Source organism: Salvelinus namaycush, chromosome 1 (genome assembly GCF_016432855.1).
Source record: "Salvelinus namaycush isolate Seneca chromosome 1, SaNama_1.0, whole genome shotgun sequence".
NCBI lineage: Eukaryota > Metazoa > Chordata > Actinopteri > Salmoniformes > Salmonidae > Salvelinus > Salvelinus namaycush.
Genome location: NC_052307.1, coordinates 36,418,197 through 36,545,767, shown reverse-complemented (window position 1 = coordinate 36,545,767; position 127,571 = coordinate 36,418,197). Strand labels below are relative to the sequence as shown.

Genomic DNA, 127,571 nt, shown 5'->3' with positions numbered 1-127,571 from the left:
ACGGGCCTTCTTTAGACTAGTTGAGCATCTGGAGCATTAGCATTTGTGGGTTTGATTACAGGCTCAAAATGTCCAGAAACAAAGCACTTTCTTCTGAAACTCGTCAGTCTATTCTTGTTCTGAGAAATGAAGGCGAGAAATTGCCAAGAAACTGAAGATCTCATACAATGCTGTGTACTACTCCCTTCACAGAACAGTGCAAACTGGCTCTAACCAGAATAGAAAGAGGAGTGGGAGAACCCGGTACACAACTGAGCAAGAAGACAAGTACATTAGAGTGTCCAGTTTGATAAACAGACGCCACACAAGTCCCCAACTGGCAGCTTCATTAAATAGAACCAGCAAAACACCTGTCACAACGTCAACAGTGAAGAGGCGACTCCGGGATGCTGGCCTTCTACGCTTTCATCACATTCCCAGTGGGACAGAAGTTTACATACACTCAATTTGTATTTGGTAGCATTACCTTTAAATTGTTAAACTTGGGTCAAACATTTCGGGTAGCCTTCCACAAGCGTCCCACAATAAGTTGGGTGAATTTTTGGCCCATTCCTCCTGACAGAGCTGGTGTAACGGAGTCAGGTTTGGAGGCATCCTTGCTCGCACACGCTTTTCAGTTCTGCCCACAAATTTTCTATAGGATTGAGGTCAGGGCTTTGTGATGGCCACTCCAATACATTGACTTTGTTGTCCTTAATAAGCCATTTTGCCACAACTTTGGAAGTATGCTTGGGGTCATTGACCATTTGGAAGACCCATTTGCGATCAAGCTTTAACTTCCTGACTGATGTCTTGAGATGTTGCTTCAATATAACCACATCATTTTCCATCCTCATGATGCCATCTATTTTGTGAAGTGCACCAGTCCCCCCTGCATCAAAGCACCCCACAACATGATGCTGCCACCCCGGTGCTTCACGGTTGGGATGGTGTTCTTCGGCTTGCAAGCCTCCCCCTTTTCCCTCCAAACATAACGATGGTCATTATGGCCAAACAGTTCTATTTTTGTTTCATCAGACCAGAGGACATTTCTCCAAAAAGTGCGATCTTTGTCCCCATGTGCAGTTGAAAACCGTAGTCTGGTTTTTATATGTCGGTTTTGGAGCAGTGGCTTCTTCCGGTTATGTCGATATAGGACTCGTTTTTACTGTGGATATAGATACTTTTGTTGATTTGCACTTTTCGCACCAAAGTACGTTCATCTCTAGGGGACGGAATGCGTCTCCTTCCTGAGCGGTATGACAGCTGCGTGGTCCCATGGTGTTTATACTTGTGTACTATTGTCTGTACAGATGAACGTAGTACCTTCAGGCGTTTGGAAATTGCTCCCAAGGATGAAACAGACTTGTGGAGGTCTACAATTTTTTTTCTGAGGTCTTGGCTGATTTCTTTTGATTTTCCCATGATGTCAAGCAAAGAGGCACTGAGTTTGAAGGTAGGCCTTGAAATACATCCACAGGTACCCCTCCAATTGACTCAAATGATGTCAATTAGCCTATCAGAAGCTTCTAAAGCCATGACATAATTTTCTGGAATTTTCCAAGCTGTTTAAAGGCACAGTCAACTTAGTGTATGTAAACTTCTGACCCACTGGAATTGGGATACAGTGAATAATAAGTGAAATAATCTGTCTGTAAACACTTGTTGGATAAATTACTTGTTTCATGCACAAAGTAGATGTCCTAACCGACTTGCCAAAACTATAGTTTGTTAAAAATAATTTTGTGGAGTAGTTGAAAAACACGTTTTAATGACTCCAACCAAAGTGTATGTAAACATCCGACTTCAACTGTATGTAGATATTTAATGGACAAAAAATTTGCTTTTCTTTCAAAAACAAGGACATTTCTAAGTGACTTCAAACTTTTGAACGATAGTGTATCTATACTGAAAAAAAATATAAACGCAACATGTAAAGTGTTGGCCCCATGTTTCATGAGCTGAAATAGAAGATCCCAGAAATGTTCCACATCCACGAAAAGCTTATTTCTCAAAAAAAATTGTGCACAAATTTGTTTACATCCCTGTTAGTGAGCATTTCTCTTTTTCCAAGATAATGCATCCACCTGACAGGTGTGGCATATCAAGAAGCTGATTAAACAGCATGATAATTACACAGGTGCACCTTGTGCTGGGGACAATAAAAGGCCACTCTAAAATGTTCAGTTTTGTCACACAACACAATACCACAGATGTCTCAAGTTTTGAGGGAGCGTGCAATTGGCATGCTGACTGCAGGAAAGTCCACCAGAGCTGTTGCCAGAGAAATAAATGTACATTTCTCTCCCATAAGCCGCCTCCAACGTCATTTTAGAGAATTTGGCAGTACGTCCAACCGGCCTCACAAATCGCATACCACGTGTAACCACGCCAGCCCAGGACAGCCACATCCGGCTTATTCACCTGTGGGATCGTCTGAGGAGGACGGGGGTGCTGAGGAGTATTTCTGTCTGTAATAAAGATCTTTTCTGGGGGAAAACGTATTCTGATTGGGTGGACCTGGCTCCCAAGTGGATGGCTGTGCCCCTGCCCAGTCATGTGAAATCCATAGATTAGGGCCTAATGAATGTATTTCAACTGACTGATTTCCTTCTATGAACTGTACCCCTGTAAAATCTTTGATATTGTTGCATGTTGCATTTATATTTTTTGTTCAGTATATACACTACCAGTCAAAAGTTTTAGAACACCTACTCATTCAAGGGTTTTTCTTTATTTTTACTATTTTCTACATTGTAGAATAATAGTGAAGACATCAAAACTATGAAATAACACATATGGAATCATGTGTTAAACAAATCAAAATATATTTTATATTTGAGATTCTTAGAATACCCACCCTTTGCCTTGATGACATCTTTGCACACTCTTGGCATTCTCTTAACCAGCTTCACCTGGAATGGTGGGCTTTTGCACAGATGGTGCTCCATCTATGGCGGGACAGAGGGCAGGCCTCTGGACTCTAGTTATGAATGTGTCTCCCTGCCAGATGGATGCATTGTATGATCCCCCAAGAGCAACTGGTGGCAAAAGAGCTGAGCACAGAATGTGAAAATATACTGCAGCAGGTAACTTCGATTGTAAACTACATCAAACCACATCCACTGCACGCACGCCTGTTAGCAAAACTATGTGGAGATATGGGATCAGAGCATGACAATGTTCTATTTCATACCGAGTCTTGTTGGTTATCGAGGGGCAGTGTTGTAAAAAAAATTGCATTGAGAGAGGAACTGTTGTCGTTCACAATAATGTAAAAACTGACTTGGTTGACTTTTCTGTGTAATGAAAATAAAATGTGTCTCATTGCCTATGTAAAACTAAACGAACTGAACGCAAGCATGCAGGGGAAATACAAAAGCATTCTACAGATGAGTAGAATGCTTTCCCTCAGCTGTGCATGTTTCTAATAGCAAACAGCATCAGTAAGTTTCCCACATGAGTGATGGCTGCTCACCTCCAACGCTTGGAAGAGCACTTTGGGGCCTACTTCCCAATCCGTTTGAATGTGGTCCTGGCTCAGTTGACATGCCGGTAAGTGAAATCGAGCAGCTGATCGAGCTGTCATCTGACCGAATGCATTCACAGGTCACTACGGATTAATTTTGGTTCCTGACTCAATGGGAATAACCTACCCTGCCTCTGAGCATTAATGTCGAGTTCAAAACAACTGTGGACTCGGAAATCTCCGGCGTTCGACTTCAGTGTGTTCAAGACAACTGGCAAAACGAGCTCCGACTGGGAAAAATATTTTTGAACTGTAATCCAACTTGGGAACTCTGGGCCTTTTTCTAAGTAAGTAATCTAAGATCACTGACCTTGTGATTTGACCTCACATTTTTCAGAGTTTCTAGTTGTTTTCAAAGCACCATAAAGCTGGATTCAGCGCTTTTATCTGCATTAAAACCAAATATCAATCCAGTTTGGATGTTACAGCAGAGATGAGGTGCGCACTGTTGACAACGCCCCTGAGTAATGGTGGTGGGATAAGATACATTATGTCAGACTAATTTGCAATTGATTGTCATAGCCCCACATTCAAAGTATGTGATGGTAAGTTGAGAAGAAAATCAGTAATACTGTTTTTCAGTTGACTGCCATAGCCCCAAATTAAAAAGTAAACACTGGCTGTTAATTACATAATCTTTTTCACATGGTTGGGATCGTGAGAATTTTCTGATATCAAAATGGGGTTGTGGGCCAACAAAGTTTGGGAACACCTTCCATAAAGGCACCAACTCCACCAAGTTTAAGGAGTTTTGGAGATCAATTCACATGAGAGGTGCAAAAAAACAAAGTAGATTTACCTAACTTGGTGGAGATTGAAGGGATCTCCAGGGTTAGCCATCCCTTAGTCCAGGTCTGGTCATTTATTCGTCTGAAGGTTAACAATGAAGTAAGGTATGGTGGAAGTTTATGCAAGAGGGCTTTATCAACAAAAATAGTGCAATGCATCGATATACGAGACTTCAAAGAGGGCCAGCCTACTTTCTGATACAAAATGCAATGATGTCTACTGAACCTTTCGCTTGTAATAAAGTGCGATGCGCTATGATAAACTGCACACAATGGCTTCCAACAGTGACAGCTGCTTTCATATAGATGATATTGCCATAGTAAATAACCAGAATGAATGTTGACTGAATTACTTGTTTTCTGCTATTTAACTAAAGACATAACCTGTTCCTATAGAAGAAGGCTATTTTAATTCTTAATTTCTTAATTTACTCATCAACATGCTTTTTGAAAGATAGCTTTTGTCAATCCAGAGGACCAGATATTTATAAGCAGGGACATGGTCAATGAGGGCATCATCCAAAGCACATACTGTATATGCATAAATCATCAACTTTTGGGGGGGTGATTTGGAAAATAACATATACTTGGTTTTACCTGCATTAAGTACGAATGTCAGTTCAACAAAGGCTTTCTGCAGGGCAATAAATGCAGATTGAAGCTGTGACAGAGCCTGGTCGCCTGTGGGGGCAATAGCATACACCACATTGTCATCTGCATACAGATGAAAGTAATATTTTACCGATAAACCAAAATTGTTCATGTAAATAGTGAAAAGAACCGGACCAAGAATCAATCCCTGTGGGACGCCTTTTGTTATGTCCAGAAAACCCAATTTAACACCATCAGTAAACACACACTGTGTGTTGTCCTTTAAATACTTTTCAGACCGACTACATGCAGCCTGGACTATACCAATTGATGAAAGCCTCTGAATAAGTAATGAGTGGTCCAGAGTGTTGAATGTTTTAGACGGGTCAATAAAAAGGGCTGCACATTGTTTCTTCTTATCCAAACAATTAAGAACATCATTTTAAACCAAAGAAGTAGCAGAGATGGTGCTATGACCTGGTCTGAAATCTGACTGGTGTACATTTAGTATACCTTTTCTAGTTAAAATGGATCTAAGTTGAGTATTTACAAAGGATTTCCGAATTGTTGCTAGGGAAGAGAGTTTGCAAATGGGGCGATAATTATTTAGGTCACATGGGTCACCACCTTTTTGAAGGGGGAGAATATGGGCCGCCTTCCAGACCCTGGGGATGGTACGACAAATAATTATACGGTTAAAAATATGTGTTAAAGATTCTGCAATCAGAGGAGCAGAAACGGCAGCAAGAAAGGATCAAGCAAATCAGTCCAAGTGAATTTGTTTTTACATCAATCTTGCGCAAGGCGTTTAGCACATCACAAGTAGAAAGTTGTTGACATGAAAATAAAGATATTCACTAGAAGTCGACGGAACTTCCATCGAGACAACTAGAGGCTGGGAGAGGGGCAGGCAGTCGACTGGCTGACCAGGATCAATTAAACCACAATTTATTAAAAAGCCTGCAGAGATAAAATGCGGATTAAAAGCATCCCTTACAGGTATCTATTTGTTCTCAGTAATAATGCAATGGAGACATGAATCGGGCGTAATTGTGCCATTGGAACTGCAATGAAAGGTGTATATTTAGTGCCCTCTCCTGGCTATAGTGGCCATAGCAGTCTGTCATGAAACTCATAGAAGAGACAGAACCCCGTGCTGGGTCGTATTCACTCGGGAATGAAACAGTAGCAAATGGGGAGGGACTACCTGAACTTTTCCAGTAAGAAATACTTGTTTTTCTTTTCCATTGTGAAAAGTTTTGCTACAGTGTGCTCTGATGAATAGGACCCTGTTTCATGACGAATGATAGGTCAGTTACAAATCTGTGCTTCATCAGTTGATTCTATTCAGTCATTGCATTGTAACCATGGTTCTGGGATAAGTCAAATTTATTTTTAATGCTCAAGACAATTAAATCCCAAACATACTTACTTATCAACAGGTTAGGGCTAGGACGAAGATTGAACCTTGGTGTGGACATAAAGCTACCCAGCTAACAAATTTCTAGGGTGAGAAAACATTTTTGTAATGTTAACTGTAACGTTCCTCTAATGCTTGAGTGTCCAGTTTTCTGAGCGTTAGGAGAATATTCTATCAACGTCCCACCAAACATACACAGAACATGGTTGCCATGTTCTCAGAATGTAAGATATTAAAGTTTAAAGTTATAGACACGTTTCATGGGAACGTTGCAGGAACATTTCTGTGAATCAGTTGTCAAGATGTCACCTGAAGCCCCAAAGAAACGTTCAATTTAAAAATAAAATAAAAATTACACATCACACCTTGTTAAATTATACAATTGATCTCTCTCGCTCTATACTGCAGCAGTCGCGTTGGGATCTGTACGGGCACTTCCAGACAAGTCAGTTACAATCACACATACCCGAGATAATCATATCAGAACCGGCCCAGACAATGGGACACAGGTGGATCCGTGAAGACCTATAGAGTAGGGTGACTCCCCTAGCAGGTCTACCAGGTCTAGGCCACCAGCACCAAGGACAAACACCTTAACCACTGCCCCAATAAGGAATATCTCTAGGGCATTTTCTTATTGAGCTAGTATAGTTAGGCCCTGTCCAGAAGAAACCCTAATCCCTTTTCCTTAGGCACTTGTGTAGATTTGAAATACACTTGGTAGGTGTAAGCAATAAGGTGAATGCACTTTAAAGTAAATCTCAGCATTGTTAAAAGTACACTCAATAAAATATTTTATTGATCATAGTGATTCAGGAGTATCATTGAAACAGGTTAATATGCCCACCAACGTTAGACAACTATACGGAAAGCCCTTAAATTGCTGAAATATGCAAATAAAATCAATGATGAGAGAATAGTCCGATTAAATAACTGACACAGGACATTGACACGATGGCATAGCAGGAAGATCAGAGTGCTGTAGAACCAGGAGATGTGAATTCTAATAAAATAAAATAAAATTAGATTTGTCACATGCTCCAAATACAACAGGTGTAGACCTTCCTGTGAAATGCTTACTTACAAGCCTTTAACCAACAATGCAGTTCAAGAAATAGAGATAAGAAAATATTTACTAAATAAACTAAAGTAAGAATAGTCAAATAAAAAGTAACACAATAAAAATAACGAGGCTATATACAGGGGGTACCGGTACCGAGTCAATGTGCGGGGGTACAGGTTAGTCAAGTTATTTTGTACATGTAGGTAGGGGTAAAGTGACTATGCATAGATAATAAACAGTGAGTAGCAGCAGTGTAAAAACAAATGGGGGGGAGTTGTCAATGTAAATAGTCTGGGGGGGTCATTTGATAAATTGTTCAGCAGTCTTATGGCTTGGGGGTAAAAGCTGTTAAGGAGCCTTTTGATCCTAGACTTGGTGCTACGGTACCGCTTGCCAAGTGAAAACATGTTGAATAATAATTTCTTTATAAATGAACCTGCTCAATGTAATCATGTGTGTCAAATATGTAAGTTGAAAACACTGTATGTGAGTATCCCTTGCAGACAAAACTGGCTTGGCTTGGCAAGAGTAATGTGATGTCTAATGTTTTTGGGGACACAAATGTTCTCGCAACGTCCCATAAAACGTATCTAGAACATTAATATCTTATGTTCTGAGAACATGGCAACAATGTGCTGTGTATGTTTGGTGGGACGTTAATGGAATATTGTCCTAACCCACAGAAAACCGGACACATGAATATTCTTGCAACATCCCGTAAAACGTGTCTATATGTGAAATTATGAGAAGTTCTAGAACATGAATATGTTAAATTATGAGACATATTTGAAATGAAGGGAATGTTCTCTTGGAAGAATTCCAAGCACATTCCTATAAAAACGTTAGTTGACTTATGAGACTCTTAAGAGAACGTTCTCTAAAGTTATGGGAATGTTTGTTGTTAACTGGGAAGGGTTAGGGCTAGCTGAATTATGGCTGTAAATACAATGTATTACCATTTTACGGTTAGGGTTAAGTCTTTTATCCTACTTTCTATCCTACTCTTCTTTGGGACCTGTAAGGTGCAGGAGCCAGGTTCTGGGGAGCTCTGGCTCAATTTAACTACTGCTAATAATAACAAATAACAGACTCCTAACTTCCTTTTTCTGCTTGTGATGACCATAAACTGCCACTAGATGGTGACATAGACTGAAAATATATTACATGTTGGCATGTTACATTCTTTGTTACACGTTACATTCTCTGGATAAATGTCAGCCAACCTAATATGCTCCCATGACACTGGTTTATCAGTGAGACGCACAAGACATGCTGGACAATGTTGGGATCCATGAGTGTGTGTGTGTACGTGTATCCTTGTCTGCCTTCTTTTGCCTGTGTGTGTGCGTTGTGTTATTCTGTCTGCCAGTCTGTCTCCCCTATATCTTGCTGTGTGTTAATAATGAGAGTGACAGACAGTTTTTTTTTACCCTCCTTTCTTCTTCCCTCGCTCAATCTCTCTCTTTCTCTGTCTTGGAGGGACTCCAACGGTAATATGCAGAACAAAGAAAGACTTTGGTATAGGTAAATCTGACCCCCTTTTTAACATCTATCTGTCTCTCCCTCTCCATCCCTCATTTCCACCTCTTTTCTTCTAACTACTGTATAATTGACTCTCTCCGTATCTATTCCCCCTTTTCTCCCTTACCATAGGAAGATAATGCATCATGACAGTCCATCACTCCAGTCACCCATTGGTTAGCCAGTCAACCTGCTCTGACAAGCTGGCACAACATCAGCGATGGTAAGTGGGATGAAAAGTTATGAATGCTTCTTATAATTTATTATATGTTGCCCTGTTGGTTTGCTGATGTCCCCATCAGCCCATAATTGAGGCTTACTGTATACAGTTGAAGTCGGAAGTTTACATACACTTAGGTTGGAATCATTAAAACTCGTTTCTCAACCACTCCACAAATTTATTTTTAAGAAACTATAGTTTTGGCAAGTCGGATAGGACATCTACTTTGTGCATTATACAGGTAATTCTTCCAACAATTGTTTACAGACAGATTATTTCACTTACAATTCACTGTATCACAATTCGTGTGTCAGTAGTTTACATACACTAAGTTGACTGTTCCTTTAAACAGCTTGGAAAATTCCAGAAAATGATGTCATGGCTTTAGAAGCTTCTGATAGGCTAATTGACATCATTTGAGTCAATTGGCGGTGTAACTGTGGATGTATTTCAAGGCCGTCCTTCAAACGCAGTGCCTCTTTGCTTGACATCATGGGAAAATCAAAAGAAATCAGCCAAGACCTCAGAAAAAAAATTGTAAACCTCCAACAAGTTTGGTTCATCCTTGAGAGCAATTTCCAAACGCCTGAATGTACTACGTTCATCTGTACAGACAATAGTACGCAAGTATAAACACCATGGGACCACACAGACGTCCTACCACTCAGGAAGGAGACACGTTCTGTCTCCTAGAGATGAACGTACTTTGGTGCGAAAAGTGCAAATCAATCCCAGAATAACAGCAAAGGACCTTGTGAAGATGCTGGAGGAAACAGGTACAAATGTATCTATAGCCACAGTAAAACAAGTCCTATATCGACATAACCTAAAAGGCCGCTCAGCAAGGAAGAAGCCACTGCTCCAAAACCGCCATAAAAAAAGCCAGACTACGGTTTTCAACTGCACATGGGGACAAAGATCGCACTTTTTGGAGAAATGTCCTCTGATCTGATGAAACAAAAATAGAACTGTTTGGCCATAATGACCATCATTATGTTTGGAGGAAAAAGGGGGAGGCTTGCAAGCCGAAGAACACCATCCCAACCGTGAAGCTTGCTTTGCTGCAGGAGGGACTGGTGCACTTCACAAAATAGATGGCATCATGAGGGAGGAAAATGATGTGGATATATTGAAGCAACATCTCAAGACATCAGTCAGGAAGTTAAAGCTTGGTCACAAACGGGTCTTCCAAAAGGACAATGACCCCAAGCATACTTCCAAAGTTGTGGCAAATTTGCTTAAGGACAACAAAGTCAAGGTATTGGAGTGGCCATCACAAAGCCATGACCTCAAAGCCCTGACTCAGTTACACCAGCTCTGTCAGGAGGAATGGGCCAAAATTCACCCAACTTATTGTGGCAAGCTTGTGGAAGGCTACCCAAAACATTAGACCCAAGTTAAACAATTTTAAAGGCAGTGCTACCAAATACTAATTGAGTGTATGTAAACTTCTGACCCGGGAATGTGATGAAAGAAATAAAAGCTGAAATAAATCATTCTCTCTACTATTATTCTGACATTTCACATTCTTAAAATAAAGTGGTGATCCTAACTGACCTAAGACAGGGTATTTTTAATAGGATTAAATGTCAGGAATTGTGATAAACTGAGTTTAAATGTATTTGCCTAAGGTGTATGTAAACTTCCGACTTCAACTGTATGTGAGGGTTAAAAGCATCAGTTTCAGTGATTTACTGTAGAGTGTAGACAGACAGACAGACACAACGGCCTGGCTGTCTGGCCATCTACTCCCCACCACGCTGAACTGCGCTCCCTGTCTGTCTCGCACCCTGGAGGAGACTACACTGATGAGAGTTACGCTGTGCGTGTTTGATGAGGGTTACAGACACACGCTGTACGTTTTTGTGTGTGTCCGTATAGATATCCTCACACTCTTCTTCAATGGGTGTTCTGTAGGCCTCCACACACCATGAAGGACAAGTTCCTATTTTCTCTCTACACACACACACGTCTCCCAATTGGAAAATGATCCCCTACAAATACGTATTTGAAATGCTATATTCAAATACCTGGGTGAATGCTGCGTTCACATGCTAGTCGGAAATAGGAAACTCTGAAATGTTTGACTTGCTAACTGGTTGAACACGGCACGTGTATAACTACAGCCAGTTAGCAAGTTGAACATTTCTGAGTTTCTTAGTTCTGACTAGAGTGAGTGAGTGTATGTTCGTGTTTTCAAATACATGCCAATACTTTCCAAGTTTATTTCAGAATACAGTAGAGACAGAATCTAAAAGCCCATGGTTGTTTGGCAGGTATTGAATGTCTTATTGCCATTTTACTGAAATATTCTCAGAATAGTATACATTTCCTGCACTGTAAAACCGGATAAGTTCTGGCTACTTAAACATTTTTAGGAAACTGATTACCTCAAAACAATTTAGTTAAGAAACTTAAACAGCTGAAGTGTGGAGTACAACATCATATGAGTAATACAAATACAGTTTTTTGAGTAAGGTATACTTACATTTTTCATGTAAGTCAACTTACAATAGTCATTTTGATTTCTCTATACATAAAAACACTAGTTAAATGTAGTCAATATGGGGAAGTGAGCACTACATAATCTTTTAAAGTCAAAGTCACTTTTATTTTCTCCCCAATTGGTAGTTACAGTCTTGTCCCATCGCTGCAACTCCTGTACGAACTCGGTAGACGAAGGTCGAGAGCCATGTGTCCCCCGAAACACGAACCTGCCAAGCCGCACTGCTTCTTGACACACTGCTCACTTAACCCAGCCGCACCAATGTGTCAGAGAAAACACAGTACAACTTGCGACAGCATGCATCCGCCCGGCCCGCCACAGGTCGTCGCTAGAGCACAATGTGACAAGGACATCCCAGCCGGCCAAACTCTCCCCTAACCCGGACGACGCTGGGCCAATTGTGCGCCACCTCATGGGTCTCCCGGTCGTGGCCGGCTGCATCACAGCCTGGGATCAAACCCCGTTCTGTAGTGACGCCTGTAGCACAGCGATGCAGTGCCTTAGACCACTGCACCGCTCAGGAGGCCTAAAGTCAAAGTCACCTAATAAGTATAAGTTGCAATACTTGAAATGTTTAAGTGTAGCAAAGCCCACCTTACTTTGAAACTATAATTTACCATTACTCAAATGTAACTGTAAATTGACAGATTTTTTTGTGGGAGAAACTGATTACCTCAATTTGATCAATTAGCCTTAACTCAAATATAATCAGTAAAAACAAAACAGTCCACTCAAAAAGCAACATTTCAGAAGCGTTCTGTCTTCCTCTGTGTTGGCTTTAGCCTAGAGCTCAGAGAGAGGTTGAAACACGAGACAGACGTTTACATAGTTGATTGGCCCAGTAAGACAACAGTGCCACCGGCCCTCTCTTCCCTCACTGTAAAACTTTTGAGGAAACCTGTTGCACTAAATATATCTGAGTACAGTTACATAAAGTGAATTTGTTGTAATTACTCAAACCGATAGAGTCACTGTGACCCTGTAGGGGGTCCATATTTTAGTTATATCAGCTTGAAAATGTTAAATATAATTTCCTTTTCAAATGAATTGTAGAGTTACCACCCATGACTGTATTTGTTAGTGACAGAGACATAGTTGTTTTATTCATTAACTTTCAGTCCTGTGGCCTTCAATAACTGAGTTCCTATGATAATTAAACTCTTTATGACAATACATTACATATCTTATAAGGTCTTATTTTATATACCTTTATACAATGGCCTGAAACTCATGGTTTACAGGTCACATCAGTCCTTCAAGTAGGGTTGCAGAATTCTGGTAACTTTCCCAAAATTCCCAGATTTGTAAATCGAGGAATTCTTTCGAGGAATCTTCCAAAGGGGGAAATTTACTTGTGTTTTAACTTCTACCTGCAAGTCACATTATGCTGTAATTTCTATTGGAATCCAGCCAGTTAGGCTATCCAACAGTTGAAATTTGTATTCACCCGCAACCTGATAATGACTGCCAGGGTTAGGAACAATGGGAGGAGACCGCCTAAGCCATTTAACCTGGAACAACCATTTCAGTAACAAGTTAAAAATTCAAACAAAATTATTGGATTAGTTTATAAAAAGGTATGTTATTTATCTTTGTGTAGTATAAGATTAATCAATCAATCACTCAATGTATATTAAAAAACACAGATTCCAAAAAATCGACCTGCAGCAGAGCATGCTGGGAAAAGTTGGTGTGACTTCTCATTTTGAGTCAGTATCACATAAACATTGATTTTGAGTTCAACTTACTAGAAGTATGAGTTAAAAATGTCTTTTACAGTCCTCTTGTTTTAGAAAAACATACATATGAAAAAGTTATTTAAAAGGCATCATATTATTTACAGACAAGCATACAGTACATGATGCTAAAATAGTGCATGTGTTGCAGGTGATCTCCTATGACCTATGTCCCCACTCTTTTCTTCACATACTCCAGTAGACTGTCCTGCATGGTCTCACTGTGGAGGATCTGCTGAGGAACAGCCTGTACCATCCAACCCTGTAGAGACAACACACAGCACGCACGCACACACGCACGCACGCACGCACGCACGCACGCACGCACGCACGCACACACACACACACACACAGACACACACACACCTGTTTCATTGACTAAAAACAAGGTAAATACTCCTACTTTCCATATGTGTAGATGTTCTGATGTGATTTACCAGTACTGTGTGACAGATGCTGCCGTAGGTCTTGTCCCCGGCTTGGAGGTACTCCAGGGATGTCCTGACAAAGTCCTCCGCTGTCAGCGTCACCATGTTGGACTTCTGGTAGCCCGTCATGGAGGTGGACACCCCAAATGGAGCCACTGCCTGGACACAGAGACACAGGAAAGAAACATAGAGTAAAGCAGACATATAGAGTCGACAGTGTTGAGGCCAGTTCCATTTAAATTCAGTCAAGTGGGGAAGTGAATTTACCTTAAAATTCAAGAATAGAAAAATGCCATTTATTTCCCTAAATCAATTCTTGATTTAGCTCACCTCCTGAATTCACATTCACGTTGCTGTACAAACCAATGAATACAATTTGTATTTATTTATTTTACCCTTATTTTACCAGGTAAGTTGACTGAGAAAACATTCTGATTTACAGCAATGACCTGGGGAATAGTTACAGGTGAGAAGGAGGGGGGATGAATAAGCCAATATACACAGTCAGTACATGTACAAACGATTTGAGTGCCCTCCCCCTTTAATATGAATGTTAAATAGATCCATGTACACTGATGCTTGGATGCATCACTGCACCTGTATCATGATTCCTTTTGCTTTATATTCAGCCTGCAGACCTTGAGAGAACCTCTCCACAAACACCTGTACAAAGACAGCAAGACAGAAACATTGAAATCACTGATTATTTGTTACACAAACGACTAATTCCAGAAGCATCGCGTACAACTGACGGATCATCCTGTGCTTAGAAAGAGATAGCGGGTCTGTACTAGCCTTTGATGCGCAGTACATGGTGTACATGGGGGAGGGAACACTGGCAACACCAGAGGAGATGTTCACGATCACTCCCTTCCCTCTGCAGAGGAATTAGACAGTCAGGATTATTCAGGTTCTCCTCTCCTGACATTCATCAACATATGTTCATCCAGTAATTAACAGGATTTTAGAATTGGACTAATTCTAGTTTCAGTACAAATGAACTGGACTTTCGATTAATTGACAATGTGAAGTCTCAAATATTGGCTTGAGGAAAACCTCTCCCAAAACACCTCTTCTCCATCCCTGGCAGGACTATTTGGCACATCTGTGGAACAAAGACAGGTCAGTTAAAAACAAAGACACTTAATTAAAGGGATACTTCGGGATTTTGGCAATGAGTCAGATGCAGGGCCGGCGCCAGAAAAAAATCCATTGGACGGGCATGTGATTTCCATAGAGGGGAAAGTATTTTTTTCATGGGACCTCCTATTTGGATGTAGACTGTCATTTTTTTATTTGTTACTTATAATATTAAGTGTTCAATAAATTGTATTCGTGGAGTGCCTTTGTTTCAACTATTAACCGTAAGCGTTGGTGTTGGAACCCGGTATAAGCTTCTTTTTATAACGACAAAATAAAAATAAATACCCCCAACCACCAAGAGCAAGGTCAGCAAGATGCACGGTCAAATGACGAAAACATCAGTAGCCTAAACATCATTACAAGCGCCAAGTGTGCTTGATAATAGTGAAAATCATCACATAAGCAATAATGACAATATGAATATGGGTTGATATGCAAGCAGTCAAAAAGTCAATTGGCAGTTGGCAGTTGGCAATCAGTCGGCACATGTCCATGTCACATAGCCTAAACAACGAAAGCTGTCGAGTGCGTTGATGATTTTATTATTTTGCTTGAGATGTAGGGCCTGCTCCCTCAGTGATTTTGTGCTGATAAAAGCCCGTAAAATTGTCACCTGCTTGTTCTATTTGGAGAAACTCTACAAATACAGGTGTGCCAAGCTTGTAATCGCTGCAAAAGGTGCTTCAACAAAGTACTGAGTAAAGTCCCTGAAAACTGAAATATGACATTTGCATAAGTTTTTTTTTTTTATATACATTTGTAAAAATGTCTGAACTAGTTTTTGCTTTGTCATTTTGGGGTATTGTGTGTAGATTGATAAGGGGGAAAAAAACGATTTAATCCATTTTTGAATACAGCTGTAACAAAATGTGGAAAAAGTCAAGGGGTCTGAATACTTTCCGAATGTACTGTATCTGATGCGGACTGGCAAAAAAGAGAATGTCATGCCATACTCTTTTAGTTCTGACAGCATCCGATTTCCTGGGCTACACATACTGAGACAGAGACGCTTGCTTGGATGGGTCTTTCTGTTGGCGGGTGTCTCGGTCAAATAAGTTATAAATATTTAAATATTTTATTTGGACGGGGCATGAGGTATGTTAGGGCGGGCCAGGCCCCCTAAGGTCCGCCCATAACGCCGGTCCTGGTCAGATGAACTCGTGGATACCATTTTTATGTCTCTGTGTTTAGGATGAAGGAAGTAGTTTCGCGAGCCAATGCTAACTAGCGTTAGCACAATGACTGGAAGTCTATGGTATCTACTAGCAGTTACCATAGACTTCCAGCAGCATACCACCCTGCTGCTGGCTTGCTTCTGAAGCTAAGCAGTCCCTGGATGGGAGACCAGGTGGTGTTGGAGGCCCAGTAGGAGGCAACCTTTCCTCTGGTTTCAAAACAATTCCCTGTGTAGGGTGCTATCTTTCAGATGTTAAATGGGTGTCCTGACTCTCTGTGGTCACAAAAAGATCCCATGGCACTTATTGTAAGAGTAGTGGTGTTAATCCTGGTGTCCTGGCTAAATTTCCAATCTGGCCCTCATACTGTCATGGTCACGTAATCATCCCCAGTTTACAAATGGCTCATTCATCCTCTCCCCTGTAATTATTCCCCAGGTTGTTGCTGTAAATGAGAATGTGTTAGTTAGTAATTGTGCTAGCACTAGTCAGCAACTTCCTTCAAACTGCATACAGAGACATTAAATGATATCCATGAGTTCATCTGGGGAAGTAGATAAAGGGCTTAATTGCCAAAATCACAAAGTATCCTTTTAAGCATAAACTCCACTGATGGGCTTCAATATCTACCCACCTTGACCAAGGCTTTCACATTGCAGTTGATCACTTTTGTAATTCTCTGTAAGGGGGAAAAAAACAAAAAAAACAATAGTGAAGTGTGTTCCTCCTTCCTTGTCTTCCACAGGTAACATTTTTATTTGTATTTTATTTACCTAGGCAAGTCAGTTAAGAACAAATTCTTATTTACAATGACGGCCTACCAAAAAGCAAAAGGCATCCCGCGGGGACGGAGGCTGGGATTCAAAGTAAAATGAATAAAATAAAAAATATAGGACAAAACACACATCACAACGAGAGATAACACAACACTACATAAAGAGATAACTAAGACAACAGCATAGCAAGGCAGCAACACATGGCAACACAGCATGGTAGGAACACAACGTGACAACAACATGGTAGCAGCACAACATGTTAGCAGCACAAAACATGGTACAAACATTGGGCACAGACAACAGCACAAAGGGCAAGAAGGTAGAGACAACAATACATTACGCAAAGCAGCCACAACTGTCAGTACGAGTGTCCATGATTGAGTCTTTGAATGCAGAGATGGAGATTAAACTGTCCAGTTGGAGTGTTTGTTGCAGCTCATTCCAGTCGCTAGCTGCAGTGAACTGAAAAGACGAGCGACCCAGGGATGTGTGTGCATTGGGGACCTTTAACAGAATGTGACTGGTAGAACGGGTGTTGTATGTGGAGGATGAGGGCTGCAGTAGGCATCTCAGATAGGGGGGAGTGAGGCCTAAGAGGGTTTTAGAAATAAGCATCAGCCAGTGGGTCTTGCGACGGGTATACAGAGATGACCAGTTTACAGAGGAGTATAGAGTGCAGTGATGTGTCCTATAAGGAGCATTGGTGGCAAATCTGATGGCTGAATGATAAAGAACATCTAGCCGCTCAAGAGCACCCTTACCTGCCGATCTATACATTACGTCTCCGTAATCTAGCATGGTCATCTGATTCAGGGTTAGTTGGCAGCTGGTGTGAAAGAGGAGCGATTACAATAGAGGAAACCAAGTCTAGATTTAACTTCAGCCTGCAGCTTTGATATGTGCTGATAGTGTACCGTCTAGCCATACTCCCCAAGTACTTGTATGATCTAACTACCTCAAGCTCTAAGCCCTCAGAGGTAGTAATCACACCTGTAATCATGACCTTTGTTTTGGAGGTGTTCAGAACAAGGTTAAGGGCAGAGAAAGCTTGTTGGACACGAAGAAAGCTTTGTTGTAGAGCGTTTAACACAAAATCCAGGGAGGTGCCAGCTGAGTAGAAGACTGTAGCTAAATGGATGAGAGAGCTTCCTACTGCCTGAGCTATGTTGTTGATGTAAATTGAGAAGAGCATGGGGCCTAGGATCGAGCCTTGGTGTGCTCACTTGGTGACAGGCAGTGGCTGAGACAGAAGATGTTCTGACTTTATACACTGCACTCTTTGAGAGAGGTAGTTAGCAAACCAGGCCAAAGACCCCTCAGAGACACCAATACTCCTTAGCCAGCCCAGAAGAATGGAATGATCTACCATATCAAAAGCTTTGGCCGCACAACATTGCTTAGAATCAAGGGCAATGGTGACATCCTTGAGGACCTTGAAGGTTGCAGTGACACATCCATAACCTGAGTGGAAACCAGATTTCATACCAAAGAGAATACTATAGATATCAAGAAAACCAGTCAGTTGATTATTGACAAGTTTTTCCAACACTTTTGATAAACAGGGCAAAATAGAAATAGGCCTATAACAGTTAGGATCAGCTTGATCACCCCCTTAAATAAAGGACGAACCGTGGCTGCCTTCCAAGCAATAGGAACCTCCCTAGAGAGGAGAGACAGGTTAAAAAGATCAGAGATAGGCTTGGCGGTGATAGAAAGCGTCTTAACCATCTGACCCAGATGGGTTTTTTTTGTCACGTTTAGGAGCTCCTTTAGCACCTCGGACTCAGTGACCGGCTGCAGGGAGAAACTTTGTAGCAGGGCAGGGGAAAAAGAGGGAGGAGCGTTGGGGCTAGTCGCATTAGAAGGGGTGGGAGATGAGGAAATGTTGGACGGGCAAGGAGGCATGGCTGAGTCAATTAGGAATCCTGACTTAATGAAGTGGTGATTAAAGAGCTCAGCCAAGTGCTCCTTGTCAGTAACAACCACATCATCAACATTAAGGGACATGGGCAGCTGTGAGGAGGAGGGTTTATTCTCCAGGTCTTTAACCGTTTCCAGAACTTCTTGGGGTTAGACCCACAGAGAGAGAACTGCTCCTTAAAGTAACTAACTTTGGCCTTCCTGATAGCCTGAGTGCACTTATTTCTCATTTGCCTGAACGAGAGCCAGTCAGCCTGAGTATGTGTGTCACGAGAATTTCGCCAAATGCAAGTGCATTTCTTGAGGTGAATCAACATCAACGTAATAACTGGCATATTATGACATCACACCAGTGGAGCCTGGTGAGAGGAGCTATAGGAGGACGGGCTCATTGTAGAGGCTGGACTGAAATCAATGTAATGGAGTCAAACGTGGTTTCCATGTTTGATCTGTTGAATACCGTTCCATTTATTCCATTCCAGCAGTGGAAGCTGCTGGAAGGAGGACAGCTCATAATAATGTCTGGAATGGAGTCAATGGAATGGTATCAAACATGTGAACTCCATGTCATTGATACCATTCCACTGACTCCATTCCAGACATTATTATGAGCCATCCTCCCCTCAGCAGCCTCCACTGTGTCACGCAGCGTGTTGGATAAAGGTGAGGTGAGGCGAGAGAGGAAAGGGGAATGTGAGGAACAGGTAAGAGGACAGGTGAGGTATGAGGACGGGATCTTAATTTGATCACTCTTTTGTTGAAAAGAAAACTTGTGCATTGCAGGAATTGCAAACTTGTAGTGTATTCAAGGTTTAAAAGGCTTCTAAAGTTTGTCATTTCCAATTGAACATTTCAGACTTGATTTGCCCTAACGTCAAATGCATCAGCCATTCCAAAAATGTATATTAATTCTAATACACAAAATAATTCACATTTCCTGTTGCTGCAGGATTCTTTTCCTGCTGTAGCAAACTGGCTCAAATTAAGATCCTACATCTGTAGGTGAACCAATATTGTATGTTTCCTCTCACCTGTTCCAGGTCCTTAGTCTGCAGGAACTTGCAGGGAATATGACTAGGCAGAATCCCCACGTTGTTCACTGCATGAATTGGATAAGACCAGGTTAATGCCACTCGGCAGCTGTCATTGGGATAGGTAGACTATTTTTAGAGATCAGTAAATATAACAAGGAGTAATAATGAAGGACAGCGTGCACCTAATACACTGATATTTAAGCCTTTCAGGTTCTCCTCAATGTGTTCGTACATGTCATCCTCAGTGAAATCGGCTACGATCACTTTCACTTTCTGACCCGTGGTTTCTCCTGTGAAAGAGAAACGTCACAAAATGAAGTTCAAGAGATACATTTGACCTAACATCTAAACCAGGGGTGTCAAACTCATTATGCACCGGGGGTCTTCATTGAGGTCCGGAGGGCTGCACCGAATATCTGTTATATTTCCTCGCTGTCAAATTCGACCCTGACGGTGTAGCTTTAATTTCCGTGATTATTAGAGTTGGAAACAGTCAAGAAACTCTATCGATGTAGGTCCATTATAATTTAAAAAACAATATATTTTATTTTTACACAAACCACCCTCGGGATGGATTGAACCTCTGCGAGCAGTATGTTTGACACTCCTGATCTTAACCCTCAAAGACAATGTTGCTCATTCCAGGAGAAGAAGGACGTAAATTCCTCCCACCTATCTCCAGTGCCACCCGGTCCAGTTTGTCCTTGGTTCTGCTCAGGATCACCACGTTCAGCCCACGTCCTGCCAGCTGCACAGGTAGGACAGACCCACATGGAGTTAGTGAGATGCACAGGGGGGATAGAACCACATGGAGTTAGTGATGCACAGGTAGGACAGACCCACATGGAGTTAGTGATGCACAGGGGGGATAGAACCACATGGAGTTAGTGTTGCACAGGGGGGATAGAACCACATGGAGTTAGTGATGCACAGGGGGGATAGAACCACATGGAGTTAGTGTTGCACAGGGGGGATAGAACCACATGGAGTTAGTGATGCACAGGGGGGATAGAACCACATGGAGTTAGTGATGCACAGGGGGGATAGAACCACATGGAGTTAGTGTTGCACAGGGGGGATAGAACCACATGGAGTTAGTGATGCACAGGGGGGATAGAACCACATGGAGTTAGTGATGCACAGGGGGATAGAACCACACGGACTTAGTGATGCACAGGGGGGATAGAACCACTGGAGTTAGTGTTGCACAGGGGGGATAGAACCACATGGAGTTAGTGTTGCACAGGGGGGATAGAACCACATGGAGTTAGTGTTGCACAGGGGGGATAGAACCACTGGAGTTAGTGATGGACAGGGGGGATAGAACCACATGGAGTTAGTGTTGCACAGGGGGGATAGAACCACATGGAGTTAGTGTTGCACAGGGGGGATAGAACCACTGGAGTTAGTGATGGACAGGGGGGATAGAACCACTGGAGTTAGTGTTGCACAGGGGGGATAGAACCACATGGAGTTAGTGTTGCACAGGGGGGATAGAACCACATGGAGTTAGTGTTGCACAGGGGGGATAGAACCACATGGAGTTAGTGATGGACAGGGGGGATAGAACCACATGGAGTTAGTGATGCACAGGGGGGATAGAACCACATGGAGTTAGTGTTGCACAGGGGGGATAGAACCACATGGAGTTAGTGTTGCACAGGGGGGATAGAACCACATGGAGTTAGTGTTGCACAGGGGGGATAGAACCACATGGAGTTAGTGATGGACAGGGGGGATAGAACCACATGGAGTTAGTGTTGCACAGGGGGGATAGAACCACATGGAGTTAGTGTTGGACAGGGGGGATAGAACCACATGGAGTTAGTGTTGCACAGGGGGGATAGAACCACATGGAGTTAGTGTTGCACAGGGGGGATAGAACCACATGGAGTTAGTGTTGCACAGGGGGGATAGAACCACATGGAGTTAGTGTTGCACAGGGGGGATAGAACCACATGGAGTTAGTGATGGACAGGGGGGATAGAACCACATGGAGTTAGTGTTGCACAGGGGGGATAGAACCACTGGAGTTAGTGATGGACAGGGGGGATAGAACCACATGGAGTTAGTGTTGCACAGGGGGGATAGAACCACATGGAGTTAGTGTTGCACAGGGGGGATAGAACCACATGGAGTTAGTGTTGCACAGGGGGGATAGAACCACATGGAGTTAGTGTTGCACAGGGGGGATAGAACCACATGGAGTTAGTGTTGCACAGGGGGGATAGAACCACATGGAGTTAGTGATGGACAGGGGGATAGAACCACATGGAGTTAGTGTTGCACAGGGGGGATAGAACCACATGGAGTTAGTGTTGCACAGGGGGGATAGAACCACATGGAGTTAGTGTTGCACAGGGGGGATAGAACCACATGGAGTTAGTGATGGACAGGGGGATAGAACCACATGGAGTTAGTGTTGCACAGGGGGGATAGAACCACATGGAGTTAGTGTTGCACAGGGGGGATAGAACCACATGGAGTTAGTGATGCACAGGGGGGATAGAACCACTGGAGTTAGTGTTGCACAGGGGGGATAGAACCACATGGAGTTAGTGTTGCACAGGGGGGATAGAACCACATGGAGTTAGTGATGGACAGGGGGGATAGAACCACTGGAGTTAGTGTTGCACAGGGGGGATAGAACCACTGGAGTTAGTGATGGACAGGGGGGATAGAACCACTGGAGTTAGTGATGGACAGGGGGGATAGAACCACATGGAGTTAGTGTTGCACAGGGGGGATAGAACCACATGGAGTTAGTGTTGCACAGGGGGGATAGAACCACATGGAGTTAGTGTTGCACAGGGGGGATAGAACCACATGGAGTTAGTGTTGCACAGGGGGGATAGAACCACATGGAGTTAGTGATGCACAGGGGGGATAGAACCACATGGAGTTAGTGTTGCACAGGGGGGATAGAACCACATGGAGTTAGTGTTGGACAGGGGGGATAGAACCACATGGAGTTAGTGATGCACAGGGGGGATAGAACCACATGGAGTTAGTGTTGCACAGGGGGGATAGAACCACATGGAGTTAGTGATGGACAGGGGGGATAGAACCACTGGAGTTAGTGTTGCACAGGGGGGATAGAACCACTGGAGTTAGTGATGGACAGGGGGGATAGAACCACTGGAGTTAGTGATGGACAGGGGGGATAGAACCACATGGAGTTAGTGTTGCACAGGGGGATAGAACCACATGGAGTTAGTGTTGCACAGGGGGGATAGAACCACATGGAGTTAGTGTTGCACAGGGGGGATAGAACCACATGGAGTTAGTGTTGCACAGGGGGGATAGAACCACATGGAGTTAGTGATGCACAGGGGGGATAGAACCACATGGAGTTAGTGTTGCACAGGGGGGATAGAACCACATGGAGTTAGTGTTGGACAGGGGGGATAGAACCACATGGAGTTAGTGATGCACAGGGGGGATAGAACCACATGGAGTTAGTGTTGCACAGGGGGGATAGAACCACATGGAGTTAGTGATGGACAGGGGGGATAGAACCACTGGAGTTAGTGTTGCACAGGGGGGATAGAACCACATGGAGTTAGTGTTGCACGGGGGGGATAGAACCACATGGAGTTAGTGATGCACAGGGGGGATAGAACCACATGGAGTTAGTGTTGCACAGGGGGGATAGAACCACATGGAGTTAGTGTTGGACAGGGGGGATAGAACCACATGGAGTTAGTGATGCACAGGGGGGATAGAACCACTGGAGTTAGTGTTGCACAGGGGGGATAGAACCACATGGAGTTAGTGATGCACAGGGGGGATAGAACCACATGGAGTTAGTGATGCACAGGGGGGATAGAACCACATGGAGTTAGTGTTGCACAGGCGGGATAGAACCACATGGAGTTAGTGTTGCACAGGGGGATAGAACCACTGGAGTTAGTGTTGCACAGGGGGGATAGAACCACATGGAGTTAGTGATGCACAGGGGGGATAGAACCACATGGAGTTAGTGATGCACGGGGGGATAGAACCACATGGAGTTAGTGATGGACAGGTAGTATGCCATGAACAGCCACAGTCACATTCAGATTCACATTCACACATTCAACTTACCTCAAAGGCGTAAGCCTTCCCTATCCCGTCTGACCCACCAGTGACCACTGCAACAGAGCAAGATGGGATAGGATGTCACTGCAAAATATCTTTACACATTGCTCCTGATAGAAGTATCCAGGCAGTACTATTTCCCACCACTAGAGGCTTCATACACCACAGCATGGGTGGACTTGGAAGTATAGTTCTCATCGGGCCTGAAAGTTAGAGCCAAGTCTGATCCAAGCCCGGTAAACTGAAACCCGAGCCCCGGTCCAATACCACAGAAATTAAATTAGCTTTAACCCGAAAAGGAGCCATATTTCTAGAAAACAGTATGTTGATTTAAAATGGTCCCGAGAACAATGCAGAAGAGGCGGGCAGCAGAGTCTGGAAAACTCACCTAAATTGTTATCAACTGAATGATGAAAATATTGGAATAAAGTAGGCTAATGCAATTGAAGGCATGTATCAAATTGCTGTTTTATACTGAAACTCCCAAAGTCATATCCAAGTGTTAACTGTAATTTAAAGCAATAGTCATGTCACCTAGATGATCATTTCAGCACCGTTTTGATTGGAACAGCGCCATCGCGCTGCTTCGCGACAAGCGTGGAGGAGTTGTCTTGATAACTCAATTAATAGGCAGGTTTCCATTGACCCAGTTTTATTCGACAAAAGCAAGGTCGCAAGAAAAATAACTCCAACATGTGTAATGGAAACGACAGATATAGAAGTCGTCTATATAAGAGGTTGTGTGTGTAGTTCTAAAGGACAACACACCACATCATCACTGACTCCAAGTGTACTTCAATATGTTGGTTATTATTGTATTTTATTTTTTTAATTGAACCTTTATTTAACTAGGCAAGTCAGTTAAGAACAAATTCTTATTTACAATGACAGTGGGTTAGTGGGTTAACTGCCTTGTTCAGAGGCAGAACGACATATTTAACCTTGTCAGCTCGGGGATTCGAACTAGCAACCTTTCGGTTACTGGCCCAATGCCCTAACCACTAGGCTACCTGCTGCCCCATCACTAGAGGGTAACTAGTCTCCTAAGGTTAACTAGCCCCCCCCCCCAACACAAGATGTCACCAAACATTTTCCCTGGCTGCCACTGCTCTGTAAGTGACAAAGTTGTAGATATATTCTAATGACGTTAGATGTACAAGTAGGAAAGCCTTAAGATAAACAATCCACTTGTTTAGAGAGAAACATTTAGATCATTTTTCAGTAAAGTAAGTTAGTAATATGTTGGATGAGTGTGTTGGGGGCAACTCGCCTCCACCTCGCCTCCACCTCCACCTCCACCTGGCCCCTTGGGGCTAGTTACCCCTTTATGGTTATGAATGTGTTTCTACCTGTCATTTAGACAATGACTATCCCAGTTAATGGTAGTTTATGCTCATTTTCTAGCTAGCAACCTTACTGGCAGTAAATGCTAGCCAGCTAGCTAGTTAGCATAAGCTGCTAGCAGAGCTAGCTAGCAACCTTACTACCCGATCGTCTGAGGTAAAATACATTAAAAAAGATAATAATTAATTGCAGTTGTAAATGTTTCCACTAGTGACTGATAGCTTTACAGTTAATGTTACTTTAAAGCCGTTTAGTTATTTTACACAGCATTTTATGTCATATAACGTTCCCTAGATAGCTAGCTACGTATAACCTTACTACCAGATCTGAGGTAAAATACATTCAATAAGATATCGTAATTGCAGTTGTAAATGTTTCCACTAGTGACAGAAAGCCTTACAGTTAATGTTACTTTAAAGCCAATTAGTTATTTTACACAGCATTTTATGTCATATTGCTAGATAGCTAGCTACGTTTTTAAGAGAGAGCTTTTAAATTGGCACCACTCCCTCTGTAGGTCAATAATAATACTTTAAGGCATGTGGTTTGAAAGAAACGGGTTAGTCTTAAGGTACACAGTCCTGTGTGGGGTAGTTAGAGTTAAGGGCCATCTGTTAGATTAGGGGTCAGGTCATAGGTTAAGTGTCAGTTCTTTACAGTTACTAATATAATTCAATGTTTTTATTTTCAGATGAGAACATACAAGAAGAAAACAGACTGAAGCAATGGAAGCTATGGCCCTGAGTCAACACAGCATGCACTGAAGGCAATGGAAAATGGGCAGATCTTAAAGGGAGCTGCCAGGGTGTCCAACATTCCATCAAGAACACTACGGCAACACAAAGGAAAGGAGGTAAAAAAAACAGGCTTCAGCCAAATGGGCGGGGTGCCAGTCTTCTCTTCCACATATGAAAGTGACCTCAACCACATTCAACAAATGGAAAGAACCCTATTTGGATTAACATCATGGGACGTGAGAAGACTCGCCTTCGATCTGGCAGAGAGGATGGGAATCAAGCACAGGTTCAAGAAAGGAAAGGGGCACGGAGGGGTGGATTGGTTCAGTGGCTTAAGCGCAACCCTCAACTTTCAGTTCGAGTACCGCAAGCAACCAGTCTTGCGAGGGCCGTGGGCATTAATAAGCCTAAGGTTGACCAGTTTTTTTACGGCCTACAAAAGATGTTTCAAACAGCTTCAGGTAATGTTCCCTCCAATTCTGTGTAACTTCCAGCACGTGTTTACTGTGAACACTGAGGCTGTACCTGTTTTAAGTTACAGTTTCAGACAGTGTTCAAGTAGGCTACTGTGGCTATTTGATCATAATGTAGACTTTCCAGAGTGGCCTACCACCAAAAACAATGGAGAAAATGTATCCCATAACATTTTAACATGGAAATAGCTGTTCTATCATTCAGTCTACAGTAGCAGCCAATGTGTGGCGTTCAATGTAGGCCTACATAATAATACATTATTATTCCCATACCATTATTAGAGAATCAGACAAATTATGCCACCCTCTGCCTATTGGCTACTTACCTTATTCAAGCCTGTCTCAAAATACAACACTACTGCCAACACCACCAATACCTCTAGCACTATCGCCACCACCTCTTCCTGCCACCACTACTAGCACTACCGCCACCACCTCTACCGCCACCACTACTAGCACTACCGCCACCACCACTAGAACTACTGCCAGCACCTCTACCGCCACCACCACTACTAGCAGCACTACCGCCATCACGTCTAGCACTACCGCCAGCACCTCTACCGCCACCGCCATTAGCACTACCTCCACCACCACTAGCACTACCGCCACCAGCTCTACCGCTGCCAACTCTACCACCACCACCACCACTAACACTGCCACCACCTCTACCAGCTCTACTGCTGCCAACTCTACCACCACCACCACTAACACTGCCACCACCCCTACCAGCTCTACCGCTGCCAACTCTACCACCACCACCACTAACACTGCCACCACCTCCACCAGCACTACTGCCACCACCTCTACCACCACTAGCTCTACCACCACCACCTCTACCTCTACCACCACTAGCTCTACCACCACCACCACTAGCTCTACCACCACCACCACTAGCTCTACCACCACCACCACTAGCTCTACCACCACCACCACTAGCACTACCACCACTGGCACTACTGCCACTAGCACTACCGCCACGACCCTGGTTTGTTTTTGCTAAAACCAACAACCAACAGCTGGAGCAGTTCTATTGGAGTTGTCACCGAGGCCGACGCTCCAGGAGGCGAGGCCGAGGAAGAGAAAGGCTGAGTCTGCGGCTGAACTGACAGCCTCACCTTACAGAAGGTTGCTGGAGGAAAAGGCTCGGCATAAACATCAAAAAGAAGAAAAGAGAGGGTAAGAAAATGAAGCAGGTTCTTCCAACAAGCCACATCAGCCACCAAAGAAGGGGATGCGGAGTGTCTTCTCTATGAGGAGCCGTTTTCAATCTCAGGTGGGGACTGGATTAGGTGTGAGCAGTGCAGGAGGTGAACTCATGAGTTGTGCTCCAATTTTACTGGGGATACAGTATCTTCATTTATGACCTACAGTTGAAGTCGGAAGTTTACATACACTTTAGCCAAATGCATTGAAACTCAGTTTTTCACAATTCATGACATTTAATCCTAGTAAAACTTCCCTGTCTTAGGTCAGTTAAGATCACCACTTTATTTTAAGAATGTGAAATGTCAGAATAATGGTAGAGAGAATGATTTATTTCAGCTTTTATTTCTTTCATCACCTTCCCAGTGGGTCAGAAGTTTACATACACTCAATTAGTATTTGGTAGCATTGCCTTTAAATTGTTTAACTTGGGTCAAACGTTTCGGTCAGTCTTCCACAAGCTTCTCACAATATGTTGGGTGAATTTTGGCCCATTCCTCCTGACAGAGCTGGTGTAACTGAGTCAGGTTTGTAGGCCTCCTTAATTGCACACGCTTTTTCAGTTCTGCACAAAAATGTTCTATAGGATTGAGGTCAGGGCTTTGTGATGGCCACTCCAATACCTTGACTTTGTTGTCCTTAAGCCAGATGTTGCTTGAATATATCCACATAATTTTCCTACCTCATGATGCCATCTATTTTGTGAAGTGCACCAGTCCCTCCTGTAGCAAAGCACCCCCACAACATGATGCTGCCACCCCCGTGCTTCACGGTTGGGATGGTGTTTTTCGGCTTGCAAGCCTCCCCCTTTTTCCTCCAAACATAACGATGGTCATTATGGCCAAACAGTTCTATTTTTGTTTCATCAGACCAGAGGACATTTCTCCAAAAAGTCAGATCTCTGTCCACATGTGCAGTTGCAAACCATTCTTATGGCGGTTTTGGAGCAGTGGCTTCTTCCTTGCTGATCGTCCTTTCAGGTTATGTCGATATAGGACTCGTTTTACTGTGGATATAGATACTTTTGTACCCGTTTCCTTCAGCATCTTCACAAGGTCCTTTACTATTATTCTGGGATTGATTTGCACTTTTTGCACCAAAGTACGTTCTTTTCTAGGAGACAGAACGTGTCTCCTTCCTGAGCGGTATGACGTCTGTGTGGTCCCATGGTGTTTATACTTGCTTACTATTGTTTGTACAGATGAACGTGGTACCTTCAGGCGTTTGGAAATTGCTCCCAAGGATGAACCAGACTTGTAGAGGTCTACAGAGGTCTTGGCTGATTTCTTTTGATTTTCCATGATGTCAAGCAAAGAGGCACAGAGTTTAAAGGTAGGCCTTGAAATACATCCACAGGTATACCTCCAATTGACTCAAATGATGTCAATTAGCCTATCAGAAGCTTCTAAAGCCATGACATCATTTTCTGGAATTTTCCAAGCTGTCTAAAGGCACAGTCAACTTAGTGTATGTAAACTTCTGACCTATTTGAATTGTGATACAGCGAATTATAAGTGAAATAATCTGTCTGTAAACAATTGTTGGAAAAATTACTTGTGTCATGCAAACTAGATGTCCTAACCGACTTGCCAAAACTATAGTTTGTTAACAAGAATTTTGTGTAGTGACTAAAATGATTGTGAAAGGAGTGACTAATGATTCCAACCTAAGTGTATGTAAGTGTATGTAAACTTCCGACTTCAACTGTATGTACAAATTAGAACCGTGCAATAGCAGAGCAGAAGAGAGTTGCCACATCAATGTTACACTCAATTAATTAGTTCAGTTATGAGTTAGTTAAATGTTATATTCCCGGTACTTAAAAAAGCACCCCATTTCTAAAAACTGTATCCATTTATGTCCATTTATTGTTTATTCGCCTAAGCATGTGTGTCATCCACATGGGGGGGCTAGTTACACCATAGTACCCTATATAAATATTTGTGCATAAAGGCATTTCCACCGCCATTTCTCGCATAATTATTTTTACCAACACAAAATGATCCCACCATGTCTTACAGCTGTCTTGATTTTTTTTTATATGGCATGACTTTACTCACATATGAACTGTGGATGACATGGTGTGGTCCTTCCACTACGACTTGGGAAACAATGCAGTGTATTAGGCTACAGATGAAATAAGTTAATGAACTTCACAGGGTGGTGAAAAAGTGCACAGTGATGAGCTTGATGCTCCTTTCCAAAAAATATCTAGGGTCTTATCCGGTGACATGATGATCGATGCTTGACTGCCGTTTGACAAATAAAAATAATAATATCATCATGTAGACGACACTCTTAGAAAAAAAGGTGCTTTCTAGAACCTTAAAGGGGTTTTTCAACTCTCCCCATAGGATAACCCTTTGAAGAACCCTTTTGGGATACATGTCGGGAACACCACGCGCATGCGCGCAACGTCTATTTCTATGGGCACAAACACTGTTCATGACACAAACTGTTCACACCCCTCTTGTTGGCAGAGGGAACATTTTGCAGGTTTAAAGCTTATTTCCTGTAATTCTACACTTTATCATTGGGCGCAGAGAACATTTTGCAGTTTCAAAGCAAGTTTTCTTGCAATTATATACATTTTGCCATGTTTAATGTGACTCAAACATTACAACAAAATCTATGAGCAAAAAAAAATTTGTTAAAAGATAGCCGACATGGGCTACAGCTAAAAGATAGCCGACATGGGCTACAGCTAAAAGATAGCCGACATGGGCTACAGCTAATAGATAGCCGACATGGGCTACAGCTAATAGATAGCCGACATGGGCTACAGCTAATAGATAGCCGACATGGGCTACAGCTAATAGATAGCCGACATGGGGTACAGCTAAAAGATAGCCGACATGGGCTACAGCTAAAAGATAGCCGACATGGGCTACAGCTGATAGATAGCCGACATGGGCTACAGCTAAAAGATAGCCGACATGGGCTACAGCTAATAGATAGCCGACATGGGCTACAGCTAATAGATAGCCGACATGGGCTACAGCTAATAGATAGCCGACATGGGCTACAGCTAATAGATAGCCGACATGGGCTACAGCTAATAGATAGCCGACATGGGCTACAGCTAATAGATAGCCGACATGGGCTACAGCTAATAGATAGCCGACATGGGCTACAGCTAAAAGATAGCCGACATGGGCTACAGCTAATAGATAGCCGACATGGGCTACAGCTAATAGATAGCCGACATGGGCTACAGCTAATAGATAGCCGACATGGGCTACAGCTAATAGATAGCCGACATGGGCTACAGCTAATAGATAGCCGACATGGGCTACAGCTAATAGATAGCCGACATGGGCTACAGCTAATAGATAGCCGACATGGGCTACAGCTAATAGATAGCCGACATGGGCTACAGCTAATAGATAGCCGACATGGGCTACAGCTAAAAGATAGCCGACATGGGCTACAGCTAAAAGATAGCCGACATGGGCTACAGCTAAAAGATAGCCGACATGGGCTACAGCTAAAAGATAGCCGACATGGGCTACAGCTAAAAGATAGCCGACATGGGCTACAGCTAAAAGATAGCCGACATGGGCTACAGCTAATAGATAGCCGACATGGGCTACAGCTAAAAGATAGCCGACATGGGCTACAGCTAATAGATAGCCGACATGGGCTACAGCTAAAAGATAGCCGACATGGGCTACAGCTAAAAGATAGCCGACATGGGCTACAGCTAAAAGATAGCCGACATGGGCTACAGCTAAAAGATAGCCGACATGGGCTACAGCTAAAAGATAGCCGACATGGGCTACAGCTAAAAGATAGCCGACATGGGCTACAGCTAAAAGATAGCCGACATGGGCTACAGCTAAAAGATAGCCGACATGGGCTACAGCTAAAAGATAGCCGACATGGGCTACAGCTAATAGATAGCCGACATGGGCTACAGCTAATAGATAGCCGACATGGGCTACAGCTAAAAGATAGCCGACATGGGCTACAGCTAAAAGATAGCCGACATGGGCTACAGCTAAAAGATAGCCGACATGGGCTACAGCTAAACACTATAATTCAAGATGTTTTTATTTTATACAGTGTCATGCTAGCAGTGTCATGCTAGCAAAATACCAATATATTATTTTAATAAACTGCAGAACTAATTTGGAGTGTTTTCGATATTGCTGCGGTATTTGCATTTCGCTACACTCGCAATAACATCTGCTTACCATGTGTATGTGACCAATAAAATAAAATTGGATTTATTTCTCTATGGTCCTAAATAACAAACTCAGCCATACTTTCTGAACACGGGTCAGTGCCTGGCTTAGAGATCGAACTAAAACACAAAATGTGGATGAAAGATGTTCGGCTTCACCTTGCCTCACCAATTCAACAGGTCAGAAAAATGTTGTTCTTTGTGTTTGACTCAAAATTCATATTCTTGGGAAACGTTTCATTAATTTTGATTGATGGGGTGACACACACACACACACACACACACACACACACACACACACACACACACACACACACACACACACACACACACACACACACACACACACACACACACACACACACACACACACACACACACACAGTGCTTTCAAAAGACAACTTGGATGACTGTTCAAAACTATTTTTCCCAGTAAGAGCTAGTTTTTTTCGAAGTTCCCAGTCGTCTTGAACGCACCCAAGTCTATAATAAGCCTTGCCTATTATAAATGACCAGACATGATTTATAGTTTATGAGAAGCACATTTATTTATTGATAATAATGTGGTTTAGCGATGTTCTTTAGTTAGTTGATCACCTGTGGACGAGAAGAAATGTGTTAGTTTGAGTTGGGCGCACCGGCAATTGGTTTGACGCCCAAACAATTTGTTGGGCGTCTCCAGATAGATAAAATATATACACTACCGTTCAAAAGTTTGGGGTCACTTAGAAATGTCCTTGTTTTTGAAAGAAAAGCACATTTTTTGTCCAATAAAATAACATAAAATTGATCAGAAATACAGTGTAGACATTGTTAATGTTGTAAATGACTATTGTAGCTGGAAATGGCAGATTTTTTATGGAATATCTACAGGCGTACAGAGGCCCATTATCAGCAACCATCACTCCTGTGTTCCAATAGCACGTTGTGTTAGCTAATACAAGTTTATCATTTTAAAAGGATAATTGATCATTAGAAAACCCTTTTGCAATTATGTTAGCACAGCTGAAAACGGCTGTGCTGATTAAAGAAGAAATCAATCTGGCCTTCTTTAGACTAGTTGAGTAACTGGAGCATCAGCATTTGTGGGTTCGATTACAGGCTCAAAATAGCCAGAAACAAAGAACTTTCTTCTGAAACTCATCAGTCTATTCTTGTTCTGAGAAATGAAGGCTATTCCATGCGAGAAATTGTCAAGAAACTGAAGATCTCATACAACGCTGTGAACTTCTCCCTTCACAGAACAGCGCAAACTGGCTCTAACCAGAATAGAAAGAGGAGTGGGAGGCCCCGGTGCACAACTGAGCAAGAGGACAAGTACATTAGAGTGTCTAGTTTCAGAAACAGACGCCTCACAAGTTCTCAACTGGCAGCTTCATTAAATAGTACCCACAAAACACCAGTCTCAACGTCAACAGCGAAGAGGCGACTGCAGGATGCTGGCCTTCTATGCAGAGTTCCTCTGTCCAGTGTTTGTGTTCTTTTGCCCATCTTAATCTTTTCTTTTTATTGGCCAGTCTGAGACATGGCTTTTTCTTTGCAACTCTGCCTAGAAGGCCAGCATCACGGAGTCGTTTCACTTCAAGTCAAAAGGTTTGACAGCAATACTGTATGCAATTCAAGTCAGTTGGGAACAGGTTTTTGATGTCTCAATACCTTGGCATCGGGTCTATGAACTGACATATAAAACAATTGACACATCAATCCATTTGTTTCAATTTAAGCTATTATATTAAATACTTGCTACAAAGACATTTATGTTATACGCCCACCAACCACCCTATTTTCACCTTAGGTAACCTTCTGTCTTATGTACATTGCATTCGGAAAGTATTCAGACCCCTTCACCTTTTCCACATTTTGTTAAATTACAGCATTATTCTGAAATGTATTAAATATTTTTTTTCATTCATCTACACACAATACCCCATTATAATTAGCCCTTGATCAAGGCAGTTAACCCACGGTTCGTACACCGTCATTGAAAATAAGAATTTGTTGACTTGTCTAGTTAAATAAAGGTAAAATACATTTAAAAATGACAAAGCAGAAACAGGTTTTTAGAAATGTTTGCAAATGTATTACAAATAAAAAACAAAAATAACGTATTTACATAAGTATTCAGACCCTTTGCTAGGAGACTCGAAATTGAGCTCAGGTGCATCCTGTTTCCATTGAACATCCTTGAGATGTTTCTACAACTTGATTGGAGTCCACCTGTGGTAAACTCAATTGATTGCACATGATTTGGAAAGGCACACACCTGTCTATATAAGGTCCCACAGTTGAAAGTGCATGTCAGAGCAATGAGGTCGAAGGAATTGTCTGTAGAGCTCCGAGACAGGAATGTGTCGAGGCACAGATCTGGGGAAGGGTACCAAAACATTTCTGCAGCATTGAAGATCCAAGAACACAGTGGCCTCCATCATTCTTAAATGGAAGAAGTTTGGAAGCAACAAAACTCTTCCTAGAGCTGGCCGCCTGGCCCAACTGAGCAATCGAGGGAGAAGGGCCTTGGTCAGGGAGGTGACCAAGAACCCGATGGTCACTCTGACAGAGCTCTAGAGTTCTTCTGTGGAGATGGGAGAACCTTCCAGAAGGACAACCGTCTCTGCACACTCCACCAATCAGGTGTTTATGGTAGAGTGGACAGACGGAAGCCACTCCTTAGTAAAAGGCACATGACATCCGCTTGGAGTCAGACTGGGGCGAAAGTTCACCTTCCAAAAGGACAGTGACCCTATGCACACAACCAAGACAGCGCAGGAGTGGCTTCGGGTCAAGACTCTGTGTCATGCCCTGATCTGTTTTCACCTGTCCTTGTGATTGTCTCCACCCCCTCCAGGTGTCGCTGATTTTCCCCAGTGTATTTATCCCTGTGTATCCTGTCTCTCTGTGCCAGTTCGTCTTGTATGTTCCAAGTCAACCAGCGTTTTTCCCGTTCTCCAGCTTTTTGCATTTCTCCTTTTCTAGTCCTCCCGGTTTTGACCCTTGCCTGTTTCTAGACTTTGTACCCGCCTGCCTGACCATTCTGCCTGCCTTGACCACGAGCCTGTCTGCCACTCTGTATCTCCTGGACTCTGATCTGGTTTTGACCTTTTGCCTGTCCACGGCCATTCTCTTGCCTACTCCTTTTGGATTAATAAACATTGTAAGACTCCAACCATCTGCCTCCTGTGTCAGCATCTGGGTCTCAGCCAGATCCCAGACTTGAACCCGATCAAATATCTCTGGGGAGACCTTAAAATAGCTTTGCAGCGACACTCCCCATCCAACCTGACAGAGCTTTAGACGATCTGCAGAGAAGAAATGTGAGAAACTCCCCAAATACAGGCGTGCCAGGCTTGTAGTGTCATACCCAAGAAGACCCGAGGCTATAATCGCTGCCAAAGGTGCTTCAACTAAGTATTGAGCAAAGGGTCTGAATACTTATGTAAATGTGATATTTCATTTTTTTTATTTTTAATAACATTTCTAAAAACCTGTTTTTGCTTTGTCATTATGCGGTAGTGTGTAGATTGATGATTTTTGTATTTTTGTATCCATTTTAGAATAAGGCTGTAACGTAACAAAATGTGGAAACAGTCAAGGGGTCTGAATACTTTCCCGAATGCACTGTAACCTTACCAAACGTAACATATCATACTAATTTGAGTGTACCGGATTTACATTTACTATATATAATTTACTTTATATTGATTCTGCCACGAGGAAACACTGGTACTGTCAATCGGTGGCTCGCTTTTGGAGTCAGGTCCAGGCATGGTTGTTATGTCATAATATCAGGGTTCAGATCAACCTTGTTACAGGATCTGAAAAACCACGATCCGTCAATGGGAAATATCATTATACTCTTGGGTATAGTGTTTATTTTTCCAGCAATATTAGTAGAAATGCTACAAATAGGGAGGTTCAGGACCCTCATAAGACATCATAGTGAAATGGAGAGCTGTATTGCAAATGGAAATAGCAAAATGGCATTATACTGGGAAAGATGGGTGAATCTGTGAACATCGGAGGGTTGGAGTTAAGATCAGAATGGTGGATTGGCCGCTGTGGGTGAAAATCCAGCACTTGAAGAAAGAAGAAATTAGGAATATATGTATAATTATTTAACTACAGGTACCATAGATGTGAGAGAAAATAGCTGTAAGTAGCAGTAGAAGTATTGTTGTCCATTAGTTTATCCCAATCAGGGTAGGTATGGTAGAGTAAAAAAGCAATTCAATTGATAGAATCCCTCCCCCCTTCCTCTAAAGTTGTCAGTGATGATATTCGAACACGCAACATTTTGGTTGCTAGACATTCAAGTTATACACCTGACCCTTCTTTCGTTTTTACCTTAAGTAACCTTCTGTTTTACGTAACCATTACCAACCATACTAATTTGAGTGCACTGAATTTACTTTTACTATGTTACGTCTAGTAAATGAGACCAGGCCGGTTTTGCATGGCCTGGTGCCATTCCATTGGTCATTAAGGGAAATCTCCACCCACCTGGGGCACTGGGCCATGCAAAATTAACTGGCCCAATTGATCATGATGTCACAGTTGGCTTGTTCTCACTGGCTGATGCATGATGGGTCCTATTTCAACCCTGTCATTTCTTTGTTTGAGAGACAGGACCGGGAACGGGTTGGTATGCTGACAGGTTTTTCAGGCATGATTAAGCCTGGGTTTTCTTTTGAACCCATTTTTTTAGTCCAGTTTCTTTTCTTTTGTAAATAATAGTACAATTCGCCGGCTGTTTAGCCTCACTCTGTTAAGAAAAAACTATTCTGCATCGTTGCCTCCTCACTGTTAAAATCCAACCGCCACAGGAGGTTGGTTGCACCTAAATTGGGGCTTGTGGTAATGACTGAATGGTACGAAATGATTTCAAGGTGTTTGATGCCATTCCATATGCTCAGTTCCGGCCATTATTATTAACTGTTCTCCCCTCAGCAGCATCCACTGCCAACTGCACGGTTAACTTCACACACACAGACACACACAGCTGTAGCTGTGGATAGTGAACATAAAAGTTCAGAATAACAACCTTCGAGATGGAACACGAAAGCCCCGGAATGTTCTTCTCTGAGGGGAAGGGAGGGGTGTTGAAGGGAGCGTTGGTTAGTGACCCTATTACAACAAAGGCAGCAGCATCTGAAAGCTGTGGTGTTTGGCTGGAGCTGAGTGGTCTCAGGGCTATCCAAGCTAGCCGGTGTCTCTTTCTCCCTCAATAGCAAGATGTGGTTATCTAGCCTCTGACTGTACAGTGTTAGGAATGTCTGTTCTTCTCCTCTTAACGCTAGTCTTCTCCTGCATCGCTTCAGGGCAGAGTGCTGAAGTAAGAAGTAAGCAGACCAGAAACCTCCCACATTCAAATTAGAAATCACACGATATGGGACACTACACAAACCAAATACACACACACACACACACACTGAAGGCTACACACACCCCAACCTAACACAGAAAAAGGCTTGATAGTGAAAGAAAAGAGAAACACACTCATGTTCATTTGATTTCCAATGAGCTGGAAAGACTCCTCCAAGTTAAGGGGAAAGAAAGGAATAATTCACCCTGGAACATACTGTTCTAGAGGCTTTTCCCCCCCCATGTACTTGATTGGAATGGAATGAAAGTGGAGCTTGGGAAAAAGGAGGCCGTCAGGCTGGGTATTGTTGGTCCTTTATGGTGAAAGAGAACACCACAGCTTTAGCTAGCACTGTGGGAGGCGGAACAGCTCAGCTCAGAGGAGAAGACGGCCCAGTAACACCAGGAGACTGCTGCCTCAGGAACACAGGAAGTTGATGTGTGTTTGTTTAACCTTCAGTCTGTGTTTGTGTGCATGTTTGCGTAGCCTTCAGTGTGTGTTTGTGTCCGTGTTTGCGTTTTGTTTGTGTTGCCCAGAAGATAATCTGTTAGGAAACTGACTCAGAGATTTGTAGCAAAGTCTTGTATAACTAAACCAAGATAGACCACAGCCTGTTGTATCCAATGGAAACAAATGAGTCATAGTGGGCAGAACAAGCAAGAAGGTGGGCAGATCCAAGCACGAGCTAGCGAGATCCTATTGGCGCATTCTAGCATACATCTGCATATTTCCGTTAGGGAACGCCTACTCTGAAGTGCGCCATGTGCAATAACTCAATTCGCCTGTGCATTTCGCCTGTGCAACGCTATTTTGAAAAACTTTTGCAAAGGGTAAAGTCTACAAAACTTAGTCCACTCTGTTCACAACAGATTTTAGTTATGGGACCAGAAAACTTTATTGAGATAAAATGTTTAATTGATGTGAATATGTGCAGAATGTCAGCCAAAATCCATCTCGTTCCATCTTCTCCCAAATGCTGGCCAGTGGGCTTCCTTTCAATACCATATTTGTTAGTGAGTGGAAACGCTAAGCGGATGCTTCACTTTCAGCCTCCCATAGAGGGCTGGCCATCATTGATGACCTCAGTTTAAATGTCATGCTGGTGTGTCAACATCACTGCCTGGTATGGCAACTGTTCTCTCTGCTACTGTACGACAAGCAGTACCGGAGTCTAGGTCCAAGAGGCTTCTAAACAGCTTCTATCCCCAAGCCATAAGACTCCTGCACATCTAGTCAAATGGCTACCCAGACTATTTGCATTGTCACCCCCCCCCCCCCCCCCTTACACCACTGCTACCCTCTGTTATCATCTATGCATAGTCACTTTAATAACTCTACCTACATGTACATACCACCTCAACTCACCGGTGCCCCCACACATTGACTCTGTATCGGTACCCCCCTGTATATAGTCTCGCTATTGTTATTTTACTGCTGCTCTTTAATTACTTGTAACTTTTATCTCTTATCCGTATTTTTTAAAAACTGCATTGTTGGTTAGGGGCTCATAAGTAAGCATTTCACTGTAAGGTCTACCTACACCTGTTGTATCCGGCGCATGTGACTTATAAAATGTGATTGATTTGATTTGATACAGCAGATTTTACACGTAGGCTACACGGCAGGGGTATTAAAACCTTATGAGGTCCGGAGTACTGCTGGTTTTCTGTTCTACCTATAATTAATTGCACACACCTGGTGTTCCAGGTCTAAATTAGGGAGTGAACGTTATTTATAATAAGAGTTACATGGAGAAAATCAGACCTCTCTGAAATTATAATGGATGGCCATCCCTTCAGCAAAATATATTTGATCTAAACGCTCCCTGAATGCTTGGAGAGAACAAATAAGTGACCCTCCCCTATACCCAAAATAATAATTAAAACATAGTGGATAGCAGAGAACATGCCTACCATTTACCCTCACTTCTTGGACAGACCAGAGCCGTAGATATGCAGTTTTAGAAACTGTTCTTCGTCCTGTAAGCCTTACATGGCAACGCAGGAATTTTTATAGTGCACAGGGCTGCGAGTCATTAGGTTGTGGGTTCACAGACCACCATGGACAAGAGTAGGGGTGGAAATATCTCCTTTATAGTTCAAGCATTGCATGAATCTATCATCGTGTTTGCAGGTCCGAGATAAAATAGCCTTTTATAAACATTTCATGCAATTCTCCATCATTTTACATATTAGCAGAATTGTTTTAATTAATACCACACAAATTACAGAAATTACAGGCTAAGAATGGACAGAGAGATAGGCCTGTGTGTTCATCTTATCATATTTCTCTAATGCCAAATCAGTGTGTCTTGTTTGCAATGAAACTGTCCCTGTTGGCAAATAATTCAATCTGAGACATAGTTAGGAATCGGAGCATGGTACTTTAACAATGTAGGGCTACCTTTCCACCCCAGACAGAGTAGACCTACTGACGCAGGGACATGTAAGCTTTAACTGCTGGCTACTCTTCTCCATTGCTTAACCCAACGAGAAAAGTGTTTCCACAAAAGCTGTCTGGGTTTAAACATCTTCTATTGTACAGAAAATGAATAGCTTAATCGACTGATAGGTGACAGAATTATTTTACTTCCAAGCTGAGTACGCTTTTTGTCTCCCGGCTATAGAAGGTTGTAGCTCAGCCTCTGAATGTCAAAGAACAAAACAATGATATCCCCATATGCATCGGTCACGTCTTTCCCAGGTATTTTACAGCTTGTTTCTAGCATAAAGCATTGCGGACCAGAGCAATGTCATAGATCACTTTATATAATCAGATCTGTTTTATTTTCTTCTAAATCTTAAGCTAACAAGGGGTAGGCCTGTGCTTTGTGTCATTTACTTTAATAAAATGGTAGGCCTATGGCATACCCTCTCATGCCCCCTCAAGATTTGGCATGGGTCCCCAGATCCTCAAAAGGTTTTACAGCTGCACCATCAAGAGCATCCTGACCGGTTGCATCACCACCTGGTGTGGCGCTACAGAGGCTAGTGTGTACGGCCCAGTACATTACTTGGGCCAAGCTTCCTGACATCCAGGACCTATGTATATATACTAGGCGGTGTCAGAGGAAGGCCCAAAAAATAGTCAAAGACTCCAGTCACCCAAGTCATAGACTCTCTGCTACCGCACGGCAAGCAGTACCGGAGCGCCAAATCTAGGACCAAAGGGCTCCCAAGCCATAAGACTGCTGAACAATGAATCAAATGGCCACCTGGACTATTTACATTGACTCCCCCCTTGTTTTTACACCGCTGCTACTCACGGTTTATTATCTATGCACAGTCACTTTACAAATTACCTCGACTAACCTATACCCCCGCACATTGACTCTGTACCGGTACCCCGTATATTTAGCCTAGTTATTGTTGTGTAATTTTGTTGTTACTTAAAAAAATATAAAAAACCTTTCATTTATTTAGTAAATATTTTCTTAACTCTATTTCTTGAACTGCATTGTTGGTTAAGGTCTTGTAAGTAAGCATTTCACGGTAAGGTCTACACCTTTTGTATTCCGCGCATGTGATAAATACAATTGTATTTGAATTCGAGTCTTGGTTTTAACTTAACAGCCCTAATTTCATCTGTCAAACAGGTAGGCCTACCTGTTGTTTTTTTAAATAGGAAGAAATAGGCTCCAACACAAAGGCCTGTTGTTGTTAGTAAAGTCTAATTAAAATGAAGATGGTTTAAATGAATTATGCATACTTGAATTTGCCTACTTTCAGGACCATGAGCTGTCCATTTCCGATTGATTGTGCCGCGGCTGCTGCTTCAAGTTTCAGCAGCACAATATAAATTACTTGAATCTGGTTTATTGTGAGGTCAATAACACTGATAAATACATCATGGGCAAGAAACATTGTTTTTAATCAAATTAATTATAGTAGTAGCAAGCTATCAAAGTTGACCTCCGGTCCTCCTTCTCATCTTCGCGGACTAGCCTATATAGGCTATAGGCTAATCCGCGCGCAAGACTATTTGGACTGCAGTAGGCCTAATCCCAAAATATTTCCAGAAGAAACCTTTGACTTTCCTCCAGAACTGCCACCGTAGGCCTACACAGCACAGACATTAGTTAGCCAGCACACAAAACAGTTTGGGATCAGCAAGAGCAGAGCAGGCTGGGGCTCAGGGTTGGAATATCCAGCCTAGTTTTATTTACACCATCCCAGCAGCTATATTAGAAATATAACTTTGCTCTGTGCTTCTCCATGCATGCACTACATAGCCTATAGGGTATGGGTCATTTGATTGAGACCACACTAAATAGCCTATAGGCACAATTGACATTGCCCGCCGAGTGGAGAATCAGAGATGAGGGGCGGCATCGGGCACACTTGATATATAGCCTAATAACCCTCCCCCGTTTTCCTCTAGGTAACCATTCTGTAAATTTCGATCCATCCCTTGGAGGGGAAGAATGACAAAAAGCAGTCGAACTGGTTTCGAGGTTCAGATTTGAATTTGAGGGATATAGGGTATACAGTATACAATTACATGTGATAGGAAAGGACAATACTAATACACCAGGGGTATTCAACCAGGGGTCCCACAGGGGGTCTGTGAAAATATACACTGAGTGTACAAAACATTAGCAACATGCTCTTTCCAAGACATAGACTGACCAGGTGAATCCAGGTGAAAGCTATGATCCCTTATTGATGTCACCTGTTAAATCCACTTCAATCAGTGTAGATGAAGGAGAGAAGACAGGTTAAATAAGGATTTTTAAGCTGAGAGCCAATTAATACATGGATTGTGTATGTGTACCATTCAGAGGGTGAATGGGCAAAACAAAATATTTCACTGCCTTTGACCGGGATATGGTAGTAGGTGCCAGGCGCACTGGTTTGAGTGTGTCAAGAACGGCAACGCTGCTGGGTTTTTCACATTCAACAGTTTCTTGTGCCAACTTGACTCAACTGTGGGAAGCATTGGAGTCAACATGGGCCAGCATCCCTGTGGAATGCTTTCGACACCTTGTAATCCTTGCCCCAAATGAATTGAGGCTGTTTTGAGGGCAATAGGGGGTGCAACTCAATAGTAGGAAGGTGATCCTAATGTTTTAGGACAAAATCAACTGTTCAGAGGAGACTGTGTGAATCAGGCCTTCATGGTCGAATTGCTGCAACCAAACCACTACTAAAAAGGACCCCAATAAAAAGAAGAGACTTGCTTGGGCCAAGAAACACGAGCAATGGACATTAGACCGGTGGAAATCTGTCATTTGTAAAATATAAAATATATTTTGATTTGTCTTACACTTTTTTGGGCTACTACATGATTCCATATGTGTTATTTCATAATTTGTCTTCCCTATTATTCTACAATGTAGAAAACCCCTTGAATGAGTAGGTGTCCAACATTTTGACTGGTACTGTATACATAACAAAAGTATAATATAATGACGAGATGCTTATGTCTCCGCCCTAACAATGAGAGTCGTTGTCCCAAAGGCGGGAAGGCAGACTACAAGATTAGGTCCAAAATAAACCCATAAAAATGCATTGGGTTTATTTTGGACAGATTTTGGCGAGAGTGAAACCTCTCCCTTTGCCTCTTCCTCTCTGCCAACAGTAGAAAAGAGGGGAATATCTTCTTTCGCTTGATGTTAACTTTGTTTCACCTAATATTGAGGAAATTACACTAATTGGAGCTAATTACACTCACTGGAGTATCTGACATAGGCTTTGATAAAGTACCCGCGAGTACCAGTCATGGCAAATTACGCTGTCTGCTGGCACTCTTTCTTGACTTGGAATTACATTTTTGCCAACATATTGCTAACCTTTGTTTAACCAGCTAAACAGCTGCAATTAGCGAACGTGTTTGAGACAGGGGTGTCACCCAAAGCTGTGTTGTATTCATTAGGTATGTCTTTCAAAGATGCATTACAAGCGCTAATTTTTTATTTTTTTGTATTTACATGACAATTAAGTATTACCTAACATTCCATAATCGTCACAGCCCTAGTTTGGAGTTACATTTCTAGCTAATAGGCTATGTTAGAGTTTACACTTCTTTCAATGTTAATGTGGGCAGGTCAAAATAATGAAAAAACGATTGACCAATTTCATTTCAAAATATTGGATTACTTGTCCTTGTCATCATCATTCACCGGATAATATGATGGGGGTCCCTGGGTCGCCGGTTTGCCTGGGTGTGAAAAGGTTGAAGACCCCTGCCGTACACCGTTTACACTTAGTTTAAAGTATCTAAACAGTGTGTAGACATCATGCTCGTTTTTCCTGGGCTCTATATCAGTCAGTTCGATAGTCTCCCCAGGTGACCCTGTCAGATGACACACTTCATCCCCACCAGATAATACAACGTGTCAACATGACATCAACGTGATAATAAAATGGCATTGATAGCTGTGGTGTAAAAAAACAACCTTCATTTACCCACCTATATTCTATAAAGCCTCCTTACTGATCCACCCAGCTGTGAGTGACCTTATAGAGTGTTTCCCAGACATTTAAAGATCTGGAAAATGTTTTAATAATGGGCTTTAATCCCGTTCCAGATAGAACTCTTTGTTCTTCGGTATAATTTGCACAGTGGGGTCACCAGTTGCCACATTTCATTACATCCAGTACAATACCTTAGAAGCAAGTTGAGACCACAAGGTGGAACAGGGACTGAAGTAGGACTTTGTCATGTAGTGCTCATACAAAGACTCAATTTACATCATTCGTTTTTAAAACCTCATGAAATGTGTTTACAGATTTTTCTTCCTAATAAGTTACTTATAATCGGTAATGTAACTTCAGCGCATGTCAGTTATTTATTCTGGGTAAACACACACACAGAGAGAGCTCACCTGCCCACTCTCCCATTGATGTAAAGAAGGAATCTGGCTGCGGAAAGCAAACTCTGGGATAAAGCATCTTAGCGAAGCGGACCATTTTCACTCCATAAAAGACTACGACTGCAGCACCAAGGCAGACAAAGAACAGCTCCATTAAATCCATGGCAAGATCCACTGGCTCTTTAAGATTGTCTGGCTGCAACAACAAACTCGGCCTGTGTGTGAGAATGTGTATGTCTGCTCTGACCACAACACAATTCCTCAGCCCAGACATACACACTGGGGAGTGTCAGGGGGAATAGACAATCCATAGCCACTCCCCCCCCCCCCCCCCCCCCCCCCACACACCTCTCCTGTAGGCTACACAAACCAAACACACACACACACACATCAAGCTACACCTCCCCTTTCAGTTTAGTACCAAGCATGCAATTTGTCAGATGTAGTCCCTGCCTCTCTGTATCAAATTCAGATTACAGAGTTAGTGTAGAAAGGTTCTTGTGCATTTCCTACCAGCTGCCTTCTTGCTGAATCAAGACAACTTTCTGGAAAAAGCCTTAGTGCTATCCATATGGTATGGACTGTATCTAAGCTATTTTGACATGGGTTACACAGGAAAAAAAACAGCCATGATTGCCAGGAATCACAACTGGAAATAAGACTAGACTAATGGATGCAATATTCTGTACTAGGTGTCTTGGATACTCAGTTTCACCAGCGCATTGAAGAAGACACACTGCTGTGCACAGGCACGGCCTTTAAGGGCTTTATTTGTACTGTTTGAAAATGCATGTTGGCCTTCTTAAGAATGCATCAAGGAGACTATAGTAAATGGAAAGAAACAGAGACAAACCCACGCATTTGCCCAATGCAAGTGCTTGTATGCAGCAGACACAAACAAGAAAATAAGTGTAATTTACAGGTGACCTTACATCTGGGAATAATCTATTCTGACTCTCACACCCTCCCCCCAACATTCCCACACAGATCACATCATATGACAGTTGATTCACTGATCTTTTGACATCTTTCCTTGCGGACCCATTTTATCCAGGGATAACAGTGAATATTGTGGCATTTTGTCACCCTGAACCACAGTTCATTAAAAGGCAGAGTATGCTTGAAGTGCTTGATCAAGCCAGATGGCTGGGGTTTGTGTGCTTGTGTTTTTTATCAATTTAAGGGACCATTTTGACAATAGCCCATCTGTAATGTATTTTTGTAGGCAAAAAAAAACAAAACAATTACCCTACTCCATACTGAAGATGGTAAGTACATGCAGTACTAATTACTGTACTTGCAAAATACATAAGAGTATTTCTAAAATGGGAAATAGTTAATTATCTCAATCTTGTGGTTAAATACTATTGTCTTCATTCATACGGTAGCTGCTGGTGGCAACAAAATATTATATTTAATCAAGACGCAACTTCCCTTACAAAAAAGCATTATGGGATTCCTATAGGAAACTATACACTGAGTGTACAAAACATTAAGAACACCTGCTCTTTCCATGACAGACTGACCAGGTGATTGCAGGTGAAAGCTACAGTATGATCCCTTATTGATGTCACTTGTTAAATCCACTTCAATCAGTGTAGATGAAGGGGAGGAGACAGGTTAAAGAAGGATTTATAAGCCTTGAGACATGGATTGAGTATGTGTGCCATTCAGAGGGTGAATGGGCAAGACAAAATATGGGATTCCTATAGGAAACTATACACTGAGTGTACAAAACATTAAGAACACCTGCTCTTTCCATGACAGACTGACCAGGTGATTGCAGGTGAAAGCTACAGTATGATCCCTTATTGATGTCACTTGTTAAATCCACTTCAATCAGTGTAGATGAAGGGGAGGAGACAGGTTAAAGAAGGATTTCTAAGCCTTGAGACATGGATTGAGTATGTGTGCCATTCAGAGGGTGAATGGGCAAGACAAAATATTTAAGTGCCGTTGAACAGGGTATGGTAGTAGGTTGCCAGGCGCACCGGTTTGTGCAACACTGCTGGGTATTTCCACACTCAACAGTTTCCCGTGGGTATAAAAAAAAATTGTCCACCACCCAAAGGACATCCAGTCATCTTGACACAACTGTGGGAAGCAATACAGTCATGGGCTAGCTTCCTTGTGGAACTCTTGACACCTTGTAGACTCCATGGCCCAACGAAATCAGGCTGTTCTGATGGCGGGGGGGGGGGGGGTGTATGTTTTGAACACTCAGTGTAAGTCTTCTATAGTAAGCTTATAGTATTCTATGATCTTGTATCTGTATCTATGACAAGCAGGTGTTGCTGTGGGACGAGAGGAACACGTGCCAGCCTCTCAGTGAGAATGCCCTGGGTGGAGGAGTGTGGTGACTGAAGTGGCATCCTACCCATGAGCACTTGCGACTGCCACATCCTTCACTGCCAGGCAAGCAAGCCCTGGGGAGTCTGAACGGGGCAAGCCTGCACAGGCTTTCACCACACATTCGAGTGAAGCGTGAGAGCTAAGGCTAGACAGTGACATGAAGCTCACATGAAAACGTAACCCTTTACAACTACCATGTCTGATTGATTTTTAAAGGGGCAATCCAACCGAAAAGGTTTATAGTACTAATTGTAATTTAAGAGCTGGTAATGTTTTGTCATTGTGTCAAACCTGTATTTTTCACTTGTTCCTCTAGAGGGCAGCGGAAGAGCATGTTCCGTCCTAGCCTCCTACACAACTACCTGGCCTACAGGGCAGACTGATCCCACTTGTCCCTGGAACAGCCTCCTCCCTGCTCCCATCTGTAGACCACAGAGCAAAGACAGAGAGCCATGAGGATTAGGTATGAATCTCCAGCTACCAGCTTCAACACCTCCTTGGAGGATGACGCAGGATGTTACATACCTGGGCGCTGATCCCCGCCACCTGCTAGCTCTGTGGGAGGCCCACCTCCTTATTCCAACCCTTCAGAAGACAGCACTGCAGTGTCCTGCCTAATAGCCAGCTGCTCATTCTATGACCACATGCTTCATGTATGGCGCTGGGACTGGACCCCAAAGTTACATACCTGGTAGCCTGCACCGTGAAGACCCAGGGGATGAGAGAGGGAGAGGAGCAACGGACGAGCGCGATGGTTGCCAGGCAGGAGCACCACCACCAGGTTTATTTTGAGACTTGTTTTGTTTCATTGGTCAAGCCCACAAAACCAAAGGGGTATAATAACGCAGGATCAATGAGTTAGCCAGCTAACTTTGACAAACAACCAGAAATAACTATTGATTTTCTGGTTCATTAAGTTAAACTTAGTGCCTTCAGAAAGTATTCACACTCCTTGACTTTTTCAACATTTTGTGTTGAAGCCATAATTTTTTGTGTTACAGCCATAATTTAAAATGGATTAAATGTAGATGTTTTTGTCACTGGCCTACACAAACACAATATGGAATTATGTTTTTACAAATTAAACAGTATTCAACCCCTTTGTTATGGCAAGCCCAAATAATGCTTGTAATCGTTAATGATAACAAAAGAAACGGAGTGAAGTTAAGCACAGGCAAAATCCTAGACGAATACCTGGTCTGTTTTACATCAGACACTGGGAGATTAATTCACCTTTCAGCAGGACAATAACCTAAAAACAAGGCCAAATCTACACTGGAGCAGTTTACCAACAAATTAAAATGGTTGTCTAGCAATGATCAACAACCAATTTTACAGCACTTGAAGAAATTTGAAAAGAACAAATGGGCAAATGATGCACAATCCAGGTGTGGAAAGCTCTTGGAGACTTACCCAGAAAGTAGTGGCTCAGGTGTGAATACTTATGTAAATGAGAGTTCTGTATTTATTTTTAGATACATTTGCTAACATTTCTAAAAACCTATTTTCACTTTCTCATTATGGGTTATTGTGTGTAGATGGGTGATACAAAAATATATTTAATGAATCTATAATTTATGCTGTAAGGCAAAAAAATGTGGACTAAGTTAAGGGGTCTGAATACTTTGACGGCATTGTATGTGCTTTTGGATGGGTCAATTAGACCATGGCCATATCAAGTTAGTTATCAAAAAATAAAAAGTGATTTCAGAATATTTATTCAAGTTAGCTGGCTAACTCATTGATCCCACTTTGTAGTATACCCCTCTGGAGGCAGAGGCAGAAGAATGCATATTATATTTCCCACGACCGTACCTGCCTCGCTTATTTCAATGTTCAAAACACAAAACAACCAGCACCAATTATTTATTTTTTGAAAATGTCAAATCTTCAAGATGGAACACTTTTGGTAAAAAGCAAAGAGTGATGAAAATACATATTCACATGTAGATTTGTACTGAAAGTGCTATATCTTGGAGACTTTACTTCCGACATGTCCCCATTGTTGGCAACCATATCAACAGTGGACTAATGAACAAAATACTAAAATATGTTTGAGTGAACTATCCCTTTAACGTATGCTAAAGGGATAGCCCAACAGTTTGAGTCCAAATACCACATACTAGTACTTTCAGCAAGCACATTCACAATACACCACGGTCCAGTAACATATGATCAGCTCAGCGGTCTCAAATGGTTAGCAACTACTTGACCTCCCAACACAAACAAAATTAGTTAACGATTCTTGATACTAAGTCAGAGTTCCAGATAGATCAGATTGGGTGGCCTTTTTATTGTATAAAGTTCTTTGGGTATAGTTTAAATAACTTTCCCTCCTGCGTGGGCTCAAATCCGTATTTCTCCAGCTGTTCCTTATCAAAGGAGCCTTCCTCAAAGTCTTTCTGGATCTGCTGGGCCACAGCCTCGGAGAACAGACCCTCAGGGGTGACAGCGGGCTCCGTTCCAGCCGGGGTGCGGTACGACACGTAGGGCTTGAGTATGAATCCCTCCAAGTCAGGCACCACAAACTGGGGGATCATTGCCTGTACTGGAACAAATTTTCTGCTGGAGGTTAGTACTCCTGTTGGCTGTGCCCCTCTGCCTTTGTAGTGAGTCATTGAGCCACGTTTGCTGGTGAATTCAGCCATACGATCGGCTCCTCTCACAATGCCCCGTCGAAGAGCATTCAATACGCCCATCGCATCGAAGAGTTTTGGACTCAAACTGTTGGGCAAATCTGTATGGAGTCAATGAAATGGGTGAGATTACAATGGGTACTTTGGTAGCTAACAACAGTAAACATAGCTAAATCACTATTTCCTCACTGCTAGGAACCTACCTCTACCAGTTCTTTCACATTCGTTTAAATCAAGTAAAATGAGACTGGGATGAAGAAACAGAATAAAGTAAGCATTTTAACTATTGACCGTTTGAAACCCCTGTGTGAAAATGTGAGTCAAACTGTTGCAAGATATAACACATTTTTATTTACAACGATGGCTACCAAAAGGCAAAAAAGCCTCCTGCGGGGACGGAGATTAAAATATTGTTTTGCTAAAAATATTGGACAACACACACATCACGACAAGAGACACCACAACACTACATAAACTAGTATAGTGTAGATAATCATTGTACCAGTTAAACCGCTGTGAAATATAGTTTCCATAACCAAAAACATTGTTGTTTTAGCTGTTTGAAGCTGGTGTACAAAAGTAAAAGAGCAAAAACAAAACTTAACGGGAGCATAAAATACTGAACATAGAACAGCTTTACCGCTTCTTAGTCTTGCTTTCAAGTAGAATGATTGATCTAAAACTAAAATGTCTATGCAAATTTGACCAGGTCGACCGAAAAGTTACATATTGCCACTAATTGAAATACTGTAGAACTACATTAATTCATATGGAGGGTGCATTGGAGTCAACATGGGCTTCTTCTGGAGAGTGCCAATACGGTAGTTTCAAAGCCCATCACTGGCCAATATATAGCATTAACAAGCCAGGGTTTATATACAACAGTATTGTAAACATGACACATTAACACGTTCCATATTGTAACTGTTGCTACCTGAAGACATATTCATTGCGAAAAACGTCTGGGCATTGTTGTCTACGCATAGCTTTGTTGGTAGCTGTTGTTAGCTAGCGTTATTTAGCTTGGTTTTGTACCCATGTGTTTTGCTAGCACTAGAGTAGTTCGCTAGCTAGCAAAAGACACGGGTCAACGACACTTTGACTCTCTGTTTCTAAATAGCTGTACGGTCATTGTTGAAGTAGAAAGCAAGATAAGCACTACATGGCGATTAATATCACTTTAGCGATAATATGTGTAAAATCTATAGCTACACTCACCTTGAACAGCGCCAATGGCAAGATAGACACATTCGAAGACCCCGACGTCAGAATAAAACGTTTTGTGATTGGTTTGATTCAGTCAGTGGTAGCCAATTGGAATTCCAGATACTGGCAGTGAGTCATCGGGAATTGAAAGACATGCAAGTGTACATAAAACTTTGACAGTAGAGATAGTGGAACGTTAGGTAATACGAACCAGTAAGTATATTATTGTAGCTAATATTTTCATTTAACCATGTAGTGCAGTGTAAATAATTTGTGTTTATTTGACTGCATGGCTACAGACGGAGTGTCAATGGGCATTGGGCAAGTCGGCATAACGGGACTTTGTCTGTTTGCCTGTCAGCCCATTTAGCTCTGTGTGACAGTGATACAACTTTGGCCATATAACCGTCGACTGCCTGAACCTATGAGCACCAATTTATTAACTGGGATTAAAAGTAACTAATTGGAAATGTGTTCGTATTCTTCCATATTTATGTCGTAGATACATTATAGCTATTTAAGGCAAGGGCGACGTTAGTAGAATGTCATACCTGTGCGAATTGACTGTGTGTCTGTCCGTGATGGGTTTGTTTATCAATATAAGGGCACAGTTAGAGGAAAATACCATACATCCAGATCTTGAAATCAAGCCGGCCATGCACCTGCTCAGTATTTAATGATCTAGGCTAGATCAGGCAAATTTGATATACTCAGGATACTAGGCCCTATTTGATTCCTGTCATGAACAATCTGTTTACTGGGGTGTGTATGAACTTGTATCTGTGCGAGAGGTCTCTAACGCACAGATACAGGTTCAGGGTGTGTAGTGTAGTAGCCTAGACTTTCTACTTGCTTGTGGGTGAGTCTATTCAAGTATGTGTGTGCAGTGGCCAGTGGGTGTCTCTGGTTACAGAGTGCAGAGCAGGTGCAGACAGACACACTGGCAGTACACACTGTGACTACAGTCAGTGAGTGATACAGTGTTCTCATTTGTAATATTTTTTTTCTTCTCATTTGTATCTGTTTTGTTTTGGCATAATGGTTTTAGGGTTTCAAGAATTCACATAGTGCTCCTTTTGATTAGGCCGATCAGAGTGTGGAAGGACTAGGACATTTCCCTCTGGTTCCTTTTCTCAAACTATGTGAAGAATACTTTATTTTATCTCTTCCACTGTGACTTGGAAAATGCATGTACACTGTTTGCCTTTTTTTGGCTAGGAATGGATGACAAGGTGGATGACAAAGATGAGGACAGCTGCAGTATATACCCGGTAATAAAACCAGTTCAAGGTCTCCCACCAATTCAATAGGTCTACTACCCTGTCTATTACACAGTGTCCGATTCCATTTCTCTATCTAGGCTTAACCTTCTTGATGCCTGGTCATGAATAGACATCTGTTGAATGTTAGTTTCCTGCTTGTTTTGTAGAGCCTGGTGCCACTTGGCAGTGAAATTAAGGCCAGGATGCAACATTGGATGGAGGACAGAACAGAGACTGCTATGCCATTGCCATTGGTAGGTAGCTACCCAGCACTCTCCTCTCCAGCACTGACTCTGTGAACAGTGCTGTTGTGACTGTTCTTAGATCACCATGCCAGCAGCCTACTGAGGCTGCATCCAAAATGGCACTCTGTTCCCTATAAAGTGTAGGTCTACTAAGGCTCTGGTCCCAAGTAGTGCATTATATAGGGAATAGGGTGCCATTTGGGACGAACTCCTAGCCAATATATTAGATGTCATTGTGGCTGTGGTTTGGTCCACGTCTAATAAATATCTTCTTTTGCCCTCCAAGTGGACTGGTGTGCTGGTCGTAGCTGTACTGGCTGTGTTGGCAGTGTCTCTCATCGGCATGGCTGTGTTTTTATTCTACAGAAGATACAAACAGTACAGTCAGTACTTCCTGCCTCCATTCTCTCATAAATGAAGAACTATTTGATTTATTTGTTTGTATTTATTTAGAACCAGTTGGTGTACCGACCTACCTTTATCTATAAAAGACAGATAATAATATATACAGGCAAATATTTCAAACCAGTAAAATAGTGAACATTGTTCAAGTTCGTCATGTTGTAAAAAAACAAAGAGAGTAATTTAGCTTTAATAGCCATATAGGCCTATGTGTTCATGAAAGTATGTGCTGTATGTTTTTTTTCAGAGGAGCAGCAGCCTCACTATCGCTTCAGGAAAAGAGACAAAGTTATGTTTTATGGCAGAAAGATCATGAGAAAGGTCAGTCCCACTCCATCAGGCAATCCCTCGCACATTTTGTCTAGAGTGTCTCCCTTAATTGTTTTGTGTCATTTTCAATATAAATAGCACATAGAGATACAGTAAATTACCTGTATGTTAGGCTCTACTGTAGCCTGGTCAAGCAGACCGACCATTGGTTAAGCAGACCAACCACTGGTCAAGCAGACTGACCACTCAAGCAGACAGGTTTAATTTCACTTCACTCGTTAGAATGGGAGCTATCACGAGATCAGGCTGGTTTCACAAGGCTAGCTATACTGAATTGATTTAAATTAAAACATCTCTCCCTGTTTTTTACTGTACCAGGTGCAGACCTTGTCCTCTACCTCAACCCCTACCTCTACCTCAGAGTCACAGAAGCATCGAATCAGGAAGAGAACTAAAGTCCTGTCTATAGCGCGAAAGTGAGTCATGACTACACTGTGTATTCCGGTGATACCTGTAGTGATAACCTCTCTTTTTCTGATGGTGAACAGTTTGTACGAGTTTTGTATGTTTTAAGGATAAGTTTAAACACCATGCACGAACCCTAACACTTTGTGTCCCAGAATACTGCGCATTAGGAGGGAGCCCCCCACCCTGGTGGCTAAGGAGCCCCCTCCCTCTTTGCTGGAGGCTGACCTCACAGAGTTTGACGTGCAGAACTCTCACCTGCCCTCTGAGGTGCTCTACATGCTTAAGAACGTCAGGTAAGGGAACCGCAAACACGTAAACACCTAGACTAGGGACACTCAAATATGGACCTCCAGTCTAGTTCCACTGATGATTTTTAATTCTTACCCTTTAGTCAGGGACTGATTTAGACCCAGGGTACCTGGTGAGTGCAATTAACTACCAGGTAAAAACTAAAACCAGAAGTGTAACTGGACCCGAGGTTCAGATTCGAGTGTCCCTCACCTAGACTGAATAAATGATGGGTTGTCATGTTGTAAGGCGCTGCATTACCAACAGTTGTTTTAGCAAGCCCTATAAATGATAACCCCTGTGTAATCCATCCCACTATGGTCTGTGTGCTGTGTCCAGGGTCCTGGGCCACTTTGAGAAGCCTCTGTTCCTGGAGCTGTGCCGTCACATGGTGTTTGTGCAGCTCCACGAGATGGATACACTCTTTCGTCCCGGGGACATCGACGACAGCATCTACGTGGTGCAAGATGGCCGTCTGGAGCTCTGCATACATGAGAGTGTAAGATCCCTACATGCTATATCTGTTGCTGGAGCAACCTCATCCTGAATAGGAAAATGAAGAAGGCCCACACTCAGATAGAAAGGAAAATGTATTCCATATTTGACTACAGTTTTGCCCATCATGAGGGGACGTGATCTCACCCATTACGCTGCATTTACAACTATTACAATTATGTACTTAAAGTTTGATAGTCAAATGCAAGTAACATGTATTTTGTTGTTATAGGATGGGACAGATGTGGTGGTAAAGGAGGTGTTTCCAGGAGACAGTGTCCACAGTCTGCTCAGTATCCTGGATGTCATCACTGTACGTTACGCTTTCCACTCTCATTTACCCTCTGATTCAGCTAGCGCATGTTTATGTATCCACTGCACTCTGATAAGTACCTACGACACAGGAGGCTGGTGAGGGGCGGACGATTTGTAGTAATGGCTGCAATGGAAAACCATGTGTTTGAGACCATTCCATTCCAGCCATTAGAATGAGCCTGTCCTCCGATTTAAAGTGAGACCAGCCACCACTTCTCATCCTCTACCCCCCCTATGCATCCTAGGGTCACTCAGCCCCCTACAAGACTGTATCTGCCAGAGCTGCAACCTCTTCTACCATACTGCGTCTTCCAGCTGCTGCCTTCCACTCTGTGTTTGAGAAATACCCAGAGACCCTGGTCCGTGTTATCCAGGTACTGTTACTATCAGTGACAGACGGACCTAGGATACATCCCAAATGGCGCACTATTCCCTGTACAGTGCCTATAGAAAGTCTAGACCCCCTTGAACTTCTCCTTTTCACATTTTGCTGCCATAAAATTTTATCTAAAAATGTATTAAATTAGATTTTTTTTCATACAGATCTACACAACTTACTCCACATTTTCAAAGTGAAAGAAAGTTATCGAATATTTTTCAAATTAATAAAAAAAAAAAAAACTTAAATAGCCTATTTGGATAAATCTCCGCCCCCCTGAGTTAATACTTGGTGGAAAAACCTTAAGCAGCCATTACAGCTGTGAATCATTTGGAATAAGATTTGACCAACTTTGCACAACTCTTAGGGCAACATATATCCATTGTTTTTGTTGAAATTGCTGAAGCTCATAATATTTGGTTGGGAATCACTGATCGACAGTAATATTCAAACCTTGTCTCTGATTTTTTCTTTAAGCAGATTTAATTCAGGACTGAGACTAAAATCACTCAACACCTCTTGGAAAGCCATTCTGGTGTGTATTTTTTGCATTCAAATTTGTGTAATTGTCTCACTGGAAAAAAAACTCTATCCCAAAGTTAGGTTTTCAAAAGAGAAGTCACAGGCTACTTAAAGAAGTGGCTCGGAGTTCCACGATGCCTTACCACCATAGGCCTCTATGGAGATGGTGTCCTCAAGCTGCCCCTCACCAGTCTAACAGAGGAATTCAAGTGTGCAAAAACCAGGCTCCAGATGACACTGAATGAATCTCGAGACCCAGTGGTGAGCAACAAAGCGCCGACCTTGGCAACTGGGCGCAAATGGAGGCCAGGAAAAGCAGTCCAGGAGGCAACAGCAGCCCTCAGACATGCTGACATTGTGGGTCATGTTCAGCAAGGGAGAGGAGGCCTTGGGCTAACTAGCCATTCTGCTTGGAGTAAGGCCACTGCACCAGAGCGGCGGAAGATGGTAGTGCAGGAAGTACGCCATCAGGAGGAGGCTGCAAGGTGGGCCAAGGCAGTCTCTCTTGCCAAACAGGGACAGTGGACTCGATGGGACAGTGTGGAGAAGAGGAAGATCAGCTGGAAGGCTCTGTGGGCCATGGAAGCGAGGCGGTTGAGCTTTTCCATCAGAGCAACATATGACGTCCTTCCAACACCAGTTAATCTTCACCAATGGTATGGTGAAGATCCGGACTGTGCCCTCTGTTCCATGCCAGCCAACCTCAGGCACATTCTCACAGGGTGTAAAACAAGCCTCACCCAAGGACGCTACACTTGGCGTCACAACCAAGTCCTTAAAAACCTTGCGTCCGCCCTGGAGGACAAGCGAGCTGCCACCAACTCCCTACCACCCCCAGCAGCATCAGACCCCTTACGGACGACCTTTGTCCGCGAAGGGGCTAAACCACCGAAGAGCAGCTCTACACCATTAGAGCGAGACCAGCTGCGCTTGGCCCGCGACTGGAAAATGCTAGCTGACATTGGCCGGCAACTTGTGTTTCCTCCGGAGATCGCAACCACCACCCTAAGACCTGACATGGTGCTCTGGTCCCGTTCGCTCAAGAAGGTCTTCATCATTGAGCTCACAGTACCCTGGGAGGACTCAGTAGATGAGGCTTATGAGCGAAAATATCTGCGCTATGCCGATCTAGCTGCCGAAGCACGGCATCATGGCTGGAACACAGAAGTCCGATCAGTGGAGGTGGGCTGCAGAGGTTTTGTGGCAACATCTACAACCAGACTGCTTAGAGACCTGGGAATTAAGGGCCAGAGCCAGCGTTCGGCAATCAAAGCTGTATCAGAGGCGGCAGAAGGCAGCAGTCAATGGCTCTGGATGAAGAAGAAAGACCCTAGCTGGGCCCCGAAGTGAGAGGGCTAGGAGGTATGCGGTCAACAATGCTTGACTCAGGGAGGAGGACGCCCCTGCCATGCATAGTCCCATGGGATGTTGGCTATCAACAACAAGGCAACTCCTATGACTAATTGGGAATGGGACGCAAGCGTAGGATTGATCACCCTGTCGCTGGCTGCCTTTGGGGAGGGTGTATAGTGTGAAAGGCCGAAACACCCTAGGAACCAAAGGTACACTACTGACGATGCGCTCCCCAAATTTCACCAGGCTCACTGTTCATGAACTCTTGGAAGTGCTTGCACAAAGGATAGTAACATCTCATCCTGTGTTCTTGGAATCTGAATCAGAAGACTGAGGCAGGTTTTCTCCTTTCATATTTATTTTGATCCTGACAAACTCCCCAGTCCCTGCCCATGACAAGCGTACCCATAACATGTTGCTGCCACCACCACAATATTGGATTTGACCCAACCCTGTAGTTTTAAATTTAAGCCAAAAAGTTAATTTATTTGCCGTGTTGTCTTGCAGTAGGTTGTGTAGATCTGTAGGAAAGAAATCTGTTTTAATCCCTTTTTAGATTCAATTTTAAGGCAGCAAAATGTGCAAAAAGTTCAAAAAGTTCAAGGGGGTGTAGATTTCCTATAAGCACTGTAAAGTGCACAACTTTTGACCAGGGCCCATATAGTTCTGGTCAAAAGTAATGTACTAAAAAGGGAATAGAGTGCCATTTGGGATGTGGTCTGTACACAGGGAAATCAGCCATTATATAATATCACTCAAATACTGGAGATTACACCTCCTGCCTGGTTTGTAGGCAACTGTGACATTATTCTGTAGTTACACAGCTAAACCCAAAAAACTAAATCACTGAGGATTTTGTATTTTCAGACATTTTCAGGGTTCTGCTCTCTTTACTAAAACAGTGGAGCCATTTGTTGCTTTTTTGTTATTGTCCTTTCTAGATCATCATGGTACGCCTGCAGAGAGTCACCTTCCTAGCCCTTCACAACTACCTAGGCCTTACCACCGAGCTCTTCAATGCGGTATGACACACACACACACACACACACACACACACACACACACACACACACACACACACACACACACACACACACACACACGACTGGGTATTTAATCTTTGAAGGGAATGTATACTCCTGATGGTTCTGTGTGTGTGTTCCATGTGTGTCTTTCAGGAGAGACAGGCGATCCCCCTGGTGGCAGTGCACAGTGTGATAGGTGAAGCCAACCCGAACAGGGGTCGAGACAGACATCAATCTCGGTCTGATGAGTCTGGCCATGAGAAGGGGCCCAGCGACACAGGTTAGTTATTATAGGATGGTCATCTCACTGGTAAATGCCAGCATAGAAACCAATGTTAATTCTAGCTTTGGTTTTGCATACGGTTCCAAACATTCCGGTAACTTTCCCCAAAAAACAAATCCCATTTGGAAGATTCCTGGAATCAGGAGGGAATAAGCAAGATGTCTGGGAGTCCTCCAAGTGGGGTTTCTGGAAACCTGCCCGTTTTTGGAAAGTTACTGGAAATGTCTGGACTATGGACTGGACTGCATTATGTCTGGATTACATTTGGATTACCATATCATGAAAATATGAATCCAGATGGATAAGTGTGGAGGTTGTTATGTTATGTTACTATGAAGAATGGTGGCTTGCTGGAAAGCAGGACATACTCATGGCATAGCTGAATGGTGTTGTTTCAGAAATTGGAGAGAGGAAGTCCTGTCTTTCAAATAGCAGCCCAACCGCTAAAGGAAAAAGGTCTCGTTCCCAGTCCACTCCTATGGCAGTGTCAAGTAAGCATACATTACCACACACACACACGCACACACACACACACACACTGGTCAGACCACATAGTAGTGACCTGTACCGTACTGTAAATCTTAAGATATTGTTGAGGAATTGCACTTAAGCGTTTGCGTAAGTCGTGTTTTGTGAATCCGGCACTGTACTGTACAAGCCCTGGTCCGTGCGTCTGAATGCTTTTTGTCTCTCTCCTCACACTCTTTGAGGTGCCACATCGGCTGACCTCAACATGGCGTACCAGCGAGCCAGAGTAAGAGAAGAAGCCGCTAAAGCAGACACACCACCACCAAGTCCCCAGGTCCCACACAAGGTCTGTGATGCACTGCAGATTTACCAGACACGTGTCAGTGTAACAACGTCCATAAGATACATAGAGACATTCCTAGTTATGTCTCTGACTCTCTCTCTGACTCTTCCTCTCTCCCCCTCTCTCAATTCAGTTCAATTCAAAGGGCTTTATTGGTATGGGAAACATATGTTTACATTGCCGAAGCAAGTGAAATGGACAATTAAACAAATGGGAAATGAACAAGGGAAATGAATTCATCAGAAATGAACACTTAACATTAAACTCACGAAAGTAAAAAATAATGTGGACATTTCAAACGTTATATTATTGGCTATGTAACAGTGTTGTAACAATAAATAAGGAGATATGTACAGTTTATGTGTTTATAGGTCACAAATCTTGCTGCTATGGTGGCACACTGTGGTATTTCACATAATAGATATGGGAGTTTATCAATATTGGATTTGTTCTCAAATTCTTTGTGGGTCTGTGTAATCTGAGGGAAATATGTGTGCCTAATCTGGTCATACATTTGACAGGAGGTTAGGAAGTGCAGCTCAGTTTCCACGTCATTTTGTGGGCAGTGGGCACATAGGCAGACTTGGCTCTCAAGAGAAGATAGGCTATGGCAGCCTCTCTCGATAGCAAGGCCATACTCACCCCCCCTCTCTCTCTACCCCCTCCCCTTTCTCCCTTTCATTTATCAGTCCATTCTGAAGAAGAGTGTGACCATGGTGCACACTCCCTCTGCTGTGTTTCACTACTCTGAGGCTGGAGGAGGTCAGTCAGGTCACATCCACCACAGCAAGGTCAACGCCATCTTCCAGGCTGCCAAGAAGGACCTGCAGCGCCTCATACAACTACAGGTACTGGATGGCTCTCTCTGGGTCTCAGTATAAACTAGAATACATCCAGCAGGCTGGCCCCGGAGAGCCACTGTATGTGCAGGCTTTTGTTCCAGTCTAGAACTAACACCCGATTCAACTAATCACAGTCCAAATGTAAGACTATTTATTCTTCATCAAGACCTGGGCTGGAACAGAAGCTGCACACACTGCAGGAGTTTGGACATTCCTGCCAAATTTTCTGACCCTCTTCTTACCTCCCTATCTCTCTCCCTCTTTCTGTCAGGACCCCAGTCTGCTGGAGGGCAGGGTGACTCTGCGTCAGGTCAAAGCTGGCTGTGTGTTGAACAGCCAGGGGGACCAGGTCAGTCTGTCTGCATGCTGCCTGGTAGTGGTAGACATATCCTTTAGCCCTGAGGCTAGAGCTCATCTCAGTAAAACATCTGCTTCTTCTCTGTCAGCAGCACGGGCAGAAACGGTCAACGTCATTTGTCTTATAACTGCATTTTACAAGTGGTTCATTTATGTGTGTCAAAAGGCACTATTCCCTATAGGGTGGACTACTTCTGACCAGGGCTCTAGTCAAACGTTGTGCACTATATAGAGAACAGGGTGCCATTTGGGACTCGCCCATTGACATTATGTATAGCTGTATCTCCCTGTGCCGTCTGTTCCCTCTGGTAGGATGCAAGTGTGCAGTTTGTGATCTCGGGGGCGCTCCATGTGTACCAGCGGACGATCGACCGTGAGGAGGACACCCTGCTGTTTCTGACTCACCCAGGGGAGATGGTGGGTCATCTGGCCGTGCTGACTGGTGAACCCCTCATCTTCAGCGTCCGAGCACACAGGGACTGCACCTTCCTGTCTATCTCTAAAGCTGCCTTCTATGAGTATGCCATTTTCCTTGTGTATAGACACAGACACACAGATGCAGGCACAGAGACACGCACACACACTCGATGTCTGATGACAGTATTGTTACTGTAATTCTCATATTTGTCCCAGACCCTGTTGTCCCACACCCTGTTGGTGTGCATGTTTTTGTGCACAGTAGTTGCTGTCTGAATATGTGAATGTGGGTCTATGTAGGATCATGCGCGAAGAGCCAAGGGTGGTGCTGAATGTGGCTCACACCGTGGTGAAGAGAGTGTCAGGCTTCGTCAGGCAGATAGACTTTGCTCTGGACTGGATGGCTGTGGAGGCTGGCCGCACTGTCTACAGGTACCTGCTGAATAGCATAGAAGTACATATAGAACACTAGAATGTGGCATCCTAGCAACATGATAAAAAAACATCCATCTTGGTCAGGAATTATAGGATCTCTATGCTGAATGGTCTCATATCCACTATCTCCCTCAAATTCAAATTTGGACCTCGAAACCAGTTCACCTGCTTTTTTAAAATTATTCTCCTCTAATGAGGGACTGATTTTAGACCTGGAACACCAGGTGGATGCAATTAATTATCAGGTAGAACAGAAAACCAGCAGGCTCTGGACCTCGTAGGGTAAGATTTGAATACCCTGGTCTATCTGTTTCTCTGTCTAACTGCTGCATCCAACCGTTCCTAGGCAGGGAGACAAGTCAGACAGCACCTTCATCGTCCTCAGTGGCCGCCTGCGTTCTGTCATCGCAAAGGATGATGGGAAGAAGGAGTTGACCGGAGAGTATGGTCGCGGTGACCTCATAGGGGTGGTAAGTGCTCTATAATCCCATATTCTTTATGGTTTATGTATTTAACTCTAGCCTGGTTCCAGATCTGTTTGTGCTATCATGTCAATTCCTTGTCACCCATTGTCATTGCTTGACAATGAGTTGGGAAGAGCACAAACAAATCCGGGACCAGGCTAAGTTAACTTCAAGAGATGGAACCCTTGATTAACTGTTGTTCATAGAATTTATGTGGTGTTCTCAGGTGGAGGCCCTGACCCACATGAACCGAGCCACTACAGTGCACGCCATCAGGGACTCTGAACTAGCCAAGCTGCCTGAGGGGGCCCTCGGCTCCATCAAGAGGAGGTATCCGCAGGTAGTGACCAGACTCATCCATCTGCTGGGACAGAAGATCCTTGGAAATATGCAGCAGGCTAACGGACCCTTGGCAGGTTAGTGTACACTACTGTTCAAAAGATTGGGGTCGCTTAGAAATGTCCTTGTTTTTGAAAGAAAAACACTTTTTTTTTTGTCCATTAAAATAACATCAATTTGATCAGAAATACAGTTTAGACATTGTTAATGTTGTAAATGACTATTGTAGCTGGAAATGGCAAATTATTTATGGAATACATTTCTAAGTGACCCAAATCTTTTGAACGGTGGTGTAGATTTAAAATATATGTGTCAGGGGGATAGTGTGTGTGTGTTCTTGTGTTTTGTCTGTCTCAACCACCCATGGTGCATCAGCGATGCCTCTGTCTTCTTTCCTCTGTTGTAGCCTGTGGTCTGACGCTACATCCCTCCAGCAGTAAGTGGGATTCAGGGAGCCCGGCCTCTAACCTGTCCACTGTGACCATCCTGCCTGTGTCAGAGGAGGTGCCTCTTACAGCCTTCACACTGGAGCTGCAGCATGCACTATGTGCCATTGGTACATATCATTACTACTAGTCCTGCTTAACCACTCCCGGTGATTCAAACAGTAGATGTTGTTGGACTAAAAAGTGAACTGCAACTACTAATTCTTTTTCGCTATAGCTTGCTGGTCTACATTCAGTATGTACTATTTTATTTCTGTTGGACTTTTAGGTCCCACCTTACTCTTGACCAGTGACATCATCAAACAGCGACTGGGTGCTGCCGCACTGGACAGGTAGGAATGACGTAATCATTTCAGCCATGCACGCTGTTGTCTGTGTTAGCATATTTGGGTCAAGATCAACTGGTTGTCATAGTTGAAGGAAACACTTTATAGGATACACACATCTCAACCCTCTCCTCTGTAGTGTGCATGAGTACCGTCTGTCCAGCTGGCTGGGGCAGCAGGAGGATATCCACCGCATCGTTCTCTACCAATCAGACGATACCTTGACCCCCTGGACCCAGCGCTGCATCCGCCAGGCCGACTGCATCATCATTGTGGGACTGGGAGAGGCCGAGCCGACCGTGGGCGAGGTAAACAAAATGCACACCAACACCTCTGCCTTTTTTCTTGAACCTTTGTTTAATCCGGAAAGTTCCATTGAGGTCAGAAGACCTCTTTTACAAGGGAGACCTGGCCAACAAGGGCAGCTCAATAAGAAACAACATATACCTATAGAACCCTATCTGCCTAATGGGTATTAGGAAAGTCGAGGGCTTACTTTGTTTTATGCAATCTCTATGAAGTGGGATAACTGGTCTACTGTGTGTATGTGGGGATTAGGGAAGTCTAAGTGGCTTCTTAATTAACTTCGCTAGGATGAACCCCTATTAGTAAGACAGTTTATTAGGGGTTAAATGATTGAAGCTTAATGAGGAAGAAGAGAAACAGGGCTTGTCTCTTTCATTCTCTGCTGTCTGATTGACATGAAGGAGAAATATCAAAGGACACCCAATCCCTCATCTACAGTGCATTACTTATAAAGCAAATGTATGTTTGAAAACATATGAACCTAGTCTTATAGTGCATTACATAAGAAATAGGACATAACTTGGTATGCATCCTAAATGGCACCCTATTCCCTCTAGTCCACTACTACCTATGGGCCCTGGTCAAAAGTAGTGGCCTACACTAAGAATAGCGTGCCATTTGGGACCCACCCTTAACTTAGGTCTCCTCCACTGTGGGTGTGACGCTGTTGTCCCTGTGCCGTGGCCTCTGTCCCCTAGTTGGAGCGGATGCTGGAGGGCAGTGCAGTGCGGGCCCAGAAGCAGCTGATCCTGCTGCACAGGGAGGACGGTCCCCCGCCTCAGGGCACTGTGGAGTGGCTCAACATGAGGAGCTGGATCTCCAGACACCTGCACCTCTCCTGTCCACACAGGGTCTTCTCCAAGAGGAGCCTGCCTAAACTGGTACCCTATATACACACACATATAAGGCTGACACACACACGCGCGCAGACAGGAACGGAGACAGGCACGCACACACACACGGGCAGGAAGGCACGCATACATACACATACACCCCTGTCCTGCCCAAATTTGGTATTTTCCAGTAGTAGCCTGTCCATGCTAGTACACACACACCTCAGCCAGAATAGTCATAGCTCCTCTCACTGACTAGACAATATTCAACCTACTTTTTCAATCTTGGCTTTTGACCTGCAGCTTGGTTCACTCTGCCTCAATGCTCGTATGACGCACGTCTCAGAAGGAAGCTTTTAGATATCATTACTGAGCTTTCCGAAAACAATCTTGACCAAACTGCCTCCCAAATGGCACCCTATTTCCTATATAATGTATAGCGCTCTGGTCAAAAGTATGGCACTAGGGAATAGGGTGCCAATTGGGACGAATCACACATTTGCTGACTCTTCCCCTCTACCTGTGCTCCTGTGGTGCTGTGCTCCTGTGGTCCTGCTGTGGTTGTCCTCAGAGAGAGATGTACCAGCGTGTGTTCCAGAAGCCTCCAGACCGCCACTCTGACTTCAGCCGTCTGGCCAGAGTCCTGACAGGCAACACCATCGCCCTGGTGCTGGGGGGAGGGGGCGCAAGGTACTGCTAATCTCTTTCTAGACCTCACACTCCAATGTAACAGGCTGCACTATCAGTAGTACCTTTTTAGCTGATTAGATCTGTCATCTGCAGTCGCCACATTACAGATTTTTACAACTGCAATAATCCAAACACCATTCTTTTAGGTTTATAGTCCCTGGTTATGGTTTTCTTGTTTTTTTGCCCAACTTGAAATCATTTTAATATTTCTAGTATAGAGAGTGTATGGCTGTTCGTGTCATTGTTCACTCTGGATGCCTCTTTCCTCTGTCTACCTTGCTATGAGGCCTCTGTCTTTCGATAATGGCTTTTCTGTCTTTTCTGCTTTCTGTTCTTGTTTCCTTTTGCTCTGGCATGTCCAGGAGCTGGGTCACGGTGGGTATATTCTCTAGTCCCGTCAACACTGCTCCCTCTGACTGTCCACTAAAACGCTTCGTTAGGCTAAACGTCCCCCCTCTTTTACTCACACACTGACTGTGCTTATTGTCCAGTGTCATGTTTTGGACTCTGTGTAACCTACCTGTGGTCCGTGTCCCTCCAGGGGTTGCTGTCAGGTTGGCATCCTGCGGGCGCTCAATGAGGCGGGCATCCCTGTGGACATGGTGGGCGGCACCTCCATCGGCTCCCTGATGGGGGCGCTGTACGCTGAGGAGAAGAGCAACAGCCATATGAGGGTCCGCGCTCGCGAGTGGGCCATGGTGAGAAGATACAGGACGGCCGAAGCTGGGCTCAATGCATAAGAGGATGCTAATCCCAAATGGTACCCTATTCCCCATATAGTGCACTACTTTTGACCAGGGCACTAGTCAGAAGTAACGCACTAAATAGGGAATAGGGTTTAAGACGTAGCCGTTGTCTTTGGCTCCAGAGAAGTTGATCGTAAGGTATCTCTCCACCTCTCTCCAACACCAGGACATGAGGTCCATCTTCAAGAAGGTGTTCGACCTGACGTACCCTGTGACCTCCATGTTCTCTGGGGCCTCCTTTAACAACAGCGTCAGCGCTGTATTTAAGGGCAAACAGATCGAGGTGAGAGGACAGGGGGTTGTAGTCCAGACTCCACTTGACAGGATCCCATTGCGAATAGTGATGGTTTTAATTACGCCTCTATGATCAGTTTAAAAATCTGGATTATTTATTCATCCCTAGATTTTACCCATATTTATGACTGCTGGCTTATGACATCCATTTAACATGATCTCATCTCATTGCTTAAATGTATGCATAAATAAGACCTTATAGATGCCAAGTCTTGGTCATGATATGGTTTCAGTTTATTTCAGGTCAGCTAATAGTTTATTTTTATCAGCTAAACATTTCTTCTCTCTTTCCCCCTGCGTGCTCCTCCTACTCTCCTAGGACCTGTGGATCCCCTACTTCAACATCACAACAGATATCACTGCTTCATCCATGAGGGTTCACACTGACGGTCGGTCTGGCTTTATTCTCAATGTCGAAAAATGACACCCTATTCCCTATATATAGTCTACTACTTTTGACCAGGGTCCATAGGGCTCAGGTCAAAACTAGTGTACTATATAGGGAAAAGGAGGCCATTTGATACGGGTCAAAAGTAGTGCACTATGTAGGGAATACGTTGCCATTTGGGACCTTTGACTCTGTTGAGGTATTGAACCTCAGCATGCCCTCCTCTTGTAGGTTCCCTATGGAGGTACGTGCGTGCCAGCATGTCACTGTCTGGGTACCTGCCACCCCTCTGTGACCCCAAAGACGGACACTTACTCATGGACGGTGGCTACATAAATAACCTACCTGGTCAGTATTTATATGGCCATGTCTCAAACAACTATAAAACATGACGTTAAAAGTGTTATAGTGTACAAGTTAGAGACATTACCTTGCATGTGATGTACACAGTAGATGCCATGGCTATTGGTCAGTGTTTGTCACTCTCTCTCTCTCTATCTCTCTCTCACCTTCACTTTATATATATATATATATATATATATATATATATATATATATATATATATATATATATAGCTGATGTAGCTCGCTCCATGGGAGCCAAAGTAGTAATAGCCATCGATGTGGGCAGCCAGGACGAGACTAACCTCACCAACTACGGTGACTCACTGTCTGGCTGGTGGCTGCTATGGAAACGCTTCAATCCCCTTGCAGAGAAAGTCCAGGTGAGTCAGGAGGATGTCAAAAAAATAATGCTCACAACCTAGAATACCTTGTGGTCATTTAGTTCACAATGATTCATATCTGCTGATCACAACAGATCTATCTAGCCTGTTTTAGAGTGCTCCAAGTCCTGTTGACCATATTGGTCCTTTTTGGATGTTTTTCCTGGATAAGCCCTATTGATGTTGAGGACCCCTGCTACTTTCCTTTGTTGGCTGAGGCACGGAGACCGACCTGAACTCAGATCTATTTCTGTATTCTTCTAATCCTCTATAAGGTCCTGAACATGGCTGAGATCCAGACCAGGCTTGCTTATGTGTGCTGCGTTCGTCAGCTGGAGTTAGTTAAAGACAGCGAGTACTGCGAGTACATCCGGCCGCCCATTGATCACTACGGCACCTTAGAGTTTGGCAAGTTCGACGAGATCGCTGTGAGTAACTGCCCTCTGTTCCTCACTGAGTGCGTCCCAAATGGCACCCTATATAGTGCACTATATAGAGAAAAGGGTGCCGTTGGGGAAGTAGACACTGTCTCCATGGCTCTCCATCTGTCTCGTCTCATCGTAATCTCACCTAATCCCCCCCCCCCTTCTCCCTCTGTCTCTTGCTCTCTCTGTCTCAGGAAGTGGGCTACCAGCACTGTAAGACAGTGTTTGACATGTGGCGTCGTAATGGGGTTGTGGACAAGATGATGAAAGACAGACATCAAGAGGAATTTCATAAGACGAAGAGCGGCAATGTGAGTTAGCTAGTTACACAGACCGGTTCTCAACTGCACCACACCTTGTTTCTATTTCAGATGTTGCAGCAGCTATTCCAACCCCACTTCAGCCTTGGTTGCACATCTCATTGGTTCATGTTTTTTTTGTGTCATTTTTGACTGATTGCTTCCGATACTAGCTGTTATGAACTGGACTGTGGCAGTTTCCTAATTTACAGTTACCAATAAATGTTCCTTTAGACTGTTGACTGGCGTGTGTGTGTGTGTGTGCGTGCGTGCGTGCGTGCGTGCGTGCGTGTGTGTGTGTGTGTGTGTGTGTGTGTGTGTGTGTGTGTTTTTTTTCAGGTGGTCACGTGTCCCAATGCCTCCTTCACTGACCTGGCAGAGATTGTCTCTCGAATTGAGCCTGTCAAACCAGTCCTGGTGGAAGGTGAGAGGGACACACACACACACACTTCCTGTACCTTTGGTTCCTGTGTTATTCTCTACACCTTCTCTGTCTTCCTCTCTCCCTCAGAGTTATCAGATGAATACCAAACAGACTATGATGAGGAGGCTATAGAGAGTGCTCTCTCTGACTTTGACATGTCTAATCCCAACAGTGGAGCGGAACACACAGAGGGGGAGGAGACTGCAGACACAGTATGTACAAGGTTGAAGTCCAAATGGCCCCCTATTCCCATTTGGGACGCACACATATACCCACTGAAGCAGGATCCAGGATTACCTTTAGGGAAATTATGCTAACTAGTAAATAAACAATATACCAAGGAATTTTCCAGAGATTAAAAAAACGAAAGTCAAGAGATCAGTTTAACCGATGTTGTGTTGTTTGATCTTCTACAGTAGACAGAGCATGCTGCTATAACTACTCACCTCTTTTTCACTCTTTATCTTTCTCTCTCTCTCTTTCTACCTCTCTCTCTCTTTCTACCTCTCTCTCTCTTTCTACCTCTCTCTCTCTCTTTCTACCTTTCTCTCTCTCTCTCTTTCTACCTCTCTCTTTCTACCTTTCTCTCTTTCTACCTTTCTCTCTCTCTCTCTCTCTCTCTCTTTCTACCTCTCTCTCTCTCTCTCTTTCTACCTCTCTCTCTCTCTCTTTCTACCTCTCTCTCTCTCTCTCTTTCTACCTCTCTCTCTCTCTTTCTACCTCTCTCTCTCTCTCTTTCTACCTCTCTCTCTCTCTCTTTCTACCTCTCTCTCTCTCTCTCTTTCTACCTCTCTCTCTCTCTCTCTTTCTACCTCTCTCTCTCTCTCTCTTTCTACCTCTCTCTCTCTCTCTCTTTCTACCTCTCTCTCTCTCTTTCTACCTCTCTCTCTCTTTCTACCTCTCTCTCTCTCTCTCTCTTTCTACCTCTCTCTCTCTTTCTACCTCTCTCTCTCTTTCTACCTCTCTCTCTCTTTCTACCTCTCTCTCTCTCTCTCTCTCTTTCTACCTCTCTCTCTCTCTCTTTCTACCTCTCTCTCTCTCTCTTTCTACCTCTCTCTCTCTCTTTCTACCTCTCTCTCTCTCTTTCTACCTCTCTCTCTCTCTTTCTACCTCTCTCTCTCTCTTTCTACCTCTCTCTCTCTTTCTACCTCTCTCTCTCTTTCTACCTCTCTCTCTCTTTCTCTCTCTCTCTTTCTACCTCTCTCTCTCTCTCTCTTTCTACCTCTCTCTCTCTCTCTCTTTCTACCTCTCTCTCTCTCTCTCTTTCTACCTCTCTCTCTCTTTCTACCTCTCTCTCTCTCTCTCTCTCTCTTTCTATCTACCTCTCTTTCTACCTCTCTCTCTCTCTTTCTACCTCTCTCTCTCTCTCGTTCTTTCTCAGGATGAAGAGATTCAGATCAAGGTCCGATGTCACCAAACCTCATGACCAGCAAACCGCCAGACAGTGTTGATGATGCATAACATCCATCATATTCATGATGCACTGTTTCTCCATCCAGTTAGCAGTGGTCCTCAATGCCAGTCTAGACTTTTCAAAATGCACTATTTTTTAAAATTATTTTAGGAGATGCTCTACAGTATGTCCAAACATGAATGAAGGACAAATGTACACTTTGTCCTCTTTGACATCAAAAAGGATTTACCCAATCAGGGAGCAGAGATTTATATTATATCACTAATATCGTATCATATACACACCCAGAGGGGAGGTGTGGAATGTACAATGTGAAATGTGAGTTCATGTAAGGGAGCAAAAATAAGCACAAGTCATACAGTTGAAGTCGGAAGTTTACAAACACATAGGTTGGAGTCATTTAAAACTTGTTTTTCAACCACTCCACAAATTTCTTGTAAACAAACTATAGTTTTGGCAAGTCGGTTAGGACATCTACTTTGTGCTTGAAACAATAAATCTTTCCAACAATCGTGTACCGACAGATTATTTCAGTTATAATTCACTGTATCACAATTCCAGTGGGTCAGAAACTGGTGTAACTGAGTCAGGTTTGTAGACTTCCTTGCTCGCACACGCTTTTTCAGTTCTGCCCACAAATGTTCTATAGGATTGAGGTCAGGGCTTTGTGATGGCCACTCCAATACCTTGACTTTGTTGTCCTTAAGCCATTTTGCCACAACTTTGGAAGTATGCTTGGGGTCATTGTCCATTTGGAAGAACCATTTGCGACCAAGTTTTAACTTCCTGACTGATGTCTTGAGATGTTGCTTCATTATATCCACATAATTGTTCTTTCTCATGATGCCATCTATATTGTGAAGTGCACCAGTCCCTCCTGCAGCAAAGCACCCCCACAACATGATGCTGCCACCCCTGTGCTTCACGGTTGGGATGGTGTTCTTCGGCTTGCAAGCCCCCCCTTTTCCATCCAAACATAACGATGGTCATTATGGCCAAACAGTTCTGTTTTTGTTTCATCAGACCAGAGGACATTTCTCCAAAAAGTGCGATCTTTGTCCCCATGTGCAGTTGCAAACCGTAGTCTGGCTTTTTTATGGCGGTTTTGGAGCAGTGGCTTCTTCCTTGCTGAGCGGCCTTTCAGGTTATGTCGATATCGGACTCGTTTTACTGTGGATATAGATACTTTTGTACCTGTTTCCTCCAGCATCTTCACAAGGTCCTTTGCTGTTATTCTGGGATTGATTTGCACTTTTCACACCATAGTACGTTCATCTCTAGGAGACAGAATGCGTCTCCTTCCTGAGCGGTATGACGGCTGCGTGGTCCCATGCTGTTTATACTTGTGTACTATTGTTTGTACAGATGAACGTGGTACCTTCAGGCATTTGGAAATTGCTCCCAAGGATGAACCAGACTTGTGTGTCGTGGTTGAAAAACAAGTTTTAATGACTCCAACCTAAGTGTATGTAAACTTCCGACTTCAACTGTATCATACCATAATAAGCTGGGTCCCATCCTTACAAAGTCACCTGCACATACACAGCGAGAGCACTTCTTTAATGTGCTGCTATTTGCACAGATCCAACATGCTGTTGATCAAAACCCCATTGTAGCGAATTCGGGGGTAGCCTCTAGGTGTCGGGTTAAGGTCACTACACTATTTATCATTTCTCAGCCGTTATGTTTAGGTTAGGTTGTATTATGATCAAGGTCATTGCATTTACATTTCATTCAGTATACTGTGGTGACATCGTGAAACTATATGAACTCAGTCCAGATTATCATTGTCACGCAAGCATATCAATGCATCTTTGTACGCTCTTTTTTCAGTTGCCATACGTGCCTTTCACATTTATGGTTTTTACAGAACAGCTCCTTTTTTTGACTGACTGATTGATAGTGATGGATTTGATGGCATATGTCCTCATTACAAACAATCTCATTAGATTGGGTTGCAAAACAATCATATTGTATAGTATTATGTTGTTATTGTTGTTCAGAGTGTATGTATGTCCTCATCACTTTAAGTACTAGATTAGTAAATGTTATCAGTTCTAACTGATTAACTCTGACAGCCCTAGTTATCACTTTAAGGGATGTAGCAGAAGTATTGTTATTTGCATTGTTAGGAGGAAACTTGAGCTCCAAATTAGCAGGGATGTGTCAGTGATACCATGCTGTATGTGTTTTTTTCTTAGACTACCTTCCCTTAGCAGGGTAGAACTTTTAATGAGATTTTAGTCAGGGTTGTGGAATATCTGTGGTACACCACTAAGAAGAAAAGGTGTAGGAGTATCAGAAAATAGATCATACTTTGATATTATTTTATTGACACTGTTCCCACTGAGCACACCCTGGTTGAATCAACAATATGTCCACGTAATTTCAATGAAATTGTATTGAAACAACTTGGAATAGAGGTTGGATTGACCAGTGGGTTTTGTCTTTTATGATTTGAAAACCCGATTTAAAATAATAATGACTTGATTATGAATTAATTACTGGTTGACTGAATGGGCGACCCAATATTCTTCTTCTTCAAATAACTGTTATCTCCTTTTTTTTGTCTACTGCAATTCAGCTTTTAGCTGTGAATGTGTACAAGACAGACTAACTAATAATAAAACCTTGATATATTAGTGACAAAAAATGAGTTAACAATAAATGTCAGCCGATAGGCTGTTGTTTCTCTGTTCAAAGCCTTTCACTATGTTATGCTGTCAGTAACCTCGTCCTCAGGCTATTGCGCATTTGGGAAAAGGTGTCTGGGAACGAGATTATGCTGTCAGTAGCCTATTTAGTATTGATGTGTGAGATATGTAATGACTAATAGATTGCACTGACTTCTACTTATCCGATTCCTATTAGTGCTCAAGTTTTAGTCACATGCTGATAAATAATACAATTTAAAGATAGGCTACTGTTTCCATTACATTATTACCTCACGTGCCTGAGGCAATAAAACGTATCTCTGTTTTATTATGACGTCGAAATAGAATTATATCAATCCATGACACGGTTCTTCTATGCGTGGCAAAAATCTATTGAAAAGCGCCAATTAAAAAAAATGCATATTACAGCGAAGGCAGGACAGTATGCAGTCAGCGGATACAAAGGCAAAGATACTGACTCTGCAAGAGCAGCGGCTCCGCGTACAACAATTAGGTAAAAGTCAGAGCTAGTTATGTCCACCGGTATTTCTAATAGTTATATAAATGTACACGTTTAGTGTACATATAATATAATTAATAATTAGTAATGTAATATTCCACATTGAAAATATAACAGGCCTACTCTACTAGTCGTGAAGTCCTATCACAAACCACTGTAGCCTATATACTGTGTATATATATACAGTACCCGTCAAATGTTTGGACACACCTACTCATTCAAGGGTTTTTCTTTATTTGTACTATTTTCTACATTGTAGAATAATAATGAAGACATCAAAACTATGAAATAACACATGGAATCATGTAGTAACCAAAAAAGTGTTAAATAAATCGAAATATATTTTATATTTGAGATTCTTCAAAGTAGCTACCCTTTGCCTTGATGACAGCTTTGCACACTCTTGGCATTCTCTCAACCAGCTTCATAAGGTAGTCACCTGGAATGCATTTCTTAAAAGTTCATTTGTGGAATTTATTTCCTTAATGTGTTTGATCCAATCAGTTGAGCCAATACGGAAAATTTCAAGAACTTTTAAAGTTTCCTCAAGTGCAGTCGCAAAAACCATCAAGTGCCATGATGAAACTGGCTCTCAAGAGGACCGCCACAGGAAAGGAAGACCCAGAGTTATCTCTGCTGCAAGGGATAAGTTCATTAGAGTTACCAGCCTCAGAAATTGCAGCCCAAATAAGTGCTTCACAGAGTTCAAGTAATAGACACATTTCCACATCAACTGTTCAGAGGAGACTGTGTGAATCAGGCCTTTATGGTCAAATTTCTGCAAAGAAACCACTACTAAAGGACACCAATAATAAGAAGAGACTTGCTTGGGCTAAGAAATACGAGAAATGGACATTAGACCGATAGAAATCTGTCCTTTGGTCTGATGAGACCAAATTTGAGGTTTTTGGTTCTAACCGCAGTGTCTTTGTGAGACGCAGAGTAGGTGAACGGGATAATCTCCGCATGTGTGGTTCCCACCGTGAAGCATGAAGGAGGAGGTGTGATGGTGTGGGGGTGCTTTGCTGGTGACACTGTCTGTGATTTATTTAGAATTCAAGGCACACTTAACCAGCATGGCTACCACAGCATTTTGCAGTGATACGCCATCCCATCTGGTTTGCGCTTAGTGGGATTATCATTTGTTTTCAACAGGACAATGACCCAACACACCTCCAGGCTGTGTAAGGGCTATTTGACCAAGAAGGAGAGTGATGGAGTGCTATATCAGATGACCTGGCCTCCACAATCACCCGACCTAAACTCAATTGAGATGGTTTGGGATGAGTTGGACTACACAGTGAAGGAAAAGCAGCCAACAAGTGCTCAGCATATGTGGGAACTCCTTCAAAACTGTTGGAAAAGCATTCCAGGTGAAGCTGGTTGAGAGAATGCCAAGAGTGTGCAAAGCTGTCATCAAGGCAAAGGGTGGCTAATTTGAAGAATCTCAAATATAAAATATATTTCGATTTATTTAACACTTTTTTGGTTACTACATGATTCCATGTGTTATTTCATAGTTTTGATGTCTTCACTATTATTCTACTAAGTAGAAAATAGTAAAAATAAAGAAAAACCCTTGACTGGTACTGTATATATACAAATGAAGTCGGAAGTTTACATACACCTTAGCCAAATACATTTAAACTCAGATTTTCACAATTCCTGACATTTAGTCATAGTAAAAATTCCCTGTCTTAGGTCAGTTAGGATCACCACTTTATTTTAAGAATGTGAAATATCAGAATAATAATAGAGAGAATTATTTCTTTCAGCTTTTATTTCTTTCATCACATTCCCAGTGGGTCAGAAGTTTACATACACTCAATTAGTATTTGGTAGGATTGCCTTTAAATTGTTTAATTGACGCTAGGGGTCAGATTATTATTTATTTTTTAAATAACGTTCCCAAGGTAAACGGACTATTTCTCAGGTCCAGATCGTAGAATATGCATATAATTTACAGATTAGTATAGAAAAAAACTCCAAAGTATCCAAAACTGTCAAAATATTGTCTGTGAGTATAACAAAACTGATTCTGCAGGCGAAAACCTGAGAAAATCTAACCCGGAAGTGATATATATATATATTTTTTATCTGTGTTTCCTGGCCCGTCTTTCTTCCATTTAAAGGGGTATCAACCAGATTCTTTTTCCAATGGCTTCCTCAGGCTGTGACCAGGCCTTAGACATAGTTTCAGGCTTTTATTTTGAAAAATTAGCGAGATTTTTCAAAACTAGTCAGGTGTCCTCAGATTAGTTCCTGCGCGCGAGAGGGTAGCGCTCCATTTTCTTTTTCTCTCTTATTGAGTAGGTTACGGTCCGGTTGAAATATTATCGATTATGTTTGTTAAAAACAACCTGAGGATTGATTATAAAAAACATTTGACATGTTTCTACGACCATTACGGATACTTTTTGGAATTTTCGAACGGAACGAGGCTTTGGTTTTCTGAACATAACGCGCAACCCAAATGGCGTTTTTTTGTTATAAAAGTAATATTTATCGAACAAAAAGAACATTTGTTGTGTAACTGGGAGTCCCGTGAGTGCAAACATCCGATGATTGTCAAAGGTAAGCGATTAATTTTATTGCTTTTCTGACTTTCGTGACCAAGCTAACCAAGCTAATATTAGGCTAACTGTTCTAGCATTGATTGATACACTCACAAAAGCTTAGATTGCTTTCGTTGCAAAGCATATTTTCAAAATCTGACACGATAGGTGGATTAACAACAAGCTAAGCTGTGTTTTGGTATATTTCTTTTTTTAAATTTTTATTATTCTTTTTTTTTTTTTTTTGCCCCTTTTCTCCCCAATTTTCGTGGTATCCAATCGCTAGTAATTACTATCTTGTCTCATCGCTACAACTCCCGTACGGGCTCGGGAGAGACGAAGGTCGAAAGCCACGCGTCCTCCGAAGCACAACCCAACCAAGCCGCACTGCTTCTTAACACAGCGCGCCTCCAACCCGGAAGCCAGCCGCACCAATGTGTCGGAGGAAACACCGTGCACCTGGCCCCCTTGGTTAGCGCGCACTGCGCCCGGCCCGCCACAGGAGTCGCTGGAGCGCGATGAGACAAGGATATCCCTACCGGCCAAACCCTCCCTAACCCGGACGATAGTAGCCCAATTGTGCGTCGCCCCATGGACCTCCCGGTCGCGGCCGGCTGCGACAGAGCCTGGGCGCGAACCCAGAGACTCTGGTGGCGCAGCTAGCACTGCGATGCAGTGCCCTAGACCACTGCGCCACCCGGGAGGCTGTGTTTTGGCATATTTCACTTGTGATTGCATGATTATAAATATTTTTAGTAATATTTTGCGCCCTGCAATTCAGCGGTTGTTTAGGAAAATTATCCCGTAAAAGGGATCCGTAGCGCAGAGAAGTTCACTTCGGTCAAATGTTTCTGGTATCCTTCCACAAGCTTCCCACAATAAATTGGGTGAATTTTGGCCCATCTTTCCTGACAGAGCTGGTGTAACTGAGTCAAGTTTGTAGGCCTCCTTGCTCGCACAAGCTTTTCAGTTCTGCCCATACATTTTCTATAGGCTTGAGGTCAGGGCTTTGTGATGGCCACTCCAGTACCTTGACTTTGTTGTCCTTAAGCCATTTTGCCACAACTTTGGAAGTATGCTTGGGTCATTGTCTATTTTGAAGACCCATTTGTGACCAAGCTTTAACTTCCTGACTGTTGTCTTGAGATGTTACTTCAATATATCCACATCATTTTCCTCCCTCATTTTCCTCCCTGCCATCTATTTTGTGAAGTGCACCAGTCCCTCCTGCAGCAAAGCACCCCCACAACATGATGCTTCCACCCCCGTGCTTCACGGTTGGGATGGTGTTCTTTAGCTTGCAAGCCTCCCCCTTTTTCCTCCAAACATAACTATGGTCATTATGGCAAAACAGTTCTATTTTTGTTTCATCAGACCAGAGGACATTTCTCCAAAAAGTCAGATCTTTGTCCCCATGTGCAGTTGCAAACCGTAGTCTGGCTTTTTTATGGCGGTTTTGGAGCAGTGGCTTCTTCCTTGCTGAGCGGCCTTTCAGCTTGTGTCGATATAAGACTCGTTTTACTGTGGATATAGATACTTTTGTACCTGTTTCCTTCAGCATCTTCACAAGGTCCTTTGCTGTTGTTCTGGGATTGATTTGCACTTTTCGCACCAAAGTACGTTCATCTCTAGGAGACAGAATGCGTCTCCTTCCTGAGCGGTATGACAGCTGCGTGATCCCATGGTGTTTATACTTGCGTACTATTGTTTGTACAGATGAACGTGGTCCCTTCAGGCGTTTGGAAATTGCTCCCAAGGATGAACCAGACTTGTGGAGGTCTACAATTTTTTTCTGAGGTCTTGCCTGATTTCTTTTGATTTTCCCATGATGTCAATCAAAGAGACACTGAGTTTGAAGGTAGGCCTTGAAATACATCCACAGGTACACCTCCAATTGACTCAAATGATGTCAATTAGCCTATCAGAAGATTCTAAAGGCATTACATCCTTTTTGGGAATTTTCCAAGCTGTTTAAAGGCACAGTCAACTTAGTTTATGTAAACTTCTGACCCAGTGGAATTGTGATACAGTGAATTATAAATGAAATAATCTGTAAACAATTGTTGGAAAAATTACTTGTGTCATGCACAAAGTAGATGTCCTAACCGACTTGCCAAAACTATAGTTTGTTAACAAGAAATTTGTGGAGTGTTTGAAAAACGATTTTAAATGACTCCAACCTAAGTGTATGTAAACTTCCGACTTCAACTGTATATATACTGTATATATATATGAGAGAATGGCTATCAGTCCACCTTGACATAATTGTATTGCAGAATATATGATACATAAAATGTACTCCATTGCCCATGAAATTCTCTAGATTGCAGTGATTGTATTTATCACCCCTCTTGTGCATGTTGTTTGATTACTTTTCCCTGTACATGATATCCACCTGGGTTCAGAGCTGCAGACCCAAGCAGAGTACAATGCTGCAAAGGAGATCTTAGAGAATGATCAGAAAGCTCCACAAGGTGGAAGCACCCTGGGCAGGTCACTGCCCAAACCTGGACCATCAATTGATGTAGGCTTACATAACTTGAGCTCAGGCAGAGAGAGAGGTGGCAAGCTTGTAGCGACCCGTGCATAGACATTATTAGCTTTGTGAAGGCATCTAATTTTTGTAATAGCCCAGTTGTACATGCCAACTTGTATATAATATGCCAGCGTGTGTGTGTGCATAGAGTGTTGTGGAGTGGGAGAAGCGTCGACAGTGTACTCTGATAGAGCAGCACAACAGGCTGCAGTTTGCTGTCAGGGCCAAGGAGTCACAGCTGCTGGAGATGGAGCCGGATATGAAGGTCCTGGAGCTGGACTCCATACCGGATGATGACGAGCAGCACTACGACCAGGTGACACTATATAGGGGACAGGGTGCCATTTGCGACATCCCCTTTAAAGAGCTAGCTTCTCACAGACTCAATTGTCCCCAAAAACCTATCGTAGAAGAAAGCAGTGTGAACCTTCAGAACCATGGACAGCACCACACACAGTTTTAACTGCTTAGTGGAGTTAGTGTGTGAATGGCCTTGTCCATGGTGCTGAAAGTTGACATTGAGTGACCTTGACCTATTACAAGACTCAAGTGAATGATGTCTAGGATCTAGGATCCAAGCTTTTCAACTGCACAGTCATTGGCCTAATATGTGTTTAAGATTGTTCTTGTGTGTTGACGTTTCTGTTCTATTGTCCCTTGGTAGCATGTGAGACAGCTGGAGGACAGCCTAGAAAACATGACCATCAAAATCACAGAGGCTGAGAGGATCCAAAAAACCTACCTGTGAGTCTGCGACCACCTACATCGGGTGTGCAACACTTACACATTCACAGATATCAGCCTTTCTTTGTGGACATTAAATCTAATTAAATGGTCAACATTGAATTCAAGTCTCCCTTGGGAGATATGCTGCGGTCAGTGTGACTACGTAGGACTGGCAGAGTTGTGTCTCTAATGGGACCCCACTACTTTTGACAAGAGCCCCGGTCAAAAGTAGTGCACTATATAGGGAATATAATCCATTTGGGAAGCAGACAAATCCAGTTCCACTGTAACCCTTGTTTGGGTTATTTGTTCCCAGTTCAGGAGGTGTGTGAGATGCCCATGGCTCCGGATCAGCTGCAGAACTCAGTGGTCGGCGGGCAGTCAGAGCTAGGAAAGGTGGCGCACATGTCTCGCACCGCAGTGGCTGCTGTGGACCGCACTAAGGTGAGGCAAATCTGGGGGACCGTTAGCTTTTAGCTCCCACTTGCCTATTGTGTGCTGTTTACTTGTAAGTGCTATCAATTTTATTACACACGTTGGCTACATGTCTTCGTATGATTGGGAAGAAAACAAGAGAAAAAAGGTCAGGCTCATCTGAAATACCAGCCATGACTCGTCATGAACTCCAGTATGTATTTTCCCACTGCAATTGTATGATCTGTCTGTCTGTCTGTCTGTCTGTCTGTCTGTCTGTCTGTCTGTCTGTCTGTCTGTCTTTCGCCACCAGAGTCAGCTGGTTCATGTGGAGAGGCAGCTATTGGTGGAACGCAGAATGATGGAGAAAGAGTTGACTGAAAGGAGGGGAGCGAAAGAGAAGGAGGTGGAGGGCCGGCTGGAGGGAGAGAGGGAGGGAGAGCGATGGAGCAGCAGAGTAGCCCAGAAGTTGAAAGAGCAGGCGAGAGAGGAAGAGACGGAGAGAGAGACGGCGGGGGAGCTGGAGGGAGAGACGGAGGGTGAGACAGAGGAAGAGAGAAATAGGGAGGGAAAGGGAAAGAGAGGGATGGGCCTGTGTGGAACAGAGAAAGAAAGAGAGAGAGAGACAAATAAAGAGTGAGAGGGATGGACCTGTGGGAAACAGCGAGAGAACAGGAGAATGTAAGGAAAGATTGAAAGTGAACATGTTAGTCAAGAGGGACACTTAAATGCCTATTGCAGTCAGTGAGTGTTGTTGTTTTATAGGGTAGGAGAGGGTCGTCTGCCAGACTGGCTGAAGATACAGCCCTTATCAGATGTATTACATCAGATGATCTTACACCGCAGGCACTTATGTATTAAAATAAACACAGTAAATATCAGTTCGCCGATGTCCAAATAGTACTCTATCTTGAAGACAGTAGTATTCTGAATCATACATAACTTTGCATGAGCAAAGGCAATATGTAATGATATCCATATTCAGCGTGCTGCCCGTTTTCAGGTGCTCACATTATATTTCCCCATGTTCAGCATTGAGATTGATGCTGAAATGATTTGTGTCTGTGTCGTGTTCTCCTGCAGCCCAGCTGACCGTCACGGCCCCCATTACTACACAGTCCGTCTTCAAACTGGTGGAGGATATTGGTGCTCTGAGAGAAGCCCTCAGCTGCACTGATCTGCAGGTATGGTGGCCCACATGGATCATTTAGCCCTATTATATGCAACTTCTAAGAAGCACTCTAATAAGCAACGTGTTGCCTATCATGAATCTACTGTTTTAATGTAAGCCACTGTTGCAAACAGCCCTTTGTTATTTCCCATGACACATTGATGTAGTTGTTTAATTTTGTTGAGTTATGTTGCAGTAATATCTAACCACACTGGGGTGTTGTAGTTTTTATTAAATGTAATATATTAGAACGCTTACGGTATGTGTGACATTACAGAAAATACAAAGGTATTCAAACACACCCTAGGCCTGGTACCTGACCTGATAGTCTCTCTGAACAAAAAGTAAATCCACATGCTGCCAGTGATGGAAAAAGTACCCAATTGTCATACTTGAGTAAAAGTAAAGACACCTTAATACAAAATGACTCAAGTAAAAGTGAGTCACCCAGTAAAAATACTACTTGAGTGAAAGTCTAAAAGTATTTGGTTGCAAATGTACTTAAGTATCAAAAGTAAATGTCATTGCTAAAATATACTGAAGTATCAAAGTAAAAGTATAAATCATTTCACATTCCTTATATTAAGCAAAGCAGACGGCAACTTTTTTCTAGTTTTTATTTATTTACAGGCAGCCAACACTCAGACATAATTTACAAACTAAGCATTTGTGTTTAGTGAGTCCTCCAGATGGTGAGTCCTCCAGAGGCAGTATATATGTTATTATGTTATTAACGTGACGCTACTTAATGTGTTCATAAAGAACACATGCTTTTGGCTACTCACCCTTGTTCAGCATTGGGGGAAAATAGGGGAGATATTTTATCTATTGCAATGTCAACCGTAACAACCCAAAGTCTTAACAGCTGCGGTAACTATTCATTCTGTTAAAGCCTGAGTCTCTCTCGGATGTGAACGTCCTCTCGCCGAGATGGTTTCCCTCTTTCTCCATGACCCTGCTTGTCAACAACGATCCATGGGAGAGCCTGCTCGAGTCTTTCCGCTGGTGATGTCGCCTTTCTCCTGGCGGTATACTCCACTGGGAAGCCCCTTGACTTCAGGTCCTCAGCCGCCTCGTCTGCATGCTCGTATGTAACCGGGCCATTTTTCAGAAATACCCGCATTTTTGCCGGGTATGGTGTTTGGAAGCGAATACCCTTCTCTTTAAGTGCTTTCTTAATGGGGGTGTGTTCTTTCCTTCTTTTCAGTATCTCTCCCGCGTAGTCATGATCAAAGAACACTCGTTGGCCTTGGAAGTTAACAGGCTTTTTCCAGGTAGCATGTAAAACTTTCTCTTTGACTGAGAATTTTAGGAACCGTACTACTATGGATCTTGGTGGGGCGCCGCTGGGGGGTTTTGAGGCCAGAGCTCAGTGTGCTCTCTCGATTCCCAGGTCAGTGTCGTCGTCAGCTAAGGATTAATGACACATTGACAACGGGGCGACAGAAGGGCATATCAAGGGGAGGATTCATGATATGCACGCATGACCGATATAGTTTTATTAACTTGTAATTAACCGATGTGTATAAGCGACGAAATAGGCGCCCTTATTATTTTCGGTTCCACCAGGTCTTGTTTGTGACTACGTCACGCATTTTCATATCTGAGCGAGGGGACCATCCTGCGAACAGGCTCATCCCCTCAAACCCCAGAGGCAAGAGACAGTCCTCTGACATGGGAGTCCAAATACCAAAGTATTTTCCCACTTTGGTTTACTTTATTATCGTTCTTGATTTTTCGTTTTTTGGTCATTTTTAGGTTCATGATAAGCAGGCAGATATGGTGCACATTTTTTTTTAATTTATATCGATGCATCATCGGGAATTTAAGGTCATCAGTCTCAATGTAAACGGACTGGGGAGTGCCATCAAGAGAAGTAAGGTAATAGCAAAGATGAAACGGGAGAGAGTTTACATACTATTCTGGCAGGAAACTCACTTATCCACACCTGAACACGAGAAACTCAAGAAAATGGGATATAGGAACACTTTTTTTTCTTCTTACAAAATGGGTAGAAGGGGAGTTGCAATCTTGATCCCAAATTCAGTTAATTTTGAGTTTATGTCAGAAATAAAAGACAAGGAGGGTAGATTTATACTTGTTAAATGTAAACTGGATAACAAGGAAGTTACATTATTTAATGTATACGCACCCCCAGGGAGTGACATGGTCTTCTACGGGAAGGTGTTTGATTGAATTGCCACAGAAACCACTGGCACTCTTATCTGTGGAGGGGATTTTAACACAATTCTAAACTCAAAATTGGACAGCACAAATCAAAATAGGAAAATGAGCCTAGTTGCCAAAAAGATCAATAGGATACTGCAGGATCTAGGACTGCTCGATGTATGGCGTGACACCCACAAGACCGATAAGGAATATACTTTTTACTCAGCCCGCCACACTGAATACTCCAGGTTAGACTACTTTTTTATGTACAGTGCAGATAGACACAGGCTTAAGGATTGTAGGATCGGGCAGAGCGACTTATCAGATCATAAGGGAGTTTACCTCACTCTACACCTTGATAGCAAACCAAGAAATACTATATGGAGACTTAATACAAGCATGCTGAATGATCCAGCATTCAAGGAATCAATAAAGACAGAATTGAACATCTATCTGGAGAATAATGATAATGGGGAAGTATCTCCTGCTATATTGTGGGATGCAGCTAAGGCGGTTATTAGAGGAAAGATCATAGCCACATCGTCTCTCAAGAAAAAGATTAAAGCACAGAAACTGCTGAAATTACAGGAAACCCTAAGAAACTTAGAACGATCTCATAGTCAGTACAAAGACCCTCTTATATTACGAGAGATTCAAAAGGTAAAACAGGAAATTGACGAGATTTATAGAGAAGATGTAGAGAAAAAGCTCAGGTTCCTGAAACAACGATATTATGAAGCAGGCTCAAAGGCAACCAAATTACTAGCATGGAGACTCAGGAAACAACAAGCACAGAATACCATTTTTAAAATAAAAGACCCCAAAACAAAAAAGATCACATGCAAATTAGATGAAATACAGAATGCATTTGAATCATATTACACAAATCTGTACAAGCAACCAGAGAAGGCAGATGCACAGACAATAGAGCACTTTTTGAACTCACTTGATCTCCCCTCAATTGGGACAGAGCAAAATGATAGACTAACTTTAGAAATATCCACCGAAGAAATTAATAAAGCAATATCTCAACAAAAAGTCAACAAGTCTCCAGGCACTGATGGCTTCCCTTCAGAATGGTTCAAGGCCTTCAGAGAACAATTAGCACCTCTACTTAAGGCATGTTTTAACTGGACTCTGAGGGAGGGGGGTCTCCCACCGTCATGGAAAGAGGCCATCATATCTGTAATCCCAAAAGAGGGTAAAGATAAGAAAGAATGCAGTTCATATAGACCTATCGCAATTCTTAACACAGATTATAAACTATATGCATCAATAATAGCCAAAAGAATGGAGAACATAATCCCAGAATTGATTGACGGAGATCAAACTGGTTTCATACAAAATAGGCAGACACAGGACAATATAAGGAGAACACTACATGTCATGGACCACATTACTCAGAATAAGACAAGTGCAATATTAATCAGTCTAGATGCAGAAAAAGCATTTGATTCAGTGGGATGGGATTACCTATTCCAAGTTATGGAAAGATTTGGTTTCAACAAAGAAGTGATACAGTGCATCAAAACACTGTATTCATGTCCGACCGCTAGAAGAAAGATAAATGGACATTTGACACGAACGATAAAATTAGAGCGAGGGTGTAAGGACTGGGTGTCGGAGTGCGAAGTCAAACGCAGGAAGCAGAGGGTGCAATAACAAATGTTCCCTTTTAATGAACACTGAGAAACTAAAGTCACCCTTCTAAATACACTGGGTGCTCACAAAAACTACCCCAGATACGGGGGGAATGAAAGCAGTCCAGTAACCACGTAGACACGTAGTACAAAACAGACACCACGCTTAACAACTAATAATTCCGCACAAAGAACCGGGCGGGCCGGCTGACTGATAAGCCCAACTAATTACCAACAAATGAAAACAGGTGTAACAATAAACACATAAGGAGGGGGAGAAAAGGATCAGTGGCAGCTAATAGGCCGGTGACGACGACCGCCGAGCGCCACCCGAACGGGAAGGAGAGCCTGCCTCGGTCGGAGTCGTGACAGTACCCCCCCCTCTGACGCGCGGCTCCCGCAGCGCGCCGACACCGGCCTCGAGGTCGACCCGGAGGACGAGGTGCAGGGCGATCCAGATGGAGGCGATGGAAATCCCTCAGCATAGACGGATCCAAAATGTCCCCCACCGGTACCCAGCACCTCTCCTCCGGACCGTACCCCTCCCAGTCCACGAGGTACTGCAGGCCCCTCACCCGGCGTCTCGAGTCCAGAATGGCCCGTATCGTGTACGCCGGGGACCCCTCGATGTCCAGAGGGGGAGGAGGGACCTCCGGCACCTCACCGTCCTGCAGGGGACCAGCTACCACCGGCCTGAGAGACACATGAAACGAGGGGTTAATACGATAATAGGAAGGGAGTTGTAATCGATAACACACCTCGTTTATTTTCCTCAGGACTTTGAAGGGCCCTACACACTGCGGACCCAGCTTCCGGCAGGGCAAGCGGAGGGGCAGGTTTCGGGTCGAGAGCCAGACCCTGTCCCCCGGTACAAACACGGGGGCCTCACTGCGGTGGCGGTCAGCACTCCTCTTCTGCCGTCCACTAGCTTGTTGGAGGGATTCCTGGACGGCCCTCCATGTCTCCTTGGAGCGCTGCACCCATTCCTCCACCGCAGGAGCCTCGGTCTGGCTCGGAATGCCATGGTGCCAGGACCGGCTGGTACCCCAATACACACTGAAAGGGGGACACGTTAGTAGAGGAGTGGCGTAGTGAGTTCTGGGCCATTTCGGCCCAGGGGATGTATCTCGCCCACTCCCCTGGCCGGTCCTGGCAATACGACCGCAGAAACCTACCCACCTCCTGGTTCACTCTCTCCACCTGCCCATTACTCTCGGGGTGATAACCGGAGGTCAGGCTGACCGAGACCCCCAAACGCTCCATGAACACCCTCCATACTCGGGACGTGAACTGGGGGCCCCGATCAGAAACGATGTCCTCCGGCACCCCGTAGTGCCGGAAGACGTGGGTGAATAATGCCTCTGCAGTCTGCAGGGCTGTAGGGATACCGGGCAACGGGAGGAGACGGCAGGACTTAGAGAACCGATCCACAATCACCAGTACCGTAGTGTTCCCCTGAGACGGGGGAAGATCGGTCAGAAAATCTACGGACAGATGCGACCAAGGCCGTTGTTACAGAATCCCGCACCAAATAAATGGAGTCAGCAGGAGCAGCGGCCAACCCTCTCCCATCGATGGAGGAACGGGTGCTCCATCATACCACCGTTCTCCACCGTATCGGATCGGCGATGGATTCTATGATGGAGCGAATGGACCGATGGGAGAGGAGTGGTTTTCTCTCTCCACCTCCGGCTCTTCCTACCCAGGACTCTCCATCCCCCGGCTCCAGCACTCTCCGTCTGACACTCCCGAGGGATTATGATGGAGCGGCGGCAGGGTGCCAGGGGTTCTTACTCCAACTGGAACTGTACCTTGCCACCGTAATACCCACTCCCTCGGGAGAGGAGAGGGTGAGTGTCCTCGTCTCCTGCCTCACGGGTCGTGCTCTGGAGTGGGCGAACGCAGTCTGGAATGGCCCAGACTCAGCGAAGGAGCACTACCCAGAGTTTTCCCGCCGTTTTCGTGCCGTGTTTGACCACCCTCCAGAGGGCCGAGCGGCGGGAGAACGACTATTCCATCTCAGGCAGGAGAAGAGGAGCGCCCAGGATTACGCGCTAGAGTTCCGGACCCTGGCTGCAGGATCTGGGTGGAACGACAGGACCCTTATTGACCATTACCGGTGTAGTCTCCGGGAGGACGTCCGTAGGGAGCTAGCATGTCGGGACACCGCTCTTTCCCTGGATGAGTTGATTGACATGTCCATCCGACTGGACAATCTGCTGGCTGCCCGCGGGCGTTCTGAGAGGGTCCTGTACGTTCCACCACCCAGCACCTCCGCTCCCATTCCGATGGAGTTGGGAGGGGCCGGGCCGAGGGGTATCGGAGGAGGAGGCCCCCCCTGCACCAGCTGTGGTCGGAGAGGACACACGGCCGATCGGTGCTGGGGGGGTCCGTCTGGGAGTCGAGATGGCAGGCGGAACGCTTCTCGATCACCCCAGGTGAGTCAGCACCAAACTCACCCAGAACCCCCTGTTGGTCACATGTTTGTCTTAATTTTTTTCCTTACATTTTTTCCATCTTCCCAGCATAGGGCGCTAGTCGATTCAGGCGCAGCTGGGAACTTTATGGATCGCGGACTCGCTCTTAAGTTAGGTGTTCCGCTTGTGCCGATAGATTCTCCCTTTCCCGTGCACTCCCTAGATAGCCGGCCATTAGGGTCGGGGGTGGTCAGGGAGACCACGGTTCCCCTGGACATGGTGACGCAGGGGAATCATAAGGAGCGTATCAGTCTGTATATTATTGATTCGCCTGCGTTTCCAGTGGTGGTAGGGATTCCCTGGCTGGCCCGGCACAATCCTAAAATTTCGTGGAGACAGGGGGTTCTCCAGGGGTGGTCAAAGGAGTGTTCTGGAAGGTGTGTGGGAGTTTCCATCGGTGCCACGTCGGTGGAAAGTCCAGACCAAGGCCGTTGTTACAGAGGGGCAAGACAAGGCTGTAATCTTTCACCCACGCTCTTCTCCTTGTACCTCGAACCATTAGCACAGGCAATAAGACAGGACCCAACCTTAGAGGGAATAACAATAAGAGATAGTGAACATAAGATATGCATGTATGCTGATGACGTTCTGTTATTCCTTAAAGACCCAGGCTCAAGCGTACCTAGATTGATGGATGTTCTACAAACATTTGGAACATATTCAGGGTATGTGCTTAACGTACACAAGACCCAAGCCCTAGTATATAATTATACCCCACAGGAAGAGTTGAAGAGTAGGTATAACTTCACCTGGACCTCCTCATCCATTAAATATCTTGGAGTATATCTAACAAAAGATACACCCAAACTTTATTGCATGAATTACGATCACATCAACAAGAAAATATATGATGACCTAGACAGATGGAACTCACTTCCCTTAGATCTTAGTAGTAGAATTGAAACAATCAAAATGAACATCCTGCCGAGGTTACTGTATTTAGAAAATCCCACCTAAAACAGTTTAGGGAATGGGATAAACGGATATCAAGGTTTATCTGGAACAGTAAGAGACCAAGAACTAGATATACAACATTACAATTACCAAAAAACTGTGGGGGTATGGCCTTACCAAACCTAAAAGATTATTATGTGTCAGCCCAATTGAGACCTCTGGTTTGTTGGTGCAATTCAAAATACGAATCCAAATGGAAAGACATCGAGACTACTTTGACAGAGATACCCATACAGTCAGTTTTGGGAAATAAGGACATGGTAAAATAAATATACAATAGACAAAATCAGTGGATTAATTTCTCTCTGAAGACATGGTTTAGGGTAGTTAAGCAAAATAATTTAGACAGAGAGATCAAACTGCTGAGTTGGCCCGCATACGACCCCAGCTTCATCCCTGCAACTCAGGACAGCAGATTTAAACAATGGACGCAGAAAGGCATCACATCATTCAGTACAATTATAAGGAATGGGAACCTAGATAACTTCCAGGACCTAAGTAAAAAACATGGCTTGGATAAACAAGATTTTTACAGATACCTACAAGTCCGACACTATTTCTTAAGGGAGATAAAAGTGACTGACCCTCGAGCACCTCCAAAATTAATCCAAGTATTCACTAACGCATACAACTTGGGGAGTAACAAAAAAACGATTTCAAATCTCTACTTGGGTATTCAATCCTCAAAGAAACATTCTACAAACTATATTAAAAAGAAATGGGAGGAGGAACTTAACATTGAAATAACTGATGAAACATGGTTGAACATATTAGAGACTCAACAAAGCTCCACCAACTCAAGATCATGGAGAGAATTCTGTTCGAAGAATGTTATACGTTTCTTCATAACACCTAAACTGCAATCAAAACAGACAGGCTCACCACACCCTTGTTGGAGAGAATGCGGTCTATTGAGGGCGGACCACTCTCATATCTTTTGGTCCTGCCCCGCAATCGAAACTTACTGGGGAGAAATAAGATCTAACATTGGAAAAATAATGGGATTTGACATAGAACAAACATTCATTTCTTTGTATTTGGGTGAAATACCTGATAACTTACACAATAGAGAAAAGTACCTCTTGAAGGTCCTACTGGCAGCCAGTAAAAAGGCTATCACTAGGAAATGGCTACAAAAAGACCCTCCCACAGTGACACAATGGATAGACATTGTAGAAGAAATACACCACATGGAGCGTATGACCTTTGCTTTAAGAACTCAACAGGAGAGAGGTCAGGAATACTGGGAGAAATGGGTTTCATACTTGGAAAAGGTCTAATTCAAAGATGCTAATGTAACTAATATGATGAAATGATGATGAAGGTATGAAGTGCACTGTAACTGCCAGATCTTTTTTGTTCTTTTATTTTACTTATTTGTACTTTCTTTGTGTTCCTACAATAAAAACAAAGTATAAAAAAAAAAGAAGGCCACCAGGGAGCAGCTACACACCAAGATGACCCAGTGTGAGGAGCTGGTCAGAAAGAGCATGGAGACCTTGGCTACCCTTGATCTCCAGTACGCCCAACTCAAGTTCAGCGCCGGACCCGGCTCTGACAGGTACAGTAGAGCCACAGAAAAGTAGTACTTCTGCGTCATCCATAGAAATAGAGGAGAAGATCTGAAGGTCCTTCAGATCTCAGGCCTCAGACCTTCTTCTCCAATGGGTTTTGCAAAAGGAGGCGAGGAGAGAGCATGCGAGGAATCGAGGAAACACAATTGAGATTCACCCTCTGTGTTTTCCTCAAGGTTTGAGCAGGAAGAGGACCATTGCAGCCAATGGGAAGCCAAGCTGGGCAAGGCCCAATCTGTGCTGCATGGGGTGGAGCAGGGTGTCAACAACCTGTGCTTCAGGATTAGCTGTGTGCATGTGAAGGTAGCCATTTTAGATGGACAGCTCAGTCTCATCTGGCCCTTTTGTGGTCACCAAGAAAAACAATCCCCTGGTCACCTATCAGCCAGAAAATGTGTTTGGGCATTCCTCAAGGCTCTGTTCTTGGACCACTACTGTTCTCATTATAGAAACTAGCCCTTGGTGATGTTATTCAGGAATAGAGAGGATTCTAAAGCAAATGTTTTTGCCTTGCTTTAGGACTCTCCCAGGGAGTTGGGGGATCTGGATGCCACCGAGAAGCTGAGGGAAATCGGTGTCCGTCCACTCACACTGCAGACCACAGCTTCAGAGAAGACTGAGGAAAACACTGCCGACCATGAGAAGGTGACACACTGGTTTAATTTCATTCCTTAGCTCTGATTGTCCTCCCTTAGCTCTCATCTCTGTCTACATCTTCTCTGAGCCCGAGTCTCTCAACTCTCCCCTCAAAGCTTGAGTTCTCACTTTTTCTTTCTGGTCTCACCTCTGATACTGTGGTCTCAGTTAGGTTCAATCTCATCCCTCATCTGTCTCCCCTGTGGTCTCACCCCTCTCCCTAGTGGTCTCACCCTTCTCCCCTCTGGTTTCACCTCTTTGGTCTCACCCCTCTCCCCTGTGGTCTCACCCCTTTCCCCTCTGTTCTTACCCCTGTGGTCTCACCCCTCTCCCCTCTGGTATCACCCCTCTCCCCTCTGGTCTCACCCCTCTCCCCTGTAGTCTCACCCTCTGGTCTCACCTCTCTCCCCTCTGGTCTCACCCCTCTCCCCTGTGGTCTCACCCCTCTCCCCTGTGGTCTCACCCCTCTCCCCTGTGGTCTCACCCCTTTCCCCTCTGGTCTCACCCCTCTGGTCTCACCCCTCTCCCCTATGGTCTCACCACTCTGGTCTCACCACTCTCCCCTCTGGTCTCATCCCTCTCCCCTGTGGTCTCACCCCTCTCCCCTCTGGTATCATCCCTCTGGTCTCTTCCCTCTCACCTCAGGTGTGGAGCTCCCTGGAGCAGAGCATCATGATGGAGCCCAGAAATCCCAAGAGGGCCAGCAGCCCAGTTGACAACAGCGCCTCAGAAGGTATGTTTTTTTCTTGGATGTGTTGTTCTGCATGGCTTTAAGTCTATTGTAAACAACAGCTTATTAACAGCTGGTATCCATTCCTGTATGTTTGCATAATGGCTGTTTAGTGCTTTGCTAATAGTGTTTTCTTGTTGCTTGTTGTGTCTAATAGCTCCTCTATCACCTGCTCCCTTCTTCGATCTCAGACACGTTCCAGTTCCGCAGCCTGGAGGAGGACTGCTCCCTGTCCCGCGAGGAGATCAAGCGTCGCAGTATCCATCTGATCGAGGGCCCACCAACCCAAGAAGAAAGCCCCGAGGGGCACCAAGAAGAGCTAGAGGCACGTTTCAGAGAGAAGGACCAGACAGCCTGACAGCTGTGGCCCTCTACATCCTACAGGGAGTAAGGCTGAGGAAATAATAAACGGACTCATAGTATGATTTTGCTTTCTTTGTTGTCTACTTCATAGCTGAGTTTCTTACTGCTATGTTAAGGATTTGGTAGGGTCACAAATCAGGGAGATTAGAGTAAGGTCGAGTTAACACAAAGTTATGTTTTTACAATCTCTCCGACCCTCTCTGCAATTAGGTAACACTTGCATACGTTGACACGGCAATTCATAAAACACATCATCTGGGATATACTCAAACCGTGGAAAAACAGTGCGCTGGAGTGCGATAGTGTGAGATCGCACCTCTCATAAACCATTGGGTGGTGGCATTAAGCAGAACATTCTGAAGTGTGGCGTGTGTAAGACGGAGAGGGGGATATGGAACCGTGGTTGAATATGAGAGGCAGAGGAATATGAACGTGATGGAAGAATCTGGTGAGGAGATGAACTAGTAGGGGAGTTGAAAGAGGAGTGCGGGATGGGAGGGACAGTGGCCATCTTGCTTAATGGCTTGGTTTGACATTCCCTTTGTTTATAAGGCTAGAAACATACAGAACTAATGATTCCCCCTCAGTAATAAACACACAATACAAACCGAACCTTGATTAGATAGACAGCTATTTAGGTGAAATTGGATCAGAGAGATGGAGACATGGATTGGCATGTGACTGAGAAAAAGGGGTCAATATAATATAATACTGTAATTGGGTCATGCATGGAGTAGAGCAATGTGAAACATAGAGTCCGAAACTGGCTGAGGCAGGTGATACAGCGACTAGGGAGCTTCTGTATCTGGAACTGGAACTAACCAAACTAAGGCTGCATCCCAAATGGAGCACCCTATTCTCTTTATAGTGCACTACTTTTGACTAGGGCCCAATGGGTGCCAATTAGGATGCATTTTAAACTATTTCCTCCTGGAGGGAGGAGACAGAAATATATATATATATACGTATACTGTATATACAGTTGAAGTCAGAAGTCAGAAGTTTACATACACCTTAGCCAAATACATTTTAACTTAGTTTTTCACAATTCTTAACATTTAATCCTAGTAAAAATGCCCTGTCTTAGGTCAGTTAGGATCACCACTTTATTTTAAGAATGTGAAATGTCAGAATAATAGTAGAGAGAATGTTTTATTTCAGCTTTTATTTCTTTCATCACATTCCCAGTGGGTCAGAAGTGTACATACACTCAATTAGTATTTGGTAGCATTGCCTTTAAGTTGTTTAACTTGGGTCAAACATTTCGGGTAGCCTTCCACAAGCTTCCCACAATAAGTTTGGTGAATTTTTACCCATTCCTCCTGACAGAGCTGGTGTAACTGAGTCAGGTTTGTAGGCCTCCTTGCTCGCACATGCTTTTTCAGTTCTGCCCAGAAATGTTCTATAGGATTGAGGTCAGGGCTTTGTGATGGCCACTCCAATACCTTGACTTTGTTGTCCTTAAGCCATTTTGCCACAACTTTGGAATTATGCTTGGGGTCATTGTCCATCTGTAAACAATTGTTGGAAAAATAGGGACAAAGTAGATGTCCTAACCGACTTGGCAAAACTATAGTTTGTTAACAAGAAATTTGTGGAGTGGTTGAAAAACAAGTTTTAATGACTCCAACCTAAGTGTATGTAAACTTCCGACTGTCAACTGCGTTTATTTTCAGCAAACTTAACATGTGTAAATATTTGCATGAACATAACAAGATTCAACAACTGAGAGATAAACTGAACAAGTTCCACAGACGTGACAAACAGAAATGGAATAATGTGTCCCTGAACATAGGGGGGGTCAAAATCAAAAGTAACAGTCAGTATCTGGTGTGGCCACCAGCTGCATTAAATACTGCAGTGCCCCTCCTCCTCATGGACTGCACCAGATTTGCCAGTTCTTGCTGTGAGATGTTACCCCACTCTTCCACCAAGGCACCTGCAAGTTTCCAGACATTTCTGGGGGGAATGGCCCTAGCCCTCACCCTCTGATCCAACAGGACCCAGACGTGGTCAATGGGATTGAGATCCGCGCTCTTCGCTGGCCATGGCAGAACACTGACATTGCTGTCTTGCAGGAAATCACGCACAGAACGAGCAGTATGGCTGGTGGCATTGTCATGCTGGAGGGTCATGTCAGGATGAGTCTGCAGGAAGGGTACCACATGAGGGAGGAGGATGTCTTCCCTGTAACACACAGCGTTGAGATTGCCTGCAATGACAACAAGCTCAGTCCGATGATGCTGTGACACACCGCCCCAGACCATGATGGACCATCCACCTCCAAATCGATCCCGCTCCAGAGTACAGGCCTCGGTGTAACACCATTTCTTCAACGATAAACGCAAATCCAACCTAGGGAAGAGAATAGCCTACAGTGTGAGTGCATGCCTGTTGAAATCCCATGCTTCGTTTTCAAGGGAATTGGGAAAAAATGTCACAGACTAAAAGCAAGCTTCTTGATATCTCCTAGATGATCAATTCATCAACATTGATAGTCTGCTGTATTTATTTTTCTCTCTTTCTCTCTCTCTATATCTCAATCCAAGGGCTTTAATGGCATGGGAAACATACAGTATGTTAACATTGCCAAAGCAAGTGAAGTTGATAATAAACAAAAGTGAAATAAACCATTAAAAATGAACAGTGAACATTAAAGACATTTCAAATGTCATATTATGTCAATATACAGTGTTGTAAAGATGTGCAAATAGTTAAAGTACAAAAGGGATAATAAATCAACATAAATATGGGTTGTATTTACAATGGTGTTAATTCTTCACTGGTTGCCCTTTTCTTGTGGCTACAGGTCACAAATCTTGCTGCTGTGATGGCACACTGTGGTATTACATCCATTAGATAAGGGAGTTTATCAAAATTGGGTTTGTTTTTGAATTCTTTGTGGGTCTGTGTAATCTGAGGGAAATATGTGTCTCTAATATGGTCATACATTTGGCAGGAGGTAAGGAAGTGCAGCTCAGTTTCCACCTCATTTTGTGGGCAGTGTGCACATAGCCTGACTTCTCTTGAGAGCCAGGTCTGCCTACGGCGGCCTCTCTCAATAGCAAGGCTCTGCTCACTGAGTCTGTACATAGTCAAAGTTGTCCTTAATCTCTCCCTCGCTCTCTCTTACAGTCATGTCAGGAGAATGACCTTGACATGTTTCAAAGCTAAAGCTTGTCAAATCATAGATGTAATGAATGCTGATCTATGTCTCTTCTTCAAAACGCGTTTGTCTGAATGACGAACAGTGAAGACCTGACTCAGTGTGCAGCATTACAGATTCACCACACCCACACCGTGCCAGATTGTCTCACTTCTCTGAACTGACTAATACCGTGGACAGGTCAGACAAAGTTGGCATAACGTGTCAGATACTGTATAAATCATGCAGGCTTGCATCTCAAAGGGAATGCTATTTCCTATGCTTTTGAGCCCTATGGGCCCTGGTCAAAAGTAGTGCACTATATAGGGAATAGGGTACCATTTAGGACGCATCCCGCAGTAAAACGTCATTCCTTTCTCAGGTATGTGGCAGTCTCCTACCTGCTGTACATGGTAAGGTCCTCTGTGTAACCGTGCGATGTGGAGGAGAATGCAGTAGGACTGTGTGTGTGTGTGTGTGTGTGTGCATGTGTGTGTGCATGTGTCTGTGTCTGTGTGTGTCTGCCTATGGGTAATGATAATGACATCCACCTAGGTCAGGGCCCAAGTCCCCAGGCGGCTAGGGGACAGTTCAGTAATTAAGCCTTGTTGATGGGGAAAATAACCCGCTGACAGCAGGTTAGAGTGAGAGGCAGCTGAGCGTGCCACCGCGCACACACACACACACACACACACACAGACACACACACACACACACACAGACAGATGACATCAGGTGGCATGTTGGTAGATCAGATTGAAAATGATTGAGCGGCAAAAAAAAAAAATTATTTATAAATGCCTGTGCATTCTACTGCCTGGTACGCAGATCTGGTTATGTGATTGTGTCCCCTTTAATACTACCTGGGTTGACCTATTCAGAGGCAGGAAGCCTTGATTTCCTGGCTTCTTGGAGTGAACAGCAGAAGATGGCAGCTGGCTACACAAGACTAAAGATCAGCCAACTCAGTAACGCCTTCTCAATCTGGTGACCAGAATATGATTTATATTGTTAATTAGATGTATACAAGATCAAGCCAAAAGACTGTTTTTTAAATTAAATGATGTGATGACGTTGAATCAACATTGAAAACTGATTAGGAACTGTACGTGATGAATAGAGTGCAGTGAGAGCAAGGTGACATTTCTTAACACTTGGTGAACCGTGGTGAATTCATTCCAACCAGTCTTTTGGCTTGATCTTGTATACATTTAATTAACAATATAAATCATATTCTGGTCACCAGATTGAGAAGGCGTTACTGAGTTGGCTGATCTTAAGTCTTGTGTAGCCAGCTGCCATCTTCTGCTGGTTGAACCAACGTTGTTCCCATGTCATTTCAACCAAAAATCATTTATGTGATGACGTTGAATCAACATTGAAAACTGATTAGGATTTGCATAAAGTCATCAATGTAAGGGCAATTTGTATTTTTTTCACCCAGCTTTTAACCTAAATCCAATGACATGGTGACATTTGTTGTTGATTTCACGTTGAATTCACGTTAGTTGACAACTCAACCAAATGAAAATCAAAACTAGATATTGAACTGACATCTGTGCCCAGTGGGCTGTTGTCATGATAGCTAGTACACTAAAATGAATAAAAAATAGCAATACTGTACATGATGAAAAGAGTGCACAGACCAGCCTGATCGCTAGAAATATACATTTTCTGATGTTTTAAAAAGGTCCTGAAAACATTGATATATGCCTTCCTTGGCACTCACAAAAATAAAATAAAAATGATTGCCCCACACCCGGGGCGCAAACTTGTTATGCTCAGAGCTGGAATGTACTGCTTAGACCACTGTACCACTACAATTCACAGTGCTGTCACAAGCCGTGAGAATACCTGACGATAGTTGAGGGAAACAACATTTTTATTGTGTTTAGCCATCCCCGAACCATAGCCCTAACCTTAACCACTCTGAATTAATACCTAAACTGTTAACCTTTGAGTTGCTTCTGTTTTAACCCTGTAACCACGCGGAATTACCCCTGTAACCACACAGAATGAATGCATCAAAAAATAGACGTTCGTCCATAATACATCCAATTTAGACGGGACACTGTAAGATCTTGTCGGCAAAGACAGCACTGTGGGCTCTCTTTAGATTGGAATTGAGAGCCATTACAGAACGTGTAGAAGTCTGTTGTTGTTTTGAATTTCAAGCAGACACTGGGGAAGAGGGAATCTATGACAATGAAGAGGATTTACATAGTAATGAGCCAGACACCTCTGAGACTGACTAGGGATAGAATTTTCACCCGGGTGCACAGGTTGGTTGATTGACAGGTGGAATATTAAACAATTGGAAGAGAGAGGACCCTGTGGACTTCTGATGAATCATTCTCCAACTCTCTTTAGTGTGTTTTTGATGAGTGAAAATGTCGAGATCAAACAATGCTTGGATTGGGATTCGAAAAACAACGGACTGCTCTGTTGTTTTTTCGAATCCCCTACCCCTTTAAATAACAAATATGAAAATATTAGGATAATCTAAATTGCATAGTGGGAATCAAGATAGTTGGATAGAAGGTTTATATTTGAGGAATTATCATGTCTGCTGCTACATATGGATAATTCATGTGTTGGGTTAATTTGAGTGTAAATTGGAATCTTTTTGAAATTTTGTGACCCAAATTAAATTTTAATGTTTGAGATCCTGTTGGTAATTCAGACATGAACAAAAACAAATTTGGGCTATGATGGAGTCAGCTTACAATCTTTTGATTTTCTACGTAAGTGCAGTTTTATGTTTGCAAGCTGCTCATAATGATTCTCAGTGACATCCAGGGAGGAGAGGACAAGGACGCCCTTCAACAAAGTCTTTGTTTTAGAACTACACTCTTAGGAATAAAAGGAACCCTTACCATAGAGGGTTCCACATGGAACCCAAAAGAGCTCTACCTAGAACCAAAAGGGTTCTACCTGGATTCCAAAATAGTTACTCAAAGTGTTCTTCTATGGGGACAGCCAAGAACCCTTTCTTGGACAGCCAAGAACCCTTTTAGGTTCTAGATAGCAACTTTTTCTTCTAAGAGTGTAGTTTCAGGGGCTCCCGAGGCTCTCGAGTCAGATCCTGAGTGGCACAGCGGTCTAATGCACTGCATCTCAGTGCAAGAGGTGTCACTAGAGACCCTGGTTTGATCCCGGGCTATATGACAGCCGGCCGTGATCGGGAGTCCCATAGGGCGGCGCACAACTGGCCCAGTGTCGTCCGGGTTAGGGGAATGTTTGGCCGGGGTAGGCCGTCATTGTAAAATAAGAATATGTTCTTAACTGACTTGCCTAGTTAAATAAAGGTACAATGAAATAACCTAAGAGTGTTTTCCATAGTGCACTACTTTCGACCAATAAAAAGGTTTTCTTTGATGGAGTATATAAGGACCTTTGAAAACGTGATTTTAAGCGTGGACCGTCTACACAGAATCTTATGTTTCAAGAATCTATGAGGAGTTCAAGGACAACACCAATCTGAAATATCTATTGTTGAACTTGACTTGGGGAATACGAAGCAAGCGCAGTTGATTATCCATTTGATCCAACATTTTCCATACCGTATATAGAAATAAATACATTCATAGTGATTCAGCCTTGAACTAGGTGTCCACACACATACATTCCCAGAATAGGACAGGCAGATTTTCTAGTTATGGAGCTTTAGCTTTTTAAGACTGTACAGTGCAGATGGAATGCTATGGCAGGTGATGATGCTATGGCCCGCTTTTGTCAGGTGATGATGCTGGACACTAAAATTAGAGCCAGAGAGGCTCTGTCTGAAATGGCACCCTACTTCCCTATATAGCGCACTACTTACTAAGTTTCCTGGTCAAAAGTAGTGCGCTAGGGAATACACTCTTATAAAAAAGGGTTCTTAGGCTGTCCCCATAGGATAACCCTTTTTGGTTCAAGGTAGATCTCTATTGGGTTCCATGTAGAACCCTCTATGGAAAGGGTTCTACATGGAACTCAAAATTATTCTACCTGTAACCAAAAGGGTTCTACCTGGAACCAAAAATAGTTACATCAAAGGGTTCTCCTAAAGGAACAGCCGCACAACCCTTTTATGTTCTAGATAGCAATTTTGTTTCTTAAAGACTGTAGGGTGCTATTGGGGCCTGAGCCTTGGCCTCTTGTTGACAGTAAGGGAGCTGGTCTGATTGGTCCAGTATTAGGGAGTGATGATGGAGGGATCTGCAGGTAAGAATAGCACCTACTGAGGCTGCATCCCGAATGTCACCCTATTCTCTATATAGTGCGCTACTTTTGGCCTGGGCCTGTAGGGCTCTGGTCAAAAGTAGTGCGCTATGTAGGGAATAGGGTGCCATTTTGTGCAAACATAAGTTCCGTTGTGCAGCTATTTCTGTCTGCTGCTGTTTGCTGAGTGGGAGGGTATATGTTAATAATGTACCTCTGACGTGCGTCAGCAAGCAGCGAAGCTTCTAAAAACAGCTCTTGCACTCCGGGAGGGCACTGAGCTTTACAGCCCTACAAGTCCAGTAAAAACGATGAGCAATGTGCATACTACCGCACAACAGTACAGATAATTAGGATGGAACCCCTATGATAATGTGTTTAATATGTGTGTTAAATTCAGAGAAAGGCCCATTTGGGATTGGTATGTTATTAATCTCAGCAGCCCAGAACCAATTTTATAGAATAGGTTCTGAAATATATCCTAGTTTGAGTGATGAATGGTTTGAAAAGGTTGGTTTGATAGATTATGTTATGGTAGAGGGATCATTCTGCCCTGTGATGGTGTTCCAGTGTGCGTATGTGTGTGCGTGTGTGTGTGTGTGTATGGGATTCTCTTCTGGTTAGATGGATTCTGCCCTGTGATGGCAAGTTGTGCTCTCAAAGTGCTTAATGATGGGGAGAGGATGTGATATACCCACTGGACCATGTGATCAACACATGAGTGAACACTCACCCTCATACTGATTAGTAGGCTATGGCACGTAATGTAGACATTTACGCTGTATGTCGTGAGGGATCCTCTTCCTCCTCATTGCACCCTGCAGTCGTTTTTTCACATTTCTCTTGGGATGCGTCCAAAATGATGCCCTATTCCCTTCATACGGTATTACTTTAGACCAAGGCCCATAGTGCTCTTGTCAAAAGTAGTGAACTATCTAGCGAATAGGGTGACATTTAGGAGACACAATCCATGACATTTAGAAATCTCAACATATGGCTAGTTTTCTCCACATTCATTGCCGTGGGTCTTGATGGAAGTTCAAAAGGTCATACTGTGTCATCATCACACTCCTCTTCCTCCTCTCCTCCGTCCTTTCTCACCGTCTCTCACACTGATTTGCAGTGTCCTTCTTCCACACCGCTGACATTCTCTCTCTCCTACGTACTCTCTGCGGCTCCACACTTCCCTGTCACTCTCCAGGTTGTGTGCTGTGGGAAATGTCCTTCATGCCTTCTCATATGCTTTAATTGGAAATGGAGAATGAGTGTAATAGTCATACTGCAATCAGAACTGCGTCTCAGTAATTCAAGCATTCAAATGTATGTATGGAAAGAAGACATTTGGGCAGGTTATTCTACAGTTTATAAACAATAAAGTTACGCTCTCTGGTTCCTCTCCCCTTTTTGTTTACAGAATCCCTATTTCTCTCTCTCACTTCATGGCTTACTTGAATTGTAGGGAAAAGGAGAGGTGATGATGATGATTATTTTGTGGTAATTTACATAAACCTGAATGACTTTTGTTTGCCTTTCTCCTCTGTTGTTGCAGAATACAGTGGAGTCGAGGTGACCGTGACACTCTCTTTCCGAGAAACCTGCCATTTAAAGGAAAACGGCTCCATTTCAATGCCCCTTGGCAAGCTTTGGAATCCTCTAAAGCAGTGGGGAATCGTAAGGACCTTCTACACCTTAAGGATTTATGAAATAATTATTGTAGTTTGAAAATATACGTTTCTTTTTCATTTATATTTTATCTTCTCAATAATGTTTAAATTATATTATGATTTAATGTCTTCAGTTTGTGTTGGAAAGGATGGACCTACTGTACTGTTTAGTATTGTAACAAGGGTTTGGGTTACTATGGTTACTGGTAACCGTTTCCTGTTAGCCAAGAGTATATAAGGATGTATTGTATAATATCCGGTTTGTTATAGCTTTGTATGATGTACACTCAAATTGGCTTGTTAGGACGGTCAAGATATTCCCGTTCTGTCTGAGCTAGACTGCACCTACAACTTTAATCAATAACTACAGAGATTAAACCGTGAATTCGGGAATTCTAAACTGTTGTGGCGTGAGTGGTCCAAGTCTCCGTGTGAGTATCTTATATCCATGAGAAGAGGTCTATGCCCAAGCTAGCAAGCCTGCCTAGATGTGCCAATCTCCATCGCACGTGGATAAGAAGATAACTCCAGTAAACGAAAAGTATGACAGTATTGTACTCTACTGACAGACCTGTCACGTTATCAAGTCACAATAGATAACTCTCAAAGTACATGAGTGTTTTTTGTTTTTGTTTTCAGAGGGTAGATCAGCTTTAATACTGCAGATATTTTGCGGATTATATCAATGTAATTGTCTGCATCATTTCCAATCCCCCATAAACCTTTTTAAATATTTGTTTTAAACATATGTTCCTTCTTTTCCCCATAACTCTTCCACCCATCCCCTAATTGGAGTAAACTAAATGACAACAATATGAGTGTTTGTTTGTGCATCACTAGAATGCACACTTCCTCAAAACTTGAGGATAGAGCAGTGAGTGTTCCACACGTTTAGCTGTGAAATGCACTTTGACGATCAGTTATACTGTAATACTGCTGACCAGCTGTTACTGAGTAGGGTTTGTGTGCCACCCAACAGGCTGTGGGTACCAGTAATGAGCAGGGGTGATGGATGGAGACAGACCCAATTAAAATAGAGGTAGGAAGGAACATGATCTGCTCCCTGCTTTCTCTTTACATACCAGACCTGTGTTCAAACACTATTTGAAATGTTTAATTTGCTTTAGACTACCTGGAGTGACAGATGTGCAGGGTTTGCAGTTTTGCAACTATTGTATTGGTTCCATTGCACCAGTCAAAACCAAGCTAAAGTATTTGAAATGGTTCCCAATAGTGTTTGAACACAGGTCTGGTATACAGTAGTCCCAGGCAGGCAGTACTCTGTGTGGATACTAGATAAACTCCTCCATTATGGCTGGCTCAGCCTCTGTGTTGTTTAGCATGCAACCAGTGTGTCCATTGGACATGTGCTACTGTTCATCCATCACGCTAACAGCGCTGTCCAACATGAGCCAAGACACACAATCTATCACCCTAACAGTAATGTCTGACATCAGCAGAGCAGCCATAACTGCACTCTGGGGGACTGACATTTTATTTGTGTGTGTGTGTTAGAGGGTAGTGTACAGTAGCAGCAATGACATGACTCAGCTCTGTGACTCACTGTCCATGCCTGCCAAACGCACGCTGGAGAGCCAAAAAACCAGCCCCGTACACACACACAGAGAAAAATTGCACGGATACAATCACACGCACAAATACACATGCACACTCACTTTAACCATTGTCAGTTATATATAGGAGAATAGGAGAATACAAATCATGTATAATCTTGACCTTGAATCCATTTACTGCCACTATGGTAATTACCATATCGTATTATGATAACACTGCAAAGCTATCGTATCATTTGCACATTCAAGCAGTATTGCTCATTAGTATTCCGACCTTGCTCAAAATATATAGCAAGATACCCATAATTCACCAGCGGCAATGTAATGAGAAGCCATTTAAATATGGCATCAGAGGGCAAACTGACAATACAAACATTCAGCTGCCTCCAATGAGATGACACTCCTGGTGAGATAGTTATTTTGCTGTTTAATGATCACATGGGGTTATATTGGATGGTGAGCTGGTGGAGGAGGGATGAAAGAGGAGGGGAGGGCTGGAGGAGAAGAGGGGTGGAGGAAGAGGTGAAGGGATGGAGGAGGAGGAGGTAGAGAGGAGAGGGAATAGTATAAGTATCATCAGGGGATGTTTGGCAGCATTGGCTGTGTTGCGTTGGGGGGGGGTTAGACAGTGAGTAGGCTGCAGATCATGTGTAGGCAGTTAATTGGATTACTGGAATGGCTAATTAGATAGGCCTTCTGCCAAGCTGAAGAGTGTCTGAGCCATACATTTTACTAGGTGCGAAACGTTGGTTTTATAAGTGTGTGGGGGGGGGGGGACATAACCTGCCGGTGGTCTAGGGTCCTCCCGCATAATATTTTTGGTGTATATGAAGCTCATTTCCTGCATTCCTACACAATCTAATATGACCCATGGCCCTTTTAGCCATCTCTATTTAGAACAACAAAAAGTAAGCAAAAATGCCCACAGTCATCAAGCTAGGTAAGAGGTCATTATTAAATATGTTAAAGTGAGACTGAACTAGATCAAAGGTAATTCAATAATCAATATTGTGTTGCACCTTTAACCAATAGCCTAACAAATGAAGAACTCTTTCAAATAAAGTACAAAGACTTAACGTTAGATTGTCTTTATTAAGACATCCTCTATGTCAAATATCAGGCAGCCAGAGCCGCCTGGATGCCCGACCCCCACCAGTCTAGTCAATAACTCAACTCTCTCCCCAACACAATTTCCTTCCCACTTTTTTTTTATGTCTCAAGGGAAAGCAATAGAAAACAAAAGTTTATTAAAAATGCATACACCTAAACATTAACACATAGAAACAGTACATCCTCCATATAATTCATATCATAGGTCTAATAGTACTGTAGAGCTCTTTTTACTTGCACACAATATAGCTGTGTCACCCTGTCCTGTCCCTAGCGGTCCACGGCCCTGCAGCGCCCCCAACCCAACACACCCCACTCAGCTTTAGGATCTTAGTGAAACGTTCATTATTGGTTCCAGGTGTGTTAGGCCAAGGCCAGAGTGACAACCAACAGGACGGCAGACCCCCAGGGCCAGGACTGAGCAGCCCAGCAGCTAAGGATTGCCTTAATAGGTATCTCCCCTGACGTGGGCATGTTTTCAATACAGACTCCTTTTGGCGTAAAGTATTCCATATAAGGCATCCAGACCTTATGAAATTGCACAGTATACCCTTAATCTTGTAATAAATCAAATCCAGTGATCCATTACTTGACATTTCTTCCATCCATTGTGGGAGGATAACCAAACGTCCAATTAATGGCAATGCATTTCTTAGCCGCTATAAATGCTAGGTTACACAGTTTCTTCTGATGACAGTCTCCAGTATCAGCATTTCCAAGCAAACAAACACAGGAAGAAGGGAGAATCTGTAGACATGCTGAGATAAAAGAACATACTCTTTGCTAGAATTCAGCCAGCCTTCACAAGACCATAACATATGCAATTATGTCCCCTTTAGTGTTTTACACCTCCAGCAGAGGAATAACATTTCTGAGTGCATGTAATTCACATTCACTGGCGTATAGTATGTTCTATGGATGATCTTAAACTGCTGTAATTTATGTCTGATATTATATGAACATGACTGGACATTCTAACATATCTGTATCCATTCATCACCATCATCGTCAATAACGTCTCCCAGGTCTTCCTCACATTTTTGTTTGACATGTTTCGTGTCATTGGGAAAAGCCTCTGTCAACCCTTGATACAGTTTGGAAATCAACTTTAGAGGTTTGTCAGACTGCCTTAAAATAGTTTCAATCTTTGAAGCTTCTTGCTTGTCCAGTGTTTCCTGCAAAGGGAGAATAAAGTGTTGTATCTGCTAAAGTTCACCTCTGCGCCGTAACAGACTGGTCTTCCCTGGCTGCCTGACCCTGCAGGGACACCTGTCACCATCCAATCCTGCTCAGATGAGGCATGTCAAAGAATTACCTTGGTGTACATTTCTACATTATATAATCCAAGAATAGAATCAATGGTTCAATAATTGAAAATACAATTTTTCTCAGATTCCAGACTGTAGACTACCCATCAACTCAAGATGGAACTTTGTATCCATTCACTGATTATTATAATATACTGCAAAATTCACCTGAGCTCCGTAGACTGGTCTTCCCTGGCTGTCTGACACATCGTTTGATTCAGGTCTAGTGTGATTAAGACGAAAATAATAGCTGAAGTTAGTGAGCTAGTTACCAAGCTAACATTAGCCAATTTTTGGCTAGCTCTAGCTAATGGTACATCAACTGTACTTCTGTTGAAACAGGACTAAACAAAGGCTACAAAACATTTCCATACACACAACAGCTGTTAGATACTGCTACCTGACAGATAGATAGCTAGAGATGAACTGGGTGTGGTAGCTACTAGCTAGCTAAGTAGCTGCTAGTAGTTCATTCACTTCAGTCGAGAGGGGTGAAACATTAGCTAACGTAACATGTTAGTTACACCCCTAGCTCAGCACTAGGAATACAAAAAAAATTATCTGTCAAACAGCAGTTACCTTGCCAGCTAGATCAGTCAAATAAAGAGTAGCCAGTTTCTGCTCTGCTTGCTTTTACAACTCTGAGAAAAAGCTCAACACAAACAGACAGCAGTTGCCTCTGTTCATCTTTCCTGTGTTGATCCTATACACAAGCCTTTCAGAAGCTTTGCCTTCACACAGCCTGTTTGCACACTCTGTGGTATTCATATGGTCCTAAATCCAGCCAGAGGAAACCGGAAAACATCCTACCCGACCGCTCTGAGGCATCGGCATGGTCCTAAAACACACCGGTGCTGCGTTTTGTATCACAGTACAATGATAAAACTGGAGAGGACAAAAATACAATTTTATAATGTGACGGGGGGTCCCAAGTGAAAGTTGCGTCCCTGCATTTTACTCTCAAATCAACATCAATACCTCTCTCTTTATAAACCCTGGGCTATGTTCTCCTGATTCCTTTGAGTGATTGGTTGGTTCGCCGTAAGGTTGCAAAATTCTGGTAACTTTCCAGAAAATTCCCAGGTTTTCTATAAATCCTTGTTGAAAGATTCCCAGAATAGGAAGGAAATAAGCATGAAATCTGGGAATCCTCCCACCAGGATTTCTGGGAAAACCTGGGAATTTTGGGAAACTTCCCACCTTTCCAAAAAAATACATTTGTTATCTGATTATGAAGCACTGGCTGGTTCTAATAATAGCATCTAGTTTCCAGAGAACATGATTGCTTGGCTTGTCTGTTTTTTATATCGAGTAATATTTCACCTTATCTGAACATCGGATTAACAACATGAACTGGCGCATGAGGCAGAAATAATACAGTGTTAATTTTGCCATCAGCTGGAAGACAGTGTCCCCTTTTCTCTGCGGAGGGACGGTAAGGCCCGTGTATACTACTGGCAGCACCCCGCGGTGAAACACTGTTTCACATTCATTTTCAATGGAAGGAAAGCGGTGAGGCAGCATCTGCTCTCTCCCTCCCCTCAAACAGACCATCAGATGCAGGCCATCAGTCCAGTAAAATAAAATAAAACAATTATTATGTTCACTCCAAAGTAATACAACAAATGATCTATTACAAGTGTGATCATATACCTACATTTAAAAAAATCTATAATTTCAAAATAGTCTGAGAAGAACAACATTGGCAGAGAAATTCAAGCATAGCCAATATGCAGTGATAATGTATTGGGCAGATAGTTTACTACAAACCTCATTGCTCATTTTAATAGGTTAATGTTGCATAGGCTTACATTTTTTAAGTAATAATAAAAAAAGTCTGAGCAGTAGATCTCGGCTTGCATTTTGATTCAGGAAGTGATCTTGACTCATAAAAGGTGACCACTGGTCTAATTGCTTGGCCTTTTCACCAAATCAATGCATGAACAAACAAGCACTTGTAGTAAATGTCAACAGGTTCCATCTTGTTCCCATTCTGGCAAATGTTCGACAAACACATCAGTCTCGGGTTCCATTAGCTAATATCCATCTGTAGAATTAGACTGATATCCAATGAAAGTATAATTAATTCTATGAGTTATTGAAAAGTTTTCCTCTTTTCAAATGGAGTCGCTGGAGCGTCTTCAAATGATGTTGTTGAAGATAAAAAGTTAGACGTCGCTTGCCTCAACAATGCTCTAGAGCAGTGGTTCCCAAACTGTGGGCTAGAACCCACATGTGGCGGCAGGAGTCCAGGTGGGTCTCGGGATGAAATGTTATTGTGAGGGAGAATACATTTTTGGGATAGAAAAACGCTTTCAGTGTAAACTAGGGCTGTCCCGACTAAAGAAAATCTTGGTGGACCGAAAGTTGTCTGTTCTTTTGACCAATCGATTGCTTGAAATGTTTAAATGTGTAATCAACTGGGTGCATTGAGCTTGTCTGATGCTTTAAGCTTACGGTTTGATGCCTCAAGAGAACCAGATGAAAAAAAACTTCACCTGACCCAACTATTCTCCTCCAGCTTGTGCTGGCTTTCGCAGATTCTGCCATTACTCCCCTGAAGTTGCCGATAATAGACTACACGAGGAGTCGGCAAACTTTCTCATCTGGAATGCCAATTTAACTTACCATTTCTACCGATCTGCATGCCAGTTATAGTTTTCATATGCAAATTTTCATGAAACAGTTTCCTTTAACTTATAATAAAATCTTCATATCTCAAAATCATTGTCATGTGGTTAATCAAAATTCTATCCAAATCTAAATGAAAATGATACAAACTTAAAGAGTAACTTCTATTGCCAACTATGTAAAAAAAGCCTACTTAAAGCCATAAAGCCATAAAGCTGTTGGGACAGTTTGCACTAGCGAGTTTGCAACATTGTATAAAATATTCTGGGCACTCAGTTTCCTGGGCTTAGTGAGCTCGTGACAGAGACAGCTGTAGACTATTTGCAGAAGGGATAAGAAGCAGTGCTTGACTTGGGCAGGAGCTCACTGGAGCTGAGTACCAGCATCTCAAATGTTCTACTGCTTGAGCCCCTGTTCCTCTTATAGAATATTAGCTCAAAAGTATTGTGGAGCTCCTGCATCATATAAACAGTACCAGCAACCAAACTAAGTACGGGAACTTATTAAAGTCCAAGTCAAGCCTATTTTATGACATTTACACTGGATCAGAGCTTTACATTTTTCCCTTCTCATGCTGAGTGGTTATCGAAAGGGAGAGAGCTGGAAAGATTTTTCAAATACCTTGAGGAACTATTGTAATTCTCAATGGATGTAAAAACAGACTTTGTTTGCTTGCTGTTTGAGGTGAAGAAAATATTTATTTGAGAAGCTCCACAGGTCATTAGTGGTGGTGCGTTAAGCTAATCAGAAATACTATCAGATCCCCAAATGGGCACATTTATATGCCTACATTTGCACGCTGGCCAGGTAGTCTGTAGGCCTAATTTCTATGCGTGTGTCCGTACTCAACATTGACAGGAGCGCTCCAAACAAAAGACAATGACTAAACTGACAGAACTCGTCAATAAATAAGCCAAAACTTGTTTATCACAAGTGTAGCACAGGTTGTGCACTCTCAGTGGCGACCCTTAATTACATTTTTTGGGGGAGGTGGTTGCCTGTTTTGCATATTATTTTGCCATTAATACATGTCACATATCAGTTTGCAAACAATGTCAAATATATATACAGTTGAAGTTGGAAGTTTACATACACCTTAGCCAAATACATTGAAACTCAGTTTTTCACAATTCCTGACATTTAATCCTAGTAAAAAGTCCCTGTCTTAGGTCAGTTAGGATCACCACTTTATTTTAAGAATGTGAAATGTTAGAATAATAGTAGAGAGAATTATTTATTATCAGCTTTTATTTCTTTCATCATATTCCCAGTGGGTCAGAAGTTCACATACACTCAATTGGTATTTGGTAGCATTGCCTTTAAATTGTTTAACTTGGGTCAAACGTTTCGGGTAGCCGTCCACAAGCTTCCCACAATAAGTTGGGTGAATTTTTACCCATTCCTCCTGACAGAGCTGGTGTAACTGAGTCAGGTTTGTAGGCCTCTTTGCTCACACACGCCTTTTCAGTTCTGCCCACAAATTTTCTATGGGATTGAAGTCAGGGCTTTGTGATGGCCACTCCAATACCTTGACTTTGTTGTCCTTAAGCTATTTTGCCACAACTTTGGAAGCATGCTTGGGGTCATTGTCCATTTGGAAGAACCATTTTCGACCAAGCTTTACCTTCCTGACTGATGTCTGAGATGTTGCTTCAATATATCCACATAATTTTCCTACCTCATGATGCCATCTATTTGTGAAGTGAACCAGTCCCTCCTGCAGCAAAGCACCCCCACAACATGATGCTGCCACCCCCGTGCTTCACGGTTGGGATGGTGTTCTTCGGCTTGCAAGCATCCCCCTTTTTCCACCTAACATAACGATGGTCATTATGGCCAAACAGTTCTGTTTTTGTTTCCTCAGACCAGAGGACATTTCTCCAAAAAGTCAGATCTTTGTCCCATGTGCAGTTGCTTTTTTATGGCGGTTTTGGAGCAGTGGCTTCTTCCTTGCTGAGCGGCCTTTCAGGTTATGTCGATATAGGACTCGTTTTACTGTGGATATAGATACTTTTGTACCTGTTTCCTCCAGCATCTTCACAAGGTCCTTTGCTGTTATTCTGGGATTGATTTTCACTTTTCGCACCAAAGTACGTTCATCTCTAGGAGACAGAATGTGTCTCCTTCCTGACCGGTATGACGGCTGCGTGGTCCCATGGTGTTTATACTTGCGTACTATTGTTTTTACAGATGAACGTGGTACCTTCAGGCGTTTGGAAATTGCTCCCAAGGATGAACCAGACTTGTGGAGGTCTACAATTATTTTTTTTGTGGTCTTGGCTGATTTCTTTTGATTTTCCCATTATGTCAAGCAAAGAGGCACTGAGTTTGAAGGCAGGCCTTGAAATACATCCACAGGTACACCTCCAATTGACTCAAATGATGTCAATTATCCTATCAGAAGCTTCTAAAGCCATGACATCATTTTCTGGAATTTTCCAAGCTGTTTAAAGGCACAGTCAACTTAGTGTATGTAAACTTCTGACCCACTGGAATTGTGATACAGTGAATTATAAGTGAAATAATCTGTCTGTAAACAATTGTTGGAAAAATGACTTTTGTCATGCACAAAGTAGATGTCCTAACCGACTTTCCAAAACTATAGTTTGTTAACAAGAAATTTGTGGAGTGTTTGAAAAACGAGTTTTAATGACTCCAACCTAAGCGTATGTAAACTTACGACTTCAACTGTATATACTGTATATAATTGAGTCAATAAAGCCTCCATACAAACATGGTCTCTTTTTTGCTTTCTTGAATAAAGCAGCTCCAAAATGCTGGTGTTTCAACCTAGCTCATTTCTTTCTGTAGTGGTGGTGCAGCCAGCGGAAAATACGGAGCGTAGGGGTTGGTAATGTTCTCTAGTTGTGCCGTGATTGGCTCAGTGTTCTGCCACTCATAGGGACACTACGTCACTGCCAAACCTAAGGGTAAAGCAAAAAAATTCAAGCCACTTAGAGTTACATTAGAAGTGCCCATCCAAGAAGGTTCAAGGTAATTAGCCACGGATAAAACAATGTCAAGTCACATTATATCTACAGTAGCTTGATTGGACTGATCATCATATTTTCAAAACCTCAGTTAGCAGTCATCATCGTGAATCAAGTCGACAATCTACTGGCAAATCCTTTTTAATCCTTGTCATATGAAGATAAATAATGAAGAGAAATTATAGATAAAATGTATCGGTGCTCATCAGCCAATGGACATGAACATTACACAACAAGTTGGAAATCGCAAATTCAACAATGAGTGATTTTGAAGGAATCATTGACTAACTGCAAGCATTGCAAAGCAATCACTAGCCTGCTATTCAGTGGAGTGGGTGTGTGGTCCCAATTCTTGGTTTAAGGTTATATTTTCTAAGTAAAAAATTCTAAACATTCAACATTGGCCATGCAGTCAATCCAGCACGATTCCGGCCGCGCTCAAAACAACAACTCCAAACTGTGAAATCTGACTTCAGTGAGTTCAAGACAACTGGGAACTCAGGAAAAAAACAGCTCGGACTGGGAAAATACGTTTTGAACGGTCATCCAACTCGGAATTGTAAGTCGGGCACTCGGGCCTCTTTCTAGAGCAACGATTTGAAGATCACTGACGTCATCATGATTCAACCTTGTTTTTTTCCGAGTTGTCAGTTGTCTTGGAAGCAGCATAAATCCAGAGAATGCCAGACTTTGATGACAAAGTTTGATGCCACGAAGGACCGCGGCGCCACCTTCCTGTTCAAGTGGGCACAGCACAACAAGGTGAGTCCAAAAATGTCTTGTATGTTGCTGCAAAAATTATGTAATATGCCAGGGAGATATGTATACTGCAGCTAAGAAAGTAATAATAAGTATATGTTGTATAGTAAGCTGTTAGTAGCCCATGTGCCTCACCCTAATAATTTGGTATATTTTCCGCTCTTCATTTCGCCTACTGTTCTGACTTGGTGGTGCACATGTAGTCTATAACCTGTTTTAGAGAAATGGAATCATCGAATATTGTCAGTAGAATTGTCAGTAGAAACCGCATTTGTTTAAGCAAGTCAGCCATATCAGCTATGTTTTTTAAAAAGTAAATGAGGCTAAATTAACTGTTTCACTGCCAGACAAGACTCTGCTGACAGCCAGGTGTAGCAGTGGTAAGATGTTGGGGCTGCTGTTTGGACTCTGCTATTGGGATAACTTTATGTAGGCCCTAACAGTTTGTGGGCACCGTTTGTCAGCGTTATAGTGCAATTCATGTATTGTTTAGTGTTGTGTTGTGTAGAGGCTTTACTGGCATGCATTCCCAACATATATTTTTTGCCCCACCAAGATTTAAGTGCTAAAATCGCCACTATGCACTCTGCAAACAATGTGTCAACTCCGACAATGAGAACAGGAAGATTGGAACAATATTGAATGCATTAAAATAAATTACCATAACCAAAGTAACAAACATTGTAGATTAGAAATTCTAGGAATTAATGGTAAATGTACTACTGGTGATATATGTAATGGGGAATTGATATACACTAACAATCAAACGCAAACAATTCACACAATGAAGTTATTAAACAATGACTGTGCACAAATTGGCGGGAGAGAGCGCATTCTGGAGAGAGAGGTGCCTTGTGCATTTGGGCGCATAGTCAATCCGACTTCTGCATTGGCCATGCAGCATTTACGGTGATATGGCCTCAACAGAAGTCAGGGCAAGAATGGCCTCAGCAGAAGTCAGGACATTCATACATCTTGCGCTTCGAGGAGCAGTGCAAAGCTGTTGTCAAGGAAGTGAGTGTGTGTTTATACAGGATGTACCGCCCCCGCTTACCGTCAACCAATCATGTCAATGCGGTTTGTGGACTTCAGGAAACAGCAGGGGGAGCACCCCACTATCCACATTGACAGGACAGTAGTGGAGAAGGTGGAAAGTTTTAAGTTCCTCGGCGTACACATCACGGACAAACTGAAATGGTCCACCCACACAGACAACGTGGTGAATAAGGCTCAACAGCGCTTTTGGCTTGTCACCAAAAACACTCACAAACTTTTACAGATGCACAATCGAGAGCATCCTACCGGGCTGTATCACCGCCTGGTGCGGCAACTGCTCCGCCCACAACTGTAAGGCTCTCCAGAGGGTAGTGAGGTCTGCACAACGCATCACCGGGGGCAAACTACCTGCCATCCAGGACACCTACACCACCCGATGTCACAGGAAGGCCAAAAAGATCATCAAGGACAACAACCACCCGAGCCACTGCCTGTTCACCCCGCTATCATCCAGAAGGCGAGGTCAGTACAGGTGCATCAAAGCTGGGACTGAGAGACTGAAAAACAGCTTCCATCTCAAGGCCATCAGACTGTTAAACAGCCATCACTAACATTGAGTGGCTGCTGCCAACATACTGACTCAAATCTCTAGCCACGTAATAATTAAAAATTGGATGTAATAAATGTATCACTAGTCACTTTAAACAATGCCACTTTATATAATGTTTACATACCCTACATTACTAATCTCATATGTATATACTGTACTCTATACCATCTACTGCATCTTGCCTATACCGTTCGGCCATCGCTCATCCATATATTTATATGTACATATATTATATTTATATGTACATATTCTTATTCATTCCTTTACACTTGTGTGTATAAGGTAATTGTTGTGAAATTGTTAGATTACTTGTTAGATATTACTGCATGGTCGGAACAATAAGCACAAGCATTTCGCTACACTCGCATTAACATCTGCTAACCATGTGTATGTGACCAATAAAATTTGATTTGATTTGGTAGCCATGCTGGTTAATTGCTGGTGACAGTGTCACCAGCAATGCACCCCCACACCATCCTGATTCACGCAGTCTCGTCTGAACAGTTGATGTTGAGATGTGTCTGTTAATTGAACACTATGAAGTATTTATTTGGGCTGCCATCTGAGGTGCAGTTAACTCTAATTAACTTATTCTATGCAGCAGAGCTAACTCTTGGTCTTCCTTTCCTGTGGCGGTCCTCATGAGAGCCAGTTTCATCATAGTGCTTGATAGTTTTTGCGACTGCACTTGAAATGTTCCGTATTGACTGACCTTCATGTCTTAAAGTAATGATGGACTGTCGTTTCTCTTAGTTTATTTGAGATGTTCTTATCAAAATATGGACTTGGTATTTTACCAAATAACGCTATCTTCTGTATACCACCCCTACCTTGTCACAACACAACTGATTGGCTCAAACGCATTAAAAAGGAAATCAATTCCAAAAATTAACTTTTAACAAGGCACACCTGTTAATTGAAATGCATTCCAGGTGACTACGTCATGAATCTGGTTGAGAGAATGCCAAGAGTGTGCAAAGCCGTGTCGTGACGTTGTTATCGTTAATGTGATGCCATGCTATTTATCAAATAATTAACTATGTTTATAATTACGTGATGAAATTAATCATGTAACAATTAACTCAGTAAAATGGGGCACTACGGGAAAAGTTTGTTCAATGAGTTACTGTTTCCCGATTTAACTCAAAGAATATCAGAATTTATCGATTCCATAGTGGTCACTAATTAATTAAGTAATTTCCTCATCAGTCTCATTCTGAACATTGCATAATTTGTAAATCTGCACAAACCCGGGTCTCACTAATCATTCCGTACCACACAAATGTAGTTGATTTTTTATTTACTAACAAGCTAAATGATAACATAAGATACACATACACAAACAGTCTAGGTTATTGGTTAGAACTTAATACAATGGCAACAGGTCCCTAGCGAACCAACACAATATAACACTTGTTACACAAGATGGCGATTTAAAGAAAGAGAGAGAGAAAAGCAAGAGAGAAAAGCAACACTTGGATGCATTTGTAAACTATGCTTAGTTTAGCCCTAACACCTTGCCCCGAACTGCCGCTCTTATGGGTCAGAATTGTTATTACGTGTTACACCTGCATTGCTTGCTGTTTGGGGTTTTAGGCTGGGTTTCTGTACAGCACTTCGAGATATTAGCTGATGTACGAAGGGCTATATAAAATAAACTTGATTTGATTTGATTTGATATTGATTATTTACGTGTTGAAGGTCTCCGTTGGGTATCTCTGAAGGTCTGGTCTTTCGTTTTCAGGTGTAAGTCTCACATTGTGACATGATGTCACAATGTCCTTTGTCTTAGTTGTCTGTTCCCTTGCATTCGTTCTGTGAGAGTGGGCTTCTGAGGAGGCTAATCAGCTGTGTCGATGCTCCCAGCGTGGGTAGGAGGGCTGTGTAGACAACCGGTGACTTGAAAAGAAAAACCAGGTGCTCCTGCTTGAATTCACCTTCCTAGACACTGTAATCAACCGTAGCATTGACTGTTAAGAGGTTCCTTTGTCTTCCTCAACCTTGTGTTGCTTTTTGGGATCGTGACTAATCGTGGACCCTGGCTGCAGCGCGTGGTCCTCTAGTCTGATATGTAAATTCTTAACTCACATGTTTTCTACCCTAGGGTAGAAAGGGGCATTTCCGTCTTTTTGACACGCTTTCTGGGTTCCCTGGGGCGTAGCTAGTTACGAGGCAAAGTATCACAATTTATTATGATCTTGCTAGACAACTAAAATCAGCCTCTTCCATCACAAAAATATTCTCTTTGATCTGGATATTTTCTACACAACGCACAGGATGTAAACATCATACACACATTATGAAAAATCTTTAAGTTATAAAGTTTCCGTTATAACGTCCTCATTTAACTTTTAATGACATCACAAAATCGACATTCATTTTCATATTCCATCTATCATTGTTACCACCATTTTGGCTGATGAAATATAATGTCCCAAAGTCCACTTATGGCACGTTACAGTTCTGAGGTAGACTCAGAGACACGCAGACATTCCAATCCCCAACACTAAAGGAAAAAGGGTTATTCTGCTGCCTTAGAATTTACGATGGGCGTGAAGTGTCATAACCCCGCCCCCCCATCAATCCCTCTATACCATTCCCCCTCTGCGGGAGGGAGAGATATCTCCGTAGAACTGTGATCCACTGTAACCTGATCCCCACAGGCCATTAATGACAGCTGTCATCAAGGCAAAGCGTGGCTACTTTGAAGAATCTCAAATATAAAATATATTTTGATTTGTTTAACACTTTTTTGGTTACTACATGATTCCATGTGTGTTATTCCATAGTTTTGATCTCTTCACTATTATTCTACAATGTAGAAAACAGTACAAAAAAATAAGAAAAACCCTTGAATGAGTAGGTGTGTCCAAACTTTTGACTGGTACTGTACATCCACCATAACAAGAAATAGATGAAAATGGTGGTCAAATCAACTAGTTGTATTTTTACAGTCTGCTAAAACAGTTGTTTTATACATCAATGGTTATGAGTTCTAATCCCACATGGGGCAGATATCCCTTTCAAATCCTTTATTTACAATATTCATCCACATATCCTGCGGCTATGTTCATCCCATGCCCATGTAACAGTATAACTTTAAACCGTCCCCTCGCCCCGACACGGGCGCGAACCAGGGACCCTCTGCACACATCAACAACGGTCGCCCACGAAGCATCGTTACCCATCGCTCCACAAAGGCCGCGGCCCTTGCAGAGCAAGGGGCAACACTACTTAAGTCTCAGAGCAAGTGACGTAACTGATTGAAATGCTACTAGCGCGTACCCGCTAACTAGCTAGCCATTTCACATCCGTTACACTCACCCCCCTTTCAACCTCCTCCTTTTTCCGCAGCAACCAGTGATCCGGGTCAACAGCATCAATGTAACAGTATAACTTTAGACCGTCCCCTCGCCCCGACACGGGCGCGAACCAGGGACCCTCTGCACACATCAACAACTGACACCCACGAAGCGTCGTTACCCATCGCTCCACAAAAGCCGCGGCCCTTGCAGAGCAAGGTGCAACACTACTTCTACGTTTCAGAGCAAGTGACGTAACTGATTGAAACGCTACTAGCGCGTACCCGCTAACTAGCTAGCCATTTCACATCCGTTACACTCACCCCCCTTTCAACCTCCTCCTTTTCCGCAGCAACCAGTGATCCGGGTCACGGCACCAATGTAACAGTATAACTTTAAACCGTCCCCTCGCCCCGACACGGGCGCGAACCAGGGACCCTCTGCACACATCAACAACGGTCGCCCACGAAGCATCGTTACCCATCGCTCCACAAAGGCCGCGGCCCTTGCAGAGCAAGGGGCAACACTACTTAAGTCTCAGAGCAAGTGACGTAACTGATTGAAATGCTACTAGCGCGTACCCGCTAACTAGCTAGCCATTTCACATCCGTTACACCCACACACTTCTAATTCTGAAAAGTGAATTCATACCTGTGAGATGGGTCACCCTGGTAATAGTTGTAGGTTTTTATACAGTACCCAAGACCAATCTGTGAGTTAATTTGACCATTGGAGAAAGAGCTACTGCGTAAATACTGCGATGTGGATTGGATTGAATTGAGCATCTAATCTTCACCTAGCTACCTAGCTAACGTTAGCCACAACAAATTGGAATTTGTAACATTTCATATGTTTTTCAAATTCGTAACATATTGTATGTTTTGCAAATTCGTAACATAGACGATACCAACATGTTTCAAGCAGACCACCATAGTCCTTGTGCCCAAGAACACTAAGGTAACCTGCCTAAATGACTACGGACCCGTAGCACTCACGTCTGTAGCCATGAAGTGCTTTGAAAGGCTGGTCATGGCTCACATCAACACCATTATCCCAGAAACTCTAAACCCACTCCAATTTGCATACCACCCCAACAGATCCACAGATAACGCAATCTCTACTGCACTCCACACTGCCCTTTCCCACCTGGACAAAAGGAACACCTATGTGAGAATGCTATTCATTGACTACAGCTCAGCGTTCAACAGCATAGTTCACTCAAAGCTTATCACTAAGCTAAGGACCCTGGCACTAAACACCTCCCTCTGCAACTGGATCCTAGACTTCCTGACAGGCCGCCCCCAGGTGGTTAAGGGTAGGTAACAACACATCCGCCACGCTGATCCTCAACACGGGGGCCCCTCAGGAGTGCGTGCTCAGTCTCGTCCTGTACTCCCCGTTCCCTCATGACTGCACGGCCAGGCACAAATCCAATACCATCATTAAGTTCGCTGATGACACAACAGTGGTAGGCCTGATCACAGACAACGATGAGACAGCCTATAGGGAGGTCAGAGATCTGACCGCGTGGTGCCAGAACAACAACCTCTCCCTCAATGTGATCAAGACAAAGGAGATGATTGTGGACTACAGGAAAAGGAGGACCGAGCACGCCCCCATTCTCATCGATGGGGCTGTAGTGGAGCACGTTGAGAGCTTCAAGTTCCTTGGTGGCCACATTACCAACAAACTAACGTCGTCCAAGTACACCAAGACAGTCGTGAAGAGGGCACGACACAAACTATTCCCCCTCAGTAAGCCCATGGAATATGGTGTTAGGTAATTGCGTAGCTACTGTTACGATAATATTTATATAAATTGCAGTTGTCACAGTCTGCGTTTCTGTCATAGACGCTGTCCGTGGTGCTGAAAGAGCTGTTGTTGTGGCGAGAGGAGTAGGAGTTGTCAATGCCGCTGAAATAGCTGTTGGCGCTTGGGGTGTTGTCCACAGCACTAAACCACATCTGTCAACAGAATTTGGTCAGATGGATGGTATGCTTGGTCAATGATGTCACCTCTGTATATACTGTGTTGATGACGATGACAAGGTAACCAAGATGGGTGATTCAGGCTTTGCTTTGAGACAAGGGCTGACTTACTTCATCTTTACAAGTTTGCTAGTAGCCTACCCACAGTTTACTGGTGCACTGTAAAGAGGTTATGGTGAATTTGACAGTAGCTTACAGACAGCAAGTAAAAATCTGTATTTCATATTACAGTACACCTACTGTAATGTAAATATGGTGTAATGACACACAGTACAATACCAGACAATTGACTGTATTATACTATAAAAAAGTAAATACTACCGTAACCGGAATGAATGGATGAAATTCATTGCAGGGTTTGTATTTCAGAGTATTATACTGTAATTACAATGGATTGGTGCAAGCAGGTTGGCTTCTAGGTAAATGTTTACACATTACAGCATATTAATGAAAATGTGTTGTTTTATATCACTTGCACTTCTAATGGCCTAACAAAGGCATCCAAACTAGCAGCTACTACAGGGACAAACAGACCAAAAGGACATGGAAAAATGCTCAACCATTTAAGGTTCAAGACTTGCTGCCACTCCAATCTGTCCCCTATACATGTTAAATTGATGGGGCACTATAACACCATAGGAGTTCAATTGGTATGGCATTCTCCCTCACGGGTGCAGCAAATATTGCTTCTTACAAGGCAGTCCTCAAAATACTGTATGTTAAGAAACTAACTGATTCAACTGAAGCGTGGTCGTCACTAGTTACCACAACCACAAAGTCATAAACCCCGCCTATTTCTGCAATTTATCTTCTTAAAATCTGATTTTAAACCTAACCTTAACCCTAACATTAACTGCTAACATTATCCCTAACACGAATCTTAAATTAAGAGGACAAAGCAAAACATTTTGGGGGGAATTTTTACGATATAGCCAATTTTGACTCTGTCGTTGTATTAACTAGTGGAAACATTTTCACCACTAGTGGGTGTGTGATAAAGGAGTACAGCACGAGGGGCATGCAAGCAACCGCGCGCTACGAGCCGGGCACGTTTTCTGCTCTCTGAGTCAACAACGCTGTAGCTGCGCTCACAATCACACACTACAAAGCTTTCCATAGTTACCAAGATATTTTTCAGATTGAACGTAATTGAGTAGTAGTCTATGAAATTACAAAACTGGTTTATTTTTTTACAACTCAGTGTAAAGGGGGAGTTTTCTGATTTGCCGTGGTTCCGCTTTATCTCCGTGTTTTCAACAAGCTTTTATTTCCTTCATATCTGAGCGCCCATCAGTGTAATGATCTGGCTTTTTTCTCGTGTCGTTTCCACTTCAGCATGGGAACTGCAGTGTCCAAAAGGAAGACTTTAAGGAACGATGCAATATCTTCTGTGACCGCAAAAGTTAGGTGAGTGCCTGGCCGGGGGCTCCTCCGTAGCTGGCAGGTATAACGTTCGTGATCAGATGCAGGGTGTAACCAGGTGCATGTTGCGGTGCTGATAACGGTTGGAATAGCCGTGTTGGTGAATAGCGACTCTGCTTTATTGTTCAAGCAGTAATTCCAAACGAACTAAAACCTTTATAAACCTATATTACAATGATATATCAATGATAGCCTATCAAATGTGTTTCACTGTTTGCTGTTGTGGGGTTGAGTGATCAAATATCTGCTTCGCAAAAGTATTTGTAATTATTTATTTAATTTCATGGATACATCTCCTTTCATATCAGCCCATAATTTATATTCCTCGAATGTATTTTATTTTTATTGGGCTAGCTACAATGATAATGCATTTTTTTCAAGTCATTGGACAGCCATGTGAATTTGTAACAGATATGCTTTGAGCAATACGAGTTAGTAAGACCACTGAGACATTTATTTGTAGGCTATACTACTTATTCGGGCGATTTTGCAACTATGTTAAAGAAAAAAAGTGTTTTCTTTTACACATATAAGTTGACACTAAAATAAGCTTAAACGTTTTGTTCATTTTTCAAATATGTTTTTTGAGTCATTTTCAAAAGTATTTTATTCCTGTATTCCACTGTTTCGCATTGAGAAGGCAATTGTCCCACACACTGACTTTTGATCTTCTGCTATGTATTTCAACATGAAAATGATGATCATTTGTAAATATTTAATGCACCTGGTTAGAAAAGGAGTCAAATAAATGAAAGCTATATAGATTTGTTATGTGTCATAAGTCCTAAATATATTAATTTTTTCTACTAAATATAGTTGTCCCACAATTTTGTGTCATTACCATTACTCTGAACAAAACGATACATTATAGTGCTTTTATCATAAGTCACACATGAACTGGGAACTGACCGTGGAGAACAAGGATATGCCATGGAGAGTGTATTATATTATGTCTCCATCTTCAAGAAAAGTCACTTTGAATATGTCAAGATCAGAGAATATTCTGAGTCATTACAGCAAAGGCTCTAACTCATCTAGGTAGGTTATCCTCTATTTGAAAGAAAATGTTTCATTATGTTGTGGTTGGAATTTATCAAACGATAGCTGATCATATTAACCAAGTAAAACTCATGGCCTGGGGGGTAAATCCATAAATGTTGCAAATTGTCATTACCAGCACTGTCATTACCACCACAAAATGTGTCGGTAATGACGATTTCCAGATTATTACCATTACAAAGTAGCGACTATTTGTATACCTGTAGTATAAAATGGGTATACCCCTGCTCAATAGTGCTTAGTAAATGATATTTTACTGTCTTTGTAGCAATCAATGATATTTTAGATATCGATTTCCACTCACTTATTTTAAACAAATGCAATGTATCACTGCCACAGAGTCATTACCACCTTAATGTACACATATTCCTTAAGAAAAAATACATGTAAACATTAAATATCACACATCTGTCTACATCAAGTAGAAATATGTTCCCAATATAACTACTGTAAAAATGATATAATAATTTGAACAAGAAATTACATTGTTGATGGTAACCTCCGTGCAGGTATACAAGCACCTCCAGCAAAGGCCCATATTTATAGATTAAGTTATTAAAATAATTATTTATAAATGTGGTGGTACCAAATCCTATAGTCAGATAAACCAAATAATCCAAAAACCCATGATGTTTTTCAATCAGTTTTAAATGAAAATGGAATGTTTTATAATGCAATGGTAATGACATGTGCAGAGGGAAACAGAGGGAAATTGAGTAAAGTCCATGTATTGTCAAATAAAATAGTCACAGGCATTACCAGTTCCTGACAAAACATTTTTCTTTTACATGTTACATATGCCCATAATTGCAAAATCACCCATTTATCTACTGTAGGCTATTGTGTTGTAACTCAAGCAGTACCCTTTGTACTAATCAAGCTTCTTAATGCCCAGTAGCCATGATGGGGTAATGGTATTTAACATATTTTGATAAGTTATTTAAACTCCTAGAAAAAAGGGTTACAAAAGGGTTATTTGCGCAGGGATAGGCTTCTACCAATAACCGTTTTGATCTGAAGAACCCATTTTGGAAGTCAATGGTTCTTTGTAAGGCAAAGGGTTCTACCTAGAACATTTGACATCCTAAGAACTGTTTTTGGAAGAAAGGGTTATTTGATGATTCTTTTGGCAGGCAAGAAGGTTTCTACATAGAAGCATTTATCATATTTCCCAGCATGCTCTACTGCAGGGTGATTTTCAGAATTGTTTTTAATATCTGTGTTTTTGCATGTACATTCATTGATTCATTTTATGCTACACAAAGATAAATAGCATATCTTTTTTCAAAACGAATCCAATTTGTTATTAGTATAGATGATTGAGGTAGTCTCAGTATTCAGTCTTCTCTACCCTGGCAGTCATTCTGAATGCAGGTTGCAGGTGATTCAAAATTCCACTTGTTGGATATCCTATCTCTGTCTGGATTCCAATAGTAATTTCACATCCCTTTGCAAGCCAGCATAATGTGATTTGCAGGCCTGATGTGGCCTCTAAACCAGGAGTTTCCTAACACCACTGTATTATGGGTATAACTTGGCCCTCGAAGAAAGGCATTATGATATATGTAATGTATTGTCAGAAATCATTTTAAATTAAAGGCTAATAAGGCTGGTGGAACCATTCATAGAGGGTTCTAGGAAGAACCCTCCAAAGATAAAAGGGTTCTCTGTAGAACCCTTCATATCATATAGGGTTCTAGGCCGAACCCTTCATAAAGGGTTCTAGGTACAACCATATACAGGGGGTTCTATGAAGAACCCTACATAAAGGGTTCTAGGGTGCTAGGTAGAAGCAAAGGCTTCTAGCTAGCACCAAAAAGGGTTCACCTATGGGAACAAACTGAAGAACCCTATGTGTGAGTGTGTGATCTGATATGAAAAGGCATATGAAATGCTACCAATCAACTGCACACAAAAATGAATCCTAAACCCTTGATTTCCAAATGGCATGTAGCATATAGGCAACAACACATTTCTAAAAAGTTTCCATAATTTTTAAGCTTTCCAACCAACAGTCTCTGGCATCTATGGTGTACCAGAAAATTTATTTTATACGCTCTCTTTCTTTATCTCTCTCTCTCTACCTCTCTCTCTCTCTACCTCTTTCTTTCTACCTCTCCCTCTCTCTCTACCTCTACCTCTCTCTCACTCAACCTCTACCCCTCTCTACCCCTGTATCTACTTCTCTCTCTCTCTCTCTACCTCTCTCTTTCGACCTCTCTCTCTCTCTCTCTATACCTCTCTTTCTCTCTACCACTCTCTTTCTACCTCTCTCTCTCTACCTCTCTCTCTCTACCTACCTCTACCTCTCTCTACCTCTCTGCCACTCTCTCTCTCTCTACCCCTCTCTATCTCTACCTCTCTCTTTCTACCTCTCTCTCTCACATACCCGCACACACAATCTCTTTCTGTCTCACACACTCTCTCATTCTCCTCTCATTCTCTGTTTCTCATCTTAGTCTTTCTGTCTCTCTAACACACACCGTCAATCAAACTGATCACATTATCAAAGACACATATTATTGGACTGAGGCCCAAGAGCTGTGTTTTCCACTTTTTCTATGACAGATTTCGAGACGTGTTCCAGACTCTTCAGAAAGCAATCACCCTTAACTTTAGTGTTCACTTTAAACACTATGATGGTATAATTCCCATGAGTTATGGACTTTTTTTTAACCATCTTGTAGATAGACTATAAAATCCATCAATGTAATGGTGGGGTGATTTTACATCACTTCTGCCTCAGAATCATAATCACTGGCTGATTGGTCTCCAACACCAGCGGCTAAACATTGAAGGTCACTTTTTCCATGTAGCTAACATGGACACCCTTGTTCTGACAATTACCCCGTGTTACCCAGGACATATCTTACGACATATCTTATTTACTGCTAGAATAAAGGTAAAATGGGTAACAAGGTAAGGACACAGACAGGATACCGTCTACTTCTTTATTCTGGTATGTTCTATTATTCATCTTGCAATGCTGCACTGGACGGTTGCTGGACACAAGACTGAGAGTGGTTTCAGCCAAGAGGTATATTTATGCCCTCAAGGTAAATGGACTGATATGTGTACCTGACAATGCACTGGAACAAAATATTGATGTATTTGGCCTGGTAACATTAGAATAAGTGTATACTTGGCTACACTGGGTATTTTAGTAGAATTAGGAGGACAATTATTGCAGGCGGATTGAAGTTAGCTTTCTCTGGCTATGCAAGTCAATAGAACTCCAGAAGTGTTGACAAAACTGTGTCATCTGTTGTACAATGTCATGTCATGGCTCTACTCATCATATACCAGGCAGAATGTATTGTGTGGCCACTTGCAGAGCAGTGCTGACCATTGACTGTATTGCTGAACACAGCAGAGAGAGCACAGTGGAGGTTAGCTCCATTACAGTCACGATTAGCCCTTTCTGGTTATTACGGCGCATCTTGGCTTCTCTCCTAATTCTACATCCACATTACAGGCCTGAGACGCATCTGGTGCCATGGCATTGATATGAGGAATAGCTGGTTCAGCAGCCTCTTGGTGTATTCCATTAGGATATTGTACATTGGCGTTGGGGTGGGTGCGTCCAAACTGGCACCTTATTCCCTATATAGTCAACTACTTTTGACCAGAGCCCTTTAGTCAAAAGTAGCACACAGTGTAGGGACTAGGGTGCCAGTTCGGACGCAATCATTGTATTACACAGTCACACGCTGCCCTAGTGCTGAACCTACAGCCACTTCTGACAGAGAGGTAATTGTCTGCCTGACACCTAGTATTTATTGTCTGAATCTCAGGCCATCTCAGTGCTAATGTATCTTAATTAAGCCGCCAGCCTTTTCACCCAACCTGTGTTCAATTTTCTCTCTGTGCTCTCAGGCAGTCAGAGGGACACAGAGCGATATCCAGAGGGGACAAATACTTTAGATTAGGGCTCCCAGATGATAATAGAGTGGGTGCTCTCTCTCACTCTCACTCCCTATCACCCCCCTCTCTGTACATTTACGTCATTTAGCAGACGCTCTTATCCAGAGCAACTTACAAATTGGATATATATATATTTAACCAGGCAAGTCTGTTAAGAACAAATTCTTATTTTCAATGACGGCCTAGGAACAGTGGGTTAACTGCCTTGTTCAGGGCAGAACGACAGATTTTTTTTACCTTGTCAGCTCGGGGATTCGAACTTGCAACCTTTCGGTTACTAGTCCAACGCTCTAACCACTAGGCTACCTGCCGCCCCTGTATGGCAGGGATTACAGTGCAGAGGGGATGTATCTGTGGTATCTAGCTGCTGCAATTACTCTGATTACAGCCTGTAGAGGGAGCCTGGACTGGAATGACACAGGGAGACAGTGATACTGTACAGTGGAGGCTGCCTGGCCCTCATTGATCTGAGTAATTACGCCCGTGTTACTGTTGCGCCAACGGCAGACGGAACAGCCGAATGGAACGCAGGACACAGCGGGTCAGAAACTAACACTGCACACTCAGCGGCTGGGCCGGCTACGGTGCTCGCGCTCAGCATAACTCATCGTGTTATGCAAAGTAGGGCTGAGGGTTGCGTTCCAAATGGCACCCTGTTCCCAATAGAGGCCCTGGTCAAACCTAGTGCACTATGTAGGGAACACGGTGCCGTAGGCTGAGACTGTCTGCGTGTGGTCAAAATACTGATTAAGCTTACTTGGCATTAACTACCCAGTGATTTCCTACATCTGGTGTTGTTGTTTAATCCAATTACGAAGCAATCATTCTTACGGACTCTGATAAACATCAATTTAATCACCTAAGAACCACAGTGTAGAGAGTGAAACGGAGAAAGCAGCCAGCAGGTACTTTGAAGGCCTGCCAAATTAGAGATTTCCATTTGACTCCGAGAGAGAGAGAGAGAGAGAGAGAGAGAGAGAGAGAGAGAGAGAGAGAGAGAGAGAGAGAGAGAGAGAGAGAGAGAGAGAGAGAGAGAGAGAGAGAGAGAGAGAGAGAGAGAGAGAGAGAGAGAGAGAGAGAGAGAGAGAGAGAGAGAGAGAGAGAGAGAGAGAGAGAGAGAGAGAGAGAGAGAGAGAGAGAGAGAGAGAGAGAGAGAGAGAGAGAGAGAGAGAGAGAGAGAGAGAGAGAGAGAGAGAGAGAGAGAGCAATAGCAATAGCAATAGCAATAGCAATTGAGGACAAGAAACTAAGACGCTAAGTGGCCAACTTGATATTTGTTGTGTCATCTTGTCATTTCACTCAATTGGATGTATTTGTATTGGAGAGAGAACAGAGTCGAGAAGAGAAGGCGAGAGAGAGAGGGACTGAGGGAGATAGAGAGGAAGACTCTAGGGAAAGGCGAGAGAGAGGGTGGGATGGAGGGAGAGAGGGAAGGTGAGAAAGATGGGGAGAGAGAGATACATAGGGTGTCTCATAAAGAGGTCATCCCCTCAGTTAGGAGATCTGTGATGAGATTCAGTGGCTGAGCAGGAACACTCTGTGCCCCTCTTTCCCAAATGACTCTAACACATTATAAAAGAGCCCGGTTTGGTGTCAATGAGACACCCAGTAGCTGGGCTACACTCATGATTTCACTAAGACACCCAGGGCCAGAACACTGAAGGCTGGCTTTTTGACCCAAATGGTAGAAAGAGGCTTAAGACAGTTACTTCAGGCACTACCTCATTGAGCTGCACTTTTCTTTCTTCATGTCTAAGGGCCAGGATTCCTTCCTGATTACCTGATGAGGAACAACTCTGGGCTTATAACTAGGGCCTGTAGTTTTTCCTGGTCAGGTTACCCTACTCATGTCCTCTATTAAGGCCCCTAATGCATTTTGTCGTCACAGCCCTCTGCATACACATCAGTATAATGTATTTACATTGCACCACACTGTATGGGAGAACAAGTATTTGATACACTGCCGATTTTACAGGTTTTCCTACTTACAAAGCATGTAGAGGTCTGTAATTTTTATCATAGGTACACTTCAACTGTGAGAGACGGAATCTAAAACAAAAATCCAGAAAATCACATTGTATGATTTTTAAGAAATTCATTTGCATTTTATTGCATGACATAAGTATTTGATCACCTACCAACCAGTAAGAATTCCGGCTCTCACAAACCTGTTAGTTTTTCTTTAAGAAGCCCTCCTGTTCTCGACTCATTACCTGTATTAACTACACCTGTTTGAACTCGTTACCTGTATAAAAGACACCTGTCCATACACTCAATCAAACAGACTCCAACCTCTCCACAATGGCCAAGACCAGAGAGCTGTGTAAGGACATCAGGGATAAAATTGTAGACCTGCACAAGGCTGGGATGGGCTACAGGACAATAGGCAAGCAGCTTGGTGAGAAGGCAACAACTGTTGGCGCAATTATTAGAAAATGGAAGAAGTTCAAGATGACGGTCAATCACCCTCGGTCTGGGGCTCCATGCAAGATCTCACCTCGTGGGGCATCAATGATCATGAGGAAGGTGAGGGATCAGCCCAGAACTACACGGCAGGACCTGGTCAATGACCTGAAGAGAGCCGGGACCACAGTCTCAAAGAAAACCATTAGTAACACACTACGCCGTCATGGATTAAAATCCTGCAGCGCACGCAAGGTCCCCCTGCTCAAGCCAGCGCATGTCCAAGCCTGTCTAAAGTTTGCCAATGACCATCTGGATGATCCAGAGGAGGAATGGGAGAAGGTCATGTGGTCTGACGAGACAAAAATAGAGCTTTTTGGTCTAAACTCCACTCGCCGTGTTTGGAGGAAGAAGAAGGATGAGTACAACCCCAAGAACACCATCCCAACCGTGAAGCATGGAGGTGGAAACATCATTCTTTGGGGATGCTTTTCTGCAAAGGGGACAGGACGACTGCACCGTATTGAGGGGAGGATGGATGGGGCCATGTATCGTGAGTTCTTGGCCAACAACCTCCTTCCCTCAGTAAGAGCATTGAAGATGGGTCGTGGCTGTGTCTTCCAGCATGACAACGACCCGAAACACACAGCCAGGGCAACTAAGGAGTGGCTCCGTAAGAAGCATCTCAAGGTCCTGGAGTGGCCTAGCCAGTCTCCAGACCTGAACCCAATAGAAAATCTTTGGAGGGAGCTGAAAGTCCGTATTGCCCAGTGACAGCCCCGAAACCTGAAGGATCTGGAGAAGGTCTGTATGGAGGAGTGGGCCAAAATCCCTGCTGCAGTGTGTACAAACCTGGCCAAGAACTACAGGAAACGTATGATCTCTGTAATTGCAAACAAAGGTTTCTGTACCAAATATTAAGTTTGGCTTTTCTGATGTATCAAATACTGATGTCATGCAATAAAATGCAAATTAATTACTTAAAAATCATACAATGTGATTTTCTGGATTTGTTTTAGATTCCGTCTCTCACAGTTGAAGTGTACCTATGATAAAACATTACAGACCTCTACATGCTTTGTAAGTAGGAAAACCTGCAAAATCGGCAGTTTATCAAATACTTGTTCTCCCCACTGTATATGTCCCCAGGCACAGCAGCGTGATGTATAGGCTTGTAACGTTCGTTCTTCTCCTCGTCTGAGGAGGAGCATGGATCGGACCAATATGCAGCGTAGGTTGAATTCATAATGATTTATTTAAAGACGAACACGAAGCACACTTGAACAACTACAAAATAACAAACGACGTAAACAGACCTGAACATGAGAACTTACAGACAACGAAGAACGCACGAACAGGAACAAACTAACAAACGAAACAGTCCCGTGTGGCACAAACACTGACACAGGAACAATCACCCACAAACAAACAGTGAGAACAGCCTACCTTAATATGGTTCTCAATCAGAGGAAACGTAAAACACCTGCCCCTGATTGAGAACCATATCAGGCTAATTGAAAAGAACCCAACATAGAAACACATAACATAGAATGCCCACCCAGCTCACGTCCTGACCATACTAAACAAAGACAAAATAAAGGAAATAAGGTCAGGAACGTGACAAGGCTTGGCTACACTATTCCTGCCTGACCACACCACTGTATACATGAGGGTGTTTACTTCCCTATACATTGCAGCACCACAGACAAAAGCAAAGGCATTTGCTCTGCTTTCACAGAACATGCAATTTGGTTTTACATCACTTTTCTTAAATAATCTTCTCCACTTTCTTACTTCAATAAGCATGATTGCAATCCAAGGTGAGCTAGGAACAGGGATATATCAGTTGGTGTTATATTGGACCTTTGTAGTGTCACAAGGAGATTGGCTCCATGCCACTAGCTAGTTTGTCCTCTGGAAGTGGTTGTTGTGAATGTGTTTTGTCATCCCCATGACCTTTTACACACATCCCTTTAGAATGTGTATAGGAAGGAGTGGAGCCAGAGAGATAAGGGATGATAGCATTCTCTCCTCTCCCTCTCTCTATCAGTTACTGGGACTTTTCAGGGCAGGTTGTTTATTGGGATGAAGCGATTTCCACTAGATGTGCCAGCTGCAGAGTCAAAATTAGCTAGCCTATATATCGGAAACATTTATGAAAACACAAAATTGCTTTTTGGTCTTCATTTAAGGTTAGGTTTAGGCATAAGGTTAGCAGTGTGGTTAAGGTTAGGCATAACATTAGCAGTGTGGTTAGAGTTAGGCATAAGGTTAGCAGTGCGGTTAAGGTTAGGGTTAGGCATAAGGTTAGCAGTGTGCTTAGGGTTAGGCATAAGGTTAGCAGTGTGGTTAGGTTAGGGTTAGGCATAAGGTTAGCAGTGAGGTTAGGGTTAGGCATAAGGTTAGCAGTGTGGTTAAGGTTAGGGTTTGGTTTAAAATCTGATTTTATGACTTTGTGCCTGTGCTAGCTAGTGACTACAGAGCTGCCTCCAGTACATGAGTCATCCCAATAAATGCCAACCTGCGTTTTCAGGGAGAGAGCTGCTACACGTGCTGCCTCATATTTAATTAGTTTGAGTGTGTGTGTTGTAGCAGGGAGATGGCCATGGCTACAACAACAAAGCAATCCCATTTCATAGCAGCATCCCCCGGAGATGTGTACAGACTGCACAACACCAGCCAGCACCACTGACTGGGGGGGAGGATTATAGCCCTGTGTATCTATGTAGGTATGTGTGTGTGTGTGTGTGTGCGCGCACGCACGCATGCGTGTCATATGTGTGTAAATATGTGCGCACATGCTCTACTTGTGTTAGGCTATATCCTCCGTGTCTCTAGCCAATATTATGTGAAGTCTG

The 127,571-nt window shown here is 43.0% G+C and overlaps 3 protein-coding genes across 3 annotated transcripts; 1 reads left to right on the top strand and 2 right to left on the bottom strand.

Annotated features, from left to right (window-relative positions):
• Nucleotides 1-13,406: 13,406 nt before the first annotated feature.
• LOC120055107 (testosterone 17-beta-dehydrogenase 3-like) lies at nucleotides 13,407-44,188 on the bottom strand. The gene is made up of 11 exons (XM_039003028.1): nucleotides 44,038-44,188; nucleotides 23,916-23,962; nucleotides 20,502-20,577; nucleotides 20,012-20,119; nucleotides 19,827-19,894; nucleotides 16,734-16,778; nucleotides 14,852-14,886; nucleotides 14,577-14,658; nucleotides 14,379-14,444; nucleotides 13,791-13,940; nucleotides 13,407-13,615 (listed from the first exon to the last, which is right to left on the bottom strand). The coding sequence occupies exons 1-11, from the start codon at nucleotides 44,186-44,188 to the stop codon at nucleotides 13,520-13,522; spliced, it is 924 nt and encodes a 307-aa protein (XP_038858956.1). The 3' UTR covers nucleotides 13,407-13,519.
• A 3,891-nt stretch (nucleotides 44,189-48,079) lies between these two features.
• On the bottom strand, nucleotides 48,080-50,296 carry LOC120055099 (39S ribosomal protein L41, mitochondrial-like). The gene is made up of 2 exons (XM_039003016.1): nucleotides 50,232-50,296; nucleotides 48,080-49,114 (listed from the first exon to the last, which is right to left on the bottom strand). Exon 2 carries the CDS (start codon nucleotides 49,074-49,076, stop codon nucleotides 48,669-48,671), a length of 408 nt encoding a protein of 135 aa, XP_038858944.1. The 5' UTR covers nucleotides 49,077-49,114; nucleotides 50,232-50,296; the 3' UTR covers nucleotides 48,080-48,668.
• Nucleotides 50,297-50,347: 51 nt separating this feature from the next.
• Nucleotides 50,348-69,022, top strand: LOC120042196 (patatin-like phospholipase domain-containing protein 7). Its single transcript, XM_038987101.1, has 35 exons — nucleotides 50,348-50,432; nucleotides 51,438-51,490; nucleotides 51,649-51,735; nucleotides 52,013-52,109; nucleotides 52,376-52,449; nucleotides 52,777-52,874; nucleotides 53,019-53,159; nucleotides 53,494-53,653; nucleotides 53,882-53,962; nucleotides 54,210-54,338; nucleotides 57,160-57,240; nucleotides 57,397-57,523; nucleotides 57,925-58,017; nucleotides 58,237-58,340; nucleotides 59,027-59,185; nucleotides 59,451-59,528; nucleotides 59,849-60,054; nucleotides 60,254-60,385; nucleotides 60,735-60,858; nucleotides 61,079-61,268; nucleotides 61,598-61,747; nucleotides 61,906-61,969; nucleotides 62,103-62,271; nucleotides 62,968-63,150; nucleotides 63,674-63,792; nucleotides 64,334-64,490; nucleotides 64,705-64,821; nucleotides 65,152-65,221; nucleotides 65,452-65,568; nucleotides 65,797-65,945; nucleotides 66,221-66,373; nucleotides 66,565-66,681; nucleotides 67,009-67,093; nucleotides 67,181-67,305; nucleotides 68,475-69,022. The coding sequence occupies exons 2-35, from the start codon at nucleotides 51,440-51,442 to the stop codon at nucleotides 68,517-68,519; spliced, it is 4,032 nt and encodes a 1,343-aa protein (XP_038843029.1). The 5' UTR covers nucleotides 50,348-50,432; nucleotides 51,438-51,439; the 3' UTR covers nucleotides 68,520-69,022.
• Nucleotides 69,023-127,571: the final 58,549 nt, after the last annotated feature.

Excerpts from the sequence above, each read along its gene's own strand:
- LOC120055107 (XM_039003028.1), bottom strand. The coding sequence starts at position 44,188 with ATGGATTTAATGGAGCTGTTCTTTGTCTGCCTTGGTGCTGCAGTCGTA. Across the intron at positions 20,578-23,915 it reads GGAAGGCTTACGCCTTTGAG|CTGGCAGGACGTGGGCTGAA; the intron begins GTAAGTTGAATG and ends CTACCTGTGCAG. Across the intron at positions 14,887-16,733 it reads ATGTGAAAGCCTTGGTCAAG|ATGTGCCAAATAGTCCTGCC; the intron begins GTGGGTAGATAT and ends TTTGTTCCACAG.
- LOC120055099 (XM_039003016.1), bottom strand. The coding sequence starts at position 49,076 with ATGGGCGTATTGAATGCTCTTCGACGGGGCATTGTGAGAGGAGCCGAT.
- LOC120042196 (XM_038987101.1), top strand. The coding sequence starts at position 51,440 with ATGGATGACAAGGTGGATGACAAAGATGAGGACAGCTGCAGTATATAC. Across the intron at positions 57,241-57,396 it reads CCACCGAGCTCTTCAATGCG|GAGAGACAGGCGATCCCCCT; the intron begins GTATGACACACA and ends TGTGTCTTTCAG. Across the intron at positions 60,386-60,734 it reads GCTGGCCGCACTGTCTACAG|GCAGGGAGACAAGTCAGACA; the intron begins GTACCTGCTGAA and ends AACCGTTCCTAG.